Here is a 144,179-nt window from a genome sequence, read left to right on the forward strand (position 1 = left end):
ATTAATTGCCACTTCTAAATTATCAAAAAGCATGGCAGACTATGCAGAAAGTATTTTTTTTTTAATTTTTTTTAAAGATTTTATTTTTTCCTTTTTCTCCCCAAAGCCCTCCAGTCCATAGTTGTATATTCTTCGTTGTGGGTCCTTCTAGTTGTGGCATGTTGGACACTGCCTCAGCGTGGTCTGATGAGCAGTGCCATGTCCGCGCCCAGGATTCAAACTAACGAAGCACTGGGCCGCCTGCAGCGGAGCGTGCGAACTTAACCACTCGGCCACGGGGCCAGCCCCTGCAGAAAGTATTTTTAACTGTCAGACTAGTACAAGGAAACACCAAACACTTCCCTCTTGGTCATGAAATGAGGAAACACAAAGGAGTTAATTTTTTTCAGTGCTTCAAAAATAAAAATTCCGTCTCAACCATATCAATAGTTCATTTGATTTGATCCCCTTCTAGTGTAAACTAGAATGTAAGTTATTCTCACACTTCAGCAAGGATGTAAAGTATTTTAAGAACAGCCATGTGAAATAAAACTGCCAATAATTTATTCATTCCTTATAGTAAGATATAGCCTTTTGCAGTCCAATAATTCAATTAGGAAAATAGATTATGCAATTCAGGTTTTCTGAACTTATTATCTTCTAAGCTTTATAAGAAATTGTTGTTGTTATAGCATACTAGTTCTTGTTATTCAAAAATGACTAAACTTTTTCTCTTTCTATGATGTATCTATTATGTTAACTCTCATTACATTTTATTAAGTATATATTATTTAAAATGAAGCATCTTTTCAGTTTTCTTAGAAATCAATCTTGGGAAAGATACTTTATCAGAACCGTTACTCAAATATGTAGGCAATTTGTTCCTCAGAGGGATGAAATATCTCCCAACAATTAGCAAGTGCTATATCCTATTACCAATCTTACTTCCTCGTGTCAGTCAAAAAGTTTGTTCCCTAGTCAAGAAAACACTTTATTTATTGGCACTTATATATTCTGCTGTGTTTCAAAGACTTCAGTAGTTGTCTCCTTGTAATATTTCAGCTTTTAAGCTGCCTCTCTGCCTCACTGAGCTCGCATAAGATACATCTGAAAGCTTTAGTACAAATTTACTTCGAATAAAGTCTTCAATTCATTTTCATGGCACCAAAAAGACAGCTTTAATAACTGCAATGACAAATAAACTGGAAATCATTCCAGGCCTTTTCACTTAACTGACAAGTAGAACACTCTCATAATGAGCCGCAGGTTTTACGTTTTCTCTTTGACCATAATAGCTTCATTTAAGAGCGTCAGACCCTGACACTTCATCATTTATCTACATTATTTCTCATCTTCTTTCAAATAAATTATGGAATACTAGACTGAGCACATAAAAACAAAGTGACTTGTTATCAGTAAACAGCAAGATAAATTGTCCAGAAGTTCCTCATTTAGTTCCCTTTAAATTTAAGGGCAAGTTATTGGGTGCACCTTTGTTAACTTCCAACGTTTGCATTTTTACAGCCGTCTTATTTCTCTTGCCACTGGCCTCTGTGCACTCATCCAGAGCCTGATGTGGAAGGCATAAAGTAATCCCATTATCCCAAGGTTGGCTGCTAAAGTACAAAGAGGCAGAAGGGGAGAAACTCAAATAAAAAACTTGGAAAGAGGTTTCTTCACATCTGCAAAACCTCCCATCCATAATACATCTTGTCATACCAGGAAATGTGACACTTCCAAAGTAATGAACAGTGCAACTGTAACTCTTTAGCCCTTGGAAATACAGCACTGATTTCAATGGATGGGTGAATGCCATTTCCTCTCATTGAATCCCCCTCCTCCCCCCCTTTTTTTTTAACTATATGGAACTGAAGAAAATCAAAATCACCATCAGACTGTATTTCTTTTTGAAACTGTTGAGACATTTATAGAAATCCTCATATCCCTTACTTTTGATTATTGTTTGGCATTAACTTTCAAAGACTTACAGAATCATAACAGATTAATAAATACAAAACAATATTTAAGAACTCATTAAAACATCAGCTTTTGTCTGTGTAATGGTACATGCTAAAGTCTTGGCTGTATGCTGTATTTATCAATGAAGAGTGTATAGTGTAGATAGCTGTAGAATGATTGCATACTAACAAATTTTCAATGACTTGATTGGCCTTGGAATTAACTTAAAAAAAGTCTGCTATTTTTTGTTTTGTTTTTCCTGGCTACTCCAATCAATTCAGTCCTAAAATCTTTCAAATTTAATCTCAATATTATACGGAAATTTATTTGCAGTTGACTTAGCATTTATGGACTCACTACTCCGAGCAAAACCCTGATGAGGAAATGTAAGGAAAAGGATATATTCCATTATCTGTCCTCAAAGAGCTCTGGGAAAAAGGTTGCTTGTTTAATGTTGGCATGCCATTTAACTTCTGAGATTCCACAGTGGTGAGAATAATTTAAGGTGTTAATTGATATGCCTCTACATTTATCCTTTCAGATACTATTCCAAGTTCTAGTTCCTGAAAAGATAGTGAAATACTATGGTCTTCTGGCTCTCATATAATCCAACCCTGAAGGTGTTCCAGAAAGAGAAGCTGATGGATCTATCATCTAGCAACAGTCAGAGAGGGGTTGGTGCATCTGTGGGGGCAAAAGAAGATGGTTAGGGCCGGTTGTGAGTGGAGGAGTGACAGAGAGGTGGAGGTGGAGGGAAGGGAAGGCAGAAGAACTTAGAGTAGAAACAGTCTAGACAGTATTGATTTAGGTAAAATAGCCATAGGTTTCAGTGGAGTGCGCTCTTTTCTTTCGCTTGCTTTGCCCTTTGCAGGAGCAGTGCTGGCCAGAGGAGAGGAAGGGGAAAAACAGCTCTTTACAAAGAACAGTGTCTGGATAAATGTACAAATCATCCCAAGACAGTTCTCTGTGCTCTGGCATGTCCCCTATGCCCTAATGTCACCAAGAGGGACAAAAGTCAGGACATGTATTTTTGCTCCATCCTCAAGTACACAACCCCAGTAACGGTGACTAATCCCCAAAGGCAACACAAGCTCACAAGGAAAAGTAAAAAGACATCTTGAGAGCTCAACAAATATGAGAAAAACAATAAACTGCAAACCTATAGGTCAAAGATGATTCAATAAGCATTTAGTCTAATACCTATTGCTGTGTTGTTTGTGTGTGTAATCTACTGTAGTTAGAGTATGTGCAGCAAATAATGTTTAAAAAATAAGCATTTAAGTGAGCATGTTAAACGTTGTCAAATAGGCAAAGAAGGATATTGTAAACCTGAAACAGGAACAAAAAATAATAAAGTCTAACAACTAAGGATTCTGGGTGTGAAAATATCACAGCTGAAACAGAGAACTCGATATATAGTTGAAATAGATACAAGTAAAGAACTAGTTATGAAATGGAAAATAAGATGAAGTCCATTCAGAATGATTAGGAGGCATGAGTGGTAAGAAAAGAATTGGCCTGAAGTAGAGGGTTAAGTTGTACAGCCTAAAAATCCAAAAAGAGTGAAAAAGAGAGACTATAAGAAGCATTTAATGAATTAATTATATACATTCACACACACACGTATATACATATACCTCCATAATAATAGTTATAACTGATTTATAAGATGCAAGGAAACCAATGAAAAATGGAAGCATATATAGAGTAACATTCTTGCAATTCAATATGTTTAGAGATGTGAAAGAACACTGTTAAACAGAGTTAGTAATCATACCAATCGCATGTTTGTGAGGGTATGGCTCATGTTGTACTTACTATGTTTTCAGCCCGCAGAATGATGTCTGGCTCTTAGTGTTTCAAATAGTTGTATAATTATCTAAACTTTCTCCTAAACCAGCATTATAGATGAATAGTTATCATTATTAAAGAATAAACTTCAATTTTGTGTCAAGATTATGGAAACTAAGTTTGTCTACTTGCATACTTTAAAAATATCACCTTAACAAAACAATTTAATCCCAATAATGATATAAATAATTCCTTCTTTGGGACAGCTTCTTTCTGCTTGGAACTAAAGATATAGAAATAATTAACATATGTTCCATGATTGTTTACTTGCATAAATCAATAGGTTGTATTAATATATGATTTCTACATTTAAGGGCACAAACAAAGACCACCTAAGCTTACAGGGGGCCAGATATAAGGGTCTGAGAATTTTTTTGGATAAGGTAACAACTAAACCAAATCTTAAGAGTAGATACTCATTTATGAATTGGAGGGCTTAATATTGTTAAGATGACAATTTTTCTTAAATGAATCAGAATAGGGTCCAAAATGTTTATTGATTTTCATCAAAGGGCCAAGGTAATATATATCTTAAAAAAAAAAAAAGTCCCAGAAAAACTAGATAAACCTATGGGAAAACAAAACCTTTTACCCATACCTCAAAGTGTGGAGTTGCTGGAACTCTCAGTAATTGCCGTGGGGGTATAAAATGGTTCAACCTCTTTGCAAAATTGGAATTTTCTTATAAATTTAAACATAAACTTACCACATAATCCAGTTATTTCATTCATAGGTATTTTCCCAAAATAAATGAAAATTTAATATACACAAGAAGAAAAACTTGTCCAAGAATATTGGAGTAGCAGTTTCATTTATACTATCCATGAACTTGAAACAACCCAAATGTCCATCTACAAGATAATGGATAATCAAATTGTGATATATTCATACAATGGAATATTACCCCATAGTAGTAGTAGTAGTAGTAATAGTAGTAGTGGTAGCCTGTAACTACATGAATAAACCTCAAACACATGTTGAATGAAAGCAGGGAGACACAGAAGAGTATATACCATGTGATTCCATTTATACAAAGTTCAAAAACAGGCATAATTAATCTATGGTTACAGAAATGAGAAGAATCCTTACTTATGAACTGTGCAAATTGACTGAAAAAGAAGTAAATTTCTGAGATGATGAAAATGAACTATATTTTGTTTGCTTTTGTGCCAAGGTGAACACATTTGTTGACAGTCATTGAATTGTATACCATATGTAGATTCTGCCTTAATAATAAAAATATTAAAAACCTTCTTTCTAGTTTCATGGTGATCTCATGGGATGGGTTTAACAACAGACTGCATGCAGCAGAAAACAGGATTAGTGAACTCAAGGAGATGTCAACAGAAAATATCCAACCGAAATACAGAGAAAAAAATAAATGGAAAAAAAGCTAGAATAGATGAGAAGAGGATGTGGGACTTGACAAAACGATCAGACAAACTTTAATTAGATTCCTAGAACAAGAGGAGGAGAAGATGGCACAGAAAAAAACAGTTGAAGTAATAAACCAATGATTCGATCCACAGATTCAAGAATCTCAGTGAATCCCCTAAGATCAATATAAAGAAAATTATTCACAAATTGCTAAGAATCAAATACAAAGATAAAATTCTATAAGCAGCCTGAAGTAAAACATCACTTTACTTTCACTGAAGACATATAATTTGAGTATAAGTTAATTTATATTAATGTAAATAATTATTAATTAACAAAAGATAGCTAACTACTAGAAGGGGTTAAAAGAACTTTAAACGATATGGTGATAGCAAATGAGAGAATCTTCTACCTCAAAGCTGAGGGAGAAGACTACCCAAGGAAGACATAAACTTAGAAGACCCCTTGCTTGCCACTGCCACCACCAGGCTGAGATTCAGACCTTGTTGAAGAGGGCAGGACTGTGATCTCCTAGAAGGTGAAGAAGTTCATTGGGTGCCATGGGACAGAGATGGTCCATATCAGGTGGACTAGGATTGGTGAGCAGGAAGTTGCTTGATTTCTAGTGAAACTCTGAAGCTTGAGATCCATTGGACATTATTCCATATGCTGCTAGAATCATTGTCACAGGAAGTTAAAAAAAAAAGCACGGCAGAACCAAGAAGACAAGCCTGGTCCTTGCTTGGTGCTGTAGTGCCCCCTTTTTTTTACTGGCTCTTAGTTAATATCAGCCCTGATATTGGTTCCCTTACAGGGATCCTGGCATGCATGGGGTTAAGACTAAAAACCTGCATTCCCAGTTCCCTGAGTCTATGGTTACACTCACATGTAAATGTTTGTTTCTTTAACCTCTAACTCCCTGAGCTTTACAACCAAATAGAAGTTACAAATTGTTCAACTCCAGATAGCCTCAAACTGGGCTCCCACTAAAGTTGTGGCTAATCCCAGGACCTTGAAGTTTTTTTACAGACAAACTAATGTCCAAAGAATATCAAGAAACCGAAGCTTCCCAGGCCCAACTCCTTGGCTTCCTGACGTCAGAGTCTACCTTCCCCCATGGAGATAAACAGCCAAGGACATTCACCTGAGAAATCCTTTGTCTCCTCTGTTGGAAGCAACCCTAGACACAGGCCAATGGAAATACACTGACCAAGAAATTCACAACCCCCCTCCCCTACCTAAAATCCCAAACAAAACCCCTCCCTGTTTCTTAACGGGGAACAAGCAAGTTTTGGGGCACTAGCCCTTGCTTTGTTCCCTCTGCCTGGCAGAGTAAAGCTTTCCCTTTTCTCCCCAAGGCTGTTCTTGTTATTTGGATTGGCACTGGGATCAGAGACAGAACTTTCAGTAACACCTTCAGTCCCTCTATTGTAAAGTCCAATAGTAAGCCAACCAGCAAAGGAGAAATGCTTCCAGAGTCCAGCTCCAAGCAGGGCAATGCAGGGTGGATTTGAAGCTCAGAGGTAAAACATTTATAACTGATGTACAATATAACAATATTTTGTAATATATAAAATCATTTACTATCATAGCACAAGGGAGAGGAGGAGGATAAACAATTAAATTTATGTGAGGTACTTGTTTTGTTGGGGAAGTGGTAAAATTTTAAAGTAGACTGCAACATATCAGAGATGCATGTTGTCAGGCTAAAAATTAACTAAAGAAGCTTACTAAAGAGATATTTTTTTTAAAAAAAGATCAACACACAACAAGAATATTTGCCTCATTGTTGTCTATTATAATAAAAAATTAGAAATAATTTATTTCCAGTAATAGGAAAATTAATTAGATTTACCCGTGCAACTAAATATAGTCTAATAACTAGAAAAAGGAGTTATAAATGAATATCTATTCACAAAAAATGTTGATTTTATACAGTCATGCAGTCTAGTGATAAAAGCAGGTTTAAAAACAGTAAATACTATCTTATAATAGCTACATTATTGAGTACTTGGGGTGTACCAGCCACTCAGCCACTCTGCCACATGCTTTCTTTTCATCCTACTGGAAGCTCTGTGAGGTATTATTTCTATTACAGTATAATCTCATTCTCACAAATACACTCACAGATACATTGGTAGAAAAAAAACATTGAATTTATCTCTCATTGGTGAGATAATCAGTATTTTTAAAATAACCCCTGTTTGCTTTTGAACATTTTGTATTTCTCCTCACAGTGAACAAATATTAGTATTCTGAAAATAAAAAAATTAAACACTAATTAGGCATTTCGAATTTTTAAATGTGTAGTCTAATCACAATTATTTACCTCAGACAGTGGACAAATTACCTGAGAAATTTAAGACCTATGCATGAAGATTTTAAGACTAAGCACACTTTGTAACGCAGTAGTTAATGTTGTTTTCAGATTGTTTTGATTCATTTGTGAAAAGAATCAGTATAGAAGGATATTTGGGTTTTCATCATGCCTCTATCATTAACAAGAGTTAAGTTTTTTCCAATTACTTTGAATCCGAAAACTACAAACATTATTTTCAAGGGATTAATTAAGGTCTCATAACTTGATCTTTTAATTTAGGTACACTGGCATAAGGTATCCACAGATGGTTCACTCAGTTGATCCATGGTTGGAACTACAGGACATGTATTATGTCTGAAAACAAGAAAAAAAATGACATCAATTTTCTATTCACAAAAAATAGCAGTCTTTATTTAAACAGCTCAATGTGATATTAATCAAAGAGGAGCAGAGAGACTAGCAAACAAGATGAGCCAAACTTTTATGCAAGATCTATATCATTCATCTTCTCTGACTCCTGAACACCTAATAATGTCCTTGAAAATCAAACATTCTTGAACGATTTAGTGAATAAATAAATTGACCCATGAGCTGTAAGTGACTATAATATGAGAATCAAAAATAAAATTCTATAAAGGTACATCACTGAAGTTCTGAGATGTGGGTTCAAGGGAGTCTTCCAGAAGGAGGTAAGTTTTCAACAGACTAGCCTCAAAATGCTCTGAAGTTCTGAAGAAGATACATAGATCCAGAGTTTCAGAGAGGGCATGGACTTACACCATAAGTTTCTGCATGCTGCCCAGGTGTGAAAGATTTAAAAACAAGAGGCAGCATCGCAAAAAAGCCCATGTTCCACAACACGATTCCCATTGGAAAGCTTGAGACTTCCACTCTTGATACACGTTTAGCATTTATTCCACCCAGCTTTCCTCACTTCTGAGTCTTATTCATGCATTTCTACCAAGCCAACTGAACTCCTACTAGAGAGAAAACCCTTCTGAGGATAAAGACATGCCCTAATCATGTTTGCTTCTTTTACATTTCCGTCGGTAATGTCTAGCAGGCTACTTTGCTGATAGCGGGCATTAAATAAGTAATAATAGTTTCTATGGAGGATTTAGGCTCCTCCTTTTGCAGTATATAAGAATATGCCAAAACAGGACTCATGAACCCAATATGTTGATCCCACCACCTAATATGCCAACATTAAACCTCTATTTCATGTCATCATGTAGCTAGTTCGTCCTTCAAATTTCAGCCAAAATACATACATATTTTTTATTAGAAAGTATGTTATATTTTTCCAGCTTTATTAAGATATAGTTGACATATATCATTGTATAAGATTAAAGTGTGCAATGTGATGATTTGATACATTTATACATTGTGAAATGTTTACCACAGTAAGGTTAGTTAACAGATCCTTCACCTCACACAATTACCATTTTCTTGTTGTTGTTGTTATGGTGAGGATACTTAAGATTTACTCTTATAGCAACTTTTGTTTATTGTACTAAGTATACAATGCAGTATTGTTAACTATAGTCACCACACTGTACATTAGATCCACGGAATTTATTTCTCTTATAACTGGAAGTTTCTTCCCTTTGACCAACATCTCATTCCTTACCCTCCGCTCCCTAGAAATGCCCCTAGGCTCTGTCAACCAGCAATCTACTCTGCCTATTTGAGTTCAGTATTTTTAGATTTCACATATAGGTGAGATCATACAATATTTGTCTTTCTGTGTCTGGTTTATTTCACGTAGTGTAATGCCTTCAAGGTCTATCCACGTTGTCATGAATGGCAGAATTTCCTTCTTTTCTATGGCTGAGTAATATTCCAGTGTGTGTGTGTGTGTGTGTGTGTGTGTGTGTATCACATTTTCTTTACCCATTCATCTATTGATGGACACTTAGGTTGTCACGATGTCTTAGCTATTGTAAATACGCTGCAATGAACATTGGAGTGCAGATAGCTCTCTGAGATAGTAATTTCATTTCCTTTGGATATATACTCAGAAGTGGGATTGCTGGATCATATGGTAGTTATATTTTTAATTTGTTGAGTAACGTTCATACTATTTTCTATTGGCTGTGATAGTTTACATTCTCACCAATGGTGCATAAGGGTTCCCTTTTCTCCACATCTTGCCAAGTCTTGTCACTTATTTTTCTGATAATAGCCATCTGACAGGTATGAGGTGATATCTCGTTGTGGTTCTGATTTGCACTTCTCTGATGATTAGTGATGTTGAGCACATTTTCATGTACCGGCTGGCCATTTGTATGTCCTCTTTCAAAAAATGTCTATTTAGGTCCTTTGTCCACTTTTTAATCAGATTATTTGGTCTTTTGCTATTGAGTATATGAGTTCCTTATATATTTTGAATATTAAGCACTTATCCGATGTGTGGCTTATAAATATTTTCTCCCATTTTGTAGGTTGCCTCTTCATTTTGTTGTTTCCCTTGATATGCAGAAGCTTTTTAGCTTGATGTAGTCCCATTTGTTAATTTTTGCTTCTGTTGCTTGTGCTTTCGTGCCATATCCAAAAACTCCTTGCCATAACCAACGTCTAGGAGATTTTTCTCTATGTTTTCTTCTAGGAGTTTTAAGATTTCAGATCTTATGTTTAAGTCCTTATTCCATTTCAAGTTAATTTTTGTGAATGTGTAAGTTAGAGGTCAACAAAACATATTTTTTACTTAGCTAATTTTCTGATATCTGACTCTAAATTATGTTTCTCTATCATACTCTAATATATATACTATAAGATCGTAACTGGATACAAATAAGATAAATATATACATGTTAGCAATCTACTATAGCCTGACAAGACAATAAATAATTTCTTTAATACCTTTTATACCTTTTGAAATCTTGGTAAATAAGGGGAACCAAATATTCAGTTTATTATTCCCCTCTCTCTGTATTCTTCAATTTTATTGTTTAAAAAATCTTTCTTTCCTCTTGATTGTAGATGTAAATCTTCAGTGGCCTAATTTTGGATTAGCAATTATTTTACTTTATCACATTGAAAATAGTTTACCCTTGTTTCCATTGATTCTGTTTAGCAGTCATCTATAACTTTTTTTCGTATTCCATTTAAGTAATCTCTCTCTCCTTTTTTTTTCTCTGAATGGCTTTCAGATTTCTCTTTGTCATTGCTTTTCTTTTCAGCAATTTGCCTATGAATTATCTAAGTATGAGTTTCTTTTAGGATCTTGCTTAGTATTTGCATAGTCACTTGAATCTATAAATTACTTTTTAACATAAGTTTTGTAAAATTTTCGGCTAACACCACTTGAAATATGGACTCCAAATAAAAGGATACTGGGTCTAATTTTTGTGCCTTCTCTGTTTCTTATCCTTTTTTCTATGTTTTCTATCTTTTTGCCTCTCCATAATCTACTCTTGATATTTTCTTCTGATCTCTTTTAGACATCTCTACTTCTCTTTTATTCATATCTACTGTACTGTTAAAATTATCCACAAACTTCTTTAGCCTGTTTTTTACAATTTACAGTCCTAGAATTTGTATTTGTTTAAGCCTTCTGTCTAATTTTCTATCATTATTAATTGTCTGTCAAGATTGTTGATCTTGTATGTTTTTAAAAAGACTTTAAGTTTAGTAAGCATTGTTCTTTAGGTCGGTATTTGATAGTTCCAATATCAGGAGTCCCTATAGCTCTCTTTCAATTTTCTCTTTTTTCTATTGGCTCTCAACTACATTTGTCTCCTTGGTTATCTTTGATTTGATGCTTGGCACTGTATTTGATAACTTATTTATAGATATAGTTTGAGCTCTAGGATATTGTTTTCCTCTGGTTAGGCACCTTGGGGAAACTGATAGCCAGAATACCTTAATCCAATCTGAGCAGTAATTTTCTGGGCCACTTAAATGACTAGTAGATGGGCTAAAGTCTGTATGAGGCCTGATTTGCTTCCAATTTATCTTTACTTCTGGGTGGAGCCATCTTGTGTCTCAATTCAAAGATAGAGGGATATACCCTCTACTCAAAATTGTGGCTCCTAGCCATAAAAGGATCAAAAGAACTACTCAGTCTTTCAGTTACCTCTTTGGAAATTTGCAAAGGTCCCTAGGGGAAAAACAACCCATCCTATGGATTCCCATCTCATCCTGGATCTCTGGCTGGAAATGCTTCGCAACTTTTAGCTCTCTGATCCCTTCAAGCAGATGCTTCTGGTACTTCCTCTTACTCAGTTCTATTTCCTCAGAGAGAAAGTTGCTCAGTTACTACCTAATTTGTCACTTTGAGAAGGGGAAGTCTCCACACATAGAATTTTAAGGACATGTACTTCGGTAGTTCAAAGTGCCAGGAAATGCAACTAGGGGGTATAGAGAGTTTATAAGCAAAACACAGGTGACAGGAATTTAAACTAACTGGTGAGAGACATTGGGTTTTTAGTAATAGAATATAAAAAGCAAACATATTAACAAACAAAAAACACTGATTTTTTAAAAAGCTAACTCTGCAAACTTCCAAGGACTTAAAAATTTGTACCTGGTCTATGAGATACCAATATAAAGACCATTTCTTCCTGCCACAGTAATATGCTCTGGTTAGAAATGTGAGTGCCCTGCTTATACCACAAAGCTCTCAAGACACACAAAATTTTCAATCATTCATTGACCCTAAATATGACTTGCTCCCTGAGCTCATGAAAGACACAAAGTTGACTTTCATAAAAAAGCAGAAGTCAGTTGATAACACTTGCTTACATTTGTGGATAAACACAACTTTAAGAGCAAAGACATTGGGGCTAGGCCAGTGGCATAGTGGTTATGTCAGTGTGCTCCACTTCAGTGGCCCAGAGTTCACGGGTTCGGATCCTGGGTGTGGACACACATAGCACTCATCAAGCCATGCAGTGGCAGCTTCCCTCATATAAGGTAGAAGAAGATTGGCACAGATGGTTGCTCAGGGACAATCTTCCTTGAGCAAAAAGAGGAAGATTGGCAACAGATGTTAGCTCAGGGTCAATGTTCCTGGCGCACACACACACAACACGAACCTTATTTCTCTTAATTAAAACAGAGATCCGGGAAATTTGTGTTTTCTTTAACTTCAAAATACGTCTAGATAGCCTTTTAAGGATGGACACCAGAACCATAGCTTAGTTTTATATAGGATGATAAAAACAGTTTTATATGTAAATATCTTTGATAAAAATGAAGAATAAAAGTTTTTCAGTTTTACTTTGTAATTCAAATTCAAAACAACACAAATATATAAAAGATCATCATGATAAAAAGATATAAATTTTAACAAAGTATAGCAAATTTGAAATACTCTGCTCTGCAATGTTTAAGAGGTTTTGTCCTATTGATAACAGCCAAACAATTATAGACGTAACATTTCAGAATAAAGATGAATCTTGAGTTTGCTAAAAAAAAAAAAAAGCATTAAAAACATGGATACACAATTTAATGCTACTTCTAACTCTTAAAAAAATGAAATAAAACCTACATAGCACACAAGAAATCAGCTTAAAATGTGCAAAAAACACATAAAGGATGAGTATAGATTGGTTTTAAATGTTCATTGTATATCTAGATTACAATATTCTTTATTAAAATATCCACACATTATTTCAAGAAGGAAGAATATTCTATTTGTGATTTAGCTTTACATTCAAATATCTCTATAAAAAAAGGATGTTAAAATGTTAATTTTGGCTATCTCTGATCTATAATGTAAGTATAAATCCTTAAAACAGTGCCTTTATATGTATCTTTTAAGAAAATGTATCCAGGCATGTAAGGTTTTAAAGAAAATGAATGGAATAATTTTGTGAAACAAATTGCAAGTTACCTCAAAGGAGAGTACTTAGTTATGAATATATTAAATCAATTCACAATTTGTACTCTTTATGACTGAAATTATGTAATGTTCAGCTCTGTGTGTGTGTTTTACTTGATTGATTCCCAAATGAATGTTGCATTGATTATATATTATCCTTCCTAATCCTCTTAAATCCAAATGTAAAATAACACACATACACATATAATTTCTGTGTCTCAGGAGTACCTTGGGGTGTGTAATATTTTCAATTAAATTTGGTAAACAATGAAATGTTCAAAACTGCCTCTTTATTTTCTAACTTGCTGTTAGTTATGCAAGAGATTAAAACGAAGAGTAAGAGGTAATATAATCAAGCAATGATGCTATGAAAATCTGTGCATGCATTACTTTCCTTAGCTTACATGTTTCTTCTGCCCCTTCTCTTTTTGAATCTGTATATTAGCCTGTATTTTCTAAAACAGTGGGTGGACTGTATAGGTCTGTCTTCTGAAGTGATGAGTTAGAGAATGTTGCAAGAGTACTTGCAAAATCATAGTACCATTATTAATTCAAGCATGATGGAACTGTTCATTTTAACTATAATCATGTAATTCATCAAAATACTACTAGAGCATATCATTCTCAACTATTACCCTGATAAAGCACCTTATTCTAACACCAATGCAGAAAATTATTTTTGATGTTTAGCTACCAAAAAAAGTAATTGTTTAGAATCTGAGCAGGCCTTGCCTCATATTTTGATAAAAGGAAAATTTCTACATGTTTTTATGTACTGACTTGAATGTAGTTGTTTTGCGTTTGAATAACTTCATCTATTAAGCTTTAAAATATGTCAGGGTGTCTGGAACTGAAATGGTATATTTCCCAGATGTCAGTTTCTTCATTCTCCTTAATGAATACAGAACAAACTGGGATGGTAAGTACGTAAGCATCCCCTTAAGTCATAAATCAACAGAATCATGCAAACCTACAATCTCCCCACCCAACAGCTCTTCCTGAAAGTTCCGTTTGCTGTCAAGACTACAAATTTTTCAAATACTCTGTTGGAAATCAAAATGCACTAGACGAAAACTTCATATCACAACTTACCCAAAAAAGAATAAATTGAGGCACAACAAAGATAAATTAGTAAAGCTTTTGTACTTTATAGTTCATTAAGATTCTCAATTTTTGTTTACTGCCTATGGAATTATTTATTTCAAAAAATAAGAACAATTAACTACTATTGAAACAATATGGTAAAGAATAACAATACTCACTCATTTGTATATTGTAGTTGAGCATTGGACTATATGTATGAAAATGTCCCTGTTCCCTTTCTGAAGATTGGATTATCTACACCACAGGGCCATGTATAGAGAACGATCTTATTAAAAAGGGGAGTTATCAATACTGGGAGAAACTCTGGTTACTTTCTGTGCCACTGAATCTGTCATTTCATTGTATGTTTCTTTTCTCTCGTTTTTAGGTTTTATGTTTGTAAATTAGTGCTCTTCATCCAGTACATCTTACAATCCTGGAGATCTTCAGCTTGGTAGATCTCCCCAGCAGATGAATTTCACTACTTTTGATTCTCATGGAGAGAGGAACACAGCTGCCAACATTGTCCTTGCTCTCGCCCTTCCATCACACACCCCATTTAAGGGCACTCTCTTCCTTGGATTCTATAACTTTATGGTAAGCATCTTCCATTCTCAAAAACTGTGATCAAAGTTTCCAGAACATAAGGGGCTGGCCTTGTGGTGTAGTGGTTACGTTTGGTGTGCTCCACTTCGGTGGCCCAGGTTCACTGGTTCAGATCCTGGGCGTGGACCTACACCACTCATCAGCCATGCTGTGGCAACAACCCACGCACAAAAAATAGAGCAAGATTGTCAACAGATGTTGGCTCAGGGAAAGTCTTCCTCACCAAAAGAAAAGTTTCTAGAATATGAAAAGTTAAACTTACAAAATGAGACACTTGGACTAAAATTAAACAGCCCAGGCGCATGTCACTCAGCAACAAAGCCATCGCCCATACTCTATGCAATTCCTGCTATGCTCTCCTGACCACCAATTGACTAGTGATCTCCTACTTATCTATCATAATACATCCATGGAATATCTTGAAAGTAAAATAAATACACAAAATCTTGTTCTAATCTGGTTCAAGAGTATCAAAAGTAAAAATAATATACATCTTTTGTTTAATTACATAAATTTAAAAGAGTCTGCTAAGTGCGCTAAGTTAGATTTATACAAACCAACTTCTCTAAGAACTAAAAAGTATGACATTGGGGACCAGCCTGGTGGTGCAGCAGTTGGGTTCACATGTTCTGCTTTGGCAGCCCCCGGTTCGCTGGTTCAAATCCCAGGTGTGGACCTACGCTCTGCTTGTCAAGCCATGCTGTGGCAGGCATCCCACATATCAAGTAGAGGAAGATGGGCCCTAATGTTAGCTCAGGGCCTGTCTTCTTTGGCAAAAAAAGAGGAGGATTGGTGGCAGATGTTAGCTGAGGGCTAATGTTCCAAAATATACATATGTAACATTTAATTTTTCAAAAGAATTTCTGTAAACTTATCCTTTCAAACCTTTTGTTCTATACAACTGACAGTATTAGCAAGCAACTACTATTTGAAAAAAAAAAGTCTGTTTCACACTAAAAAGGTTACCTACTCTTATCCTCTGAATACTGTATCCCCTTCTCTTGTTCAAGACTATCAGGCTGAGCTTTTATGGAATTCCGCATCTGTCTATCAATCTACTTATTTATTTGTTTCTGGGACTTAACAATGCACATACAAATTTCTGGTCAATTTATCTAAGTATAGAATTAGAAAGATCTCATGTGGCCCCAGTTTAAAACACAATGTGAATTTCCAGAGTCTCCATTTTAAAGCTAAGTTAAATAAACTTAAATAGACCAAATGTTGTAATTCATTTACTCTTGAAAAAGCGTGGCTCCAAAGGACCAAGGGGGAAAATGTTCATCACAAAAGATTGCAAAAATAAAATATTTATTGAAAATCAGTGATTTGGTCATTTCCATGCAAGATGAATAACATATGTATTGACTCTCTTTTGTATTCAATGTAATTCCTTTAAAAAAAAAAAAGGAAAACATAAAAACTATTTGAATATAGGGTAACATACAAAATAACCCTATATCATGGCCCAGCTTATTCTTTTTAAGAGCATTATTCCCTGACTGTTTTTCCTGTAGCAAAGAGAAAGTATTTTGCTAAATCTTTACTGTTAAGTCCCTACTCCATTGAGATGTTTCCTTGACAAGTGAGTTTTCCTACATAAGAACTGAATTTATTTCTATGACGAACCTCTACATGTTACGGGTCAGTATGAGTCTTCCAATTACAGTAAAATTTCAGAATGCTTATCCCAGAATTTTTGTTGAGTTATGCTCTTTCTCTCTCTCTTTTGCCCCATCTCAATTAATGTGCATGTGTTTTTGTAAATTCAAATTAGGAAAAGAGTATTAGCAGCTAATAAAAAATAGAAACATAATTTGTAAAGATATTTTAAAGGAGACATACATTTTTATCACTGTCTCAGGCAGTGATAGAAAAGACCTGAAGTCTCCAACTATTGTCATTTAATTTTTTTTACAAAGTTTAGACACAGGTATTCTCTTTACTTATATACCTTAATATCTACCATAAATGTGTTATTTAGTATAAAATGTAATCATCTGGGCCTTTGCTTTTTTAGATAACAGAAAAGGGTACAATGTAATAGTAACGAAATTTCAAGTACATACAAAGAATAAAATCAACTTTTATTAACATATGAAGATTTGCTCTGTTGGGTGATTGTTTGTGAACCAGAAGAATTAGTGTCATTTACTAAGCCCCTGGTGGATATTTTTATACCTTCTATGCATCAAAGAACTTTCTGCATCTAAAGAGAAGGTTTAAGAGCTTTCTAAGGACCATTAGATGTAAAAATATATATATAATTTTTCCTGAAAATAAAAATCGTTTTGAGTTTCTAAGAGCTAAAAATATGGTAAGACAGGCAATATTTCTGTTGGGGACATTCCCCGCATTCTGTCGGGGAACCAGACAATAATCAAATAATTTCCAGATTCTCCTTAAGTGTGCTGAAGGAAATAAATAGAGTGATATGGTAAAGAAGCAGCAAAGAAGATTTCTTTACATAGGGTTGACAGAGAAGACAGCTGTCAGGCAGTAATATGTGATTTGTTAGTTAAGAAGTGAATGATGTGAAGCCATTTATTATGTAAAGCTTGGTAACTCACAATCTAGTTTCTCCAAGGGGCTGGAGGACTCTGCCCTTGCTAGGCCATTAAGGAATCTATCTATGAGTAGGAGCACTAACATCTTTGAGAAATTTGGTAATGGTCAATGTCCATGCCCAATCCAGGGTCGATAGTAGGAGATGCCACCATGGAATTGCATCATAGAATTTCAGAAGACTAGAGACCAGATGAGAGAACTTCAGCAACAATGGAGAGGTAAGTGAAACTATCATAATGATTAGCAAGTTATCAGACAATCGTCTTAATAAATAGAAGCAATCGGAGTATTTTGACCTACAGAGAGCTCTGACAATGGCTAATATATCATGGTGTTCTGAATGGCAATATAGGTGGATAGCCAACTAGGATGTGCTCAATTTGAATAATCATAAACATAATCTTAATTATAAAGAAGACCTGGCAAAGAGAAGGCTCACCCCAAAGGAAATTCACAGTCCTCAGTCAGTTTCCAGATCTAAGTCAGTTCTCATATCCCAAGCCCACTGATTAAAATGAAGTTGGGATTCCCCCTGAGGAGATTTTGCAAGGTCAGTGCAGGATATAGAGTAAATACAGCACTTTAATGCTTCCCCAGGGAATCTGAGTCTATTTACTGGGGTAACCACACATTATAGAAAAGAGAATACCCAAGACTTTTCAAGGACTCTTAGATACAGGATCTGAGCTGACATAATACAAGAGGACCTGAAATACCACCAAGATCCTCCTTTAGTCAGGGACTTACATGAGTGCTGGACTGAGTCCATCTCCTATTGATTTCAGTGGGTACTGTAGTTATTTCCTTGGTTTATGCGTGCACATTCCATCACCCAGAAGCAGCTGCCTGACAGAACAGAGTAATAGAATACAGAGTGATGTGTTTAACATTCACTTTCCCTGCTCAAATGCCTCTGCCAGTATTATCCAAGGGCTCAATTCATTGTCATGGTATCATATACAGCATTGCCACAGACTGTGGAATTTCTACTACTACAAAAGCACATAATGAGATAATAATTGTGAGATTCTCTGCTCTGACCATGTAAACAGCTGCCTTGATATAATAGTTGAATTATACGTTGAAGGCTCAGCTAATATACCAACTCAAGAACAATACCTTGCAAGATTGAGTGGCAGTCCACTTTGATGAGGTCTATGCACTTAACCAATAGCCTATAATCAATAGCTAGAACATGTAGAAACAAAGAATTTGAAGTAGAAATGGCTCTTCTCATCACCATTTCCAGGGACACATTTGTGGAACCTACACTGTTACCACGATCTTAAGCTCTGTGGAATTAGAGGTTCTAGTTTCCAGAAGGGTAGCGGGGGTATTGATGAATGCTTCTATTGAGGGACATCAAAAGATTTCATTTGACCTGGAAGCTATAAGCATACACTTTGGGCTCTTCATACAATTTTACAAAGCAGACAAATAAAAGCATATTGTACCAGCTGGGGTAATTAACCCTCATTACCATGAGGCTCTACTGGCAACTACACAATGGGTATGGAGAACAGCATGCCTGGAACCCATGTTAGTCATCAAAGGATCTTTGAAATTTCCATGCCAAGTGAATGATTGGATGATAGCGTTACTTATTTAGATGGACAAAACTAGAAGAGGAACAGATTTTGGTAGAAGGCTCAGGATCAAAATTATTGTTCTGGATGCATAACAGAAGTCAAATATAATATCAACTAGGCAATTGAAAATAAAAATCTGGAGCTCAGGGGCCGGCCCCGTGGCTGAGTGGTTAAGTTCGAGCTCTCCGCTGGGGTGGCCCAGGGTTTCGCCAGTTCGAATTCTGGGTGGGGACATGGCACCACTCATCAGGCCATGTTGAGGTAGTGTCCCACATGCCACAACTAGAAGGACCTGCAACTAAGATGTGCAACTATGTACCAGGGGGATTTGGGGAGATAAAGTAGAAAAAAAAAATCTGGAGCTCAGAGGGGAATTTTGAGATAGAGAAATATGTATTTAAATGGTATGTAGATGCCATTTAAGGACATAGAAATGAATTGGGTTACTAAGGGTGACACTGTAGACAGACAAGAAAAGACAGACAAGGACTAAGCCCTTGGGAAATAATAAAATCAGAGGTTGGTAGAGAATGGCAACTAGATTATGGGACTGAAAGAGTATAGCCAAAGGGCTGGCAAGAACACTACAATAACAAGTCATGGGTTCAATTGTATTGAATGCTCATAAAAGGTCAAATAAGTTTTAGGAAATAAAGTATCCGTTGGATTAGACTGCATGATGGTTGTTGATGAATTTGTTAGGAATCATTTCCTGTATATGCAGTGATGGGTACAAAACAAGACGAAGAAGGTTGGTGAATGGCAAGCAAGAAAATGCTTCCCATTTTCACACCCACATTTGAAGAATTATTCAAATGTGTAAGTGAACAATATTTCAACATGTTTTACCATGAAAGGAGTGGAGAAATGAGGTGGGAGCTGAAGAAGGACACAAGGTTCAAGAATTATTATTATTTTTCAGGATGAGAAATGCTAGAATGTGTTTATATACTCATAAAAATGATCCTGGCTGTGGAGATGGGGAGAGGAAGAGAAAGAGGGAGGGAGGAAGGGAGAGGAGAGAAATTGATATCAGAAGAAAGAGGGGCTACTGAAAGCAAAGAAGGCATGGGATCCAGAGAGAGTGAGAATGCAGATATTATGGAGATAGGCTTCTAGTGAGAAGATGAGGTAACTTGTTCCTGCTTGTTTCCATTTTCTCAATCAGGCGTGATTGGGTAAAGGAAAAAGTAGGAAAAATTTGGCGAGAAAGAGGAAAGTATAGTTTTTGCAAAGAGTAGAGAAGTGATCTCATGTGAGAAATACAATGGGATTAAGTATGAAGTGCCCATTTAAGGCTTATACATGACTAGCCTTCAGCAAGTACTTCTGGTGTCCATTGTGACACTGTGTTTCACACGTGACTGTGTTTTACAAACTGATGAGAGAGAGAAAGCAATTGCTTTGTGGAGTGATTTTTTTCTCTCAGAAAATTTCAGTTCCTCTGATGTAGGTTTGGAGAAGTAGATAATTAGGTTTAAACTTGGGTTGGATCAGGAGTATAGGGTGAAAGAGTGGAGTAAATTTATTAGGGTATTTTCAAGTGAGAGGTCATAATAATAGGTCATAGACTCTAAAGTGAGTGAGACAAGAAATATGGAAGGAGTCATATGCTGACAGATACTGAAAAATTGAGGTGTTAAATGGTTTGTAGTTCTTAAAGTTGCCACAGTGGGATTATTAGAGTAAGGAAGTAGAAAAATAAGATTTGGTGGTCAGAAAAAAAAAATTCTTGAAGCTAAGATTTTGGTGGCAACATGGTTATTGGTGATGACAATGTTTAGAATGTGGATACCTGGAATTAACAGCCTAGTGTGGTTGAAACAACCTGTGTGCTTGAAAAGATCTTTACAGGCAGGGAAATTTAGGGAGCAAGAGGCCAGGCAATTGGATGGGGCATCCACATGGATGCTATTGCAAAAGATGACAAAGAGTAGAGATGGAAAAAGGATTGACAAAGCAGCTAAGTTTCAATGATGAGAGATTAACATGAAGAAGAAAATATGGCAGCCATAAAGGATACAGTTGATAGAGATGATCACATGAGCATCAAGTTGTTCTTGATCCATGTCTTATGGTGTTTGAAGAGGAATCAGGAGACAAAGGCAATGGGAAACATGAAGGTACATACCTAGGGTGACCTTACATCTTATTAGCCCAGGACTATCCTGGGTCATCCCTGTTGCAACAGTGTGACTGCTACCAGCATCCACTTTTACTTTCAAAATTGTTCTGGGCAATATATTATTTGGTCATTCTATGCCTACCACATCTTCAATTCTTCTGTTATATGTCCCTCAAAACACTTGTCTAGATATATCTTCATCTCTTGCTCTACAGAAATCAGAATTCTTCACAACACTTACATTCCTCTATCCTGGTTATCCAGATAGGTGAATGTTTGCATTGAATTCTCTCACTGACCAAAGTAGGAAGTGACCACGGAGTGACTCCCAGATTTTCATAGGCCAATTCGTATAATTTCGTTGCTGCACAGAAATCCCTGGGGGGAAATTCCAATTCAGCAGATCTGAAGCAGGTACCAGTAAGCTTAGCTACTTAAAAATATCTTGATATGATTCATGCATGCTACCAAATTTGGACAGCTCTCATTTCTGACTTTAACAAGGATAAGGAAAGAGTGTGTGTATGTGGTGTTGAAAGCCACAGAAATCCCCACTTTTGACCAAACACTACTTCACCTCTGCACTCTTCGAGATCCCTGAGTAAATCAAATCCTAAAATAAAATAGTTGAAATTTATAAGGTGCCTTAACATCTATAGAGCATATTCCAAGCCTGACCTCCTTGAATTCCCTCTGACAAAACCACTTACTCCAATGAGATTGCAAGCCCCTTGAGGTTCTTTAAAATCCTAGAAAACATTTTGTTCTGAACCTTGTACATAGCATGCACTAAATAAATAAATAAATAATTGATTGATTGGGTCTCTGATTAGATTATGTGGAACTAAACCTTCTGTTGACATCTCTTTAGTCCTTGGACTCCAGTGGGATTCACTAGGCTATCTTTTCCAGTCTACTGATGAACAACACCTGTCTTCCAATACTATAGAGTGGGATTTATGATTTGTTCTTAGAACTGGAATTTCTTCCCATCTGTGACTGCTTGACCTCCAAAAAGCACAGCGTGTTCTCCACTTAATATTTAAATATTGTCCTTTTTTTGGGCAATTTTTTCAATTAGTAAGCAATTCAATGTGGATATGTATGTCCCTTTATTTTTTACAAGTACGATACCATTTTCTAATAGAAGGTCCAAAATAAAAGACAGTTTTATAAATCTTGCACATTCATTTATTTAATAAAAATTCACTAGATATGAAATCAAAATAAATCATCATCCATTTGAACGCTATCTAATTTTGGCTCGCATTGAAGATAACACAGTAAATGTAATTTGTCATCACAAACGTATTATTATTTAATCATATGAAAGTTTTGGGTTATCTTGAGCAAACTTTATGGTGGTTTTAATACACAGGAGCCATTCCTGACAGATATGATGAAACAGATTTATCACTCTTGACAAATTATATTGCAAAATGTCCTCTCACGACTGCCCACAGTGGAAACCGTATTGCCATATTCAACAGGAATGTCACCTGTGATTCCTAGTCTATAGCCTTGTTCAGTGGCAATTGAAAACTGCTTTTCAGAGGGACTGTAGTGTACTTAGAATGTGAGATGGTTATAAGAATAATTGTATGAATGAAGGAAACCTGTAGCCCTTTAAATCAAACTAAGTAGTGTTTTATTAAAGTGCTCAGCAAATCAATCTAAATCCAAGGGTAATAAAACCCTAATCAGGTGGTAGAAAAAATAATAGGTTGTCATGCATGAGAAAAAATAGGCAATCATGGAATGTTTTCTTTAATTAGGTCGTGTAAAGTGGAGGAACTGAGTAGGAACTGGCAAGACATTCATCATGAGCAAGGTGGGAAATTATTTAGATTACTAAGGAAGGAAAATTGAGTGTGATACACTTAGATTTGACTGGACAGAAAATTAAAGCTTTTTTTTTTTAACTATATGTACTACTTTGCTGGTGATAACTATTGACAGGTGAGGGATTTTTTCAACGCTTAATTCAGCCAGTTAGTCGTCTAGTTTGCTAAGTCCACATATGTTAATTGTTTTCTAATGATTTCGGTTTCAGCTGGGCTCCGGGCCACGGGATGTGCTCCTCTGGCATTCTTACTGCAACACTGCCTCTCACCTCCAATGGAATTGAGCTCTTAATAAACTTGAGATTGATTATTAAGCACTTCTCGTTTTCTTCTTAAACTGAAAGGAGTAATTAATACTATCTGGGATTGTTAGCACACTGCTCTGTACAGGGATACTGTTACAAATTACAAACATCAGTAGACAAATTTCTTGTTAGACGTTGTCGCCTTCACAGCTGACTATTAAATATGTCTTTTTTCAAAGCCTTAATTTAGGGAATGTAATGACATGATTTCAAATATTTGCAGTATTGTGACAACCACCTCAGACAAAATTATGTTTACCAAATTAAATCTCAGAACTCAGCCTTCATCATCCCAAATAGCATCATCAAGCAATAGGAACGTTGTTGGTCTTTATTCTTTCACAGTACAAATCATTTCTATGTCCCTGGTGATACTGCTAATTAAAGACACTATGGGCATGTATGTGATGCTCCTTCCTGCATATCTTTTTATGTCAATCAACCATGCAGAGGGAGCATATATACATACCATGAAAAAATCTGATGAGGTTTAGTTTCTGTGAATTGCGATCATGGGATTTATAGTAAGGTAAGGGATGGCAAGTACTGGCAGACACATCTAAGACATCTGCAGACATATTCTGATCTGTTAAGTCCAGATTTGACCCAAGAATTTTTTTTTTGAGCAGACGCTATTGGTACCCTACCCAAATCTTCCTGGCCTGCCTCAGAGGTCAGCTTACATTTCTGTGGACAGTTCCAGTACTTGCCATTGGCTTTCTACTTCAAGCACCTATTTCTCTCTATAGAGTCTGATCTACCAGTTCTTGGAGTAGGCCAGAAGAGCCAAGTGTTAAAGTCCCAGGAGCATGTCAGAGAAGTAAGCCTCATTCACTGAGTGATGAAAATTGGTGTTAAGATCCAGGCTCCTTACTCCTCACAGTGACAGGTCTGAGCCATATTCTACACAATGTTTTAAGGGGTCTCCAGCTGGACTGAGCTCCAATGGCCCAAGAGCAGTAAGTTCACATTAACTTAGCCACTATTACCTTTCCTCCCTTGCCTTTCTTTCTTCATCTTTCTTTCTTCATCTACTTGCCTCTGGGTCTACTTTTGGGGCAACTTCTTGGCACAGCACTCTAGGCAGATATGACCAATCACCACTGCTGCCTATGACAGGGGAATTCTCTGCCATTACAGCGATGGGTATTGCCAACACTGTATCCTGATTTGTACTTCAGCAGTAATGAACCAAGCATTGCTTTGTTTGTTTACTTCCTTCTACTCTCAATCAGTCATTTTTCCATAATTAATTACAAGACCAAATTAATTTGAGAATTTTGCTTTTAGCTTGCCACAATCCAAGGTATTCTACTTATTATTTAGATGAAAGTTACCTTATAAACGAGTCTTCCCCTTACCTTTTACAGGCAAGTCTCTACTGAAAATATGCCTCAGAGGGTAAGTTCTCAGAATGATAAATTTTCCATTGCTTTGAATAGGAAAAAAATTATTTATTCTTGAATTTCAAAATAACAGGAAATCCTATTTAAATTGAGACAGTTACTTCAAAGTTCAACATCATCAAACATTTTCCCTTAATTAATTAGGCTGTTTACCTGCTTTTGTTAAACACTTTTATAGCTACTATGAATTGTATACTTAAGATTTTGCTAAAACAGAGAATCAAAAATACATTTAAAATCCCACGGAGATCAGTAAATATAAAATAAACCTGCAAAGCAATGTATTTTGGGTGACGTGATGCACAAAATTATTTCGCAGACTAGCACACGAGAGTACTCGAAGAGGAGATTGTAACAAAATACATATCTACCATAAAAGAGATTGTGTCACGATGTTTCACATGAGAAATCCAAATAGGTTATTAAAATTGTGAGGAAATCACTCATTAGCCCAAGGTAAGGATAATGAATTTCCATGTACAGCTGAATTCTTGTAAACTAGATTTACTTGTCCTGGAGTATGCCTAAAGCCAAGATGGGCATGTTTTCCTGAAATCCTCTGACACAGTATAATTATTTTGTTTTCCACAATATCTGGGCCTAGTACATTGGTTCTTAAAGTTTACAGGCCATCGGAATCACCCAGGAAACTCTGTAAAAATGCACATTCCTAGCCCCACTCCCAGAAACTGTCACTAAGTATGTCTGGATGGGGCCTAGTAATGTGTTTTTGCAAGAATCTCGGGTGATTCTGATATAGACAGCCCACAGACCACACTTTGAGAAACCTAGTCTATTTGATACTTAATAAATTCTTGTTGAGTTGAAATTTAAATGTTCAAACACATTGAATATAAGTAATTCTCCCCTTGCTTAAGAAGGAAGCCATAATAGAATACATTAAGGTGAATATATTACAGAATTTCTCATGATTATACCAATCTATTGACAGTCTGTGGATATAAAAACAATTACTACTTCCTGAAGAGCGCATTCTCATCAGCCTACCTGAGATTTGTAGAGGATTTAAATCTCCTGGTTTGGTCCCAGGAACGTGTACCGCATTCCATTACCTTCAGGGAATATTAAACGAAGTTCATACTCGCGTAGCTTTCATATTTCCATGTGCTGCCAGGCTGGATGTTAGCCTCAGCTCCACAAGGTCTGCTTGATTTAGTGGTTCAACAAGCCTGCCAAAGAGGTCCTATTGCCTCTCTTCCACCACTCATGAAGAACCAACCTACAAATCACTTGTCAACAACTTTGATCTACCTTGTTTCAGGTGGTTTACTCTCTGTCTATTATTTCTGCTAAGAGACCCGTGAAAATTAAATACAGACCCCGCTGATGCTTGACTGACCCAGTGCTCCATCATAACAGCAGTGTAATAGCAATAAATCATTTCAACTTTAATCTATTGTTATTGATGAATGTACAATTATTTGTCATCTAATATGCTGAAAATGATGACCAAAGAAATAGATCAACTTTTTTTCTTCTTCCAAGTGCGGCATTGATGGATTGTATCCCTAAGCTGTTATTACACTTATAATGTACTCCTCTGCACTGACAGCACAGCTAGTTTTTTAATCATTCCATAGTAATCAACTTAAGACAACATAGCAAGACTCATAACTCATGTTCTTTTCTTTTTTGGCAGTGATGGGAAATGAAAATGTTTTTATTCTTTTGATATAATTCTTACCTGACTAGGCTGAAGATTGCTTTAAAATTGTAAATAAATGGTTGTTTATTGAGCTGGAACTGAAACGTGACATATTAAAATGTCTCTTTCCAAAGGGGGAAAAATTATTTAGGCCTGAGTGGAGTGAAACAGCAAAAAAAAAAAAAAAAAATAAGATTTTTTTCCTCCCTTTTAACTGGTTCATTGCTAAATTTATACCTTCAGGAAATATTTTAGCAAAGACAATGTTATGGGCAAAAATGCTATGGAGAAAAACAACAATGTTAAAATAAATAATAATTCTCTGAAAACACTACTCCACTATCTTCCTTCTCATTTAGGCTTCTGTTACTAGCTCAGGTGGCTGGTAATTTGTGTGTGATGAAATACACAGATCAGACAGAAAACAGAAAAGTGATTTCATCAACAATTGACTCAAGATAAAGTTTCCTTTTAATTCAATAAAATATACATAGCTAAGTAGAAGGTTCAACATCTGAGGACCAAAAATGAATTAACTTTAATCCTTCTCATAACTTGTTCTTATGACATGAAAAAATATCCTTGAAAATTCCCACTAAACAGTAACCTGAATCTCTTTTGCTGCAATCTAGGCATAAGAATGATTTCCCCACAACTAAGAAAAACACTACAAGTGGCATTGCTGGGTCTAAGTGAGCAAACTTTTGACTCCAATACAGGGCCTGGCTTTTATATCCTTATTAACTCAGGAACTGCTTAGAAAAACAGCCACATTCTTAGATTCTCAAAGATACACAGTGGGATATACTGTAAATAGGAAATAGATTATGATTTAATTAAATATAATCTAATAGAGTGAAACTCAAAGGATAGTCTATAGATCAACAGCACTGAAAACTTGTTAGAATGCCAATTTATAGAGCCCAACACACTTACGCTGAATCTCTGGGTGTGGGGCTTAGGAAAGTGTTTAACAAGTCTCTAGGTGATTCTGAAGTATATGAAATGTGGAAAGCACTGATTGAATAAGGCTTCCTCTCTCTGTCTTCTTTATTACCTGTGTAAGGGTCCAAGACAGATATGGCAGGAGGATGCTTCTGCTGTGGACCAGTATAACGTAGTTGTTGAGAGCAAAACACTGGAGTCACACTGTCTAAAGCTGCATCTTGGCTTAAAGTGCTCTATATATGTGACCCATGGAAAGTCACTTACCACTTTTCTGCCTCAGTTTTCACATCAGTATAATGGAAATAAGAACAGTGCCTACTCCCATAAAGTTGTTGAGAAAACCATTATTTAACAGATGTAAAGGACTTAGATCAGTGGCTAGCGTATAGTAAATACTCAATAAAAACTAGCTATTAATGTTACTCTTTCACTCATATTTGGAGACTATTTTAGAAAAACTGAAAATGCCAGGGAAAGAACAGTGACTTGAAAGAAAGTGGGCAGTTGGTCCAACATCATGTATTAAATAATGTTTTAAATCTTTGAAAGGCCAGTTTGAAAATAACGTTTTATTTCTGTCATCTGGCCAAAAATACATGAAAAATAAGAAGAAAATAATTACCACTCTCTAATTAGGCTTGTCAAATTTCTGGTTTTCACAAACAAAACAAAACGAGCATGACTTTTCAGGATCCAGGTCACCACTACGTGTTGGTTTACCATCTCATTTAAAGGTACGATGCTCCAGTCTTAACCTAGTTTTTACGTGTCTGTTTTACTTTTCTCTGATAGATGATCAGTCTAAAATGCTGGTATCTGTGGGAGCAACATGATGAGGGTTTTAAGAGGTAAAGTCTACAGTGACTTGCTGCTGTTAATCTACTTTTGGGGAAAAAATCCGGGCACGTAGGAAAGAGGCAAATTGCAGTCTCATGAATTATGAGTTCACTTGTCTTCTACTCAAAGTGTGTGCCTAGTATGGAAAGAAGAGGGCATGAACAACAAGACTGAATCTTCTCAGAAGGAGTAGAGAGCTCTAAACTGTCCAACTGAGAAAACAAGCCGTTTCCTGCAATAGTAGGAGACAACGGAGGTCTCTCCTGATAGGGAAGTCTTCATGATAGCCCGTGTGTATTAAGTAACCATCTACATAAGATTTAGGCCATAGTTTGTCATACCTGACCCTGTTCTTCTTTTACAACCTCATGATAAATGTATAATGTGGCGTAGAATCAATGGCTTTCTGAAGTTATATTAATCACTCTGCAATATCAAATATTCATTTCCTTTATTCTTTAATAGGTCTTTCTTTTTAATCATTGTCGTTTCCATTATTATTCTCTGTGATGTTCATACTTTCTGGGGTGACAAAAACGTGTTTCCTGTGCCTTTTCAGTGACAGAATAGAACATGGAATTGTCTCTTGATTTAACAAAAAAAAAATCATATTTCTTCTCTATTCTTAACAGATTATTGTAATATTATAATTATTTGTAATACTGTTGTGACTGTGTTTTTTAACTGCCACATCCTCATGAAAACTTTTAACTGATTTTCTATGCCTCTTCTCAGCTGTCTTTTGCAATTGTTTGCACTGAGTTTTCTCCTAGTCTTAGAATTCTTTGCAAGATTAAAATACTTTGCAAATGGAATCCCTTTTTTCATGTTCTTCCCACACTGATAATATCTTTATTTATTTGACTTCATTAGAATAAGCTCCACTACTCAGCTTATTATGTGGAAATTTTATTAGGATGAGGATTGTTAAAAATAAGTCAAAAAAGACCAAATGCTGTCCATTGTAGCTACTTGCAAGATCATTCTTGTAAATCAAAATTCTTTAAATATACAAATAAATATTATGTTTATAAGGAAAACCGACAGAGAGTGTAGGACATTTTCTCCTTTTCAATGCCATATATAATTGCACAATATTTTTGTTTCAAATACAAAGTTATTTGGAAAAAAATTTATAAAATTTCACCTAAAAGTGAACAGATAGGGAGAGTCTCAAAATTTCATTATCTTTCATTTTCACTGTAACTGAAACATACATCTGGCCAGTATAAGAAGGCTTCAATACAAAAAAAGATGCCAAGTAAAATAACTTTTATCCAGGACACATCATTGGTTATTTGCCTACACGCTCTCTTACATAATTTAATTTCTTTCTAAATTTTTTCCCTTAGTGATCAAAATGGAAAATGGAGGCCTAATTATAAGCAACTTGTCATATATCATATCCATCAGTTCACATATGGATGGTGAAAAGACTCAGTTAAAGAAAAGTGGTAGAATGCTTAGGTAGGTATTCCCCAAATTGTTGAGTTCTTAGTAAATTCTACCAACGTTTTGGTAAGGTGCAAGATCTAAAATATTTAATAAAATCATCAGAATATTAAAAAGAAGTATCGTCACAACACTAAATTGCTCGGTTTTCATATCCCTCTTGCAGATTTCACTCTACAAACTCGTAATTCTCAAAATAACAATAATTTATTGAGAAATTTCTCTATGTCAGGTGCTATGCTGAATGCTTCATATCAATTAGATATGATTACTCTTATTTAACATGTCTACAAATAATGTTTGCGCTATGACCAATTTTCCCACTGTTATTAAGAGGCAGAAACTGAATTAAGAGGCCAGATACATCTACCTCGAGGCTGTTGCGATGAAGACAGCGTTTGCACGCCAAATACTTAAAACACTTTTCTACCTGTTCCAGGCTGCCTTGCAGTTAAATTGAAGCCATATGTCTATATCTAGTTGTTGAACTATGAATGGAAGTGATGTCTGTCACCAAGGCAGATGAGACACAGTGTGCAACCTCCGTGCTTCTCTTCGTTAAGGCTAGTTTGGAGGCATCTCTCAGATGGTGAAAGGAAGAAAGGTGGAAGTCCACCTCTAGGGCTGCTGTAACAAAATACTATAAACTGAGTGACTTAAACAATAGTAATTTGTTGTCTCACAGTTCTGGAGGCTAAAACTCTGTAATCAAGGTGTCCGTGGGGCTCTTCCCTTCCTGATGGCTCTAACGAGGGATCCATTCCACATCATTCTCCTAGCTCCTGGTAGCCTCAAGCACTCCTTGGCTGTAAATAGCCATTTTCTCCCTGTATCTCTTCATGTCGTCTTCCCTCTCCGTGTCTATCTCTGTGTTCCAAATTTCACCATTTGATAAGGAGACTGGTTAAACTGGATTAGGGCTCACTCTAACAAATTCATCTTAACTTGACTGCATCTGAAATCTATTTCAGAATAAGGTCACATTCTTAGGAACCAGGGGTTAGGTCTGCAACATGTCTTTGGGATACACATTTCAACCTATACCACCACCCAACCTGCACTAGACATGAGAGAAAGAAATCAACTTTTATTGTTTTAACACACTGAGATTTGAGGGTTGTTTTTTTCCGTTAGTTTGTTTTACCCCAGGATAGCTTCTTTCCTTAACTTATTCTGTACTACACTGACTTATTCTATATCATAACATCTCTAATCAGCTTCCCTTTTCAGCATTTCTATTCCCATACCAAGGCTGCTTAGCCCAGTTGAATAAAACTGTGTACAGGAAAGATAACAAAGTTCTGATGCACAATCTTAGTTAAATCCCAGTGTCACTCCAAAATACTTGTCCTCGTCATTGGTCACACACTTCACAATTTTCCTCGTTGGCTATTACTAATAGTCAATATTCCCTTCAAACCCCGTAATCAACCGCAATTTCCTTTATTTCTCTTTCTTCCTTGAGAAAATGGCAGTCACAATGATTAAGACAACCCTATGGCTCTGCAAAATGTTCATTAGAGATGATCAGCATAAAGATAAAGTCCTAAGTCTATGCATGGCAATATAAGGTTCTCCATAAAATGGCCCTGTATCCTTACTTCTCCAGCACACTCCATACCTCTCTCCTCCTCATACCTGGTATGACAGATATACTGAATAACTGGAAACATTTTTCAGATTCCTATGCCTTTGCTCATAAGGCTTTCTACACATAATTGCTCTACTCTACCTCACTCCATCTCTTCCATAGGCACCCCCTGAAAAAACTCATTTATGATTAAGGAATCAGTTTTGAAGCATTTGCTAATCCCTCCAGGTAGAACTGGTAGATTAGTTAGGGTAGTATTTGCTGCTTTAATAAATTGTCTCAGAATGTCAGCGGACTGAGATGTTCACGTATTAGTCCAATTACAATGTTCCTGCTCACTGATGATTCAGGGACCCAGGCTCCTTTCATCTTAAGGCTCTACCTTCCCTGGTGGCACAGGGAAAGAGGAAAGAAAGAGAAGAGAAGGCACATCAATATAAGAAGACCTGGAAAATGCAGCCCATTGCTGGGAAAACATCTTTGCTGACAGCCCTGTATTAGCGGTCAGTTAGCCCTTTCTGCCTCACTTGGCTCCCAGGTCTTTTAAGCCATCACTGCGCCTTGGATGTCACCTCTTTTATAGCACCTATTGTCCTCAACTGCATTCTGCATTCTTTTTTTCATATTTTTCTCTCTAAATTCATTCTGAGAACAAATAGTGCCTTGATAATTGTATTTTCTCAAAGTCCAGAATTTCACCTGGCACATGGCTGAGATGTGTATAATAATTTGTAAATAGGTGTATATTTCACTGAATTATGAGATTAAACAACATTGTTAATTTCTGCTACTATTAGTACTTTCACTGCCCTATGATTTCTGGTCTCTGGGAATCAAATAAGACTAACAAAGCAATCCTATTCATTTGTAATACTCTGATTTTTTTCTAGATCTAGAAGATAGCTAATATTCGTAGCTAAGTTTGTTAAGCTGTAGGCCTAAAACCCCTAATCAAATCTGTCATTGCCAGTGGTGTCTGATTGTTCAAGTATTCAAGTAAGAAAATGCTGAAACATGTATTTTATATTAGCAAAGTCTGATAAGATCTAATTTGGTTATTACTATTTCCAATGATTTGAAACTCCATATTATTTCTAAGAAATTTATATGATAATGAATTTTTCCTATTTTGTTTATTGCTCAGAATTGTTTGGGCTATGGCATTCACATTGATCATAGAATAACAAAAACTAATGAAATATTTGGGGAACTAAAAGGGAAGAAAGAGAGTGTGAATATGCAGCTGCATGGAGCCACTCATACTAAAATTTATTTTAAAATTTTATGATCAGTTTCGATTTCATTATGTATAGTTCCACATTTTTATTTGTTTCCACATGTGTTAGCTAAAATGAATTGTTGTAATTAGAATAATTGTTGTATAAGAGAAATAAAGAAGTTAAAGCTATCTTGAGGCCACTATAGCTCAAAATTTGGTCAGGAATGTCCCCATTCCTCTTCTCCTCATGCTGTCATTAAAACATTACACACTTAATAAAGGGAATTTTTAAAGAATCTAACAGCAAAGTCAATTACATTAATTCTAGATTACAAATCTCATCATAAAGTTGTACCAAGATAGAATATCTGTTGTCACTAAACCAATAATATTGAAATATTTGTAAACAGTTCTTTTATAAATTTGAACAACAGCTAACCAAATTCTCTATTCCTGAAAAAAACTGAACAACTCATCTTTTTTATAATGTTCTAAATGCCTTAAATGCCAGTATAAACTTACACATATATGCAAACAAAAAACAGATGTGGATTTTCAAGCCACAAATTCTGACGGGCAAAATATAATCTGATTTTTTATATTAATTTCAACTTTACTTTGAGATTCTCTTCTGACTAGTGGCAGAAAAATCAATCTAGTTAACATCAGATAAGCTTGATTACTCTAGTATTTCTTTAAGCCATTTCAGGTTTAAATTCAGCCCATTAAGATTTCTCCTTTTTCCCATGGCCTGATAACTTAGGTATCCAGGCTTAAATTGATCATGACCTCAAGAGAAAAAGTCTGGTCAGAGATTTGTTTCTGTCCGTGATGGTCTTGCTGAGTTGTAAACTCCTCTTTGCTTCCCAGCTGTCATCGCTCTTCCACACTGGCAATGCTGTCACGGACACAGTCTCAATTGGCCTCCAATTACATGGTCCAATCTGATATCTTCTAGGGCCCTGGCCAGCTCACTTGTACTCCTTCTCACATCTCGCAAATATATTCTTCTCCCTTTAATGGATAATGGAAAATCCTCCCTGCCTATTGTGCTAGTGTTCCATATGGGAAGTGGATCACGTGCCCTTCTGTTCTCACAATCCACACAACTACCTTAGGGTTTTATCTTACCCCTGACATTCAGCCTGGAACACTGAGCATAGAGCCCCTCTTCATCAACCCCTACTCTATGCCCACCGACCCTAGAAATATTTTAAATTCTCAGCAAGTACACTGGCTCTCAAATTTCATTGCATTCCAACCATTGTCATTATTTATGTAATAAATGTACTTCTGTTATTATTTATGTAAAACAGAACTAATATATCCAATGAAAGAATGTATCAAAATTGGTCAAACTAAAGGAGTAATGGGCAATGACAATCTCAATGGGTCAGCTTGCAAAGGGAAAATGTTGCCCAGCACCGACCACCTGTCAAGCTAACTCAAGAATCTCATCTGCCTCAAATATTACAGCATGAGGCCATTACACATTGGGACCATGCAACTGATTATCCCTACGCTGATTTTAGATTCACTTAAATAACCTTCTGGAAAGCTGCCTTCTTAGATGGTATACGGAATGTATTGGTGGACAACCATACATTTTATTGTATATGAATACATCAACATAATTTCTACATCATGCTCTCAGGAGTTCTACTTACATAATTCCACATCCTCAGTTCTAGTTTATGCCAGGATAGTCATCATAAAGTTTTTTTCTGAGACTACAAGACTGAAAAAGTAGTGAATTAAGTTAGGCAAGCACCTTCTTACGTGGGATCTTTTTTCTAATGTGCTTTCTTCAAAATTCTACAATATGAACTTCCTAGTCTATAACATTCTACTAATGTACAGACTTTATAAAAATTTTAAGTGACAGCTCTAAGTGGAGCTACTCAATAATTTTCTTTTATAAAAGATCTTTGAGTACAACTTCTGTGTATTTTCCCAATTTACTGCAGAGCTTGCTGTTGGCTGCTTACAAGTATTTAGCCAAGGTTTATTGTTATTTAGCACACAAATGTTTAAAACATTTAACTGTGTTTCATTTGTTTCCATAAATGAGACTGTCCTTGTTGGAGAGGCATCGTCAAACACACACCAGAGCAGTTGAGGCACACATCAGAGGAGTCACTTGTTGACAAGAAAAGCAAGAAGGAAGCATTGTGAGGGTGGCAGACAAAGCCTGGGTGATCTGCATACCTGCGCGAGTGCTGTGCTCGTGCCTCACATTCAGCTGGTGCCAGGCAGCCGTCAGTTACTATTGATTCCCCACAGCTGAATCACACGGAATTCATTCTCCCTGGGACTTGGCCAGAAACAAGGTTTATTAAGCCTTATATCACTTTATCATCAAGGTTAACTCCTCACTCTAAGGGCCATTAAGAGAGCTTTATTATTAGTTTGTAATTTTGTATGTTTTAAGTGGAATGACATTATTTTGCCCAAGTGAATAAAATGAAGCACAGTAATTGTAATTGCTATTGCCAGACTCCATAGCGAGCCTCACAGGGTTTTCCAAAAGTAAAATGGCAATGCATCATCATCAACCTGGCTACCATCCCGCCACAATGATTCCTGGCATAGTTCCAACATTCTCCAACAGCTCTTGGGTGTCCCTGCATAAGATATATGATACGTCCAAGTCCAGATTCATTACCTTTCTACTTTTTTTTCCTTCAGTACGAGATAATCCTTCATCATTGACTCATTTTTCAAAGGAGTCCTCCAGTTAAAAATATATCAAGATCTTACCATAAGATTTCTTGACACTGACTCGTTATTATAGAAAAGAATATGTTCAAGGAAACTAATGGGTAGTATAATGGCCAAGTGACAAAGCACAGCACTATATACACAAGATGGATAGCATTGACATAAGATGATAAAATGGAGTACCTGAATGTTCATGGTGATTTAAATCATATTTGGTTAAGAAAAGCGCAGTTGAGAATTAAGGAGAACCAACACATTACAAAGAATCTGAGTATAACAAATTCTTAGTACCTTAGGCCTACTTTACCTGGCTCCTGTCCTGAGAGAGAATCTCATGGCTTGCTGCTTGTTCCTTTGCCCATTTGCCTTCCTATTCCCTTTTGTCATATGTGTCCAGATGTGTGCAACACACATAATATACACCCAGGAGAACACACTTATAACCAGCCTACTTGACCTATGACAGTTTCCTGACTACTTTGTATTCATGTACATCACTGGGGTTTTGTTCTTCTAGTACCCTCTACTTAAAACTGCTTTCTTTCCCTTACTCCTTGCTCCACTAACTTAAAACCAGAGTAGATCTGGCTCTTCCAGAAATATACAGTTTGCAATGTAAAAGAAACTAAACTGGAACTAATTTAAGCCAAATTGTGAATGTCATATATGATAAGGCCACTTCTCACAAAACCAAAGCATAGTCAAGTGTCTGGGACAAGGTTTTGATGAGGTGGTCACAGAGGAAGTTCAGTTCCATCACATATAGTAATGAGATCTGAGTTAGGTCTTACCCAAACTGCTTACATGCAGCTCAATGACCTGTTGTGTGTACCTGTGGAGTTGGTATCAATGAATAAACAATGTTTGGCAATTCTTTTCAGAACAGGCATAGAAACTCTTCATCATTCTCAGGATGCTTAAAGAGAACTCGGAAGAACTCTGAATGTCCTTGATTTGAATATGCTCAGTAATTGGTACAATAGAAATATCTACTGAAATAAAGGAAGAAACAAATAACCTGAGATCACTAACTTACATCCATTTAGTTTGATTCAAACCACAATGTGCTTTCAGAATTGCGGAGTTAAAGGAATCATGTAATACATCTGGCTTCAGCCCCTTGGCACTGCATATGAGAAAACTAAGGCTAGGTAGGTTTAGTAAATTATTTAACTAAAGATACATTTCAAAAACAATATGGGGCCGGCCATGTGGCTGAGTAGTTAAGTTCAGGTGCTCTGCTTTGGCAGCCCAGGATTTCACTGGCACAGATCCTGGGCACGGACATGGCACCGCTCATCAGGTCATGCTGAGGTGGTGTCACATGTAGCACAATCAGAAGGACCTACAACTAGAATACACAACTGTGTACTGGAGGGGCTTTGAGGAGAAGAAGAAGGAGAAGGAGGAGGAAGAAGAGGAGGAGGAAGAGGAGAAGGAGAAGGAAAAGAAGAAGAAGAAGAAGGAGAAAAAAGAAGATTGGCAACAGATGTTAGCTCAGGGGCCACTCTTTAAAAAAAAAAAAAAATGTACCTTTAACAGGGTCCATATGAACTAAGCAGACAGTAATTAGGCTCTCTAGAGGCAATTATGTAGTTGGCCAATGATGGTTAGTTTCTGCACCATGTATTAAACACTCTTACTCTAGTTAATCTTCTCTAAAAAGCATGATAATAATATATACTTCATAGGATTATTATGAGAAATATATCCAATAATATCAAGGAGTCTCACAGCTCAATAACTGTCACAGAACAGGCCCCCCAAATAACTTTTTCCTCTTTCTATTTACCTCATATTAGATTGAATTTATGATACTATTGTTACCTCATTTATGTATTAGATTAGTGTGCATGATATCACATCATTTTCACTTACTTTTATATTCCAGTAGAAAATATGTAATACTATTTTGGGGGTATGTGTGTATATGTTTTACCTAAATGTTATGTTCCCTTCAGTACCTTGCTGTTCTTATCCACCAGCATGAACTGAAAACTTTCCTCATAGTTATATTTGATTTTTTAAACTATGGAAGTATGTTTCATAGTATGTGTATTCTAAGATTATTTAGCTAGCCTCTAATTTATGGACATCTACTTTTAGATTTTTCAAGTTTCTTGCCCTTACAAATTATGATGCGATAAACATTTTGCGTATACTTTGTTGTGCAAAAGTTCTTCTTGAGTACTTACCAAATGTGGAATTACCGGAACAGAGATATCCTAGTTATCTATTGTTGGGCAACGAATTATTTCAAAACCTCAGAGCCACTACAATAATTACTTATTATCTCTCATTGTTACTCTGAGTCAGATATTCAAACAGGGCACAACAGGGATGGCTTGTGCCTGTACTATGATGTCTAAGGCCTCAGCAGCAAGACTTGAAGTCAGGAACTGGAACGTATCTGATGGTTGAGGCTAGTTGTCTGCTGCAAGCCTGGCAAAGGCTGTCAATAGAAAACCTACTCGTGGCCTCTCCTTATGGCCTGGCTTTTTCACAATATTGTGGCTGAGTTGTTAGAACAAGCTCCCCAAGAGAGGAAAAAAGTCAGGAGGAAGCCATATTACTTATTAGAACCTAGTCTCAAAAGCCATGTCTCATCACCTCTGTTACATTGTAGAGGCTGAAACATTCCCAAAGATCTGTCTAGTTGCAAAAGAAGGAAACAAAGACCTTACTTTTATGGAAGAATGTCATTATCACATTGGGGCAGCCATTTATGGAAAAATCTCATCTGCAATAAAAAGAAATGACCATTTAAATTTCAGTAGATATTGACTGCAAATTGTTCTCCAAATTGGCTTTACAATTTATGTTTCAAATAGCAGTTATAACAAGGTAAACTTTAATTCATATTTTGACTTATAAATGTTAAAAAGTAAGTAAATAAAACACGTCACGCCCCATCTATCTCAACCAAGATAAAGAAATAGAACTTGCATTCAACTAATTGTGGTATTCCTGAGTCAAGAGACAGAGAGAGAGGAGGAGATAAAGAGAGAAAGGGAGAGAAGGAGGAAGAGAGAGAGAGAGAGAGACTCTACTTTTTTTTTTTTAACAAAGCTTTTAAGATGTAGATAGGTTATGTAATCTTTTTATGCCTCAGTTTTATTTGTAAAATTGAGATATTTAATACAATTCCCCTCAAAATATCACTATAAGACTGAAATAAATTAACTGAAATAATGATTGTAAAGTCTCCAGCACAGTAAACAACTAATGCTTAATATTAGTATTTGATATTCATAATTTTGTCACCAATAATCAATTTTATAATTATTCTCATTATCATTTTTCACACTTTTCCATTTTCCCATGCAAACATTTTAAAAGACAAACTTTATATCACTCTATCTCCCCTTCAATTGCCTTTAAATCTGTAATCCACTATAATCTGGTTAGCCCTGTAAATAATTTACAAAACAGAATTTTACTAAAAACATAATCTCTCATTTTCTAAGTTAAACAATCTTTAATCTTTATAGTAGATCTCTATGCTATTTTGATACTAGTCATTTATCTCTTTTCTTTTGACATGTATATATGTATGCATGCAAGTATGTATGTATGTATGTTTGCTCCTTCAATAAATATACAAGACAGTTAATTTACTTTGCTAAACAAATTTTAAAAAACATTTATATATAAAATAATTCATATTTGAATGCTATTAGAATTGTGCCTAAAACATAGTGAGCACCATCTAAGTGCTTATTTTTGTCATTATTTGCTAGTATTGCTAGAAATAAACTGATTTGTTATTCATTGCACAAAACACACAAAGCAAAAGACAATGGGGTGACATCTTCAAAGTGCTCAAAAAAAAAAATAACCCCTAATTCTATACCCAGCAAAATTGTCTTTAAAAGATAAAAGAGTTATGAAGAGCTTCTCAGGTGAAAAAATAAAAAAGAGAGAGAGAGCACTAATTGTCAGAAAACCTGCATTACAAAAAATTTTAAAAGCGGTTCTTCAGTAAGAAGTATGATACCTGGCAGAAAGTTTCATCCACACACAAAAAATAGAAAGTATAGGAAAATAAATAAATGAAGGTAAAAATAAAATTAATTCTTTCATTTTTAAATTGCTCCAAAAAACCGAATGCATAAAGCAAAAATACAAGCAATGGTATTGTATATATATTGCAAGTAAGTAAAAGTAAAATGCATGACAAAAATATTATAAAGCATAGGAAGAAAGAATTAGAGAATATTGTCATAAAGTCTTTACACAACACATGAGGCACTATAATAGTATATAAATATACTATCTGATTATTTAAAACTAAATACTCTAAACTACAGTCAACTATTTAAATTTTTAAGAAATTGGTATGAAGGTTAAGACCATAGTGTGGATAAAATGAAATCATAAAAATATAATGTCAATTAAAAATAAGGCAGAAAAAGAACAAATAAAATAAGGAAACAAAGCACAGAGGTAATAAATACAAAACAACAAACAAGATGTTAGATTTTAATCCAGCAATAAGTACACTAAATGGAAACTATCTAAACATATTGTTAAAATATAGAGATTGTCAGATTGGCTAAAAAACTAAGACACAACTGCATGCTTTCTACAAGAAACTCACTTTAAATATAAGGACATTATAGGTTAAAAAAAAAAGCATAGAAAAATGCATACCATGCAGACATTCATCAAAAGAAAGCTGGAAGAGTTATCTTAATATCAGGCAAAATATAATTCAGAAAAAGGACTATTACCAGTGAAAGAGGGATGTTATATACCAATAAAGGAGTCTGTTATCTAAGAAGAACAAATAATCCTAAATGTGTAAGTATCTTTCTGTAGATCTTCAAAATACATGAATAAAAAACTGAAATGAGAATTAGACAAATACACAACTATGGTTGGAGACTTCAGCATCAGCTTTCAGTAACTGATACAACAAAGTACAAAAATTGACAGAATTCAATGCAGAAATAGACTATTCTACAGTACTTGTTGGAGATTTCAGCACTCCACTTTTAATAATGGATAGAACATCTAAACTGAGATCAGTAAGGAAATAGATGACTTGGACAATACTACACTAAGTAGACATAACAGTCACAATGACAACACTCTACCAAACAACATCAGAATATACATTTTTCTCAAGGACACAAGACATTCTCTATGACAGACCATATATTAGGCCATAAAACAAGTCTCAGTATAAGGAGATTGAAATTATAAAAGTATCTCCTCCAATCATAATGAAATAAAACTAGAAATCAATAACAAAATACTACAATATAACAAATATGTGGAAATTAAACATGTTTGTAAACAATCAATGGGTCAAGGAGGAAATTACAAAGGAAATTAGAAAGTACTTTGAGACAAATGAAAATGAAAACACAACATACCAAAATTTACGAGATGCAGAGAAAACTGCTTAGAGGAAAACTTGTAGCTATAAAGGCCAACATAAAAAGAAGATCTCAAATCAACAGCAAAACTTTGTACCTAAATGATCCAGAAATAAGAGCAAACTAAACAAAAAGCTAACAGAAGAAAGGATATAATAAAGATTAGAGCAGACATAAGCAAAAAAGATAGAGAACCAATAGAAAGAATCAATGAAACCAAAACCTTGTTCTTTATAAAAACCAACAAAATTGACAAACCTTTAGCTAGACTGATTAATAAAAAAAGAGAAAAAGTGCAAATAACTAAAATTAGAAATGAAAGTGGACTCATTACTACCAACCATACAGAAATAAAAAGGATTATAGGAGAAGACTATGAATGATTACTTGCCAACGAGAGAGATAACCTATATGAAATGGATGATTTCCTAAAAATACACAAACAGCCAAGAAACAAGGAGAAGAAAATCTGAACAGACATATAACAAAGACAGAGACTGAATCAGTAACAAAAAACTTTCTAACAAAGAAAAGTCCAGAGTCAGATGGGTTCAGTGGTGAATTCTACCAAACATTTAAAAAAGAATTAAGACCAATCCTTCCCAAACTCTTCCAAAAAAACAGAGGGAAAGAGAAGACTTTCTAATTCATTCTATGAGGTGAGCATTACCTTGATTCCAAAGTCAGATAAATACATTACATGAAGAGACAATTACAAACCAATATTGCTTAAGAATATAGATGGAAAAATCCTCAACAAAATGTTAGCAAACTGAATTCAACAGCATATTGAAAGGTGTGTAGACCATGAAGAACTGGGACTGATCTTAGGAATGCAAGAGTAGTTGAACATGTGAAAATCAGTTTGTGTAATATGCCATATGATCATCTCAATTAATGCAGTAAAAGCATTTGACAAAAATCCACACTTTTTCACGATAGAAACACTCAGAAAGCTAGGAATAGAAGGAAACTTTTTCAACACGATAGAGGGCATTTATGAAAACCCGACAGCTAACAATATGCTTAGCAGTAAAAAACTGAAAGCTTATCCTCTAAGACGAGGCATAAGAGAAGGAAGTTCTCCATGCCAATATTATTGAACCTTGTACTAGAATTTCTAGTAAGAGAAATTATGCAATAAAAAGTAGTAGAAAGCATTCAAATTGAAAAAGAAAAAGTAAAACTATCTCCTTACAAATGACTTGATTATATATATACAGAAAACCATAAAGATCCACAACATAGTTATTAGAGCTAATAAATGAATCCAGCAATGTCTTGGGGTAAAAGATAAACATGAAAAATCACTAGCAATAAACAATCCAAAAAGGAAATTAAGAAAAAAATTCCATTACAATAGCACAAAAAATGCAATTATTTCCAAATCAATCCAGAGGTCAGTATTACCCTGATCTGGAAACCAAAAGTATTACAAGAAAGAAAATGACAGATCAATATGCCACATAAACAAAGATGCAGAAATCTTCAAGAAAATATTTGCAAATCAGATGCAACAATATACAAAAAGGATAATACATTGTGGTTAAGTGGGGTATATCTCTGGAACACAAGGTTAGTTTAACATTTGAAATCAAATCTTTGTCACTCAACATATTACAAAAGCAAAAACACGTTATTATCTCTGCAGAACAAACATTTTAAAGAATCCAGGATCTTTTCCTGGTAAAACCTCTAAGCAAATTAGGAATAAAAGAAAACTTTGAGTGATGTCAGCGACATGGCTGAGTGAGCTCACCCGGGACTCTCTCTCCTCCAAATTACAATCCAAAAGAGCAACTGCTTTGCAACCCAAAAAACAAAAATTCTAATAACAGAAATTGTCAGAGACTCACAGCAGCCAAATGATGGAGGGCAAAGAGGCTGGAACTGCCCTCAGAGGAGCTGGAATGGGGTAAGAGAGAAATTCGTTCCCTCCCATAGAGACTTGGATCACTGCTGTGGGTGAGGGAAGGAGTGGGGGAGGAGCTGCGCGTCCATGGGATTGTCCAGGACTCCCACAGACCCACGCAGTGGAAACCCTCTAATGGGGGAAAGCTTTCGCGTGGGGGGACCCCATCAAGCCAGGGCCCCAGGAAACCAGAGAGCAAGAGCTGAACAGAATACAGGTCTGCGCACAAGAGAAAGTGCCCCTTCTCCCCAAACCCATGCTGCACGCCTCCATCATGGCTGAAGGCAGAGAACTTAGAATGTGTGGCTCTTGACCCCAATCTAGTGGCAACAGGCTGTTACTGCAACTGAATAATAGCATTATGTGCAAAAACTGCTCCTCTACCATCCAGCAATTTATAAAAGCTCCAGTCCAAAAGGAAAACAATAAAAACACAGAAGTATGTTCTAAGGACTTGGAAATAGGTAAACTAAGTGAAAATGAGTTCAGAATAGCTATCATCAAAATACTCAATGAGGTAAAGGGAAATATAGAGAACAAGTCAACGAGTTCTGGACTTATTTCACAGAAGAGATTGAAACTATAAAGAAGAATCAATCAGAAATATTAGAGATGTAAAATACAGTGGATCAGATAAAACAGAATATGGATTCCCTGTATGCCCATGTAGACACCATAGAGGAGCAAATTAGCATAATCGAAGATAAACAGGCTGAATGGCTCCAGACAGAGGAAGAAAGAGAACTAAGAATTAAAAAAAATAAAGAAGATCTCCGAGAAATAGCTGACTAAATGAGAAAATGCAACTTAAGAATAATCGGAATTCCTGAGGGCGTGGAAAAGGAAAATGGAGCAGAAAGCATGCTCAAAGAAATAATAGAAGAGAAATTCCGAAATCTAGGGATTGAGAGAGAAATGTGTGTGGAGGAAGCTTTCAGATTTCTTAGATTTGTCAATGTAAAAAGACCTGCTGCAAGGCATATTAGTAAAATTGGCAAAAATGAATGACAAAGAAAGAATACTTAGGGCAGCAAGGCAGAAGAAAATAACCTACAAAGAAACCCCTATCAGACTTTCAGCGGATTTCTCTACAGAAACTTTACATGGTAGGAGAGATTGGAATGACATATTCAAAACTTTAAAGGATAAAAATCTTCAGCCAAGAATACTCTATCCAGCAAAAATTATCCTTCAGATATGAAGGAGAAATTACATCATTTCCAAACAAATGATAAGGGACTTCATAGCCACAAGACCTCCACTACAAGAAATCTGCAAGAAAAAAGAAAAAAAGGGGAAAAGAGGTCACAAAACACAGAGTAGGGGGACAAATAGAAAGAATCAGAATAGGATAGAAAATATTTAACTATAGCATTAGGATAAAGGTAAGGAAATCACCAAAGCAAAGAGAATCTTATCACTCTAACCACAAACTCACAACACAAGATGGGATAAGAGATGAAAATAATAATTTAGGAGGGGAGGAGGAAAGGGACTGAATCAGTCTAGGCCAAGGAAGTAAGAGACCATCAGAAAATGGACTATGTTATATGCAAGATTCTGAATACAAATTTCAGGGTAGCCACTGAACTAAAAAACACCACAGAGACACAAAACATAAATAAGGAAAAATCTAAGAAACCCAGCATAAGAAATTGCAGAAGTCAATGGGTAGACTAAAACACATGGGATGAGAAACAAAAGAAACACATGAAAACCAGAAAGTGAGCAACAGAATAACAGCATTAAGCCCTCATGCATCAATACTCACCCTCAATGTAAAATGATTGAACTCTCCAATAAAAAGACATAGAGTGGCAAAATGCCTTAAAGAACAAGATCCAACAACTTGTTGCCTCCAGGAAACACACCTCAGCTCCAAGGACAAACACAGGTTCAGAGTGAAGGGGTGGAAGACAATACTCCAAGCTAATAGCAAACACAATAAAGCAGGTGTCACAATACTTATATCAGACAAAACAGACTTCAAGATAAGGCAGGTAAAGAGAGACATAGAGTGCCAATATATAATGATCAAAGGACAGTTCATCAAGAAGAAATAATGCTTATAAATATCTATGCACCCAACACAGGAGCACCAAAGTTCATAAAGCAACTATTAACAAACCTAAAAGAAGATATCAAAAACAACACAATAATAGTAGGTGACCTCAACACCCCACTCACATCAATGGACAGATCATCCAGACAGAAAATCAACAAAGAAACAGTGGAGCTAAATGAAAAGCCAAAACAGTTGTACTTAATAGACATATATAGAACACTCCATCCAAAAACAGCAGAATACGCATTATTCTCAAGCACGCATGGAACATTCTCAAATATAGACCATATGTCAATAAACAAGGTAAGCCTCTACAAATTTAAAAAAATTGAAATAAGAACAAGCATCTTCTCCAATCATAATGCTATAAAGCTAGAAATTAATTACAAGAAAAAAGCTGAGAAAGACACAAGGGTGTGGTGACTAAACAATATGCTATTGAATAAGCAATGGATCATTGAAGAAATTAAAGAAGAAATCAAAAAATACCTGGAGACAAGTGAAAATGATAACATGCCATACCAACTCATATGGGATACAGCAAAAGCTGTTTAAGAGTAAAATTCATCGCAATACAGGTACATCTTAACAAACAAGAAAAATCCCAAATAAGTAATCTTAAACTACACCTAACTGAATTAGAGAAAGAAGAACACACAAAGTTCAAAGTGAGCAGAAGGAGAGAAATAATAAAAATCAGAGCAGAAATAAATGCTATTGAAACAAAAAAGGCAGTAGAAAGGATCAATGAAACAAAGAGCTGGTTCTTTGAGAAGATAAATAAAATTGACAAACCCCAGCCAGACTTACAAAGAAAAAAAGAGAGAAAGCTCAAATAAACAAAATCAGAAATGAAAGAGGAGAAATAACAACAGACTCCTCAGAAATACAACAGATTATAAGAGAATACAATGAAAAACTATATGCCAACAAAATGGATAACATAGAGGAAATGGATAAATTCTTGGAATCCTACAATCTCCCAAAGCTTAGTCAAGAAGAAGCAAACAATTTGAACAGACCAATGACAAGGAAAGAGATTGAAACAGAAATCAAAAGCATCCCAAAGAATAAAACCCCAGGACCAGATGGCTTTCCTGGGGAATTCTACCAAACTTTTAGAGAGGATTTAATACCTTTCCTTTTGAAGCTATTCCAAAACTTTAGGGAGGATGGAACACTTCCTAACATATTCTACGAGGCCAACATCACACTGATACCAAAGCCTGACAAGGACAGCACGAAAAAGGAGAACTACAGTCCAATATTGCTGATGAACATGGATGCAAAAATTCCCAACAAAATTTTGGCAACCCAAATTCAGCAATTCATCAAAAGGATCATACATCATGATCAAGTGGGATTCATACCAGGGAAACAGGGATGGTTCAACATATGCAAATCAATCAATGTGATACACCACATCAACAAACTGAGGAATAAAAACCACACGATCATCTCAATAGATGCAGAGAAAGCATTTGACAAGATCCAACAGCCATTTATGATAAAAACTCTGAACAAAATTGGGATAGGAGGGAATTACCTCAACATAATACGGCCATATAAGACAAGCCCACAGCCAACATCATACTCAATGGGCAAAAACTGATTGCCATCCCCCTGAAAAGAGGAACAAGACGAGGATCCCTTCTATCACCACTCTTATTTAACATAGTACTGGAGGTTTTGGCTAGAGCAATTAGGCAAGAAAAAGGAATAAAAGGAATCCAAATAGGGAGGGAAGAAGTGGAACTCTTGCTGTTTGCAGACATGATATTATATATAGAAAACCCCAAAGAATCCATTGGAAAACTTTTAGAAGTAATCAACAACTACAGCAAAGGGTGTAAAATCAGTTTACATAAATCAGTAGCATTTCTATACTCTAATAATGAACTAACAGAAAAAGAACTCAAGAACACAATACCATTCACAATCACAACAAAAAGAATAAAATACCTCAGGGTGAATTTAACTAAGGAAGTGAAAGACTTATACAATGAAAATTACAAGGCTTTTCTGAAAGAAATGGATGACAACATAAAGAGATGGAAAGACATTCCATGTACATGGATTGGAAGAATAAACATAGTTAAAATGTCCATTATACCTAAAGCAATCCACAGATTCAACACCATCCCAATCAGAATCCCAATGACATTCTTTACAGAAATAGAACAAAGAATCCTAAAATTCATACGGGGCAACAAAAGACTCCAAATTGCTAAAGCAATCCTGAGAAAAAAAAGAACAAAGCTGGAGGCATAACAATCCCTGACTTCAAAACATATTACAAAGCTACAGTAATCAAAACAGCATGGTACTGGTACAAAAACAGATCAATGGAACAGAATTGAAAGCCCAGAAATAAAACCACACATCTGTGGACAGCTAATCTTCGACAAAGGAGCTGAGGGCATACAATGGAGAAAAGAAAGTCTTTTCAACAAATGGTGCTGGTAAAACTGGAAAGCCACATGTAAAAGAATGAAAATTGATAATTCTTTTTCACCATTCACCAAAATAAACTCAAAATGGATCAAAGACCTAAAGGTGAGACCTGAAACCATAAGGCTTCTAGAAGAAAATGTAGGCAGTACGTTTTTTGACATCAGTATTAAAAGGATCTTTTTAGACACCATGTCTTCTCAGACAAGGGAAACAATAGAAAGAATAAACAAATGGGACTTCATCAGACTAAAGAGCTTCTTCAAGGCAAAGGAAAACAGGATTGAAACAAAAAAACAACACACTAACTGGGAAAAAATATTTCCAAGTCATACATCCGACAAAGGCTTAATATCCATAATATATAAAGAACTCACACAGCTCAACAACAAAAAAATCAAACAACCTGATCAAAAAATGGGCAGGAGACATGAACAGACATTTCTCCAAAGAGGATATCTGGATGGCTAATAGGCACATGAAAAGATGTTCATCATCGCTGATCATCAGGGAAATGCAAATCAAAACTACACTAAGATATCACCTTCCACCCATTAGAATGACAAAAATAACTAAAACAAATAGTAACAAATGTTGGAGAGGTTGTGGAGAAAAAGGAACCCTCATACATTCCTGGTGGCAATGCAAACTGGTTCAGCCACTATGGAAAACAGTATGGAGATTCCTCAAAAAGTTAAAAATAGAATTACCATACGATCCAGCTATCCCACTACTGAGTATCTATCCAAAGAACTTGAAGTCAGCGATTCCAAAAGTCCCATGCACCTCAATGTTCATTGCAGCATTATTTACAATAGCCAAGATGTGGAAGCAACCTAAGTGCCCATCAACAGATGATTGCATAAAGAAGATGTGGTATATATACACAATGGAATACTACTCAGGCATCAAAAAGAACAAAATTGTCCCATTTGCAGCAACATGGATGGACCTTGAGGAGATTATGTTAAGTGAAATAAGCCAGATAAAGAAGGACAACCTCTGTATGACTCCATTCATATGAGGAATTTTAAAAATGTAGACAAAGAGAACAGATTAGTGGCTACCAGGGGAAAGGTAGGGTGGGGGGGTGGGCACAAATGGTGAAGGGGTGCACCTACAACATGATGGACAGACAATAATGTACAAATGAAATTTCACAAGATTGTAGCCTATTATTAACTCAATAAAAAATTTAAAAAAATAAAATTAAAATTAAAATAATTAAATAAAAATGAGAACTCCTTAATCCTGATAAAGGGTATCTACAATAAACCCACAGTTAACATACCTACTATTGAAAGACTGAATGTTTCCCTTCTACAATTAGGAAGAAGAGGATGCCATTCTCGCCACTTCTTTTCAACATTTTAGTGGAATTGTCAGCTAATGCAATAACAAAAGTAAGAGAAATAAGAGGCATACAGATAAGAAAGACAGTTAAAATTGTCTTTATTCACAGATAACATAATTGTCTATGAAGAAAATGTGGGAGAATACATTCAAAAGCTGTTATAACTATTAAGTGAGTTTAGCAACATTAAAGGATACAAGATCAATATACAAAAACAATTGAAGTTATATAGTATCAACAATTGAAAATTGAAACAGAAAATACCATTTACAATAGATGCAAAAGTATAACATATGCAGGGACAAGTGTAGATGAAAATGTGCAAGTTTTACACACTAAAAACTACCAGTTCTTCGGAATTAATTTTTTTAGAAGATCCAGAAAAATGGAGAGATAAATCTTATTCATTAGTCAGAAGACTCAGAGTCTTTAAGATGTTAATTCTCCACAAACTGATGTATAGTTTCAACATAATTATAATAAATATTCAAAAAGGCTTTCTTTGTAGAAATTGACAAACTGATTCTAAGATTTATACTGTGTTGTTAAATTAACACCTGTTAAGTAGAGCCCCAAGGTTTTGGATGGTGGGCTGTAGTTCAACAAAAAACCTCAAGGAAATTGAAATAGAAAAGTTTATTATTCACAGGTCCTGGAAACACAGGTACGTGGCATGCCTTGGGGGGGCCACATGGGGAGGTCAAGGCAGGGTGCAGGCAGAGAGAATGGCAAGACCTGGGGCACATGCTTCTATTGGGGTCCCTGAGTGGAGTGCTTTGGGAGTTTCCAGGCTAAGGCCAGATTGGTCAATTCAAACCAAAAAGAGCAGGGTTTTGGTAAGCTTCATGCGGATCTCCTCTAAGGAGCACACCAGGTAGAGGCCCTGGGCTCAGAGACCTGTGAGTTGTAAGTATAAGTCAATTATATCTCTATAATTAAAATGAAAGGGACAAATGTTTCTATTTGTATGTCTAAAGTTAAAAACACGTAGGCGGGGAAAAACAAAGTAGTAATCTTGTAATTCCCATGCCGTCTAGAGAAACAGAAGTAATTGTTTACAGAAAATGAAAAAGGAAGCATCCATGTGGAGAAGAAAAATGAGAGCTGTAGAGAGAGGGTTTTATGGGTTCTCTGTGGCCTTTCAGTTTCTCATTTTAGACCACTTCTGAGACCCATCTGCCTGCATCCTCACAAATTCCAAGACACATACTACGTCCTGTAGCAGATCTTCATTATCAATTCACATATTCAGTTGCCTATTTTTTTTTCTTTTAGGTTTAAGCTAGCACAAGCAGGTGTCTGATCCTTGCATCTCAAAATATCCAAATAATATAATAACTATCCTATAACCAGTAGACCTGAAGCTTCACAGTTGTCCCTTTTCTCCCATACACAGGCAGAGCCACCTGGGAAGTGAAATCATAATTAGCTTATTTGGTGAATGTGGATGCAGCACAAAAATAAGTTAGCTTAACTGAAGTGTTAACGGTATTAGATTTACGTAGCTTTATGTTTTAATGTCACAATAGCAAGGCTTGATCTTGCCAACAGGATTGTAATAGTTCAAGTCTGCTTTTTAAGGCTCTCTCTTCTGGACAGTGCTTTAAATACTTATTTCCAACATTATCCTTCATGAATAATTATTTCTATCTCCATGGCTGATCAATTCCCATTTTGACACTATTTCTTTAAATACTCTATCAAATTTTAGTTGAATCTTATGGGGGACTCTGCTCATCTTTTTCCTCATCTAATAAATGTTGATTTTAAAAGCTAATACTTGGAGAAAAAAGGATATTTCCCTTCTTTCCAGGTTCTTCAGAGACATCTCACCATTATTCCTAATTACTGATGGCAATAATCACACTATTAACAGGGCTTGTGGCCAGAAATAAATCTGAAAATTTTGTGAAGATGTAAGCTGAAAATTAATCAAATATGAAATCCTATTATTGATATAATAGTCAAACATTGTTTTAACGTGTAATTTTTGTCTCTGTATTATAACATGACCTTCCTTACAGTAAATGTAAATAGCCTTTTCTTTAGTCTCCACATGTCTTTTAACAGCTAGAGGCATTAAAAAGCATTAACCTGAAATATATACATACATGACTAATACCATAGGATGAGCAGCGCCATGTCCGCGCCCAGGATCCAAACCGTGAAACCCTGGGCCAGGCACTGCTCATCGGGCCATGCTGAGGTGGCGTCCCACATGCCACAACTGGAAGAACCCACAACTGAAACATACAACTATGCACTGGGGGGATTTGGGGAGAAAAATCAGAAGAAAAGAAAAGAAGATTGGCAACAGTTGTTAGCTCAGGTGCCAATCTTAAAAAGATAAATAAATAAATAAATAAAAACTATTTATTACTAGGTCTTAAATTTCCTTCCTTCCTTTTTTCCTTCCTACTTTCCTTCCTTCTTCCCTTCCTTTCTCCCTCCCTCCTTTACTGCCTTTCTCTCTAGCATATTTCATCTTCACAATAACACTATGAAATAGGTATTGGTATTATCTCTGGTATACAGGTACAGAAACTGAGGGATAGAGAAAGCAAGGTGTATTTCCACAGTCAGCCTTCTAGTAGGAGGCAAAGCCAGAATTTCAATCCAGATAGTCTGCCTTCACAGAGAGCTTACCAGTTATCAGGCTCAGAACTAAGTACTTTACATGGGCACTGCCGAACTTTACCAAATGCCGTAAAAATCCATTTCAAAACTCAATAAGACCCAATCTGTAGTTAAAAGCTTGCAAGTGTCTTTCACCCAACACATTTATTCTGACAGCACTGGATTTCAGATATCAAAGTAGACACTATAGATACAATGATAAATGATCCAACTACCTAATGAGGGTAGAGGTTAGAAGTTACCCAGAAATAAGGCATGCAGGTGACTGTACACTCTTCCCTTCTTAGCAGATGGGCAATCAATAGCTTTTAGCCAACACTGTGAGTAATCATATACATAATACTGTTTGTTGGGCACTGAGCAAAGCCATGGAGAAGGTCAAAATGTGGCCTCAACTTCAAGGTTCATAAAATTTAATTCAAAACATAATTACAAATCTTAAACTATATTAAGTGGAGATAAACAAAATCATTGATTTGAAGATGTCCGAGGAAGAAAAAATCATGAAAATGGGACATTGAGTACACTTCTCAACCAAATAATAACAGGAACAGAAACAGAACAGTTACATTTTATTTGTTATTTCATTATGTAGCTAAGTAATATTTGGATTGAACCAAGAATTTCTTGACTAAACACAGTCCAAAAACCACCAGACTGAAAATCTCTTTCATTATTCACAGTTTACAGATCAACATATGGTAACTAAGATAAGTCTCTTCCTTTCCATGTCTGTGAATCCCTTTCACATCAACTTCTCCCCGTACCATGGCTTATGGGGCTTCCTGAAACCATTTCTCAAAAATTAAGAGATGTTATCCACGGTATTCTGTACCCCACCCCTCACTTCAACCCTCACTCATATTCCGAACTTCCTCTAGATAGAACGGAACAGAAAACCTCTTTATCCCTCATCATTTTCCAGCTCTTCTTGCCACTCTACCAATCCTACAGTCCTGAGTTTGGTAAGAAAGTAAGAGGAAAGCTGTGTTCAAGTGACAGTGGAGAACTGGTCAGCAAAAATGAACAATTCCACTGATCAAAAAAAATTTTCTAATGCATGAAAAGAGGCACAACTGAGTACAGCTACGTAGAGTTTGATAAAATTATCATGTGACAAATAAAAATGAGAGGGAGTATGGGCTTTGGAATCAGATATACCTGATTCCAGATCTTCTAATTAATTCCGATACCATAGGACAGTTTATTTAACCTCTAATTGAACCTCAGGAAATGGGGAGAATAATATCTAAATAATAAGTTACTGTAAAGTTTAGCACAGCAAATTACCTGCTATATAGAAAATATGAAAAAAATGAGAGTGGATAGAAAGAAATAAAGTTACCTATTTTATATATGTGGATACTGCATATTTTATTCAGCAAGCATTTAATGATAAACCACTTTTTTTAATTGGCATTGAGTTCTATATTAGGGCATAAAACAAGGTGTTTTCTAGTAAGAAGCTCCGATAGCTCAGACTGCTTGACCCAAAAGTCTGAGTCAAATTTATCCCAGGATCACCAGGTGCTGGGCACCAGCATCTTCATATAAGTTCCTGTATAGCAGGAATTCTCATAAAGCTATCTGCTGCCTAAGTGCTGTCTTCCTTTATATCCTACATCCAAAGCTGGTCTCACTTTAGTACCATAACAAGGTTGAAGGGGGCTGGATTCCTCCCTGGAAGATTATTCCACTGAGTATCCAGCAATGACATAGCCCCAGTTTGTGTTTCTTTTGGATTAAGAGGCAACAAGAGACCATTTGCCTCCGTTAGGTGACGCTTGAATTATATTTCCCCAATAAAGCCTGTTACTTACTTGTATTACATGACATTGTAATGTCTGCATTTACTCACTCTGCCATACACATGTATAAGTCATGGCTTCTTCATGCAATAACTTAAAATATTTGGATAATATGATTTATAATATGTATTAAAGGTATTAACATATTCTACTTAGAAAATATACTCGACATTTTAGATTACTTTTTGAGAAAAGGCAATGCTGGATTTTTACAGTGAATCTGAGTCCCTTAGCAACAAAGTAAGCAGCAAGCAAGTTGTTGTGGCAGCTGAGAATGAACAAGCTATATGTGATCATGGCCAGCATCTCTGCCAAGTTGATAAGCCCATCTGGGGTTCAGTCATAATTTAGAGACGATAGGGACCATCCTAGTTTTCAGAATCTTGGAACTCAATATTGACCTAATGATGCCTACGGATATCAGAGGAGCTGATATTGCTGCATTTCAAATCCTGTTCAAAGCAGTAACTTGGACAAAAGTCATGGCTTTCACTACATTTCAAAATTCTTTTACATTCCAGCCCCTCCATCAATTGCTATAAGAAACCATATCTCATAAGAAGCAAGAGTTTATAAGATGATGTGGGAGAAAGAAGTCTTCAAGTACAACCTTTCCTATAATTTGGAGTTATTTGTCCTTATGGATTTTTATCAGGTGGTTATATTATCTTTCTGTCGAAACTTGACAACTGGTGACCTACAACACCTCCTCTTTAGCCCTGGAAAAGACTTGAGCTGAATGCAACCATGCCCACTCAAACATCCACTATCCCCCAAAACAAAAAACAATAAACTTATATTATATTCCATATTCTGGGTCTCTTTAATCAATATTAGAAAGGTTTCTGTTGGTTGCTTCAATCCATAGATTAAAAAGAAATACGCAATATTAGACTACTATAAAGTCACGGCCTAAAATGAGAAAAGAGGAATGCAGATATCACCTGGTATAAAATCTATACCTCCATGGATCAGTTAATCAGAGCATATGGTCTTTTAGGGAAGGACAACCCTTTCTCTTCTAAAGAAGGAAGTTAGAACAAAAGGAGTGAATACCAAATTTTACTGAAAATGGATCATACAGCAAAATGTATATGCTGAAAGTATCTAAGTCTTAGAAGAAAACACAGGAGTAAATCTTCGTGACCTAGGGTTAGGCAGTCTTCTTAGATACAATACCAAAAGCATAAGCAAGAAAAGAAAAAAATAGATAAACTAAATTTCATCAAAATTAAAAACTTTTGTGCTTAAAGGACAGTAACAAAAAGTGAAAAAACATGGGGCTGCCTCGGTGGCACATAGTTAAATTTGCTTGCTCTGCTTCAGCTGCCTGGGGTTAGTGGGTTTGGATCCTGGGCATGGACCCACACACTGCTCATCAAGCCATGCTGTGGTGGCACCCCACATACAAAATAGAGGAGGAATGGCACAGATGTTAGCTCAGGGACAAGCTTCCTCAAGGAAAAAAAAAAAGATGTTAGCTCAGGGCCAGTTTGATACACACACAAGTGAAAAAACAATCCACAGAAAGGGAGAAATGTTTGCAAATCATATGTCTTATAACAGACTTGTATCAGAAATGCATAAAGAACTCTTAAACTGTAACAATAAAAAATACAACTCAGTTGAATAATGGGCATTTTGAATAGACATTTCTCCAAAGAAGATACACAAATGGACAATAAATATATGAAAAGATGCTGAATATCATTAGCCATTAGGGAACTGTAAATCGAAACCACAATGAGATACCATTTCAAATGCAGCTGAATGGCTATAATAAAAATGATAGATAACAACAGGTGTTGGCAAGGATATGGAGAAACTGGAACCCTCTTACACTGTTGATGGGAATGTAAAATGTTGCAGCTGCTTAGAAAAACTATTTGGCAGTTCCTGAAGATGTAAACATGGAGTTATCATATGATCCAGCAATTCCACTCCTCAGTATATAACTGGGAAATGAAAATATATACATTCACAAAAGAATGTGTACACAAATGTTCATTAGAAGCATTATTCATAATAGCCAAAAAGTACAAACAACTCAAATATATATCAACTGATAAATAAATAAATAAAATATGGTAGATCCATACAATGGAATACTATTTATCAATAAAAAAGAACGAAGTACTGATACATGCTATAATATGGATGTACCTTGAAAACATTATGTTAACTAAAAGAAGCCAGTCACAGAGGCATACAGACTGTATGATTCCATTTATGTGAAATATCCAGAAGAGGCAAATCTATAAAGACAGAAAGTAGATTGTCTAGGGGATTGGGGAGAAATGGGGAGTGACTGCTAATAGGTGTGGGATTTCTTTTGGGGATGATGAAAATGTTCTAATATTGACTGTGGTAATGCTTGCACAACTTTGCGAACATACACAAAAACATTGAATTGTACACTTTAAAAGGGTAGATTATATATTTGTTCAATTATATCTTAATAAAGCTGTTACAAAAAATGTCAGGAGTGAGATGGCATTTGAATAAGTGGCCAATGGTAATCTCACTACTACTGCAACGTCAAGTCTGAACAGAAAGCAGAGCGCACCCTTTAAAGAGAAACCCAAAAGGCCTAATCTCTAGGATTTGACCCAGATGTTGTTAATCTATTCAGAAGTAATAGAGCTTGAGCAGGGTGAGGCAGCTTTCAGAGAAGATACGTCCAGAGTTGGTAGGTCTGTATGTTAAAAGTGTCTTTGCTTAAAGAGCTTTAACCACCCCTTATATCAAAAAGTGGGCCCCCAGCTTTCTTCCTAAGTTCAATAAAAAAGCTTTAAAATTGCTTAAGTCAATCTAATCATGTAGGAGCAGCCATACCACCAGAGATGGATGAATTTACCACTGAAAATGGCAACATACAGATAACGCCCAAGTAGATATTATGGGAAGTGTGTATGCCAATATGAAAGGGAAGCAGATTTTTAAAATGATCTCCCATCAGGATATGTGAAATTATTGACAGTGTAGAGAAGGTCATTGGCTGTCACTATATGACTCCTAGGTGACAGTCATCATTATTACTAAATATATTTTAAAGGTAAGGTGCTCAGAAGGAGCCTGCAATCACTTGCTATACATGCATGTAGAAAGGTGCCAGTTGACAGTTAAGGAGATGTTTGATATGCAAAATTAAAAAAGAAATGCTCCTATAAGGTAATTTACATTATAATGTGTCATATGTATTGTTTTAGATTGTATTCAAAAGTTAATAGTTACATATTTCATTACATCAATTACTTCAGGAATATAGAGAATGATTTAAAATATATTTTTACATACACTTGCCATCAAGGAAGTGTATCGAAATGAGCTAATTATGTGAATAATAAAGGGAACTGATTATAAACCCTGAAAAAATGATCAAATAGAGCTTCATCAGGAGAATATACTCAATCTAAAAAGAAAATCTTCCTTTAGCTATTAAGCTATTGGCAAGATTTAACCGTAACCATTCCACAGGGAATTGTTGAGAATTGATCATTATTCCTCATTACACTTTAATAGATGACCCGTACCTGTTAAAACTAAAGACACAGTCTACCTAAATCAGAGCTGTACTTATTTAATCATTTGTATTGTTTTCTTGGGGGCGATTTCAGTGGGTTTTTAGAAATAACTAGATTCACTGGACCCAGAGATAACATTATCAGTTTTCTAGAGCAGTTCTCATTTTTCTTAAAATCATGACCCGTTTGATATCTTAAAAACAGCAACATTAATATTAATTTGTCATATTGTAGGGTATAAATTCACTAAATGTTAATAGCATTCTTCTTGAGTAATCAGTTCTACATGATTAACCTAAAAATTGCCAAAACATTGTTTACTCTACATTTGTATCTCAAGAAAAAAGGCATGATGAGTCAGACAGAGTTGGATTAATTTACTTTCTGAGTTGTATTAAAACTTGCCACGATGATTCATAATCATTTTACTCAATGTTTATCCTGACAAAACAGCTTAATTTTGAAAGCAACTCATTGGAAAATAATTCGAGGCCAAAATGTATTCTTCTCCATAACTACAATTAAGTTGCACGGAAAAGACAATTCTTTTTTATTTTTTCTTGCTTCTTCTCCATTTAATAAAAATAGGGCAAAATACAACCTCCGAAACCTTGTAAGCACTCTCCTTTGAAGATTTTTTTTTTTAAACAAAATCAAAGTAGGTAGCTTGTGGTTTTAACACCATCTAGTGGGCTTCTTTTGTGACAGCAAGTGAAAACTAAAGAGACAAGCAGGACACAGGCCATTGTACCTTTACATTTGAGACCTTCCCTGATTTCCCTGTGAGGACATGTTTAATCTACCAAGGGGCCCACACTGAAGAAGACACCTGGTTATGTGGTTCAATTAAAAGAAAAAAATTCTTAATTTGGCATCTCTTCTTAAGAACGAAGAAACTGAGAAGCGACCACACAAATACCTTTCTCTCTCTTTTAAAACTGTTCTGAAAATACAAAAATACCAAGGTCATCTTCAAAAGTCTAAAGTGATAGTGTTTCCTTTAAACAAAAATTCTGACCTCAGATTATTTAGCAATACAAAAGAAAACAACATAGCTAATGAAAATAATATAGTAGAATGTTAAAAACATAAAACTCCTTTATCTTGTTTCAAAAGAATAAGATTTTAAACTCAGAGGTGTTAAAATCTTATAATAATTGGTAATTTAAAGGGTATAATATAAATAACAATCGAGTGATTTTAAATTCACTGTAGCAGAAGATGGAATACAGAAACTTTATATTCTTTCTGTTAAAGCTATTTGGCATTAAGATAAGATGCAAACTGAGAGCACATAGTCTGTATATATTCAACACTACTCTTACGTTACATATAATCTCAGGCACATACTATAACAACTTGTGTATTCAGACTTGGCTTACCATAAATAGTTTCTTCGTTTTCAACTCAAAGAATTGAACCTAGTCTAACGTAGACTTTAAAGAATTAATTCAATTTCTACTATAATTTACTTAAGTATCTATGCTCCATTCTAATGAAATCGTTTTCTCCCATACTATCAAGGAACTTCTAGATACTAAATCTAATAAGTTTTTAAGTCTCACTCTTCCTAACTTTTTAAAAAGTATTTGATACTTTTGAAATTACTAAATTTTAAAAACTCCTTTCTTTCCAAGTTTCTACGAAAATATGCTTTGCTGAATCTCCTTTTTTTTTTGTCATTTTGTCTTTTGTCCGTTTCAAGTAGATAGTTAGTTTCTGTGGGCTTTGAATTTTATTGCTTCTGTGACTTCAAGCATCACCTCTATACAGTGATATATGAGTACATAATTATTTGACCACGTGCCAACATTCAGCACTGTTTTTCTCTCTGCCTTAGGGACACACATATTCGTCCATCTAGGCCATCATTTCAAATGCAACTTGTATAAAACTATATTCAATCTAAAAATCTACTTTCTCAACATTATATTTTCTATTACTTGGAAAATATTATTTCGAATCAAGTATTCTAATTCTTTAGAATCAAATTTAACTCAACTCTTAGAATCTGATCTGAGCACCACATTCTAAGAAAATGCAGCCTTAAGAACATTTCATGATGAACAAGTAAGACCACATATTCTTTTCCACAAAATCCATTTACTTTTTTTTTTTTTTTGAGAAAGGTTAGCCCTGAACTAACATCTGCCGCCAATCCTCCTCTTTTTTGCTGAGGGAGATAGGCCCTGAGCTAACACCTATGCCCATCTTCCTCTACTTCATATGTGGGATGTCTGCCATAGATTGAGTAGGTCCATGCCCGGGATCCAAACTGGCAAACCCAGGGCTGCCAAAGCAGAGTGTGTGAACTTCACTACACCACTGGGCCAGCCCCTCCATTCATTTTCCTATGCCTGCATTTGATCACGTCATCTCCATCAAAAAGCTCCTTTCTCTCCTCCGTATAGTCCAAGGCTCACCTTTGCTTAACGATCTAACTCCTTTAGCAACCTTTCCATCGTGCTTCAGCATAGGTGAACTTGAGGTCTGTAGCACTCATCATGAGTATGAGCAACATACACTGCTGGATCTTTTTTCTCTTCATGTCCTGCTTCCTCAACTAGATTAAAATTTCCTTGATATTAAGTATCAAGTGATAGAACTGTGTATTCCCAGCACATAGCAAAATGCTCTACACACATACAGTAGATATTCAATAACTATATGTTATCACTGCTGGTGATATCAGAGTGGTAATCTTTACAAGAGGTAACAATTACCAGGTAGACAAGATTAATCATTTAAACACTTACAGCTGACCCTAAAATTTCATCACTACTGCATTCATCACCACTGAATCTAGGATACCATACAGTGCTCCACCCTCACCGTGTCTATTCAATCAACTAATACACTAATATTTATGGAGTTCCTTCATGTTTTAGGCACCGGACATAAAGAAAATACACACACACACATTTCCTTTTCTTATGACACAGCCTGGCAGGAGAGATGTATATTAAACAAATGATTACATGAATAACAATAGTAGTATCTACCGGATGCTCAGCATACGCTAGGTCCCTTTTTAAGAGTTTAAAGAAATTAACACTTTCGACACCTACAGTAATTCTGTTATGTAGGTACTATTGTTCTCATATATAAATAAAAAATTGAGATACTGAGAGATTAAAGAACTTACCCAAAGTCATCAAGCTGATAACTGACAGAGTCAAGATTTCAACTGAGGCAGTCTAACTACAGAGGCTGCACTTTCAACCATTATGTCAGGGGTCTGGTCTCAATTTTGCATTTTTAAAAAGAATCCTGTGCTCATTATCTACTGCTGGCTTAAAATAACAGTAATTAATTTTTGCTCAGATTTCTGTAATTTGGGGAGGATAGTTTAGTTATGTTCTTATAGTATGAGCTGAAGTGGCTGGACCGGGGCTGGAAGAGCCGCCACCAATATGGCTCAGTTATGTGGCTGATAAAGTGGCATTGTCTGGGAGCTGGGAGCTCAGCTAAGGCTATCGAATGGAGCCCTCCATTTTCTTTGTCAGCTGAATCTCTTGGTTTCCTCCATTTGGCCTCTCCACAAGGTTAGCTAATGCTTCTTCACAGCATACGAGGGTCAGAGAAGAATTTCTTACACTGTAACTGACTTCTAAGAACATAAAAGTCAAAACTTCCAGGACTTTTTACGTAGGTCTGGATCTGGCATAGCCTCACTTGTGCTGCTTTCTCTGGTTAAAGCAGGTTTTAGCACCAGCCCATATTCAAGGGTGGGCTCCACACAAAAATGTGAATACCAAAAGTGATTGATTGAGGGCTACCAAGAGTCTATAATGACAAGTAAAATTAAGGTGGCAAAGACTATATGAAACATAGATGATGCTAGAGAACTTTAAACCTCTGAATTTATTGATATTAGCAACTAATGCATATTTATTGAGCACCTATGTGGCACCTTACTTGTTCATTCATATCGGGGATGTAAGAGTGGTATGAGTGTGAGTCCTTTTAAATTATTCCTACCAGCCTCCAACACTGAATTTTGTAACTTTTGAAAAACACTTGCACTCATGAAGGAGTTAGAGAATATTATATGATGTTATATATTCTCTTATTGATAGATGTAGAACAGACTTTCCTCTGGAAGTTCATATAGAAGAGTTGATAACACAAATCAGATGGGCAGAATTGATAAGGTAACTTGAGAGTTAGATTATTAGTCAAAGAAATGGGAACCTAGCCATCGAGGTACAAGTTAACATGAGCCAATCATGGAGGCTATAATAAATACAATAGATGATGGAGAAAGCTGAAAAATCTCAGCACAGATTTGTTTGTGATGAGGTTTAAGAACCTAACTGAGATGTTTGCATATAAGGTGATAGGCATTAATGAAACCATCAGCGACTCTTAGGTAGGAGGACTTGGCTTTAATAATGCTCACAAAGCCAGGGAAGTTGTTACATGACCATTCATTAGACCCTTACTGATCCACTTATGAGAGACATAAAATTATTCCCATCTTACAGAAAAGAAAAATAATATATATATGTATATATATATATATATATTAAATGAATGAATAAAGGAAGTTTTGAGAGATTCTTAAGCTTCCTCAATTTCTCAAAGCTATAAAGGGACAAGGATGAGAGTTAGTCCCAAATTTACTAACTCCAAGTTTTCAACTGCCATTTGAATGGTCAAAGAGAAGACACCGGAATGTTTTAATTTCATTGGAGGATCTATTTATCCATTCTTTTAGCAAATATTTGTTAAATAACTTTCATGTTTAATTACTGTTCTAAATGCTTTTATGAATAAAATCATGTCTTTGTTCTTCACCAATTTATAAAACAATTTTGGAAAAAGCCATGTACACAAATACCTATAAAATAAGGCAGTATGTGATAAATCTCATTTGAGTATTACAGAATTATGAGGGAGTAGAGTATCTTTTATGGGTTCAATGTCCCAGAAAACCCTTGAACAATCCTGCTTCAGCCCACCCAAGGGCTTTCTTGACTTTCCTATGTGTGAACATCGCCTTCGCTTGTGAACATTTGGGCTTGCCATACAGTCACAAGGAGAGAATCATACAGCAAGATCTAGACTGACTGAATCCTATACAGTGATTGATCTAATACAACAGATGTAGCATGAAACACAAGATGTTCTATAGTCTTTATGCCTTGCATTGTATCATGAGAGTTTTGTTATTTGGTAATTTCTCTGATAGTAGCTAGGATAAACTTGATATTCTGGACGCAAAGAGAAGAAGGAAAAGTGAGTAGATGCTGTCATTGTCAAAAGTCTCGGACGCAAGAAGAGACACAAGTCACCTCAGGTGGAAGACAGTGAGCACAGTGGTGAACCAGTTCTGCTTAGACTTTTGAAACTGTTCAAAGAAAAGCAATTGGCTATCAGAGGGATGAAATGACAGTGTAATATTTGACTATAATCTAGGGTTATCTTAAGTTAAAATTTAAGTATTTTTAAGTCCTTCTCAATAATGTCTCTTTATTGACACTTTATTTTCTTAGTTTCTTACACAAAAAGCTAACTAAATAATTTGATGTCTGGAAAAGATGAGAGTTTCTCTCCTCATACCACCCCACTTCTCAATCCCTGAAAACATAGAATTAAAGGAGAACTCAAAAAAGATAATGTTTCTATAAATCCTAAAGAAAAAATAAGATTTTTATAGTCCAGAGGAGATAAGGAGATGTTATAGACTGAATGTTTGTATTCCTGCAAAATTCATATGTTGAAACCTAACCACCAATGCAATAGTATTAGAAGATAGGGCCTTTGGATGGTGATTAGGTCATGAGGGTTGAGCCTTCAATAATAGGATTAGTGCCATTATAAAAGAGACCCCAGAGACCTCTTTTACCCCTTCCACCATATGACGACACAGCAAAAAGATGGGCATCTGTGAAACAGGAAGTGGGCCCTCACAGAAACTGAATCTGCTGGCTTGGACTACCCAGCCTCTAGAACTGTTGAAAAATAAAGTTCTCTTGTTTATAAGTCACCCAGTCTATGGTCTTTTGTTATAACAGCCTGAATGGACTAAGACAGAAATTGAGGACACGAATAAGGATATGAAAGTTGCAAAGCTCCTTAGTTTGAGGAATGTACATCAGATCACATAGAAGCTTTGTTTATTTATTTGCTTATAGAAAAGATGAGATTCATATGCGGGAAATATAGGTTATAGCCAGGAAGTGGACTATAAGGAACTAATAGAAAGATTTTGAAAATATTTCTATAAGTAATGGCCAGTCCCTCAATAAGAGTGTGACATGATCTTAGATATATTTTAAGAAAATTTGGGGAAAATTAACTGGACATGGAACTATAGCAGAAGGTAAGACATCAGAGGTAGAGAAATCTATTAGAATCAGTTGTCTAAGCACAATAAGCCTGGTCTAAGCAATTCACAACTAAAAATAGGGGAAATCTTTAGGAATAAAAATGATGCCTATGAGATCTGTGGGAAAAAACGAAATTAACAGAATTGGCAACTTTTCCTGAAAATGAGGGGTGACGAGGAGGAGGAATAAAAGCGTTGAAGTCGAGGATAAATGACCGAAAGAAAATAGAATTAACAGAAATTGGAGTGTCATCAGTAAAAGCAAGTGTTTGAGGATAAAGGGATAGAGATAGAGTAATATTTCTTGATATTGAGATGCTGTTTGGACATCTATTTGTAAATTTCCTATAGACATCTGGAATTTCAGAACTGAAATACAGGAAAGAGAGCATGGATTACAGTGTGCGACTCCTTTAAGGAAGCATAGAAGGATTTAGGTAAAGAACAAAAGGAAGAAGAAGGGCCAACAAAGAAACAGATTAGGCGGTTCAGAGAGGCTGGAAAAGAGTCAAAATAGCACTAGTAGGGGAGGCTCCTTCTTCCAGATATGAATCGATGTTCATTTCAGTAATATTGCCATTAGATACTCATGCCCAGATTTCAAATTTCTCTCTAAATCTGTCAATCATCTTTCATTAAAAATTATAAGTAAATGGGTCAGTTTAATTAAAAAAACCCTCATAATCATTGAAAAAAAATGTGCCTTTATTCTAGGAATAATTCTGGCCAAAATTAGTTTCCTTAAGATTCTAGCTATTCTAGACCTGAAAGTAATTTACACATTACCATAAAAAATCTATATACTCTTAACTATCAAAGGAGAAAATAAAGTTTTTTAAAGACATTGATTGTCAGCTATAATTCTCATTTTAGAACAATATTTCCCTTTGAAGCAATTTTAATTTATATTGTACCTAAAACAAAACTTTTCAGTAAACTTAGAGCAAAACTTTTCATGTCACCTTCCTGTATGCTAGAAAAGTAAAACTATTTTAAAGGCTATGATCTCTCTCAGAGGTACTGAAACGCTCTACCAGGGACATAATATCCTTTAAGTACTGTGGACACTATACCAGATACATCACAAATACTATTTTATAGCTTAAAATATGATGTAAATATAATAATTTTTAAATTAATTTTTGCCTAGCCACCATGTGTGTGTCCATTCATCATTCAAAAATATATATTGAGCACTTGGGATACACCAGTGAATAAAGCAGATAAAATCTCTGCCCTTCATTAAACACGGTTGCAGTTCAGACAATGAGGTTGAACCTAAACTCTAACTTGACCCTAGGAAATGTGGAGCGTTTTATCAGTGTATTTATGCTCTATCTGTGTAAAAATCTTTTTTTCCCCTCAGAAAATCTACATCTTTCAAGTGTGAGGGAAACCAAATGACCTTTACTCCTGTCTACTTTAATAATACTTGGACTGTTAATTCTCACTAAAATGTCCTGTGTCTCACTCCTTCAAAAGCAAACATACTTATTTTTGAACTTAGATTATGGCAAAAGATAAAAGACAGATCAAATTTCAAATAGCTGACCATTGAGATCCCATGTCTGAACTTTGTCCTTCCTGGAAGGACCATAGATTTTGCACCTAATTAAGTAGAAACTGAGCAATGGATTAGTGCTCTCAATGATTTTCTGATTTAGTTGACTAACTGAAAATTTCCAGAGGGCACAGTGCAATTTACTTGTGTGCCCCAATTAGCACTGCTAACTGGGGCACAAAATCGGCATAAAATTGGGCCCTGATTTTGTATCAGCCACCATTCAAAGAATGGCAAAAAGCCAAGAAGGCTCAGAGGGAACTTTTTAGCATCCTTCCTTCTCTTATTTGTTAAACCACACAGTAGCCCAGTGTTATGTTTATAGGAAAGTTTACAGTTTCTGGATTACTGTGGGTTATCAAAAAGAATGTGGTTCATTAAGAAGGGTGTGAAGATTGAAAACCCTATACTGATTGGGAGATATAAGGGCAATCAAGGCATTGGGAATTCTTTTCTAGGAGGTCTTGAGGGCCACGCTGAATCCCAACAGCAGTTTCTTTTCTAGATATAACATATTAAAAGATTGGAAGTAATTTTGCACCTGACAAAGAAAACTTGTGCCATGTTTCTCTAGATTATTTGTGAAGCCCATGTAGCCACATAATGAAATTTTCTATCTATGCTTCACAGGTTTTCTCTGCCATTTTTAATAGTGTTTCAGAGGCCCATAGGGCCACATTTAAAGAATGAGAATTTTTAACACATTTGTTTGCCATTTGAAAGCCCAACATTTTCTTTAATCTAATATTGCATTTTCTGGGTATTTATTCATTTAATAATAGGCTTCAATACAAACACGTAGTAATGTTACCAAAAGGGCAAGTGCAGTAAACAGCCTTATGAAGGAAAGTCTGCCAGCTTTTCAGAATGCAAATTGGGAATCTTGTTAAAACATGATTGTGCATAGGACCTTTACAGAATGAAAACAACTCTTCTTCAGAAACCCATCCTGACTTTGCTTAAATTACATTAGAGCAAAAGACCAATTGTGGCTCTTTCATTAGCCTCTACCCTGCACTGCCTCTCCTCTGTGGATTGCTGTGGGCACCAAGCCAGTGCTAATTCAGGTGAGTGGTGCTCGTGAATACAGGCAGAACAAAAATGAAGCAACAGGCTTCAAACAGTTTTCATTTAGGAGAGCATTCACATATGGCTTAGCCCTGGTTTCCAAAACTTACCAACCACCTTACACACTATAATACTAATATCCTGCCTCCACACCAGTAGAATGAGAGTGTTGTGGCTTTGACTAGCCTAGGTAGTGCACTGATCTTCTGTCATGTACACTCTTTTTAGTGTAGTAGATGCAGTTTGCAATCCTTCACACTTTTGTGTTATAATTGCCCCAATAACTGTCAATGCTAAGTCGAATTCCCAATAGCAACATTATATAAAAAATCATTTAGAACACTTTGCAAATTTGTCACCTCAGGTATCTATAAACCAAAAATAGAATCCAGTTCAAGAAAGTCTTAGATTAATTCAAGGCAAGACAAAGATGATTCATTATGTTCAATGCACTACTCTAATGATTGTGAACAGGGTAATTTTCTTACCACCAAGAATATAATCCATAGAATTGATAAAGAGAAAGGTAAGCACATAGTCAAATTCAGAATGCTCTAATACTATAATGTGATGGCATGTTAGCCGCCTGACTACAGTCAAAGATTGAAGGACAGAAGTGTTAAAAATAGCTATAGCATCAATAATTTATTAATGATACACATATAAAAATGTAAATTGTGACATCAAAAATATACAGTGGGATAGAAGCAAAAGGGTAGAGTTTTTGTATGTGATTGAAGTTAGATTGTTATCAGCTTAAAATAGATTTTTATATCTACATAAAGTTTCACGTAAGCCTCAAGGTAACTACAAGGTGAAAATATATAGCAGATACACACAAGATAAAGGAAGGAAATCAAAGTATATCACTATGGAAAATCATCAATTCACAAAGGAAGATAGTAAGAGAGGAAGAAAGAAACAAAGGAACTGCAAAAAAGAAAGAAAACAATTTATAACATAGTATTAGTAAGTCCTTACCTAGCAGCAATTACTCCAAATGTAAATGGATTAAATTCTCCAATCAAAGTATGGACTTGGTGAACGGATAAAAATAACAAGACTCACCTGAGTGCTGCCTACAAGAGACTAACTTGAGATTTTAGGACATACATAAGCTCAAAGTGAATGGATGAGAAACATATTCCTGGCAAATAGAAACCAAAAGAGAACAGAGGTAGCTATACTTATATCAGACAAAATAGGCTTTAAGTCAAAAATGTAACAAGAGACAAAAAGGTCATTATACAATGACAAAGGAGTCAATTCGTCAAGAGGATCTAACAATTATAAATATATATGCACCCAACATTGGGCTACCTAAATATATTAAACAAATAATAGCAGATCTGAAGGGAGAAATAGACAAAAATATAATAATAATAGAGGACTTCGATATCTAACATTCAACAGTAGCTAGACCATCCAGGCATAAAATCCATACGAAAACATTGGACTTCAACCATACTTTAGACCAAGTGGACCTAACAGATATTTAGAGAACATTCCATCCCAAAGCAGTAGAACATACATTCTTCTCCAGTGCACATGGAATATTCTCCAGGATAAGCCATATGCTAGGTCACAAAACAAGCCTTAAGAAGTTTAAAAAAACTGAAATCATATCAAGTGGCTTTTCTGACCACAATAGTATGAAACTAGAAATCAATAACAAGAGGAAAACTGGAAAATCCACAAATATGTGGAAATTAGAAAACACACTCCTGAAAAACCAGTGGGTCAAAGAAGAAATAAAAAAAAAATTGAAACAAATGAAAATGGAAGCACAGCATACCAAAACTTCTGGGATGCAGCAAAAGCAGTACTTAGAGGGAAGTTTATGATAAAAAATGCCTACATTACAAAAAAAAAAAAAGAAGAAGAAGAAAAATCTCAAATAAACAACTTAACTTTCACTTCAAGGAAGTAGACAAAGATGAAACTAAGCCCAAAGTTAGCACAAGGCAGACGATAACAAAAGTCAGAGCATAAATAAATGAAATAGAGATTAGAAAAACATTAGAAAATATCAACAAAATTAAGAGTTGGTTTTGGAATGTAAATTGGTGCAACCACTATAGAAAACAGTATAAAGATTCCTCAAAAAATTAAAACTAAAACTACCATACAATCCAGCAATTCCACTTCTGTGTATTTATTAAAAAACACATTAATTTGAAAAGATATATGCACCCCTCTGTTCATTGCACTCTTATTTACAATAGCCAAGATAAGGAAGCTACCTAAGTGTCCATTGACAGATGAATGGATAAAGAAGATGTGGTATACATACAGAATGGAATACTACTCAGCCATAAATAAGACAAAACTGTGCCATTTGCGATGACATGCATAGACCTAGAGGGTATTATGCTAAGTAAAATAAGTCAGACAGAGAAAGACAAATACAATATGATTTCACTTATTTGTGGAATCTAAAAAACAAAACAAATGAACTAATAAAACAAGACAGAAACAAACTCATAGATACAAAGAACAAATTGGTGGCTGCCAGATGGGAAGGGGGTGGGACAGTAAGCAAAATAGGTGAGGTAATTAATAGGTACAAATCTCCAGTTATGAAATAAATAAGTCACAGGATGCAATGTACAGCATAGGGAATATAGTCAATAATATTGTAATTGTAATAATTTTGTGACAGATGGTTACTAGACTTATTGTGGTGATCACTTGTAATGTATATAAATGTTGAATTACTATGTTGTACACCAGAAACTGAACCTAAAATATGTCAACTATACTTTACTAAAAGAAAAGAAGAGTTGGTGTTTGAAAAGATAAACAAAATTGACAAATCTTTAGCTAGACTTACCAAAAAAAAAGTGAGAGAGAGAGAATCCAAATAAATAAAATTAGAAATGAAAGAGCACACAGCACAACTGATACCACAGAAATACAAAGGATCATTAGAGACTACATAAAAACTGATAAGCCAACAAGTGAATGACCTAGAAGAAATGGAAAAATTCCTAGAAACATACAACCTACCGAATCTGAATCAGAAAGAAATAGAAAATGTAAATAGACAAATAACAAATAATGAGATTGAATCAGTAATCAAAAGCTTCCCAACAAAGAAAAGTCCAATACCAGATGATTTTATGAGTGAATTCTACCAATATTTAAGAAGAATTAACATCAGTCTTTCTCAAACTCTTCCAAAAAATTGAAGAGGAAGGAATGCTCCCAAACTCATTTAATGATGCCAGCAATATCCTGACACCAAAGCCCAATAATGATACTACAAGAAAACCACAGGCCAGTATCTCTGCTGAACACAGATGCAAAAATCATCAACAAGATACCAGCAAACCAAATTCAATGTCACATTGAAAGCATCATACACCATGATCCAGTGGGATTTATCCCTAGGATGCAAAGAAGTTTCAACACAAGCAAATCAATAGATATGATACACCACATTAATAGAATAAAAGATAAAAATCACACGATCATCTTAACAGATGCACAAAAAGAATTTGACAAAATTCAATATCCTTTTATGGTAAAAACTCTCAACAAAGTGGGTACAGAAGGAACATATCTCAACATAATAAAGGCCACAGTTAACATCATATTCAATAGCGAAAGACTGAAAGCTTTTCTTCCAAGATCAGGAACGAGACAAGGGTGTCTACTCTCACTACTCCTATTCGACACAGTATTGGAAACCCTAGCCAGAGCACTTAGATAAGAAAGAGAAATAAAAGGCATCTAAACTGGAAAGGAAGAAGTAAAATTATCTCTTTGCTGATGGCAAGGTCTTGTTTATAGAAAATCCTAAAGATTCCACCAAAAAACTGTTAGAACTAATAAATGAATTCAGTAAAGTTTCAGGATACAAAATCAATACACGGAAATTAGTTTCATTTCTATACACTAACAATGAACTATCTGAGAAAGAAATAAAGAAAATCACATTTACAATAGCATCAAAAGCAATAAAGTACTTAGGAATAAATTTAACCAAAGAAGTGAAAGATCTGTACACTGAGAACTATAAGACACTGATCAAAGAAATTGAAGAAGACACAAATAAATGGAAAGATAGCCCATGTTCATGGAATGGAAGACAATATTGTTAAAATGTCTACATTACCTAAAGCCATCTGTAAATTCAATGCAATCCCTATTAAAATTCCAATGGAATTTTTCATAGAAAGAGAGAAAACAATCCTAAAATTCATATGGAATCACAAAAGACCCTGAATAACCAAAACAATCTTAAAAAGGAAGAACAAAACTGGAGGCATCATATTTCTTGATTTTAAACTATATTGCAAAGCCATAGCAATCAAAATAGTATGATACTGACATAAAAAGAGACACAAAGGTCAATGGAACTGAACATAGAGCCAGAAATAAACCCCCAAAAATGTAGTCAACTAATCTTTGACAAGGGCACCAAGAATACTTAATGCGGAAAGGACAGTCTCTTCAATAAAGGGTGTTGGGAAAACTAGATATCCATATGCAAAAGAATGAAATTGGACCCCTATTCCACATAAATCACAAAAATTAATTAAAACAGATGAAGGGTTTTAACATAAGCTTGTAACCATAAAACAACTAAAAGAAAACACAAGGAAAAAGTTCCTTGACGTTGGTCTTGGTAATGATTTTTTTTTTTTAAAGATTTTATTTTTTTCCTTTTTCTCCCCAAAGCCCCGTGGTACATAGTTGTATATTCTTTGTTGTGGGTCCTTCTAGTTGTGGCATGTGGGACGCTGCCTCAGCGTGGTTTGATGAGCAGTGCCATGTCCGTGCCCAGGATTCGAACCAACGAAACACTGGGCCGCCTGCAGCGGAGCGCGCGAACTTAACCACTCGGCCACGGGGCCAGCCCCGGTAATGATTTTTTGTGTAAGACACCAAAAAACTCAAGCAACAAAAGCAAAATTAAGCAAGTAAGATTGCATCAAGCTAAAAAACTTCTGCACAGTATAAGAAACACTCCACAAAATGAAAAGGCATCTTATGGAATGGGAGAAAATATTTGCAAACCATATATCTGATAAGGGGTCAACATCTCAAACATATAAGGAACTCATACAACTCAACAGCAAAAACAAAAAAATCAAATTTAAAAATGGGCAAAGAACCTGAAAGGACATTTTTCCAAAGAAGACATAGAAATGGTCAATAAATACACGAAAAGGTGCTCAACATCACTAATCAGGGAAAGTAAGGGAAATGGAAATGAAGAAAATAATGAAATATCACTTCACACCTGTTAGAATGGCTATTATCAAAAAGACACGGAATAACGAGTCTTGTTGAGGATGTGGAGAAAAGAGAAGCCTTGTGCATGGTTGATGGTAATTTAAAGTGGTACAACCACTACGAAAAACATTATGGGGGTTGCTCAATGAATTAAAAATAGAACTACAATTTGATCCAGCAATCCTACTTCTGGAGATATATCCAAAGGAATTAAAACCAGGATCTCAAAGAGATATCTGCCCTCCCCTGTTCATTGCAGCATTATTGACAGTAGCCAAGACATGAAAACAACTTAAGCCTTCATCAATGGGTGAATAGATAAAGAAAATGTGATACACATACATGCACACACACAATGGAATATTATTCAGTCATAAGAAAGATGGAAATCCTGCCATTGTGACAACATGAATAGACATTGAGGGCAGTATGCTAAGTGAGGAAGTCAGACGGAGAAAGACAAATACTGTAAGATCTCGCTGATGAGTGGAATCTTAAAAAGCCAAACTCACAGAAGCAGAAAGCAGAATGGTAGTTTCCAGGGGCTGGAGGTTGGGGAAAATGAGATGTTGGTCAAAGGGTACAAACATCCAGTTATATGAGGACTAAGTTCTGGGGATCTAATGTACAACTTGGTGACTATAATTAACAATACCATATTGTATACTTGAAAGTTTCTATGAGAGTAGATTTAAATGTTCTCACCAAAACAAGAACAAAATGGTAATTATGTGGGTGAAGGATGTGTTAACTAACTTTATTGTAGTAAACACTTGCAATATATACATGTATCAAATCATTACATTGTACACCTTAAACTTACACAATGTTATATGTCAATTACATCTCAATAAAACTGGGGGAAAGAAAAGAAAAAAATGCTGTAAAACAAATGCCAGCAAGGATGTGGAAAAACTGGGTCTTGCATAAGTTCTTGGTTAAACATGCAAAATAGTACAGACACTATGGAAATCTGTCTGGCAATTTCTTAAAAAGTTAAACACTATGCTTACTATATGACCCATGAATCTTAATCCTAGGCAATTATCCAGACAATTGAAAACTTGTATTCACACAAAACCTGTACACAAATATTCATAGCAGCTTTATTTGTAATAGTCAAATGCTGGAAACAATCTAAGTGTTCTTCAACGGGTGAGGGTTAAGCAAACTTTGGTACACCCATACAACTGAATACTATCAAGTGATAAACAGGAATGAATTATTGATACACGCAAAAAAAAAGATTGACTATTGGCTCATGTGGTTGTATTCATACACTTATATTTGCAGTTATATGGTTCAGACCATATTTTAATTTGCTGATAAAATTATTCAATCCCAGGTTCATATGGTTAATGTGTGTGAGAGGAAGAGAGAGAGAGAGAGCGTGAGGCAGAGACAGACGAGAGAGCATGAGTTACCATTGGATGACAAAGGGTAAGAGAAAGAGGAAGAAAGATAAGAAACAAGGAGAAAAAGAAAGAGAAGAAGGAAAAGGGAAAGGGGAAGGGGGAAATCTTGGCTTTATTCCCACCATCGAGTCATTTATATCTAGTCATGCCTCAAAATTCACCCACTCTAAAAGCTAAGGAGAGTCTTTAGATATTCACAATGCCATCTCTAGCTTATCTCATAGCTTATATCAATTTTGGTGATTTTTATCTACATTTGAGTTTTTAAATTATCTGCTTAACTTTATAAGGCTGAAAATTTCCTTTTTCAATTACTGATTGGAATCTAGATTTTTCAATTTTGTTCATGCTTTTAAATAGCAATGCAGTCATCACTAGGACCATTACATACATGAATCTGTTATATAAAAAAGGCAGCAAAAACTTTTCTGAATTCAAATGGAAAGTTGGAATTTTCTACTGCTCTCATAGGCTGTCTACCTGATCTATTATATGAAAGTCACTTGATTTTGTAAGTTTCACCAATTACATCTATTTCCACTTCAGCTATTGTATCTGTATAATCTTGTCATATCAGATATGACTGTAGCTTAAAGATGTTGAAGTCATAATTACTTCATACTAATTTATCTTCATCTTCAATAACAGACATAGATTTAAGGCCTTCATGACATTAAGTTTAGTTATCAACATATTTCAGTTGTGAGTTGGAATTCATTAGTATATTGCTTCTGTTTTGGTTACCCTGCTGTCAGTTATATGCCCTGAGTTCAACGCTAATATTTCTGTGTTTAGCTGAGTAAAGGAAGTTTAGGAATCCTACTAATGCCTCTTGATTTTGTTGCTTGCTCTTGAGCATTTATAAGATTCTTCCCTATGGTTCATGTAATTTGATCCTTACAAAAGTACATATGAGGAAGCTCACCACATGTTGTTGTCCTTACTTTAAATGTGATAGAACAGAGGCTAGGAGAGTCACTTGGCTGTTAGATGGCCCTCTTAGAACTAGAATCTTGTTCTACTCTTTCCAGTATCACACACACTCTCTCAATTGTCTTAAATCAAGTAGGCTTCCCTGAGGTAATTTTATGCTTTCCTGCAAACGAGCATTTGAAATACAATATCAGCATGAATTTTTGAATGTCAAAATGCAACCATGTACAAAAACGAACTCAAAATAAATCATAAGTCTAAATGTAAAATTCAAAACTACAAAAATCCTGTAAGATAATAGGAGAAAATCTAGGTGATCTTGGATTTGGTTATGACATCTTAGATACAACACCAAAAGCACATACTATGAAAGAAAAAATTAATGTCAGACTTCACAAAAATTAAAAATTTCTGTTCTATTGCACAGTGAACACCCAAGTGTGCTTTATAGTTCTCTTGGTTTTGAATCTGTGCTAGAGCAATATCTGTTCTTTTCCTCTGCATTGAAAGGACTATTTATCCTTTTAAGTGTATTCAGAAAGTCAGCACATTATATTAAAAAAAAATCTGTTCTGTAAAAGATACCCTTAAAAGAATGAAAGACAAACCACTGACTAAGAGAAAATCTTCACAAAATGCATGTCTGATAAAGTATTTTTACTCAAAATATACAAATAACTCTTAAAACTGGACAATAATAAAATAACCCCTTTAAACAGTAGGTAATAGTTCTAAACAGACACCTCAACAAAGAAGATATAGAGGTGGAAAAAAGCATAAAAAGATGTTCAACATCATAGGTCATTAGGGACTTGCCACTTGAAACCACAATAAGATACCATTATACACCTATGAGAATGTCTAAAATTCAAAACACTGACAACACCAAATGTTAATGAGGATGTGGAGACACAGGAACTCTCATTCATGGGTGATGGGAATACAAAATGGTACAGTCACTTTGAATGACAGTTTGGCAGTTTCTCATAAAACTAAACACACTCTTACCATGTGATCCAGCAATCATGCTCCTTAGTATTTGCCCAAATGAGTTGAAAACTTACGTCTACATAAAAATCTGTACAAAATTACCTACAATAGCTTTATTTATAATTGCCCAAACTTGCAAACAACCAAGATGTCCTCCAAAATATGAATGCATAAATGCAATACATCCATAAAATGGAATATTAATTAGTAATAAAAAGATATGAACTATCAATCCACAAAAAGACATGGCGGATTCTTAAATGCATATTGCTAAGTGAAAGAAGCAAATCTGAAAAAAGCTACATACTGGATGATTCCAGCTATATGGCATCCTTAGTGTGAGGAAGCAGTTTGAAAAAATAGAGCCACATCAGAAAATACGTAGCACAAGGTCCTTTCAATTTTCTGTGCAACTCGTTCCAGAATTAGTAAAGAGGAGGATCTCTAGCCTCTGATTCAACAAGCACATAAAATCTTCATGTAACTGCTCAGAGTGAAAGACAAAGAGACAAATTAGTGATTCTTCTTCACTCAGTGAATCCCCAACACCTTTACTTTCACTCTGATCCATCTACAATAGTTGAAAACAAAAACTGAAATCGTTATACACAGTGAGCACTAAACACAGGCAGTCATCACCTGTACCACAAGAAAATGCGTAAGTGATGTCCAAATGCATTTAGTGTTGCATGTTGTGAAGGATTTTGATTTGGAGCTCCTATCTATTAAAAGTATAACAGCACATGTATATGAGCTAGATATATCCAGATGCAGAAATACATATGTACATTCAAACAGATATATAAGCTTATGAATGCAAAAATGCACACTATCAATGCCTTTGAGCTTAACTTTTCCTATCTAAATTACAATTATGTATATACGAAAATCATAGAATTTAAGCTTTCTCTTCCCTTTCTGAGGTGAGATTATATCTATGCCTATTTACCTTTGATCATGAAGCCCACGGAAAGGGACCGTGTCATCTTCCCCATTGAGAAAAATGGTAGGAATCCTATCAGCACCCTCCCCCCAAAATAACAATTAACAGTAATAATAATGGTAATGTGAGAGCCAGTTTAAGCTATAATGACACCCTAGAAGATCTGCCATCCTCTCTATCACTGAGTTCAGCCAGCTTGCTAATCGAGTACTGGCAAATTGAACTGGAATTTAAGTAGCATCATTATTATGATTTAAATGTAAGTTCTTGTGAAAGACTGACAACCTTGGAAAGTAAAGGCATCCATTTATGCACAAAATAGGCAGAGCACTTGCAGTGACAATGCTCACTTCCTCTTCACTGACCTGCCAAGCAGTTTGAACTCTTTTCCAAAAGACCACATCTGGTGAGAAGAAAGCCTTAACCATTAGAGAGCAAAGGCCCACATCATCATAACTAAAATAACAGTGCTGGCAAACTGGAGGCATAAAAGAGCCCTATGTGCTATTCCCAGAAGACCCACAGAACATTCATCCTACCACAAGTATGAAGAAATTGGTATATTATACTTCCTATCTCAGGAAATTTGCACATAATAGAATTGAATTAAAATAAAGATGGGAGATATATTTCAGCTTACATTCCATCTACAAATGTCACTGCATGAGAGTTTTTGAGGATCTGATATTATATAGGGGCTTGGTGGGAAAGACCAACATAAACAATTAGCCTATCTTTAGTCTGTACTTACCAATCTACCCAGCTTTTTCTTTTTTGCATCTCAAAGTCATGGAGGACACCATACGCAGGTTAAAGCACTGATAACCAAATTTTCATTACACTTTCTCTAATTGGCCTCCACCAACATCATCCCACGCTGTCACGTTCACCACTGAGTTCTTTTAAGTTCCCATGTAACGTCATAATCGTTTATAGTCTTTTCCTTTTTCCTGAATCAGCAACCTCAGGAATGAGATTCTCTTTTTGTTGTGACAAATGACAACTACATATACAATAATACTGAAAATAGATTTTCTTTGTGAGCCTTTTTTGAGAGATTATTTTATGTGTCTTATTTACATAATTCACTCAATTCTCAAAACCAACCTGACTGTGGTTATGTCCATTTTACCAATGATAAAACTGAGGTTACTTCACAGAGCCAGTAATTGATGGAGCCTACGTATAGAAATAGTCATATTCTTCTTCCTTCCTCCCCCAAAATTTAAGCAGTATAACACCGAGTCCACAAGCCCAATACTACATGAATTGTTATCCAATTCCATTTGATTCAAAATTAGGTTCAAAGAAAACAGATTTTTATTCACCAGGGTAAATATTTTTACAGCCACAATCTCCAACTTGACACTATTTAGCCTCTCTCAATCCATTGCAGACATGTATTTGATAAATGGCTAAAATCTAGGAGAATTCATCAAGAATCACTATTTCAAAAAGTCGTTTCATATCCAGAAATATAATTCATGTAGAACAACAATAAAATCTGGATGGGATAAGTCAGAAAGAATCTGCCACAAAAATACAAGCTCTCTATATAATTAATAGGTATTTCTCTGTGTCCTTCATAAACTACCTTGCCCTCCTTCAACCCAAAACAAAACAAAACAAAGGAAAATCCACCAATGCTAACACAAAAACACACACATACATACACATAAAATTATAAACAGGCATTTTAGACGAGTTTAAAAAATTAAACAAGTTACAAGTGGTCCGAATCAACAAATTGTCTCATAGAGGGAGGTGAAATGAATGTCATCACTTACCCAAAAATGTCCATGGCAAATACTGCAAATTGATCGTATTGGTCTTTCCCAACAAGCTGTTAAAGGGTATTAGAATCATTCTCAACAAACTCTCCATGCAACAACATCTGGAGTTAGATTATAAGATGAAATATATTTCCCATATTTGTGAGAAAGTAAGAACACTATACCAATTTAACTACTATTGGCAAAGACGTTATTATACAAGCCCCAAATATAGAAGAAAAAATGACACATGTATTTTATTCTGCTGTGTCTCTTTTCAAAATTATCTGTCACAATTAACTATCTGGCATATTGGGCTGGACAGAGGCCTCAGCAGTAACCACCATGGAACCCTGCTTCTGATTCACATGGTTGGAAAAATGGTTTATTTCAAGTTTGCTACCATTTTCAGCTATCAATCAACCTTTACTGTTTTATTTTCTTGCAGGTCTTCTTTACTGAGTTTTTTCCCTTTGTGGAATAAAAATATGTTAATTCCCATTGAATAATTCTGCCAGCTTTACTTTGAAGGAAGACGCTCCCTTCCAGAGACGTACATTAAAGGGAAGCAGAAGAAAATCTAGGGAGCTGAACCCCAGAAGTGATCCGCCTGTAACCGCAGGAAAGCAGCGAGCTTGCTTGTACTTCAAAGAGTCTGTGTGGGATACAGAATCTTAAGTATCTTCAATACTACTATTTTATGAAACAGGGAAATACGTGAACAGGAAAAAACATAACTATTCCCCATAAAAATCAAAAGAAAAACATCTCAAAGTTAAGTTCATATTTGTTGAAATTCTACATATTTTGAATGAAAAACCATGTTGAGAATGGCCCTTGTCCTAAATAATAGTCTGCCCCAATGTCATCAGCCCCACTATCATCTTCCCAAGCCTTATACTACTTTCATATGGTTCTGGATTAGTTACTAACAAAGCAATTACATAGCACTGACCGTTGTTCTGAGAGGTCTTTTATTTAAGGTTAATAACTCTTAGAAGAATGTCATGCACATTCTGTATATTAAGTGCCTTGATTTTTTTCCTAGACATAGGGTGCTAGACACATTCCCCTATCCTAACTGACAATGAAGCTGGTGAAAACTGAGTCATTAGGGGAGGAGCTTATAAAACAATTAAATGACTGAGAGAGTGGTGGTAACATTGGTAAGGAGCCTCAACACTTACTCTATCAGCTAACTCCTTTTCTCCCACCTTTGCCCTTGAACTTTAACCACATTACATTGGGAATGAGACTGGGATGGACAGGTTTGTTTTTTTTTTTTGATTCTCAAGCAACCTAATAGTTTTGGATAGTTGGGTTAGAAGCTCAATTGTGTCCATGTTTTTCTTATTTAAAGAATTTTAGAGATGGAAACAGATTAACAGGGTTTCTCATCAAGACTCTTATTTTATTACTCCAGAAACTGAGAAATAAAGATGAGGGCTTTCAACAACGTCACGCAACTAAATAGATGATTGAGTCCAGATTCCCACTCCAGGAGAACTTTTATTATCTCACATTGTCTCTGAAATATTTTATACTTTTATTTCTAGTGAGTTTATTGACTATCTTCTAATCATTTCTTTCTTTTTTTTTTTTTTTTTTTTTTACTTTTATCCAAGAGCTTCCAGACATCTGTGGAGTATTATTCATTCATCAAATGGAGTCCTTATGGAATATGGCATTCCAGATTGTGAGGACTGACAGATAAAACATCGCCATGCAAACAATATGTTCTAAAGATATCATAAACTTTTAAGGCAATGTAACATTAAAAAAAGATATTGATTGTCAGGAGAAAACTGACAATTAATCTGTATCTAAAAATATTCATCAATCTTCAGAGTAGAGTAAACTTGAGAAGAAATGTGGTACCTTGTCGATATAATCAATCCTGGAAGTTTTGGCTTTGAGACATCAGTGGGAGACCTGCTTAGCTCTTCTTAAGTAAAAGAAGTCCCACGTGGGTCAGCGCGCTTCGCCACTCCATCCTCAAAGTGCGGGGAGTTTGGCTGTACCCTCAACGTCTCTACTTCAGAGCCCAACCAAGCCCAACAACAGCACTGACTGTGCTGAGTCTGGCTTCCCAACCTCTCAGAAATTCTGACCAAAGGCACTGATGTTTCTTAACTGCCTCATTACTTAGAACCAGCTTCACCTTTCCACTCATACCCAAGTCCTTTTTGTTTTTTTCTTTCCAAGGAAGATTAGCCCTGAGCTAACTACTGCCAATCCTCCTCTTTTTGCTGAGGAGGACTGGCCCTGAGCTAACATCTGTGCCCATCTTCCTCTACTTTATATGTTGGACGCCTACCACAGCATGGTTTTTGCCAAGCAGTGCCATGTCCACACCCAGGGTCCGAACTGGCGAACCCCGGGTGGCAGAGAAGCAGAACGTGCGAACTTAACCGCTGTGCCACTGGGCCAGGCCCCCAAGTCCTCTTTTTATCACATCTTAAATAATTCACATTTGATGCTCTTCAAACTTTTGGAACAGACATTCTCTATTATGGATATTTACTTATCAAATAATAACATTTATAAATTATTATTCTAATAGTGACATGCATTATATATATACAAACCCCAGACGTTATTAAAGGATAACAGAGTAAACAATATTTTATATGATTTCTATTTTAATTTTCTGTTACCAGTACACAACAGCTTTGTGTCTTCACAAAAAATTTTTTAACTCTATTTTAGAAAGTGACTGAATTCACTATATTTTTTGTGAAAATATTTTTTAACTTTTAAATGACATAGAAAGTTTTGATTCAGTTTATTTTAATCATTGATTTTAACGGCTTTCATAGCTTTAAGAATATCTTGCAAAAATATGTAGAGAAACATGAAAGAAATGCATCAGTATCGGTTGACAGTTTCTAATTAATTATATTCATTTTTATTTTGTGAGGAAGATTAGCCCTGAGCTAACACCTGCTGCCAATCCTTCTCTTTTTGCTGAGGAAGACTGGCCCTGAGCTAACACTCGTGCCCATCTTCCTCTACTTTATATGTGGGACGCCTACCACAGCATGGTTTGCCAGCGGTGCCATGTCCGTGCCTGGGATCTGAACCAGTGAACCCCCGGCCACCGAAGCGGAATGTGTGAACTTAACCACTGCACCACCAGACCGGCCCCTAATTATGCTCATTTTTTTTTTTAAAGATTTTATTTTTTTCCTTTTTCTCACCAAAGCCCCCCGGTACATAGTTGCATATTCTTCGTTGTGGGTCCTTCTAGTTGTGGTATGTGGGACGCTGCCTCAGCGTGGTTTGATGAGCAGTGCCATGGCCGCGCCCAGGATTCGAACCAACGAAACACTGGGCCGCCTGCAGCAGAGCGCACGAACTTAACCACTCGGCCATGGGGCCAGCCCCAATTATACTCATTTTTTAACCTTATCCAACAATTATGCAAAGGATATCTGTTTAAATTTATCTAATAAATTTCCACTCACCCTGATATCACCCATTTTTTCTTTACAAACTATTTGGAAATTGTAGTATTTTTATGTTATAAAAATTACTCCAATATTCACTAAAATTCTTCACTTGGTAGCTTTTAAAATATTGTAAGTTTCCAAGTATTTCATAAAAACAATCATCACAACTAATAATAACTGAAAACTTCCCAATGTCAGGCAGTCTCTTAACTTTTTCTATTGTAACTTCATTTATTCCTCATGGCAACTCTCCGAAATAGGTATTATTTCTTACCTCTATTTACACATAAATAAACATAAGTTTTTATAGGTGACAGAACATTTTTCTAGCATCTTCTAATAACTCTCCAATGTTATCATTTTTTTTGAAAAGTTGTCACTTTCTCAGTCATGTACCTTAACTAGAAGGAAAAGTAAAGTGTAAAAGAATGGGTGTGGGTGTGTGTAGAAAGCACCTGCTACACCCCAGAGCACTGAAAGCCATCCATCATCCCAGAAAATCGCAGCAAATTTGATACACTTTTCTCTGGAGGACTAAACATTAGCTTTGAAAACACCTTAACACACTTTGTCACAAAGTAATAAAGAACCTCTGCGTGTAGGAAAGACTTCCAGGCCAGCTTGGTGGCAATGGTTAAGATTGCACCCAGGGTTTGTGGGTTTGGATCTCGGGCATGAACCTACACACCACTCTTTAGACCATGCTGTGGCGGCATCCCACATACAAAGTGGAGGAAGACTGACACAGATGTTAGCTCAGGGACAATCTTCCTCGAGCAAAAAGAGGAAGATTGGCAATAGGTACTAACTTAGGGCCAATCTTCCTCACCAAAAAGATAAAAAAGAAAAGAAAGAAAGACTTCCATGATCACTTTCAATCTCTTCACATAGTAATATAAAAACTTTGCCCAAAATGTAACCCCAAATCCACCACACTTGGCACATGAGACCTGTAACTGGTTGCAATAAGGTGAGAACAAATGAGAGAGATGGAGCCACCATCAAGATTTCTTCCTGCTCCTCCCTCTGCAGCTTTAAGGACAAACTTCTGACACACCAACCCAATGTCAAGTCATATGGAAATGCTTAACTTTTTCTTATTTTTAGATTAAAATGAATAAAAATAGATATTTTAATAGTTTATTTTTACCTTTTGTCCTGCACTTCCCTAGCATTTTGGTCACCCCATATTGGAGTTGAATCATGCCTGCACTTGTCTCACCATCAGAGGCAGAAATGTGTTGCTAACGTTTGTTGTTGATGACGTGAGGAAATCTAGAACCAGATGATCTTTTTGTGAGCCATGAGAGGTTTCTCAAGTTCTAGAGCTGATGTCCAGCCCCTCAACTGACATGTGCAGGAAATTAAACATCTTACATAGACTACACTGAAAACCAGCTCTCTACTCACAGAGACACATTGAGCTGGGAAATGGTGGAGGAAGACTTAGCCGGATACTCCTCCTCCCACCTCGAGTTAGGATTTAGAGCATTTTGAAAGAAGATTAGACCAAAAACATTATCTTGCTATGGCATCCTTTTCTCTGAAAGAAAAAAAAAAAAAGAATACTGAAAAGAACCATACTTCAAGACATACAAATTTTTCCCGGCTTTTGTTGTGACACAGAATAGCTGCGGGATCTTGGTAATTTTTCTTCTTCTACTTTTTTTTTTTGAGGAAGATTAGCTCTGAGCTAGCTACTGTCAGTCCTCCTCTTTTGACTGAGGAAGACTGGCCCTGAGCTAACATCCATGCCCATCTTCCTCTACTTTATATGTGGGATGCCTGCCACAGCATGGCTTGCCAGCGGTACCATGTCTGCACCCGGGATCCCAACCAGTGAACCCCCGGCCGCCGAGAAGTGGAACGTGGGAACTTAACCGCTGTGCCACCTGGCCAGCCCCTTGGTAATTCATTTTATCTTCATACTTCAGTTTCCTTAAGGGCAAATTGAAAGAGTTAGTTGTAGCTCCATTATTTTCAAGCTTTATTTTGCCAGCAAAGTCTTTTGTTACATGACATCCTAGGTGACATGATAAACGCGAATAAGGATGTTCCTTTCCTCCCCTACAGTGGCTTGCAAGGTCACTCTGGGGAACCTGAAAGTGCCACAGAACACAATTTGAAAAACACCAAACTAGGTCTCAAGGGCCCTCTCTGGCTCTAAGACACTATGATTGATGAGTTAGGAAACTTGATTCAGTTTTGTCCCTCCTCCTTGCCTCAACAGAGGATGACGCAATAATATAAAATGGGAAATTTATGTAACTCTGTCACTTAAAGGCAGAAAAATTGTAATTCAGACAATTCTACTGAAATGTTTTCATCTACACAGAGTTTATCCTCAACAAGGTCACTGAGGTTATTAACCAGGCCCTTTGTTCTCAACCATTCCTAAATAAGTTAAGCCGCTACTCATTAATCTTTCTCTTTCTTGTTAAATAGCAGCATTAGAAATCATCAATAGATCAGTGCTCAAACTATACTTTTCTTGATGTGTATTCTTATTTTTGCCTTGCTTTTTGAGGTCAGCAAACAAGCCAAAAGCCCAGGAAGGCACAGAGGCAATTGGGACATGGCTATATAAAGAAGGCTGTCATTAACCTTGTTGACCCACCATAATTTCAAATGTCAGCAGCTAATCAGAGGCTCACTGACATCATCAATGGATGGAGAGGAGAGATATCCTGTGGGATCAATCTTTTCTCTTCGTCTGAAATATATATTTATAACACCGTGGGGTTACTTTTACTCTGAAGTGATGGTGGGAAAATTTCCCCTACTATTGAAATACATGTTTCTAATGCTGAAGTTAATCATTAATTTTGACGGAACAGCAAAAACATTTATTTAAATGTCAGAAACTGACTACATTACTGGCTTCTCTTCTACTAAATTCTTCCATGGCAATTTGACAACATGGGCAGCTGTAATGTTCGGCTCATGAATCCAGAAAAGAAAAGGTAAGCTAAACCCTATTTCTATTTTTATAAAATATTTCTCTTCATAACTTGCCTTTATCTCCATGGGAAAATACAGAATAAAGTATTCATAATTAGTTTGGTTGTTAAAAATTTCTAATAAAGTAAAATGTCCAATAATTTGTCTGTTCCTCAGAAGCATCAATTTCAGACACACAACAAAGAATGTTTAAATGAGGTCAACCAAATCCAAGAAAAATGGGAGGTGAAAGTTTACCTAAAAAAGACAAGAATTTGCAATTTGAATTTTATTAATTTCATGGCTTATCTAAAACTTATCTTTAAAATGAGTTTCTCCTGGAAAAATCATTGCTTGGACAATTATTGACCCAATAGTCCTGGCGAAATACACAAAAAGATATGCAATGAGACCCCAAATTTTCAACATATATAATGTACAATAACTACAGATTATTTTAGATCTCAAAAGCTCATAAAATAAACATTCTTCCTGATTTGAGACTCTGTGCCTTTCATTAAACTCGGGTAATCTTATCTTCAATTCCTCAGAAGCAGAATGAGACTATGGCAGCATGAAATAAGTCCCTTTACATTTAATCCAATCCAATTCATCTCATTTAAAAACTATTCCCTAAATATTTAACCTTATTCTTTAGAACAATTAGGTTCTAAACCTAACTGTTTGCTGTTGGAAACCAGCAAGTAGGAATCTGAAATGGATCATGTGCTCTTCAGGATAAAATAATGTATGAAAGTACAAAGGAAGAGTAAAACCCATACAAAAAATTTTTTTAGGAAGTAAGGAAGAAAAATTCTATGAACTAAAGTTAACCACTAGTACCTGTATGCGGACACTAGCATCTCATTTCAATGTTAAAACAAAAAGTCTCTAGGGGCTGGCCCCATGTCTGAGTGGTTAAGTTCTCACGCTCCACTGCAGGTGGCCCAGTGTTTCGTTGGTTTGAATCCTGGGCGCGGACATGGTACTGCTCATCAAACCACACTGAGGCAGTGTCCCACATGCCACAACTAGAAGGACCCACAATGAAGAATATGCAACTATGTACCAGGAGGCTTTGAGGAGAAAAAGGAAAAAATTTTTTAAAAAATCTTTAAAAAAAGTCTCTAAAATGCAGCATAAAAACATTTACACCTAAAGCTACATCTTCTGTTATGAGAGAATTCTGATATAGTCACAATCCACTAACACATTAATGCTAGTAGAATAAGTAATAACTTTAATTTTTGTCAGTTCCTCTACAGTAATCCAGGAAAGAATAGACTGCTAAAGTACCAGAAAATTACTGATGGGCAAACTGTTTAAAATTAGATTCAACATTTTGCAACAACTATATCTAGGCATTAATTCTTTCTATGGAGTGAAAGAATCACTCTATACTCATTTTCACTTCAACTGATTTGAAAATCCAAGTTATTAATTTTATTATGGAAATATTTCATCACAAAATAGAGGTATACCTCATTTTATTGTGCTTCACTTTTTTGCACTACACAGATACTGTCTTTTATACAAATTGAAGGTTTCTGGCACCCCTGCATTGAGCAAGTCTATTGGCGCCATTTTTCCAAAAGCATTTGCTCACTTTGCGTCTCTGTGTCACATTTTGGTAATCCTCACAATATTTCAAACTTTTTCATTATTATTATATTTGTTATGGTGATCTGTGATCAGTAATATTTGATGTTACTGTTGTGGGGCACCACAAACCGCACCCATTCAAGACAGTGAACTTAAATGATAAATGTCATGTGTCTTCTGACTACTGCACCAGCAGGTGACTCCCCACCTCCCTCCCTCTTCTCAGGCCTCCCTATTCCCTGGGACACAACAAAATTTAAATTAGGCCAATTAATAACCCTACAATGACCTTTAAGTGTTCAAGTGAAAGGAAGAGTTGCACATCTCTCACCTTAAATCAAAAGCTAGAAATGATTAAGCTTAGTGAGGAAGCCATGTCAAAAGTCGAGATAGGACAAAAGTGAGAACTCTTGAGCCAAATAGTTAGCCAAGTTGTCAATGCAAAGGAAAAGTTCTTGAAGGAAATTAAAAGTGCTACTCCACTGAACACATGAATAATAAGAAAGCAAACAGCCTTATTGCTGATATGGATAGTTTTAGTGGTCTGGACAGAAGATCAAACAACATTCCCTTAACCCAAAGCTTAATCCAGAGCAAGGCCCAAACTCTGTTTAATTCCATGAAGTCTGAGAGAAATGGGGAAGCCATAGAAGAAAAGTCTGATGCTAGCAGAGGTTGGTTCATGAGGTTTAAGGAATGAAGCCATGAAGCCATCTCGATAACATAAAAGTACAAGGTGAAGCAGCCAGGGCTGAGATAGAAGCTGCAGCAAGTTATCTAGAAAATCTAGCTAAGATAATCAATGAAGGTGGCTACACAAAACAATGGATTTTCAATGCAGATGAAACAGCCTTATATTCGAAGAAGATGCCATCTAGGACTTTCATAGCTAGAGAGGAGAAGTCTATGCCTGGCTTCAAATCTTCAAAGGACAGGCTGACTCTTGTTAGGGGTAATGTAGCTAGTAACTTTAAGTTGAATCCAATTCTCATTTATCATTCTAAAAATCTTAGGGCCCTTAAGAATTATGCTACTCTGCCTGTGCTCTATAAATGTAACAATAAAACCTGGATGACAGCACATCTGTTTACAACATGGTTTACTAAATATCTTAAGCCACTGTTGAGAACTACTGCTCAGAGAAAAAGATTCCTTTCAAGATATGACTGCTCATTGACAAAGCACCTGGTCACCCATGAGCTCAAAAAATGAGATTAATGTTGTTTTAATGCCTGCTAACACGGCATCCATTATGCAGCCCAAAGATCAAGAAGTAATTTCAACTTTCAAGTCATTATTTAAGAAATATATTTCGTGAGGCTATAGCTGCCAAAATAGTGATTCCCCTGATGGATCTGGGCAAAGTAAATTGAAAAACTTCTGGAAAGAATTCACCATTCTAGATGCTATTAAGAACGTTCACAATTGATGGGAAGAGGTCGAAATATCAACATTAACAGGAGTTTGTAAGAAGTCGATTCTAATCCTTATGGATGGTTTGGAGGGCTTCAAGACTTTAATGGAGGAAGTAACTGCAGATGTGGTGAAAATAGCAAGAGAACTAGAATTGGAAGTGAAACCTGAAGGTGTGACTGAATTGCAGCAATCTCATGATAAAACTTTAATGGATGAGGGGTTGCCTCTTATGGATGAGCAAAGAAAGTGGCTTCTTCAGATGGAATCTGCTCCTGGTGAAGACACTATGAAAATTGTTGAAATGACAACAAAGGACTTAGAATATTACGTAAAATTAGTTGATAAAGCAGCAGGAGGATTGGAGAGGACTGAATCCAATTTTGAAGGAAGTTCTACTGTGTGTAAAATGCTATCAAATAGCATCGCACGCTATGAAGAAGTTTTTCATGAAAGTAAGAGTCAATCGATGTGTCAAACTTCATTATGGTCTCTTTTTAAGAAATTGCTACAGCCTCCCCCAACCTGCAGCAACCACCACTCTGATCAGTCAGGAGCCATCAACATTGAGGCAAGATCCTCACCAGCAAGAAGATCATGACTTGTTGAAGGCTCAGATGATGGTTAGCATTTTTTAGCAATAAAGTATTTTTAAATCATGGTGTATACATACACACTCTTTTTTTAGACTTAATGCTATCACACAGTTAATAGACTATAGTACAGTGTAAACATTACTGTCATATGCACTGGGAAACCAAAAAAAAAAAATTGGTGTGACTCACTTTATTGCAATGTTCACTTTATTGTAGTGGTTGGAACCGAACCCGTGATCTCTCTGAGGTATGCCTGTAATAGATGTAGCAATGTTCTTGCAGTTTGAGTTCAGAGTTTCTCTCATAAATTTTGTAACCTCATGTAAATCACTTCATAACCTTAGAATTTTTACGAAGATCAAAATAATTTCATAATCTCATGTGAATCATTTAATCTCTATGGGATTATTTTGAAGATTAAGTAAAATACAATAAGTTATAACAATTTCCACTGAACTGATATATCACCAATAAAGATTTAGAACACTTACACACTTCTGCTCCCACCATTTGAATCATGTACTTACACAAACCAGTATCTACCAGATATGACTACTTTACCATGGAGAATTTAATTAAATGTGAAATAAACTGATAAACTATGGGTGTAAAAAATATCTAATAAGGTGTAGGAAAGACAAGTATAAAAATATGGAGAAAAAAGTCAAGAGAGTTTTTCACTCACACTATATCAGAAGTATATTTAATTTGTGTCCCCCTTAAAGAAAAGTAGACTGGAAACCATAAAACATTGAACATAGCCCTTGTTTATGAAAGAAAGTTAATTTAAAATCCTAGTCAGCAGGTTCATACTTCAAGAAAGGACTTAATCCCGATATCAAAAAGTTTGCTGAATGGATGTGCCCATTTTGAATTAAAATTAAATGTTTAAGGTGTTAGGTATTAATTTTTATGCCTCCTGATTTTTCAGATAATTAACCACTTTCAAGTTCTAATAGCTTTGTGTAAGAGGGATTCTATATAGGTAGATGGATAGGTAAAGAGATAGATAATAGACAATTAAATATAGATTTTTCCCTTACTCTATGCACACACACACACACACACACAACTATAAAGTGCTTTTTTTTTTTTATCTCAACTACTTTTTTTAAGCCCTCAAGATAAAATATATTTATTTGCCCAAATAATTTAGAGGGAGAGTATACTATATATTGGTCCCAGTCTATTGTTTTTTTCCTAAATTAGTTCTGAATATTTAAGTACGTGAAATAAAGCCACAGAGCTCTGGAGATTTAGTGCATAAAATTTTAGGTTGTCTAAGCCAAGCTATTCATTTTGCACAGGAGAAACTGAGCAAACCCAAGTCCCAGGCTGAATTGCCTTTTGTAACACATGGAAAAAATATAAGTGCGTGCAATAGTTTTCTCTTATAATGGGTCATTCAGATGTTGTGGCTTCCAGTTCCCTGTATGACTTGGTTTATTCTTACCATCTTGGGAGTCTTGGCTTAATTTTTTCTTATATATGAGACTATAAAATATCTGACATGCTATTAATTTACACATACAAAGATCAGTTTAACAGAACACAAATTAATGAAACTCATAAATAACTCATAGTATATTACTGGTATATTATTGGAAACGATAACTTTTATTTCTTCTAGACAACTGTTACAGACAATGATTTGGAGAAATATTTTGGGCGAGAACTTGGATGCCCTTAACATTAAAAGCAGATTTTAGGACCAAGTCATGAACAATGTCCACTTTCCAAGGTCCAATTTAATTTTATCTTCACTTAAATGGGTGATATGCATTTTATTTATAATATTATCTAGCTGTCTAAACTTAGGTGCAAAAAATAAGAGGCTTGAACCATAGTCCTGATTTCTGGAAGCCCTTTGCTTTACCGTGAGTACACCAAATTGTCTCTTATTTCTACATTTTGAGTTTCTGCCTATAAAGAAAAGGCTACAACCCATAAAATTGGTCATAGTAAAAGCTAACCTGTCTGACTAGGGCATTAATTTATGTTAGTGTATACCATTACACATGGCATATAGTAGGTACTTCTTTTTTGAGTGAAGGAACAAATGTACTTGTTTATTCAAATGAGATGCACAAAAACAAAATCTGCCATTTTGTTCACGTCTTATTTTCCAAACATGGCTTCCTACAGCATTCATGTATTAATCATTCTCTTTACTGTTTAGTCTTTCTGCGATCTTAACATTTAATTAAGATTTTTTAGTTTTATCTATTCTAAACTAGCAGTTGCTACGCTTTTTCTTGATAATGTTGGCATTAATTTCTGTGTATAATTCATTCTGTCTTTAAAAGCTCCATTGAGAAAGACTCTTACATCCCTTCATTACCCACAACTTATTTTGACATTAAAATTTCTTAAATTATCCTTTAGTGCTGTTGTGCTGGTGACCCTCATAAGTCTGTAAACAAATACATTTGTTCTCTATATGTTTATGCTTTGCCTTCTAAACACAGTGAAAACGAACCTAGAATCTTTATCATATTCTCAACAGGCTTTGATGATACAATTAAAATACAAAGTAACCAGAAGTTAAATTATCAATAAGAGTCATTTATTTTGCATTTTTATTTTAAAGAATACTTAAGAGAATTGTGATGAATTAGCAGTGACAAACTACTTCTTGCAGGCTGATTTTGTGTGGAGAGTTTAATTAAACATTGCAGCTGTTTATCTCTATGGTGATTAAATTTTCATATGTAAATTACATGTATTAAGATCAAGATACTTATGTAAATGTCACTTGCCTTAATGTTTTGTGTAACTGTTATTAACATCTAACCATCAGTTTATAATATCCTTGTATTTCAATCTATTGGCATGGATACATTGTTAAGACAAGTAGATTTAGATCCTAAGAACAAACAAGTTTATTTGGCATTTTTATGTACAACCTAAAGTTTATCATGCAATCTAAAAATGTTTAGAGAAAAATAAAATCTAGGAAGAACACCTGTCTACTCCAAATTCGATTCCTTAAATAATGCATTCTGCATATCACCTAAATGTATATAAACAGATGATTAAGAAAAAATATGAATAAACACAAACAATAATTGTATTTTCCAGAAATGTAGAATGTGTAGATAGTAGCAACAGATATAGCATGGTATATACTTCTGGAGTTGCTATGTTGGTATTATCAATATACTACTTTAGAAAATGGAAGTCACCTCACATAACCTCCATGTAAACAAGCAGCTTAGCTTTTGCTTTTCAGATTAGCTCTTCACTCCCTGGATGGAGGGAAGGGAGTATTTAAAGCAAGGTTCTTGAGAAAACCCTCAAACAACAATGGTGGTCCTCACATTCCTCAACATAGCTCCCACCTAAATCAACATACTCTTTAAACCAGAAGAAATTTGACCTCTAAGTAGAAGAAAAGAAAGTGGCTTACTAAATGACAGTCACTCAAAATGCCATTGACAAAAATCTTTGCAGATACTAGAGACTGGTATGAATTGGAGAATATCTCACCTTTATGAGAATATTTGTGCTTAGTCTTGATTTATTACCCACATTTAGATTCTCCCTACTCAAGCACATTAGGTTCTATCATCATTGTCTGATTATAAATAATATTCCGTTCTGTATGGATCCAAGAAGATTCTTCTTAATAAATCAAACTGAAAATGAAAATGAAAGGTGATTTCCTCTTCACTTGGTTTGTACAGTTGTTTACAGCAATGTATAAACAATCTAAATGTTGACCTCTTTTAAAAATGCATTTGTGATGCACCCTAATATATATATATTTTTTCATAAATTGTAGATTTGTCAATTGGTGTATCATATATTGGTAAGGCTTTATTTCTTTTGTATATAATACAAATAGATATAGACATAATGCAAATAGATATAATTTCTAATATTTTCTCTCCACTTTGCATGGGAATATTGTGCATATCTATTTGGGTGTATATTCCACATATTTGAGTGTACTGGGTTGGTACATAAGTAGTCTCGGGTCATGTTAGAGCTGTTTAGCATTCTTCTGCTTCTTGACTTTACCAAACCTTGCATCTATATTTTAGACATATTATGTTTACCAATTATTAGAATATAGGGGTAAGAAGTGAGAGATTTGGATGTATCTGTACTGCTACACTCCCTTACTATTAAAAAGGTCAACGTCACAGAATAGTAGTGACTCTGAACTTCTCTAGTAAGACACTAAGTATTGTCAAAGGACCATATATTTACATCTATTTTGTTTGTGTGCAGTGGTCTAGCACATTTTAGGGATTGATAGATATTTGTCAGAATATTCTTGAATATTCACAGTTCTTATCATTCTTTACACCACTTTAAACTAATTTATTCTCTTTTTAAATTTTTTTGGCTTAAACAACAGGCATTTTTTCTCACAGTTTTGAGAGGCCAAGATCAATGTGTCAGCAGATTTGGTTCTTGGTGAGAGCCATCTTCCTTACTTGCAGACAGCTGCTTTCTTGCCGTATTTTTACATGGTGGAGAGAGAGGGGGTTCTAGTCTCTCTTCTTTATCTTGTAAGGGCACTAATCCCATCATGGCAGCCCCATCCTCATTGTATTTCATGGGTGTATACTTATCCTCAAACTCAATTGAGTTGTACACATTAAATATGCACAGTTTTTTACACATCAGTCATATCTCAATAAAATAGTTTAAAAAATTTGAGAATGAGTAAAGGAAAGCCATTTCCATGATACATCTAAAAAAGTCAGACAACTAAACAAAGTCTTTGGGAATCAGATGAACTGTGTTTTTTTATGTTCCTGTGGTATAGTTTAATGGTTTAATAAAATTGCTTCTCTAAAAACTAAAAAAGAACCATCTGAGAAATAGAGAAGGAAGAAATGGTTTAGTCTGGTATTACAACAGTCAAAGGAAGAGAGTGTTTGACGATAAAGTGATCAAGTCAAAGGAAGATTGAAGAGTGCCCATGGGTTTAGCAATGTGGAGGTCATTGGTGGTTTTAATAATGTGATGGTGATCAATGCCAGATTGGACAAGGAGCAAATGGAAGATGAATGAGTAGAGACTATGAGTCTTTTCAAATTATAAGATATTTGAAAAACAAATGGAAGAGAAAGATAGGACAGTAAATGGAAATCAGCAGGGGATTCTGGGAAAGACTTGTTTCTGTTTTTTTCAGATGGGAAATGGTAAAAGATGTGTATCCATTATGATTGGGCTTGGTTGTGAGACTATTATGGACTAAATGTTTGCTTCCCCTAATGTTCATAATTTTGAAGCCCTAACCCCTAACATAATGATATTTGGACCTAGGTCCTTTGTGAGATAATAAATTTCATGAATTTATTCTCAAAAGACTCTCAGAATTCATATTTTTTTCAAGTATTTAATGTCACTTTAATACTTATAAGGCTCCTGTCAGGATCTCCAACTTTCTGCTGATACTTTATATGCTTATCAATTGCCATCTTGTTTCCTTTATTCATCTTTGAAATGAGAAAGGTCAAAGAAACATCACAAAACAAGATTTTTCTTAATCCAAAGTATATTTAAAGACAATTGTATCCATGTTCTCCCCTTAAACAAAACATTTAGTAAGTGTATTGATCATCAGTTCCCAAAACTCCTTCCTGGTTTTAGGAGAACTAAATATGAAAACAATTATTTCTTACTTAATCCATAGATAGCTGAATTCCCTCAAATTTTGTCTTAGTATAGTGAAATATTTAAATGAAACACAAATTTGACAAACATTTTGTAGTAAGAGTATAACTCTTTACCGTAGGTTTCCCTGAATGGAGGTGCAGTGGTTTACACAAAGCATCTCACAATACAACTTTGTGAAACATTTAACTTTTCTCCTATGCCTCACACTCCTGAGAGATGAGAAACATTTCTCCCTCTCTTTCTTACTACTCCATGCATTCATTCCGACATCATTTTCTTGTCCTCTTCTCTCCCAAACATACATACCACTTAGCCGCAATCTCCTTTCACAAATCACACGTCTATATCCCCTCTAGGAGCAGCCTCCTGAGAAGTCTCAACCAACTTCCGTTCTAACCCTTGTTCTTACTGGGAGCTCTAACACTGGAGTTCTCCTGAACACAGTCGTCCATTTTGTTTCGCTTAGTTGAAGGTGAGATTTAGTGTTCATCCTTTCACTCACTATACGGTGATATTTTAGTGTGCATCCTTTCCAAGGCTTGTCATTTCTTGTCAGCATTATTCCCCATATTTCAACACAGAGTACAGTCGGTCCTCCGTACTGTGGGTTCCACAACTGCTGGTTCAAACAACAGCTAATGGAAACGCCTATGATGATTGTGTCTGTACTGAACATGTAGAGATTTATTTTTCTTGTCATTACTCCCTAAACAGTACACTATAACAACTATTTACATTGATTTAGGTATTATAAATAATCTAGAGATGATTTAAAGTATACAGGAGGATGTGCATAGGTTATATGCAAATACTATGCCATTTTATGCAAGGGACTTGAGCATCTTTAGATTGTGGCATCACAAGGGGGTGTTCCTGGAACCAATCCAGGGCAGATATTGAGGGACGATGGCAGTCATAATTATCTATTAAAAAGTTTAAATCAAAATATCTGGGTTCCCATAGGAAAATAGTGATTACATAAATTTAAATATCTTCAAATATTCTTCTAAAAAGCATATAGAACAATAAGGAAAGCCAATACAATCATGCACTTTCGGCTTAATGAGGGGACAGACTTTACATATGAGAGAGGAAACAAACATTAGAGTCATTGAAGATGACAGTCTGGCTGGCAAGCACATGCTCTAACGCCCAAGTCTCTCTAATCTTGCTCTTTAGGAAGGTCTCGTTCACCCACTATTCCCCAGCCGCTCTGCTCTATTTTCTTTTCTCGGGAAATTAAGATCCTTCATACTTTGCAGATTTTTCCCAAGTTGTTCAGAGGAAGAAAACCTTGCTTCTGACCATATCAAGACTGTAAGTTTCCGCGGCATCCTCTAATCTGCGTTGACAGGAGCCTCGCCCCCTTTACTGATTGCCCCAGCACCTTATTTTATTCTCAGGATAAGCGCTTGTCACTATGTGATATTTTTGCTTGTTTGTTTATGCATTTATTTTTTTATCCTCCTTCTCATGCCACTATGTAACTTCCATGAAAACAGGACTCTCATCTTCCTTGTTTGATGTTTATTAAAATCAAAAAATATTAAAGCAATGAGTTGATGTATTTGCCCTAAATCTATTATATGTGGCTGCAGTGAATGAATCTAAACTTTCTTGCAAGTGACAGTTTCTCCGATACTTGAAGACAGCTATCTTCATTTCTACCAGCTAAAAATCCCCCATTCTTCAACCATTTTTAGTCTCTGATCCTGTTTCTCTTTCCACACGTTCCTTTGCCTATATGCTTGAAATGTGTGAAAAAATTAGAAATAAATGTTTCCCTTTTTAAACTACCGTGTGCAACTAAAACTATCCAGTACTTACTCTTAATTACATTTAATTTTTAATCATGAATTTTTTAAAAATACCAAAAACTATGTAAATATTCATCTATGTTTCTACCATGAATATTTGACACATTAATATTTGCTTTATTCGTTCAGAACCCTTACTTTTTTTTAATCAAAAACAAAAACATAAAGATCCATTTAAAGCACTGAGGCCTCCATCTCCCGCCCTCAATTACTTTCTCCCCATTTCCTTGCCAAATGTTGGTGTTCTCAAGCTAATTAAATACTGCCTTTCTGATAGGTGGGGTCAGATTTTTATTATTTTCCATATACTCAGCTAATTTTCCCTGTGCTGTTTATTCGAAAGTGAATTGTATATTGCTGCCTCTGTCATATGTCATGTTCCCTCATATAAGTGGGATTTCTTATCTATAAAATTACTTTTTCTCTTTCTGTGATAATACCACTATTTTAAGTACTATAGCCTTTTAATTAACCTTACTAGACGGTAAGGCAAACATTTGGAATTTTGATTAGCATTATTTTGGGGGTTTTTTTGTTGTTGCTGTTGTTTTTTGGAGGAAGATTAGCCCTGAGCTAACATCTGCTGCCAATCCTCCTCTTTTTGCTGAAGAAGACTGGCCCTAAGCTAACATCCATGTCCATCTTCCTCTACTTTATATATGGGACGCCTACCACAGCATGGCTTGCCAAGTGTTGCCATGTCCCCACCCAGGATCTGAACCAGGGAACCCGGGGCCACTGAAGCAGAATGTGTGCACTTAACCAAGCTGCACCACCTGGCTGGCCCCAATTAGCATTATTTTGATTTTTATGGATTAACATTGCAGTAAATTGCTATCCTTCTCAATTTGTCTTTTTTTCAATGTACAAATGAAAGGATATAAATTTTTATCACTTTAGTTGAATCTCTTAAATTTTTATATGTACTATCTTCATTGTTCAACTTTAAGTATGTTCTAACTACAATAATGATTTCCTTGTTGAACCATAAATTATTTGGAAGTGTATTCTTTAATTTCCAAATTGTGAGATTCAGGTGACTACTTTTTGTTATTAATTTCCTTATTACCTGAATTTTCTGAGATCATGGTCTATATGATATTGAGCATGTGGCATTCTTTTAAAGCTGCTTTGCTATTTACACACTTTTTAAACATTTTGGTGCTCTTCTTTACTGAATTCTATCTTACATCATTTCCCTTACATTTCTGGTGATGATTTCTGTCAACTTTTATTTATCTGAAAATATTTGTATTTTATTCCCATGTTCGAGGAGTATTATCACCTGATACAGAGTTTTTCTTTCCTTTCTTTAGAGTTATCTTCCGGCTGCCATAGGAATCTGCAGTGATTCTGACTCACCCCTGCTCCCATATAGCTTTTATCTTTTGAGTACTTGCAAGATTTTATCTCTAACTTTGGTTTTTAGTAGTTTGACGCTTATGTTGTTAAATATTGTTTACTTATTTATCTTTTTACTTACACTGCTTGAGATTTGCTGTGCTGGATATTTAAGTAAATGTTTTTCATCAAATTTGGGAAAGTTGGTCATTACCTTTTTGAAATATGTTGTTTCTACTGCAACCTCACTTTTCCCTCAGCCCTGCTCTCTATCTTCTTCACTCAGCAGGATTACCATGCTCTACTGAGACAACGGCTTTCGAAGAGTTTGGGAAATGCCTTCCCCCTTCCTCAGAGAGCTGGGTGATCATGAGCTTCACCTTGTGAATTTCCTGACTCAGGGACAGCAGCCTTATGTGCTTGTATGCTCCTGCCTGAATACAGATAAACAGTTTCCTTATATATTTTGCCCAATTTTATAGGTTGTTTTTTTTTTTTTCTCTATGTTGGGAAGATTAGTCCTCAACTATTTACTGCATCATGGAGGAATACAAAATTTGATGCTGTGATCATCAATTTCTGAACTCAAGTTTGTTAATGTCTTCCATGATGGTTTTAGATTTGCCTTTTTAGCAAATAATTTGCCTATTTAACCTAATAGTTTGGTTAGGTTTTATTTCATATATTTTCAGGATATATTATTACACTGCAGATAGCTTCAGAAAATTTATATTCTATTGGTGAAGTTTTAATTTGATTTATCCTACTCCTGAGAGATTTTGCTTCTATTTGTACTCAAGTCTCTTTCATCTGGTATGCACATAGCTACTCTAGGTCCTTTGGGATTCATGTTCCTAGGTATAAATCTCCCAATTATTCGATTTTCAGTTTTTCTGGTAACATTAATAGTTCAAGTCTCTGAGATAATAGAATGATTTCAGAGAAACTGGGGTAGCTGTGGCAGGGGCTGAGGGGTCGAGGGGGCTGTATGTTTAAAAGAACTGAAGAGGCAGCAGAGTGTGGTAAGAGAGTAGGTCCTGGAGCCAGAAGGCCAGGGTTCAAAGCTCGTCTTAATCATGCACTGAGAGGCCTCGGGAAATTCACTTAATTTCTTTGTATCTCATTTTCTCTGACTACCAAATGAGTAATAGTAGTACAACTTCTTTTGGTTGTTATAAGAATTACATTAATTTATATTTGTAAAGCACCCTGAACTGTGATAGGGAAAATAAAAGCTATGTGTTTGTTAAATAAAAATAAGGATTAGAAAACATAAGGAAGAAACAAGAGGGCTTTAGGTTTTTGTCTTTCAAAGATAATATGGCTAGATTTTATTTCACCAATTTGAGAATATCTCACTTCTGGAAGCAAATTTAATCAGGCTACCCTTTTGTGATTGCTTATATATTTGAATTTCTTTCTATGATTTCTCTTTCCAATCGGCTGTATTTTTTCTTTAGTCCATTTTCCCCTTCTTTCTTATCTTCTATTGGATTGAAGAGAAGCAATGTCTTTATGCCTCCTTTTTTCACCTACCAATTCAGAAGTTACCCATTCTATTTTTACTCTTTTATTGGATATTTTAGGAGATGACTCTCCATGAGTCACCTGCATTTCTTCATGTTCTGTAAGCAGAGCGTTTGTTCCAGACCAGCTTGCCAAGGATGTTTGCACAGCAGACAGCCTCTGAAGATAGAGGTGCTATCTCCTTCTGGAACAAGTGGCAAGTTTGACTTCTGTCTATTATAATAAAGATCCTGTCTTCCTCTGTAGATAAGTCAGACAGGCTTCCAGTTCACGATAAAAGATTCAGGTTCTCTAGCTTCAAATTTCGTTAGCTGTGCCCAAGACCCTCTACTACACAAGCAGCCTCTATGCGGGCCCCTCCACATCACCTTCATGGGACTTGGGGTGAAGGTGAACTAAGGCAAACATAAGGCTCATGCTACTTGCTGTGCCATGAGTAAACAAGTCCTTGGTTTCTCCTTCAGGAGTCTCATATCTGCCATCAGCATCCAAGAAGCAGAATCCAACAGGTGAGGCTTAGAGTGGGCCAAGACAGATAAGTCACACAAGCGCAGGGGCAGGTGTCTTCACAGTTTGATATTTTGTTCATCGTGGAGTTTTTGCATTAAGTTTCCAGCTTTTAAAATATTACTTATCTTGGGGCCTGCCTGGTGGCACAATGGTTTAGTGCACACGTTCCACTTTGGCGGCCAGGAGTTTGCTGGTTCGAATCCCGGGTGTGGACATGGCACCACTTGGCATGCCAGGCTGTGGTAGGCGTCTCACATATAAAGCGGAGGAAGATGGGCACAAATGTTAGTTCAAGGCCAGACTTCCTCAGCAAAAAGAGGAGGATTGGCAGCAGTTAGCTCAGGGCTAATCTTCTTTAAAAAAAAAAAAAAACTTTAAAATATTACTTATCTTGATTACTCAATTCTTTTGACACCTCCTTAGACTTTTTGCCCAAAGTGAGTGCCACATTCCCTTATTCTGGTTCCAGAGCTGCTTCTGAGTCAAGAAACCCCCAGAGCAGAAATATATACTGTCAGCAATGAAGATATAGAGTTTTTGGTGAATAGAAAACGTTAGAAATTGGTGTAACTTTAACTATAAGCAGCTGTCCATCCACTCAAAACTGAAAAGAAATGTCCCTTATTATTGGAGTGGAGCTGTGCTCTCCCTCCACACCCCCTGATACTTTCCAACTCTTCTAGTCTGATCTCAGCTGCTTTGAGGGGAAAGATTTAGTGGTAGCACTGAGAGCTCGTCGGCCCCAAAGAAGACCAAAGGTCATTTACACATATAGTATACTGGGGAGCTGTGGGGGAGAGAAGGGACTCAAACATGTCTAGCTCTATTGGATACAGCTTCCTAAGTTAATGGCTTATCTGGCCTCACAGAGAAGTGAATACCCAGAATCAGCTAATGAGGGTTGGGCAGAGCTCACAGCAGGGAAGAGAAGCTAATGTAACCTTGTAGATCAGACCCTTTGGCTTGATTCAATGTATTTATTGTTGTGGCATCAACTGCTAAATATAAGACTGCTATTGATATTTTATATGCCTTTACTGTACATGCTCATAAGTGATGGAGGGGATCATCCTGATTGGAAAGAGCCACATGCAGACTCGTGCTGGTACTTTGGGACTGCAAAGTATGACCTCTTTGAGCCATAAATCTCCATCACTGATGATTTTATCAATTGGAAGCTCTGGCTTTGGCTCCTGGGCACAGAACTATACCACTTGGTGGCAGCCATGCTGTGGTGGTGACCCATGTACAAAATGGAGGAAGATTGGCACAGATGTTAGCTCAGGGTAAATCTTCCTCAGTAAAAAAAAATAATAATAAGTCCCTATTCCTCTTGCATCAAACATTTCTGGATTAAAGGTCTGAAGGTGAATAGGAGATGACTGGACAAAAGGTAAAGTTATGGCTATGACATGGGACACACAGATTTTGTGTCAGTTTAAGAAGAATAACAACCTTGGCACATGAGGAGGGAACCCCCTCAGGATTCAGGAGGCATAGGGGAGAGAGAAACAATAATGGTCTTTGCTTCAAGGGACAACCTGTGGAGATTTCCACACAATGGAGAAAGCTCTCCTATGCTGTAACAAACTGTAGTCACTAGGTCTACGATCTTCCACTGGATGTTTCTGACCATGATATGATTGTTATTCTCTTAGAAGTCTATCAGAAACAGCGGTAGGTGGTCCCAGTTACCTCAGCTCCCATAAAAACACCTGTAAACATCTCTGAATGTATTCCCCACCACATTTCCATGGCCATCACTCAGTCATTCCATGGGATGACTGAATGTCATCCACTGGTGGTGTGGATAAATAGCACATATTAGATTATCAGTCCCTCCAAACAACAACAACAACAACAAACCAACTAGGCTCAATATGGGGAATGAACTGGGAACCCTTAGGCCTGCCTACCAACTATTTGGGAAGCTATATTGTCAGCCTGTACCACTCACTTATGTAGTTTTTGCATTGCTCAGTTCCAAACAATTACCCACAACACTTTATCTCCATGTAGATCTCTGGGACTGCATTGCTTCTGTGGAAACCAGGCATTAAGTTGCCTCCCTCCTGGAGACACAGTCACTCGCACCTTAGGAGTGGTCATAAAAGATTCTCAAATGCTTAAGAAAACACCCCAGGATATCATGTAGCACTCAAATGACTGCAGAGATGTCTCCAAAATACTCCTACCCTTCTGGGAGGGCTTCCCTGGGGGATGATGTCTCATTACTGACATACATTCTGAGGACAGTTATCCCTATCATGGGAGCAATTTAATTAGAAAACATAATATAAAATTTGTCCCTCACTTTAGCTTAAGTGATCAAGGACACTACCTTGGCCTTAGAATTATTTCAGGTTAGTCTCAACTTATTGGTCAGGTTGTTATGGGTGCTAGAATAGCCCTAGACCTCCACCTTCTGGGCTACGGTGTAATCTGTGCAATCAGTAATACATCCTGCTGGATTAACGCCTCTAGCTAAGTGGAAACATCAATAGAGAAACTTAAGAAGAAAGTCGTCTGGCTTTCTAGTGTAGACTGGGATGGTGTAACCAATTTATCCAGCTGTTTGTGGGCGTAGTCAAAGTTAACACTGCAATAGGACTCATCTGGCCACTTGATAGTAAATGTAATTAAATGCTTCATGAGAAAAATGGAGTAAATTTTGTCCCAGTCTCTGTCAGGTAAATCAGAGTAGCCAACAGTGTAGTGTATTCTACAGAAAATATTCTCATGTGTAGACACAAAGAGTGTATATTGTTGGAAGACTTCTTTCTGGGTCTCTCACATTTCTGCACATCTTGTGAGCAGAGATGCCACCTACCTTTGTTCCAGGCTATCTTTTCAAAGATATTTGAGAGCAAGCTGACTTATAATATAGAGTTAGTATTCCCTTCTGGAGCATTGGGCAGGCATACAAACTGTAGTCTAATAAAGATAATGCATCCTCCAAAGCAAAGAACAGGCAGGTTTATAACCTGTTATAAAATAATCAGGTTCCCTGAGTTTAGGGTTCAACTTCTGTTATACAATTCACTGTGTGTGCAGATATCACCTGGTTCTCATCATGTTGTCTTGTAAGAAGTGAGTCTCAGGAAGCCATGAAAGGTGTTGCTGATACCTGGACCACTACTACTACCATGGCTAATCAAGAGTTCCTTATATCTGACCCGGGAGCCTCATGTTGTAGGCCAGCATCCATGAAATTGCAGCACGCTAATTTGTTAGCTTGCAAGTCAGGTAAAATCTTAGATCCTTCATAGTCATTGAAAGTAGTCGTCAGAGCAGCCGTTAAATCATATGTGAATTGGTATAGCTAAAAATCCAATAGATTAACTAAAATGAAATTTTAAACAAATTAAATATTTTAAAAAGAAGGCAGAAAAGGAGGAAGAGAAAAATAAAGAAATAAAACAGAGGGGATAAACAGAAAACAAATGATAAAATGGTAGACCTAACTCCAACAATAATATCTAACATTGCATTAAATGTTAATGTACAAAACATTCCACTTCAAAGACAGAAAATGTCAGAATCTACAACAAGCGAGACTCAGTGATACACTGTATATAAGAGTGTTTCTTGGCTTTTCATGCTCAATTTAATCCCATATCAATTTAAAGATCATTTGCCAAATTCTATGAATGGGCTTATTAGGACTTTATACATCATGCCATTGCCTTATTGCTGGTGCTATTTTTATGGTATTGAATCTTTCAAACAATAATTCATAATCTCTCCAATTATTTTTGTCTTCTTATATATTTTTAAATAAAACATTATAATTTATTCTATAAATATCTTGCAATTTTTTAGGTTTATTATTCAGTTTCTTATAATGGCTAAATATATAAATGAAGCTTTTGTGGGAAGGTTCAGTTTCCAAATTATTTTGTGTATAGGAATGTTATTTTCTGATGTATATTAATATTTTGCAGCAGCTTTGCAAGAAATTTTTATTTTTTCCTATTTTTCTCTGAAGAATCTCCTGGATTTCCTATTTAGCCATGCATATCTTTTGAAAATAATGACAATGTACTTCCTTCCTTTTAGAGTCTCATACCTTCTATTATGTTTTTCTTCTCTTACTCTGCTGTCTATAAACTCTCCAATCTAATAACTATAACAACTATGATTTTAAGCATTCTTCTTTTATTCCTCACTACATCATGACAGTTTCGTTTTTTTTTTTTTTTTTTTGAGGAAGATTAGCCCTGAGCTAACATCTCCTGCCAATCTTCTTCTTTTTGCTGAGGAAGATTGGCCCTGAGCTAACATTTATGCCCATCTTCCTCTATTTTATATGTGAGATGCCTGCCATTGCATGGCTTTACAAGTGGTGTGTAGGTCCACACCCATGATCTGAACCGGTGAACCTTGGACCACCTAAGCAGAACATGCAAATTTAACCACTGTGCCACCATGCTGCCCCCAACTGTTTCTTTCTTTTAGTCATCAAAAAGGAAATGTGTTATAGATTTTTTGGTGTATGCTTCCTTAGGGAAAGAAATTTTCCACTTATTCCTGGATTATTAAGAGGTTTGGTTTTTTTAAAAATCATGCATGGATATTGAATTGGATCAAATAATTTTCATCATCTATTGATAGAATATTATATATTTTCTCTTTTAATTTTTAAGTGTTGTGAATTACCTTCAGCAATATTTCTAATGTTGAAACATTGTTTGCCTGGGAAAAATCACACTTTGTCATAGTATATTTTTATGTATATGGTTAGATTTGTTTTCCTAGTATCTTATTTACATTTTTGCCTCTATATTCAGAAATCAGGTTGGCCTGTGTCTTTCTTTGTCATACTGATATCAAGACACAGTCTCTTGTAGTTATTTTGAGTAGTTTCCTTTTCTGTCTATTCTCATGAAAATTTACGTAGAAAGAAACTATTTGTTTCCCAAGGGCACAGTGATACAATAAAATTATCTGGGTCTACTGTTTTGTGTATATGTGTCTGAGGGGGGTGGTTTGTCGATTACAATCTAATGATTGTGTTTCTTTAATTGATAAATATATATTCATATTTTCAGCTTCTTCTGGGTCATTTTTTACTAAATTGCACTTTTTCCTGCAAGTCGTTTATTTAGTCTGAATTTTCAAATATTTAAAAAAATATTTTCAAATATATTTGGCCTAAATTTTTAAATATCATAAGATTATGTATGGTATTCTATTTTGAGGACAAAAACATCTGCCATACTTATAAATACACCCCCTTTTTAATTCCATCTATATTTACTTATGCTTTCTCTTTTTTTTCAGGATCCATGTGAAAGAAGTATGTTTTGTTGGGTTTTTCAAACAGCCAAATTTCTGTATGCCATATATTTAATTTTTTTATATTATAAAAATTATGTATGTATGGTTTTTTAAAATAATTTCCTGCTTGACTTTTTCTTTGGATGCACAATACCTGTTGTGTTTGTTTAATAAACTTTAAAAAGAAATTTTTAATTTAATTTTAGAATTCTAGAAAAGTTGCAAGTATAACACAGAGAACACAAAAACCAGCTTCTCCTATTGTTAATACATTATGTATTGTAATATATTATATAACATATTATGTACCACTATTATGGTACATTTTGATTCATCAATTTTAGAAATAATTTTGATACATTAATATTAACTAAAGTCCATACATTATTTAGATGTCCTTAGTTTTTACCTAATGTCCGTTTTCTGTTCCAGAATCTCATTCAGGATACCACATTGCATTTAGTTAACTTATCTTAGGCTCCTCTGTACTGTGACAGTTACTCAGCCTTTCTTTGGTTTTGATGATGTTGGCCATTCTGAGTGATACTATGTAGGCATTTTATATGATTTTCCTCAATTTCAGTTGTGCTTACATTTTTCTCATTGTTAACTTAGGGTGACATTCTCATCATATCATATCAAGGATACACAGCATGAATATGATTTATTATTGATGTTAATCTTGATTACCTGACTGAGATAGTGTTTGTCAAGTTTCTCTATTGTTAAGTTTCTCCTTTTTCTCCCTTTCCATTCTCTACTCCTTGCAAGGAAGTCACTGTGCCATCCCCTAATTAAGTGTTGGGAAGTCACGTTTCACTGTCTTAAAGACATATCTGCAGAGAGATTTGTCTATTATCCTCCATTAATCTATTTATCCACTCATTTATGTATATCATCTGTTTCAGCACATGGACATTTGTTATACTTGGGTTATAATTTATCATTACTTTGTGTGCTCAAATCGTTCCAGTTTTGACTATTGGGAGCTCTTTCACTTGGCTCATATCTCCCTTTGACATACATCCATCATTTTTGTTTTTAAATATTTCCTTACTTTCTGGCACTACAAGATGCTACAGGCTTATATTTTATATTCCCTGCCCCAGCCCTAAATTCATCCATTTCTCCAGGGATCTCTCGTTCCTTTTTTTTTTGGAGAATGGTGTTACAGACCAAATGCAATATCTTTTTTTTTGTTTTTTCATTTCTTGGATAGGATTCTAAACTTAGAGATATTCAATTTTTTCCCTCCAGTAAATGTATTTAAACCATATTCAAACATCTGAGATACTGCTTATCAAACAAAATTTTGATGTGTATTATTTTTATTACCACTAAGTTCTAAATATTGTCTGATATCAATTGTAATAACTTTTTAAATACATTTTTCAGAAGTAGGTTTTAAAATTTATGGAAATTGAGTCTCAGAGATGTGAATGAAGTTGACTAAATAATGACAGACTTGAAATTTGACCCAATATCTATTTACAAACTTGGGCAATTGGCAAGGCAGTAGTTCTTCAACATATATTGTTTGATTTTAACAAATTGATGAGATCCAATATCTACAAAATCATATAATATGTAAAATACTTGGCATGTTTTTATTTTAAATTAATAATTTGCTATAACTCATGGTTCTAGGGTAATCATGGTTCTAAGGCAACAAATATTTTTCTTTTTAGTTGAGTCACATAGATAATCTCTTGCTGAGCTTTTTTCTTTACTGCTATATTCCATATCATTAAAGGACACATAAATGCCATCTCTAGAAAATAACTATTTTCAGTACCTGTCAGTCTGGCTACTACTAGAAACTGATTGTAATCTTGGCTTTGTGACATGAACAATTGGTGAAGGAGCAACGCCATATTGTCCATGAGACTGACTGAAGTCAAAATTAATCTGAGTCTCTCATGTAGCTCAGTTCAGCATATGCATCTTCACCACCCATGCTCATTATAGTGAGACTGACATTAATTAATTACCAACGAGAGGAGACGTATCATCAGGGGAAATGCTACTCTTGGAGTCACACATCTCAGTAACTAGTAATAATAAAGAAAAGTTTAAAAACAAAACACACACACACACTATTTTTTTGTACGTGTGTGTGTGTGTAATGTTTCAAAGAAATCTCATATTTTCATATACCTTTACTGATACTTTGGGTTCTTTTAAAATATTTGTTATAGAATATTTGTTGGTGATTTTTATCTTCTCCATTGAGAATGAAAACTTAGTTGGCCTGCATGGTTGCATTTCCCACAGGCTTATTTTATTAATTTCTCTGCTAGTTGTTGAGAACTGTAACAATAAAAGATAGTGATAGTTAGTCACTGGTAGATTTTCAGCAATTACCAAGAGTTAATTAGAATTATTCAGATAACAAACACACACACATAATGCTCTTGTTGATAAATTTTAACTACATTTAATAAGGAAATCCAGAAAGAGCCAACTTCATAAATCGTTTTCTGCTATGTTAATGCTTTTTCTGGCTGGTCAAATTAAATATTGATAGATGATCCTCTTGTAAAGGGTTAGACAAAGACATTTTATTTACCTCAAAGCCTAAAAGCTAAGATATAGGCAACCTAGAAACAGTGTACTGAATCAGTTAAGCAATAAAAACAATCATAAATATTTATTCTCAGTTCCATTCTTATCTGATGAAGAAAAGAAGTAATAAGACTGAGACTACACTGGATTGCCAGCCCAGTTCTTATGTTATGTTTTAAGTGTCAATAAGTATTTAAATAAGATGCTTAGTTCTCTTTCCAAACAAATAAGTTAAATGAGGTTTCAATGGCAATTAAAAATAACTAAGAAGCCAACCCTGATGGCCTAGTGGTTAAAGTTCAGCACGCTTTGCTTCAGCGGTCTGGGTTCAGTTTCCAGGAGCAGAACCACACCACTCATCCGTCAGTATCCAGGCTGTGGTGGTGGCTCACATAGAAGAACTAGAAGGACTTACAGCTAGAATACACAACTATGCACTGGGGCTTTGGGGGCAAAAAAAAAAAAGAGAAAGGAAGACTGGCAACAGATCCAACAGTTAGCTCACGATGAATCTTTCCCAGCAAAAAAATCCCAAAAAACAAAAAACTTAAGGACAAATCATTGCTTTTCTTTCTGTTTTTTATTTTTTGAGGAAAATTAGCTCTGAGCTAACATCTGCCCCCAATCCTCCTCTCTTTGCTGAGGAAGATGGGCCCAGAGCTTCTCAAAGTATTTTGTATACGGGATACCTTCCACAGCATGGGTTGATAAGCAGTGCATAGGTCAGCCCCCAGGATCCAAACTAGTGAACCCCGAGCCGGTGAAGTGGAGTGTGCAAACTTAATCACTACACCACCAGGCCGGCCCCAAATTATTGCTGTTCTTAAGCATAAATTTTACTCTCAACATTGTGTTGTGTCATAAAGAGATTTCCAAGGATGTAAATGACAAAGACCCTTTCTCCAAGAAGTTTACAGCTGCTAGGACAAGCAGATTGATACATATAATTTATCTTATGTACTATAAATACTCATGTTAATGCTTTTGCTTCATCTTCACTATTATTACATAGGCTCCAAAATAAGAAGCTGTATTAGTAAAAAAAAAAAAACTTTTGGAGTAAATAAGAATGATATACATAAACAAGAATTCTGGATTATGTTTCTTTTTTAAATGACTATTTCAAAGTGCAGTTCATTTTTCATGTTACAGGAAGCAGTATTGCTTCATCCACCAAGAAGCAAGCAAACACAAAAACAAATAAAGCACACTAAGTGAGAAAGTGTCTAAGAATTTCAATGCCTTATTTTCCTAGCATCCATGTTTGAATAAAAGTGAAGAAAGTTCAAATATGCTGCATGCTATTTTCCTGTCTCTCTAGTCTCATATTGTTCTTTACACTACTATTCCACTTTCCTCTAACTCCAAAGCTGAACAAGCATTATAAACTCACCCAGTTATGTGGATCTCTGTTATACAGCAGCCTTAGGAAAGTAACACAGTTACTAATTTACAGATCATGTGTCTTTACTTTTTAGCAAGCTGGTTCAAGACCACACAAAAAAAATGTGTGATAATTTTATCTCCACCTGAGATGGCACACAGAGCTATGATTAAGTTAAATTAAAAATCAGCTTGATTAATTAATGTGATTATCATCATCACCTCCACCATGCTTATCATTTTATCTACACAGCAAGTTTTAGCTGGAAGGAACTTTGTGATTATTTATTAAGCTTTGTAAATCTCCAGTATAAAATTTTAAGTAGGTTTGGTATTGAATATTTTTTTCCAAATATTTATGAATCACAGATTGTGCTGTGCTTTATCCTATAGACTTAGGAGTTTACTGCTTATTTCATAGCGAGAAGAGTCTGTATATTCACATACTAAGGTTAGCAGAAAGTAAGAGAGTTCCAGAAAATTGAAGAACGCAACATGTGATATTTGTGTGATCCTGTTTCCTCCCTTGTTTTGCTAGGGTCTACCAAGATAGAAATTAGGGAGCTCTAAATAGAATAGTGATTGGAAGAAGGTGTAAATCAGTATGTCCTACTCTGATTCTCCTTAGTCAAAGGTGAGCTTTTCTCCACACTTGCAGCATCAGGGGTATTTCGTTGGCCTTGTCTCCCATTTCTATATGGGGATATGCATATCTACCCATGAACATAGGTGGAGGAAGGTGGTTTTGTTGGGCGTGGAGCATGTTTAAAAGACAGCCTCAGAACAGAAATGCAGAGATGAGGTCAGAAATAAAGTGGGTAATCATCATCTTTTTAATGGTCGGATACTCCCTTACCTTTTCACATTCTCCCTCCAACTGCCAGACTTTATCTTTATTCTAGGGTTAAAAGCATTGACACCCTACTGTTTAAGGAGGTTTCAGACCCTCCCTTGAGCCAATCATTAACATTTAGAGAATTAGGCAGCCATTAAGGCCTAATAGCCATTATTTTTACTAAGCTTGTTGGTGGCTTAAATTGAGATTTTAAGACTATTCCCTTTTTTAGATGAAGAAATTGTGATATATGTATTTTATATGACTTGAGAAAGTTAAACAGAACAAAGGTATTTATTTAGTATGTGCTAAGGGTCCTAGAAATTGATGAGCTCTGAAGTAGTTGAGCCACAACAAAGAACAAGATACAATCTATATCTTCCAAGTGCTTTAAATCTAGAAAATGAGACATATATACCCAAGCAGATCTGCAGGGGGAAGAAGGTTGCCTTTATTGGTAAAGAATGAGTCCTCAATTTGAAGGAAATGTAGATTTTAATTTACAGTGGTGGATGCAATGCAAGTGGAAGCATTCCAGGAAAAAGCAGGGAAAAGCATCTAGAAGGGGAAAAAACATAAAACTATACACTGAGATTAAAAGGAGACTCTCTCTAGTGAGGAACAAAGATCATCCTCAAAGCAGTTCAGAATTAAGGGCTCAGGAAAGATGAGTTTCAATAGTTAAGATGGGATCAGACAGACATGACTGACAAATTGAAGAGTTTGACTTGATAAAGAATAGGAAATGTTTAAAGAAGCACTCTTTCTCAGAACTGAACAAGAAGAACTAGAGAGAACAAAGGCTAGAATATCACTGCAAGATGCAAAGAGGAAATGAAACTGGAAAAGCAGGAACAGATAAGATTACTTAACTGATCTGATGGTGAGCCAGATAGACAACATCCACTAGTCTATAAGAATGACATCTGAGTCGATTATAAATGCTTTGCTCTTCAAAATGTCATCTATCTATCTGAGGAGGCAAGTAGAAAAGCTGAAATCCATTTGATAAGCCTTTGCCAGGCTGGACTTTGACTATTTTTTGGTAATTCATCAGCTCAGGCTATGGAGTGCCTTTTCTATTTTATCCTTCTCCAGGCAGTTCCATTCTCTAATTGGCTAGTGGTGACCCCAGAAGGTGTTTTCCTCTTATTCAACACTGCATTTCTGGGGCCCAGCAGAGAGCCTAATATACCATACGTGCTCTGCCAATATTGTGTGACCTGCTATTTATATAAAGAACGTGGCCAAAAATAACAATAATGACAATAAAACCAAAAATACATAGAGAAAGATTGTGTTTGTGACAGAAATGGGATAAAAAATTTATCTTGAATTTAATAGAGGGGAGAGAAATCCAAGATACTTTGGCTCAGAGTAAACTGGAAATTAAGACTAGAGATACGTAGAGGGTTCTGGAAGGTTTTTAATATTTGAGGGTAGAGTATAGAACATTAGTAGTGAAGTCAGCAGAGCTTTCTTTGGAAATGAGTTTAGAGGAGGAATAGAAGAGAATAAGAACTCAGCTTTGAGATTTTTCCAAGGTTACTGTTTGAGACATTCAAAAGGGGATAGAAACAATGAAAGCAAGATACCATTAAGAAATACACAAGAGAATGGGGAATGTTCAAAGCAATAGAAGTCACAGAGATAAGGAATTTCAAGAAAGAATTTGTGATTAGCAATGCAAACAGCAAAGAAAGATGAAATGTGATAAAATCTAAAGAGAAATATTTTTAATTGTCTAGAAAAATATGCGGATTTTCTAAAAAAAAGTATAAAGAGAATGATTTTTAGATTCTAAATAACAAAAGAATATTAGTGAGGATGGAGGTGAAAAGAAGAGGTAATTTCTAAAGAATCTGGCTGTGAAAGCAACAAGAAGGGAGACATAAATTCAGTAAAGTGGATCAGTTAAGAGCTTTAGCCTTGGATTAGGGAAGATTTGGGCTGAAATATCAGCTTCTGCACTTATGTACTCTGTTACTAGGGACAATAAATCAACTTCTCTGAATCTGTTTTCTCATTTATAAAATGGGAATAATAATATATATCTCATGGGGTTATTGTGATGATAAAATCAAAAAAAGGTTCTACTTTATTGTATCTTACTTGGTAGCCATAGCTCTAAATCAGATTATAGGAGCAAACTATACATAGTAAAAAAAAAAAAAATTGAAAGTGTAAAAGCTACTATAAATAACAATATTCATAATTTTGCGTACAGAACCCTATATAGTAATACACAAAATATAATTTCAGCATATTCGAATTCCATAAAAATTTATCTCTTCTTATTCTTTTTCTTTTAGTTTTCACTAAGCAAGTCGTATTAATTTGCTAGGGTTGCTGTAACAAAGTACCACAGTCTGGGTGGTCTAAACAACAGGAATTTATTTTCTCACAGTTCAGGATGTTAGAAATCTGATACTAAGATTTTGCCAGAGTTGGTTCCTTCTGAGGTTTGTAAGGGAAGGATGTTTTCCAAGACTCTCTCCTTGACTTGTAGGTGACCATCTTCTCCCTGTCTTCACATAATCTTCCCTCTGTATACGTCTATGTCTAAATTTCCTCTTTTATAACAGCACTGGCATCCTGAAGACCTCATTTTAGCTGACTCGTCTCTTTAGAGAATCTATCTCTAAATACTTCACATTCTGAGGTGGGGATTAGGACATCAACATATGAATTTGGGGGACACAAAATTCAACTCATAACACAGGTGTAATTGAATTTCTGCAAATTAATCACATTACTATTTGGATTGGTACCTTCTACAGAGTAAGCCTTCAATAAATGATAGCTGCTATTGCTAAGATGAACACCTTTGTAATGATTTTGAATTTTGAGAAGTCCAAAGTGAGAAAGTGAAGCCTTCTTAACATAAATTTTGAAAAATGGGAAGTTGAAAGGAAAACTTCCAAATGAAGATTCAACCTCAATATTTTGAATCATGGTACATTATATCAGTAGAGATGCTTTTGGTTTTAGTGCCTTTTTATATAACTTATCCAATATTGCTCATTTACAGGTGAACATGTCAAATATTTGTATATCCATATGTAGATGGAAAACAAATCCAAAACTTGGAAAAGCAAGTTAAATGACAATTTTCAGTTCATCAGTTTTATAAATTATATAACTATGATGAGTCCAGCCATCATAATCCTAGTCTACTAGGAGTACCATCTTCAAAGAGCCAAAGGGATAAACTACTTGCCCTACATTCTATATTTAGGCAAACTATCATTCAAGTATAAGAGTAAATGCCAAAGACAGAGTATCTGTACTGGATTCACTCCCCCTTGCCTACCATCACTATTAAAAATAAATAAATAAAAGTTTTAAAAATATGTAAAACAACTGATTTCATGCATCAGAAAGCAACCAACACAGTGCTGCATTCTTTGGGAGAAACAAAGCACATGAAGTGAGCCTCTTCACAGCCACCCTGGTTTTCTCCCTGAAGGTACTTTAGGAACTACTCTGCAAGGAAATAGAGCTCACATAGAGAGTAGCAGTCACACTGGGTGTGGGAATAAAGAGAAGTGTTCAAAAAACCCAAAGAGCTCTCTATGAAAAAACCCCCATCCCAGGTTTTGTCAACTTCTAAGGCATTCTTTCAGAAGGCAAGACTCTGGGAATCCTAGTATAGATTAAAGAAGATAGAAAGCTCAAGAGATGAGCAGAGATTTCAGAGACACAGGGTACTGAGGAGACATTGGGATTCAGTTCCAGTCAGAGTAAAAAGTCTTTGGAGAACAATCCAGGCTTCCAGTTGAAATCCTACAAAGGCTGTGTCCTAGGAATAATGGCAAATTTGAAATGGACCCATCCTGATACAACCTAAAATCAAGCCTTAAAGAAAGGTACGTTCCATTTCTGACATGTAAAGAGCTTGGAAGTTGTCATTCCCATCCTCACAACAAGAAAAAACTGAACAAAGTGAAAATCAACAACTCTTTTCAGATCCATCAGACAATTAAAGTCACAGAACAAGCTGATCCTCTGAAGACTGGAGAGACAAGTGAATACAAAGAGTCATAGCTTAACAGAAGAAGAAGTTGGCAGAGCCAGGAACTAGTAGGAAAATATAAACTGTAACTGACCAATTGCTGCAGATTGAGGATGGACTCCTGAGGGGCAAGGATTCTGGGGGGAAAGGACACTTTTTTGAGATTTACGTCCAGGAGCAACACCAGGTTTTCATCATAAAGATGGATTCCAGCAGAGAGTCAGGGGGAAAGGGAAATAACCATTTTTGAGATATTCCCAGGGCATTCTGTTTTCTGCCTGGCTTCATGGGAAATTACTTTACCAGGGACTAAGCAACCTGTGGGAAGGAAAACACCCAACTCTACTTACCTCTAACCATCTTCCTACCCAGATAAACATAAAACTAAAGGCCTATTTACCACCACTCTTATTACCTAATGCATCATGTCCAGCTACCAATAAAAAATTATAATGTGTGCTAAAAGGCAAGATAAAACTAGTCTGAAGAGAAAAAGCAAGTAACAAAATAAGACTGAGATATGGGAGAGATTTTGGAAATATCACACTCAGAATTAAAAATAACTATGGTTAATATGCTTAGGGTTCTAAAGGAAAAGATGAACAACATGCAAAAACACATAGAAAACGTAAGCAGAGAGATAAAAAATCCAAGAAAGAATCAAAAGGAAAAGATAGAAATTTCAAAAAAGACAAAAACTGTAACAAAAATAAAAAATAACTTTGATAAGCTCAGCAGTAAACTGGACACAGTATGGAAAGAGTCAGTAAGCTATGTCAATAGAAATTTCACAAACTAAATTGCAGACAAAAAAATTTTTTTAATGCAACAAATATCCAATAACATGGGATAATTCTAAAAGATGTAACATATGCATAATGTGAATACTAGAAGAAGAATAAAGAGAGAAAGGAGCAGAAGAAATGTTTGAAGAAATAATGGCTATGACGTTTGCAAAATTAATGAGAGACTATAAATAAGTCTAGGAAGGTCAGAAAACATCAAGCAGGTTAAGTACAAAAAAGCTACAGCTAAGCATATCATATTCAAAGTGCAAGAGAGCAAAGACAAAGAAAAATGCTTGGAAGAATCTGGGAGGATTAAAGGGTGGAAATCACCATACCTATAAAGAGAAAAGGATAAGAATGGCATTAGATTTATCCTCATAAACCAAGCAAGCAAGAAGAGAGTGGGGTGAAATATTTAAAGTATTGAAAGGAAATGACAACAACAATAAACCCCTCCACCCTTGTCATCAGAATTCTATAACTGGCAAACTTCCTTCAAAAGTAAAGAAGAAATAAAGCCTTTCTTAGGCAAAGAAAAACAGAGAAAATAGAGAATTCATCATCACTAGACTTGTCTTGCAATGAATATTAAAAAAAGTCATTCAAAGAGAAGAAAAATGGTAAAGGTCAGAAACTTGAATCTAAAAAAAAAATGCAGTGTTAGGGGCTGGCCCCGTGGCTGAGTGGTTAAGTTCGCCCGCTCCGCTGCAGGCAGCCCACTGTTTCATTGGTTTGAATCCTGGGTGCGGACATGGCACTGCTCATCAAGCCACGCTGAGGCAGCATCCCACATGCCACAACTAGAAGGACCTACAATGAAGAATATACAACTATGTACCCAGGGGGGCCTTGGGGAGAACAAGGAAAAAAATTTAAAAAATCTTTAAAAAAAAAAAAGAGCAGTATTAGAAAAGGAGTGAATGAAGGTAAAATTAAGCTTTTTAGTGCACTTATTTTTAATTGATTGAATAAATAACTGTTATATAGTAATAATAATTTAATATTATTGTAAAATAATTTTTAATAACTTTTAAAACAATAATAATTTGTCATCTAAATAATGATAATAACTTACTGGATGATTTTAGCTATGGATAAGTGAAATAAATAATAGCTATGTTATGAGGGATAGGAAGAAGGAAGAAGGAATACTTTGCCATAAGTTACACTAACTGTGAAATGATAAAGTGCCATTTGAAAGTGGACTAAGATTCATTCTGGAAGTATTCTACGCAATCTAAGGTAGTCACTAAAAAAAAAAAGAAAGAAAGAAAAGAATAAGTGATGTCAAGCAAGGAGAGGAAACAAAATAATATAAAATTGCTCAATTCAAATCATAGAAGACAGAAAATGGGACAAAACAAAGAACAAGTATAATAACTAGTAAACAGTTATAAATATAGTAGATACTAATTCAACTATATCAATAATCATGTTAAATGTGAATAGTCTAAATACATCATGAAAAGACAGAAATTGATAGAATGGATTAAAATGTATTACCCAAGTATATGTGATCTGTAAGAAACTCACCTTAAATATAAAGACATAGATAGAATAAAAAGTAAAGGCTTGGATAAAGCTATACCATGCTGACACTAACCAAAAGAAAGCTGTAGTAGCTATATTAATTTCAGACAAGCTGATTTAAGAACAAGGAAAATTATTAGGGATAGAGAAGGCATTATCTAATGAAAAGAGGGTCATTTCTCCAAAAAGACATATCCTTAATGAGTATACACTTGACAACAGAGCATCAAAATAGAGGAAGCAAAAATAATGATAGAACTGCTGGGAGAACATATAAATCCATTATTGTAATAGAGACTTCGCAACATATCTCTATAAGTAACTGATGGGTCCAGCAAGCAAAAAGCAGTAAAGATACAGTTTAACTAGGCAGCACCATCAATTAGCTGGGTTTAATGAACACGTGTAGAATGTTTCATCAAACAACAGCAGAATAAACATTCTCTTCAAGGCCACATGAAACATTCACCTAATAGACCATATTCAGGACCAAAATGGAATTAAACTAGAAATCCATAACATAAAGATAGCTGGAAAATTCCAAAATACTTGGAGATATACAACACACTTCTTTTTTTGTTGTAATGCAAGGTAGGTATTATTAACTTCACTTTTTTTAGAGATTGGCACCAGAGCTAACATCTGGTGCCAATCTTCTTTTTTTCTTCTTCTTCTTCACCCCTAAGCCCCCCAGTACATAGTCATGTATTCTAGCTCTAGGTCCTTCTAGCTCTGCTATCTGGGATGCCACCTCAGCATGGCTTGATGAGCAGTGCTAGGTCCACGCCCAGTATCCGAACCAGTGAAACCCTGGGCCACTGAAGTGGAGCACATGAAATTAACCATTTGGCCACAGAGTCAGCCCCCTACAACACACTTCTAAATAACTCGTTGATTAAAGAAAAAGTCTCAAGAGCATATTAGAAATATTTTAAACTAAGCGAAAATGAAAATGCAACTCATCAAATTTGTAGGATAAGCAAAAACAGTGCTTAGAAGGAATGTATAGAATTGAATATATATTTTAGAAAAAAATATATGACATAAATTAAGCTACCAATTTAGGAAAGTAGAAACATGAAGAACATTATAAACCTGGAGATAGCAAAAGAAAGGAAATAATAAAAAGGAGTGCAGAAATCAATGAACTTGAAAAGAGGAAAGCAACAGAGAAAATTTTAAAACATTTTTCTAAAGCTATTTCTTTAAAAAGTTCAATAAAATTGATAAAACTCTAGCCAGGGTAAACAAAGAAGACAGAGTGAAGACACAAATTACTAATAGCAGAATTGAAAGAGGGGCCATCACTACTGATCCATAAACATTAAAATGTCAATACATGAATATTATGAACAACTCTACAGCTACAGATTTGATAATTTAAATGAAATGGACCAATTCCTTGAAAGACACAAGCTAACAAAATTCATAGAGATAAAGAGAAATAGATCATCTAAATAAGTTTTTACCTGTTTTTAAAAATTGGATACATAATTAACAACCTTCCAAAACATAAAGCAGCAGACTCAGATGGTTTCATTAGTGAGTTCTACCAAACATTTAACAAGGAAGTGATATCAATTCTTTATAATCATTTTCAAAAATAGAAACAGAGGGAACACTTCCTAACACATTCTATGAGGCCAGTAATACCTTAATACCAAAATCAAGTAAGACATTATAAGAAAGGAAAACTATAGATAAGTATTTGTCATTAACATAGATATAACAATCCTCAACAAAATATTAGTAACACACTTCCAAATAACCCTTAGGCCAAATAAAAAACACACAATGAATGTCAGAAAATATTTGTGTTAAATGGTAATGAAAATACAGCATAAGAAAACTTGCAAAATGGAGCTAAAGCAAAGCTTATTGGAAAATTCATAGCTTTAAATGACCATATTTAAAAAATGCAGAAAGTTAACAATTTAAACTTAAATTCAAGAAGCCAGATAATGAATAGCAAATTAAACTCAAAGAAGAAAGAGGAAGAAAATATAAATAAGAATAAAGTAAATGAACTAGATAAAATATATATATCCCAATACAGAAAATCACCAATGCCAAAACTCAGTTATTTGAAATATTAATAAAATTGATAAACACTTAGCATGACTGATTAAAAAAGAGAGAAAAAATGTAAATTACTGTAACTAGAAAGAAAAGATGTACATCATTGGAATTCCTGAAGATGTTAAAAGGATAATAACAGAATATTATAAACAACTCTAAGTCTTCTTTTTCTCCTCCAGCTTCTTTAAATGTTCTCTTTTTCCTCCTTGGACTTTCAGCAGATTTACTGTAATGTGTCCAGGAAAAGAGTGATTTTTTAAATTTTTTTCTTCTTTTTAATGTTTTTCCTATTAGAGCTTTGCGACAATTCTTAGATTTGTCACTTAAAGTCTTTTACCTGATTTTGGAAAATCTGTAGCTGTAACTTACTAAGAGTTTGGGTAGTTGAGGCTTCTAGTATTTTTATTGTAGAATACCAGAGGGGAGGGACCTGCACAAAAAAAGCCCCTTTTTCTGCACTGGAAATCTGCACGAGAGTGTCACCATATGTCCTTGGCTGAGGCAGGATTGTGCAGATGCAGTACAATCTCTGTGAGTCAGAGCAAACAGCAGTCCCTGGGAACAGAGTAACCAACTGGTTCAGTTTTTCCTGGGACTGAGAGAGTTCCCAAGACATGGGGCTTTCAGTTCTAAAACTGGGACAGTCCTGGGGAAACCAGGAGGAATTTGGTCATCCTAACTGGGAAGCAGAAAGCTGGAGACAGACATCAGAGCACGTGCAAGCCTGGAAGACATTGGAGCTCTGAGGCAGGCAGAGTGGAGAGGTCTCACCAAGAAATTTAGCTGAAATCCAGAAAAGTCATAACTCAGGGGTAAGGATCACAATCTAGATCAAAGATCACGTTATGGAACTAAGGACAAAAATACTACAGATAAATTTTAAAAGAGTCTTAAATCTAATTTGACAGAATCAATAAGATCAGGAAGCAATTTATACAACTGCTAGAAGAAAATTCAACACCCATTAAAGGAAAAGAACACATCCAGATTCATTGCAACATAATGGTCACACTATCTAGAATACAATTTTTTGAAGTTCTAGACGTGTAAATAAACAGGAAATTGTGATACACAATCAGAGAAACATGAGTTAAGAAAAAGAGACTTCAAGGTGACACAGATGTTGTAAATTAACAGATGGGGACATTACTGCAGGTAACTATACACCTTGATTTCTCAATCTTGACATTGACATTTGGACCAGATAATTCTTTGTTGTGGTGACTTTCCTGTACAATGTTCACATCATCTCTGGCCTGTATCCACCAGATGCCAATAACAATCCCCACCCAAGTTGTGACACCCCAAAATGTCTCATACATTGCCAAATGCTCCCTAGAGAGGGGGGAAAATTTTCCCCCTGTTCAGAACCATTGTGATGGGGCCAGCCCGGTGGTGCAGCAGTTAAGTGCGCACATCCTGCTTTGGTGGCCTGGGGTTTGCTGGTTAAGATCCCAGGTGCGGACATGGCACTGCTTGGCATGCCATGCTGTGGTAGGCATCCCACATATAAAGTGGAGGAAGATGAGCACGGATGTTAGTTCAGGGCCAGTCTTCCTCAGCAAAAAAAGGAGGATTGGCAGCAGTTAGCTCAGGGCTAATCTTCCTCAAAAAAAAAAAAAAAAAAAAAGAACCATTGTTATACACTGAAAAATAGAGTGATTATTATATAGCTAAATGACAAAAAGCAAACTATTATAATAACATGAATGGAATGCTCACTTTGTTGTAAGAAGGAAGAAGATTAAAAATGTATATATATTTGCATATACTGGAAAGATAAACCAAAACTGATGGTGATGGTTATTCTATGCAGAGAGAGAGAACAACTTATAAGAGACAGGAATAGAAGTTAGATCTCTCTGGATGTAACTTGCTGTATAGTTTCAACAGAAGAAATATAAGTATTTTACATTTTCAAAAATAAAATTACATAGAAAGAAAAAATACCTAAAATTTTTTAAAAAATGAAAATAAATTTAATCATGCATCAGTAAAAGGAATTATTCAAGTGACTTTATAGCATGTTATTTTCACTGTACATGATTAGAGGAATATAGGTGCTAAGCAAAAATGGAGCTGTGAAAAAAATCTTAAAGTTGACTAAGTCTAATTGTATTTATTAGAAGTAGTAGTAGTATTTTGAAGCTAATTCACAATATTGTAGGATAATGGAAATAAGAATTGGAGGTATCTAAGGTACTGACTCCTGACTCTGAATAATGGTGAATAAAATGAAATCATTAAATGTTTAACCCACTTTTCCTTTTACAAGCTTGATTTCAAGGTAACTGATAACTCCTAGTTGAAGTTGGAAAGTTTTAACCAAAGATCTCTACCTAATGATGTGGGAGAAACTATAGAATTATGAAATCAATATTTTGCAATCCTGATAAAACAACTAATTCAGTTAATAGTCATCAACAGAGAAACCATTAGATTAAAAGTTGATAGAGTACTTCAATAGGGAAATTAGTCTTAAACAGCTGAACCTAAAGCTCAAGCGTCTGGCGTTAACTTCCATTTATTGAGTATTCTAGGGCAAAAAAGATTAAATGACAGCAAGGAAATAGACACACAAATCCAGAAGGTAAAATATTCCACAGAAGAACAAAGGAGACTCAAGAGACCAAACTATTAAAAGTAATATGTGTTTATGGTTTGGATTATGATTCAAAGAAATTAGCTATAAAAAGAAATGTTTGAGATAACTAGAGCAATTCAATTATGTACTGAATATTAGGTGATCTTAAAGATTTATTAAAAATTGCTATTGGCATTACGGCTTTATAAAGCATCTCTATTACTTTTAGAAACACACACCAGTGCATATACAGAAAAATGGCTCAAGTCTGAGATTAGTTTTAAAATATGACCACAAAGGAAAAAAAGACAGATAAAGCAAAAGGGTAAATCTCGGTAAATGCTGAATCCGGATGATGGGTATAAGTAGGTTCACTGTACTGTTCTTACTACTTTCATTTATGTGTGAAAGTGTTAACAGAATGAAGACTAAAAATCATATGATCTTCTCAATAGATGCAGGAAAAGCATTTGACAAAATTCAACACCCTTTCATGAAAAAGCTCTCAACAAATTAGGTGTAGAAAGAATGTACCTCAACATAACAAAGGTCATATCACACCCAACAGTGTGATATGCTAATATCACACTCAACAGTGAAAAGGTGGAAGTTTTTCCTCTAAGATCAGGAATAAGACAGGGATCTTCGTTCTCATCGCTTGTATTCGACATTGTACTGGAAGTCTGAGTCAGAGCAATTAGTCAAGAAAAAGAAATAAAAGACATCCAAATTGTAAACTAAGAAGTTACATCTATTTGCAGATGACAAGATCAAATACATAGAAAACCCTAAAGACTCCACACATACTCACAAAGCTATGAAAACTAATAAATAAATTCAGTAAAGTTGCAGGATAGAAAATCACTATACAAAAACTAGTGGCATTTCTACACACTAACAATGAACTATCTGAAAGAGAAATTTTAAAAAAATCTCATGTACAATAGCAACAAAAAGCAAGAAATACTTAGGAATAAATTTACCCAAGGTGGTGAAAGATCCTTACCCAGGAAACTACACGATATTAATGAAAGAAATTGAAGAAGATGTAAATGAATGGAAAAATATCTCATGCTCATGGATTAGAAGATGTAATATTGTTACAAAGCTCATGCTATCCGAAGCAATCCACAGTTGTAATGCAATCCCTATCAAAATTTCAATGACATTTTTAGCAGAAATAGAAAAAATAATCCTAAAATTCATATGGAACCACAAATCAGCCCAATTGGCCAAAACCATTTTGAGAAACAACAATGCTGGAGCCATCACATTTCCTGATTTCAAAATATATTATAAATCTATAGCTATTAAAAAAGTATGGTACTGGCATAAAAACAGACACATAGACCAATGGAAGAGAATAGAAAGCCCAGAAATGAACCCACACATATATGGTGGTCAACTAATCTTTGACAAGGACACAAAGAATACAAAATTGGGAAATAATAATCTCTTCAATAAATGGTGTTGAGAAAACTGGATATCCATATGTAAAAGAAAGAAATTGGACCCTTTTCTTATACCACTCAAAAAATCAACTTGAAATGAATTAAAGACTTAAATGTAAGACCTGTAGTCATAAAACTCCTAGAAGAAAACTTAAGGTAAAAACTCCTAGACGTTGATCTTGGCAATGATTTTTTGGATCTGACATCAAAAGTATATGCAACAAAAACAAAAATCAGCAAGTGGGACTAGACCAAACTAAAAAGCTTCTGTACAGCAAAGGAAATTATCAACAAAATTAAAAGGCAATCTACAGAGTGGGAGGAAATATTAGGAAATCATTTGTTTGCTAAAGGTTTAATATCCAAAATATATAAAAAATTTTACTAATAGCAAAAAATCAAATAAACCAATTAAAAGAATGTGTTGAAGGACCTGAATAGACATTTTTCCAAAGAAGAAATACAGATGGCCAACAAGTAAATGAAAAGGTGCTCAGCATCACTAATCATCAGGGAAACAAACCGAAATCACAATGAGATATCACCCCACACCTGTTAGAATGGCTATTATAAAAAAGTTAAGAAATACTAAGTGTCAGTGAGCGTGTGTTGTGTGCTGTAGGTGGGAATGTAAATTGGTATAGCTATTATGGAAAATAGTATGGAGGTACCTCAATAAATTAAAAATGGAATTATAATATGATCCAGCAATCCTACCTCTAGGTATATATCCAGAAGAAATGAAGTCAGTATCTTGAAGGATGCACCCTCATATTCATTGCAGCATTATTCACAATAGCCAAGATATGGAAATAGCCTAAGTGTCCATCAATAGATGAATGGATAAAGAAAATGTGAAGTAAATATATACAAAGAAAAAAAAATACATATAAAGAAAATATATACCAATACATACACAATGTGACATTATTCAGCCATAAATAAAAGAGGAAAATCCTGTCACTTGTGACAACATGGACGAACTTGGAGGACGCTATGTTAAGTGAAATACATCAGACACAGAAAGACAAACACTATATGATCTCATTTATATGTGACATCTAAAAAAAGTTGAACTCATAGAGCCAGAGAGAAGATGGTGGTTGCCAGGGGCTGGGGGGGTGAGGGAAATGGGGAGATGTTAGTCAAAGGGTATAAATTTTTTTTTTAAAGATTTTATTTTTTTCCTTTTTCTCCCCAAAGCCCCCCAGTACATAGTTGTATATTCTTCATTGTGGGTCCTTCTAGTTGTGGCATGTGGGACGCTGCCTCAGCGTGGCTTGATGAGCAGTGCCATGTCCGCGCCCAGGATTCGAGCCAACAAAACACTGGGCCGCCTGCAGTGGAGCGCGCGAACTTAACCACTCGGCCACGGGGCCAGCCCCCAAAGGGTATAAATTTTCAGTTATGAGATGAATAGTTTCTGGTGATCTAACGTACAGCATGGTCAGTATAGTTCATAATATTCTATTGAAAACTCTAAATTTGCCCCAAGAGTAGATCTTAAGTGTTGACCACATACACACACACACACAAAGGTAACTCTGTGAGGAGATGGAAGTGTTAACTTGACTGTGGCAATCATTTCACAATATATATGTACATTAAATCGTCACATTGCTCACCTTAAACAAAATCACGTTACACAACCTAAAAAAAATCATAAAAAAATAAAATATGAAAGAATGTTTTCAAAGAATATTTAATCACATGGGGAATTGATCATGGCATAAGAAGCTATTATATACAGCCCCGATTTTATTCTTTTCTCTGGCTGGTAACGTTATACATGATTTTTTTTCTTTAAACATGTCTTTATTTTGTATAAGTTTTTAACATGAATAAATATTTATTATCATAAAATGCATACAGTTAAGAAGCAATATTCATTAAGCTATATTCAGCCCTGTGCTAACCTGACACAGCTTTTACATCTTTGTCGGCTATGTCACACCTTTGATTATTTTAGCTAAGATTAACTTGTCACCTTCCCATTAACAGAGCTGTCAGAAATTTCACCTTTGGTATTATCTACTCTAGTATTCCAACATGTCTGATTATCATCATTATTAATAATTACAATTCTGAAGAATTTGATCATTTTAAGTCACAACACTATTCATTCAGCAAACATTTACTCTGCTTCTAGTAATTCCCAGACACTGTTCTAGGCACTGGGGCATAAGACATTAAAAAACAGAGTCTCTGTTCAATGGAGCTCAGAATCCCAGGCTACTGGAGAAACAAAGGAATGACATAATCTCGAAGATCTCTAAGAGCAATGCTACCTCTTGAAACAAGGATTACTGTGACATCTTTAGTCCTAGAAGGAAACCATTTACCAAGAGGAATCATATGAAATCCCAACATACAACAGTCTGGCCTAGAGAGAGTCATTTTCATATGTTTCAAGCTAATGATTTTCTCAGGCTTGTATTTTAGAGATGAAACAGAATTTTGAGGTCATTTATTTAATTCTTTTTTTCATAAATGATGAAACTGTAGACCAAAATAATGATGACTCAGAGTCGCAAAGCAGGTGAATCAGGAGCAGACAACAGACATTTTGCATGAACCAAATTAAGGGCCCCCCTTCTTCAGTACTGGTAGTATAAAGGAAGAACTAGACCCAAACAAAAAATCACGTATTCTAGAATGGCCATAACTTACAAACCATTGGTCTCCCAAATTTTCCATGCATATAGTATAAACAGACTGACTCTTAGATCTAGTGCTCAGAGCTGGGAAAAAAGAAACTGGGTAACAACCAAACATGCAATATACGAGCATGTGTGTGTGCAGGAGCTTGCTCGCATTTATATACAAGGGTTTGGGAGGAAGGGGCACTTGTGTGTAAGCTTTATCAGGATGCTGTAGGTAGATAGTGTCTAACCACAGGAACGGCAGCTGGGGAGGAGTGGGCAGCAGGTGGAGAGAGGGTGATACATGATTCTGCCACATAGAAAATGTTAGGTAACACATTTGAAGTAATTATTGAGTAACAAAATTTTAAAGATTAGTGGAGGTGCATTCAGATGGTATTAAATTGAGTGTGTGTGTGTGTGTGTATGTTTTAATCAAACCACTCCAGCAAAGTCCAGCAGGCATCTCCTACAACTACATCCAGCATCGATAGGCCGCTGGAGAATATATTTTGCAAATGCTGTGAGTGTGACTGTGACGGTCCTCCATTTCCTGGTGGCTTATGTAAGTCACATATGAAGGCAAAAAGCAAGAGCCATGCAAATACAATTGATTAAGCTAGTAGTTTAAATGCTATTCTTTGAGTGGTTGCATGCACAATGACTCAGAACTCTGAAATTTATATTTATCTTCAGATACAGATATAGCCAGTCTAATATGAACCATGCTGCTTAGTGGCACAGTATACGAACCTTACGTCTGGGAGGGAAGGGAAATTGGTGAACAGCTAGCCAGACTCTGTCACTTGTTGTGAGAAAGGATGGGTAGCTAACTACAGACCCACATTGTAACGGTACCTGGTTGTTTTCAATTTTTTAATAACATATGTATGTCTAAGTTAAATGTTTTATAATACTAACATAATTAATTTTAAATAGTAGGTTTAGTTTTTCTCAACAAATTTTTCCTTTAGAAAATCCTAGTAAAGACACTTCCACTTGGAAAGATTTTTTAAAATCTCCTTTTAATCGAATAACTAGCAAATTAATTAACTCACTCAACAACAGTTTATTAAACAGCAAGTGAGAAGCAAGCATTAGGTAGGTTGTGGGCAATGCAGAGGTGAACAAAAAAGACATGAATCCCTGCTTCACAGACATCCGCAGACAGTCTGGGGCTGTATTGTTCACGTTATTGTTGGTAACGCACTGGTTCTCATTCTCATTACAAAGGTTTTAAGCCAGGTAGATGCTAATGCCCAGATTACAAAGTATTACTTCATTGTTCTTCAAAGTGTCCTACAGAGACATGTGTGATTAATAATATTAACTCATTTTACGGATAAGAAATCAAGTGACTATTTTCAAGAACAGCAATCTCTTAGCAAAGTCAGCAGAACAGAGGTGTCCTAAAACCCAGTTCACATTATATTGAATTACTCAGTTTAAAATGTGGGTTTGTTTCATTTATTTTATTTCCATTTAGTTTATATTTTCCTCCTGGGCCACAATCAGCATTCATATAAGTATTAAATGATTAAATAAATGAACTGTATTTTCTAAATATAACGACATATTTTAGAATTTTAGAAAATGAAAATTTTATGACACAATGTACCAAAAAGAACAACAAATTTTAGCAATTGGAAGGTCAGACTTCCAGCATTAGTTAAAAAACTGACTTTATTCAAATCTATAAAAATTTCTAAATGTCAATCTCCTTAATATATAAAAGTAGAGAGAGTAGTTCCTTTACAAGTTTGATGGTCAAACGTGTCTTGTAGTTAAAATGCTTGATAAAGTTTCAATTTGCATACATTATTATAAACTAAGTATGAATTTGAGTCTATCTCTTACGAATGACATGAAGCTATTATGTTTTAACTCATGTTGAAAAATTTTTCTTTTAATTTATAAGCTCATAACTTGTACGTTTTTGTTATAATAGATGTATTTGATTTTATTTATGTTGTTTTAATTAATATTTTCTTTTGCTCCCATATTGCTTTTTAAAATTTTTATATGGTATTGCCTGTTTTTTACATAATTTTATATTAAAAGTAATGTAACGACACCTTCTACGCACCCCAACGTCTTCTGTAGTTTCTCATTTCCATTCTCCTCTCGTTTGTCTAAGTTATGTCTTCAAGTAAAATTTTCTAGAAGAACATCCGGATTGTATAATTCCTGAGCCTTGTAAATTTGAAAATGTCTTTCCCTTGCTTTGTTATGTCATTCACATGCTTTATAGCTAAAATATTCTGTTTACAGTCTCTCCCCCTAGTGACTCTGTAGAAGTTCTCGCTCTTGGTCATTATTCAGTTTTTATCCTCATACTCAGTGATATCAATCCTTTGTGGATTCAAATTCTAAATAAAACTTTTCTCTAATTCAAATCCATAGTGCATTTTCTCTGTGACCACCTTCACTCGCACAGTTTTCTTAGACTTTATGATTTTCTTGATTTGTCATCTATAGCACTAATAACGATTACTGACGTATTTCCGCGCTTTGCTATTCTGATAAGCTTTAAGAGTCTGCCAAGTAGTTATTTTTCTCCTAAATTTATTTTCTTGCACCCTATAGCTCTGTTTTCTAAGTTGTGGATATTCTTCAAATGCTATTATGACTCTGGACTTTGTATTTAAAATTGATATATTTCCTATAGTAAATTATCTAAATTATTCTCTTTCTCTCCTTTTATCATGCTATCTCCATACTCTTTTTACATTTTCCCTGTAACCTATTGCCATAGGTTCCATGCTGTTCTTCAGCACTTCTACTGTTACTATTACCACTGCTGCTATTACTACTACTACTTTACCCCATTTGTGCAAATTGATATAATTTTTCTAGAGTGTAATTGCCAACATATATCTGCAGTCATAAATTTAACCTAAAAATATTTAAATATACACGCAAAATTTTTGGAACAAGGATATTCATTGCAGCTTTAAAAATAATATTAAAACTTTGGAAACATACCCAAATAAAGGAATGGCTAAATAAACGTCAATATATGTATTCACCTGCTAGAGTATTAAACATTTGATCACAAAGGAAATTATCATGGTCTAAGATCAAAAGGTGAAAGCTATATATACAATGTGTTCACAAGTACAAATGTGTGTATATATATATATATGCATGTATAGTTTCTCTCTATAAAATACAATTATTTGTAAAGATATTCTTTATAAGCATAAAAATACTGGATTCAAACACACTAAGAAGGCAAAAACAATTATCTCAAGGAAGTGTGGGAAGGGGAAATTGTTGGCAACATACTTTTCCTTTTCATGTACTTACTGGATTATGTATAATGAGCATGTACTTCTTGTTTATAATAAAACTATTAATAAAAAGCAAATCTATATTGTAAAACTACAAAAAAGGAGAAAAAAATTATGGGTTGAGTTACATTTGTCAAAGAAGGAAACTATGCAACAGGAAAAAATTTGAATGCTTATAAAACCCTTGGAAAATAACATTTTTACAAGAAGGATATAATTTTTGAGAAGCTAGTGCTAAATCAGGCTAACTTCAGGGCACATTGGGAGAAGGGCAGCATATGTTAAGTGCCTACCCTCCTTATATAACAAACATGGCTAATTATGTCACCGGAGAGGCAAGATTTTTATTTTAAATTATTATCAACTTCATTGCAAGCATTCGAAATTATTCCTTTACATTATAATACATTTTAATCAAGACCTCATACTTGACTCCAATATCTTTTTTGTTTACTAGGGCTAATGGTATTCCTTTGGCTGGAGTTATTGATTTTGTTTATTAGACAGTCTGGCATTTCCCAAACTCAACAGTAAGGTGAGCGGGATATTTGTCTTTACAGAAATGCTTCTCATCCAAAAGATTTGGTGCTCAAGTTCAGGGTCAGTGTCATTTGCATAAAAAGTTATTTTTATTGTTGTTGTTTTTGAAGCACTTAGAGTTCATTCAAAAACTTCCCTAAACCTTAGAGTGTTTTTGATATTTCATTTGTGACTTTGGAGCAGAGTTAAATTATTCCCACAGTCTGGGAAAACTACCGAACTAGTAACAGAATGCTGTGTCTGTGCTGATGAGCCTTGTGACCCCAGCACCTTGATTTGGTGCAGTTGTTCATTATGACTCAACAAAAGCATTGAGACAGCTTTCTAGAATCAATTAAGGAAGCCACAGTTGTGGGAACCTGAAACCACAGTGGGAATGTAACAATTTTTGAAAGCTAACACCTTCATCTTTAGGTATAAAAAAAAAAAGTTCCTCTAAATTGTCTCTGGAAACAAAATGATCTGATGGGTTCATGGTACAGTGACCAGCAATTGTCTTCTTGTGGGTACCCAAGACATAAAATAAAATCTCAGAATATTTTTAGCATCCTATTACCACATGAGGGTGCTCTTTCCCCAAATATGTGTTTGCAAAGTGAGCCAGCCTCAGCTGGGAAAGAAAGTTGTTTTGTTGGTTCCTTCCATATACATTTGGGGAGATGTGAAGGGATTTTTTTAGAATAAATATGTATGAGAAGGAAAAAAATAAAATAAAACAAGTCTAGGCCTAAACACAGGTGGACTTATACTCTACCTACTCTTACATATGGATCAGACATACAAAAAGAGATCTTTGATTTAAAAATATGGATCTACATAAAGGTTCACTGTGCTAGGCAAAGTGTGGTCCACAGACCACCAATACACCATCACAATAGAGGAAAGCCAAGTGTACGTGCGTGTTCAACAAGCATGTCTCTATATTGTCCCAGCCTACAGAATCAAAATATCCTGGGTCAGGCCCAGAAATTTACATCTGTATTTTGCTTCTTGGGTCATTCTCATGTACCTTAAAGTTTAAGAAGCACTAGCATGGAGTCATTTAAAAATGATTACTACTGTAAACACTGCTATGTATGTGAGTATTTAAATCTAATGAAGTAGATGATTCTTTGACAACCATATCATCAACTTTTGGAAGCAGTTCAATCATAAGAGAATTTTATCTAGAATACAACTGAAAATTCTTACCCAACATTCTCACAACCACACAGTTATAATAAATATAACACCTGTTCTCCAGGACAATAGAGAGTATGAACTTTATTCATCTTGCTAGCTCATCGATGTTTTTTCTCTTTCCTTTAGACCTAGTTTAGTAAATAAAATGTAACCCTATGTTTCAACGTGTAAACTTCACACTCATAAGATTAATTGATGCTTGTTATATTCATAAAATTGCCTCAATATGGAAAAGTTTAAGAACTGACCTATGAGATAAATATGTCTTGTAAAATGGAACTGTAGTTATAATTATGTTTTATGAAAATGAAATTGAATTTATTTTGGAGAAAATTTAAAAGTTAGGTCATGAAATAAGTAATGGTCGGTAGAAATGTTTATCAGCATGCCAGTTCTTGGTCTTTTAAAGGCCTAAAGTTATGCTTATCATCTAAAGGCCTTTACTTTGTGCATGGAATTTAATATTCTTATAGTGGAGAAAAGAATGGAATGAAACGGGCTATAGTGTCTGAGCTTCTCAGGCAAAGGTTGATGAGTTTTACATGCAATGATGTGGTCTCTAGGATCAAATTAATGTCCATAAAAACAAAACCGGCACATTTATGAGGAATATATATATATATATATGTATATAAATTTTATGTAAACCTAATCAAATACATACCTACACATATAGCTACTCATATAGCCATATTTGTGCATAGACGTAAGCTTAATAATAAAAATTATAGAATATTAGAACTCAGATGGGATCTACAAGCCTCACCTTCCATCCAGGGCACAGTTCACTCTAAACATTTCCAGACAGTTAACTATCTGGTCTCTATTGAGCGCTCCCTGGAAAAGGAAGCTTCCTGCTGACCATTACAGATCACACCATTTTAAATAGTAATTGTACAGAATATTGATGATAGTGTTGGGTTTTTTTTTAAAGGTTGGCACCTGAGCTAACATCTATTGCCAATCTTCTTTTTGTCTTCTTCTTCTTCTCCCTAAAACCCCTCAGTACATGATTGTATATTCTAGTTGTAGGTCCTTCTGGCTCTGCTATGTGGGATGCTGCCTCAACATGGCTTGATGAGTGGTGCTAGGTCCACATCCAGAATCCAAACCTAAGAATCCCTGGGCCACCGAAGCAGAGCATGCAAATTTAACCACTCAGCCATGGGGCCGGCCCAAATGATAGTGTTTTAAACATTGAACCTGGATCGGTAATTTTCACCCATTACTACAACTTCTTTCTGAATCTACTCATAATAAGTTTATATTTTCATTTAACACTTCAAAAATGTCAAGTATAATAATTTAGTTTAACTTTCCCAATTTCCTATTCTATTATACTTATGATCTCTAAATTATCTTTTTAAACTTTTAACATTCTCTTCAGAATCCTTTGGAGACACTGATTTTTTTCAGATGCCTTCTTCAGAGGCATAAAGGCAAAATTAAAAATTTATACTCAGCCAGAAAACAGAGGATTTTTATGCCTCTTAATCTGGCCCTCATTCCTATAAACCCAGATGTTTTTCTTTGTTAGATTCCTCAGCAATGATGAATGTTTAACCTCAAAAAGTGAATCCATCATCTTTTTCACAGTTTTATTTAGTCATTCTTTAATTTGTTCCCACACACATGCTTTCCTTCAGAAATACTTTCTTCTCACCTACTGTACACCAACACTATTCCTGCACAAAGCAGGCAGAAATCCTTGACATTGTAGAGTTTATATTTTAGATGGGAAAGATAGATAATACAAAAGATATGTTAAATTGTAGTTTAGAAGAAAATACATATCATGGAGAAAATTAAGTATGGAAGCAAGCTTGGGATCAGAGGAAACTGAAAATTTTTAAACACAGGAATTAGGATGGTCTCATTGAGAAAGTAATATCTGAATAAAAATTTGAAGGATATGAGGGAGTGAGGAACAAAGATATCTTGGAGAAAAACAGCATAAGCAGAGGGATATTTCCCCGAGGGGAGAGTGGGCCTGGAGTGTTAAATGAACAGGAAGAGGCCAATATGGTGGAAGAGATTATATTAGATCGGAAATGTAATGCAGTAGGACGACTTGTAGAGCGCTATAAAAATTCTGAGTGAGAAGTACATTCTGAGTGAGAAGGGGCCCAACTGCAAGACTTCAAGCTTAGAAGTTTCAGGGTTATATTTAAGTAGATTAATCTAACTACAGGTCAAAGCACTTGAATGCAGTGAGGGTGGAAACAGGAAGACAGTCAGGAGGCTATTGAAATACCCAGGCGAGCGATGATAGAAGATTGGAGCAGGGTAGCAGAATTGGAGATGTTGAAAACCTAATAATCCTAGAAATATTAGGACAAAATTTTCTGACCAATTATATATGATGCGTGAGGAAAAATAAAGAGTCAAGGATGACTCCAAGTTTTTGTCCTGAATCACAGGAAGAATGGAAGTACCACTAATTGAGATGGGGAAAACTGAAGGTGTTGCAAGTTTCGAAGAAAAAATTAGGAATTCAGTCAGGTTAAGTATGAAATATCTACTGGAAATTCAAATGGAGAATGTCTATCCAAGTAGGCTGCTGGTTATATAAATTCGGAGTGCAGGACAGGTATAGGCTTAACATACTGGAGAAGTCCCCGTAGGTAAGGGAATCAACGCCATCAGTCAGCGATTGCTCACTAAAGGACTGTGGGACTGTGTGGTGACATAAGACAGATACAGACACTGAAACTCTCCAATGTTAAGAGATAGGAGAGATGAGGTTGAACCAGTAAAGGAGACTGAAAAGAGGTTTGTAGAGTAGGAGGAAACCAGGAAAGCACTATTTCCTGAAGGCAAGTGAAGAAGGCATTTCAAGGAAGAGGTGTCTCAGCATAGCTGGTTTTATTTTAGGCTTAACACGAGGGCATCACTGTGAACCACCTTGTTCAATTCAACACAGAGTTCTAGACTGTCAGGTTAGTTTGAATCTTGAGTCTGAAATTCACAATTTCTCAAGGAATACAAGTCCATGCCCTTTAAAAAATTCTCCATTAAGCATTATCTTTTTTGTAAAAAAAAAAAGTCCTATCTTGTTCGTTTTGAGTCATCAAATCTGTTCAAATTTTAATTCTGACATTGTATATACTAATTTTTCATCCTAGCTTTGTACTACCTGATAATTTGATAAGCTTGCCTTCTATGAATTCATTCATTCAAGTCATTGATAAAAATATAAAACATGACACTTCTCAACATATAATCTTCTGACTTCATGAATGCCACAAGAGATCTCTCCCAAATTATCATCTATTTAGTAATTCTAAGTAGAGTTATTGACTTCAGTTATAAATCCAGCTAATTGCTCTAAATCTTGCATTCAAAGCTATTCTTCTTTCAGTCATAAAAGCTTAGTATTTTTAAACTTGAAGAGACCTTGAAGATCAGCGAGGCAAATCACTATCAGAGAAGACAATAAAATGCCTTGAAGTTCATCATTAAATTCATTTGATGCAGTGGCCTGATAGGCATTTTGCTATCATTTGTTCTTCTCAGAAGTTGTTTCATTATGCAATTGTTTTCTTACGTATTCTAAAGCCATCAGTTTGGGGATCCATTCTATAATTATGCCTACTCAAAGATTAATAAGTGCCCTTGTATACAGTTTCCAGAATTTTTCTTTTTTTTTTTTTCAGCTTTTCCTTCTGGAAATTTATCTCTTCATAACCTCAATCGCTGTCAGTGGTAGTTTTTCCCCTTCCATGTATAAATACTTCTACTTCCTTAGAAGGCAGTCCATTTGGGCCAGTGTGCTAAAGTGGATCTAAGGAGATTTAGATTATCTTTATAAACACTTTCCACTTCTTGTGCTTCAGCTCAATGGGTGCTGGTTGTTTGCTTGCTTGTGCTTCAGCGTTTTCAATTTGAAGTCTATCATCCTTGGATTTTGCTTTTGTCATTGTCATTTGTAAATGTTTTACTGTCTATATTAGCATTGTCAGGTATACCTTTCTGCAATGATAAAAATATTCTCCATCTATGTTGAAAGACAGCTTGAAATATAGCTAGAAATGCAGCTAATGCAGTGGAGGAACTGAATGTTTATTTTCATTTAATTTTAATGAATTTAAATTTAAATAATTGTATATGTCAAATGGCCCCCATATTGAATAGTGCAGATCTATACTATGCTGTTCTAGTTTTAAATGTAGTTCAATAAGCCCCTTAATTTAGTTCTAGTAATTCAAGGACACAAATCTGTATGGGTTTGAGATAGGACCTACAAAGCCAAAAGCCAAAGGTGCTGGACAGATCACATAAATGAGTGAAGGAGCCTAAGGGCAACTGTGGAAGACCAAATAACGTACAATCATTCTATAAAATAACAGCGCCTACTCCATCAAAAATGGCCAGCTGATTTAGGCAATTGCACCTATGCTAAGATTCAAAACAAGAATTACCAGACCCAGTTTTTCAAGAGAAGCACAAATCCAAGGTTTTAAGGGCTGACAACATGTTCAAAGGTTACACATCAAATGAGACATGCCTAGAAGTTGCCTGTTTGTGATAAATTGTCTAAGACATCTTGACAGTACCCTAACAGGTACAATGTATGTGTGTGTGCCCCTCCTGATTATGAACCCTATTCCAGGTTCTCTTACATAACTCATAGTAGGATTCACTAACCTAAGATCCTCTATAGCCAAAATCTTTCATTTCAGAAGACTTCCGCTTTACCACTTAACAACAAGTTTCTGATTAGTGTCTCACAAGAACTACTTCAAATCCTCAATGAAAGGTAAAAATCCATAGAAGCACTCAATTCTGGCACATTTCTCCAAGATTTATTTAAGCTCAGAGCATTAGTAGCCATGACAGTTTGAAGCTTGCAATTTCTTCATCTCCAAATTCCAAGGTCACCTCAGAATTCAATTTCAGACCGTTTCCTCACAGAGAACAAGTATGTAGTAGTTATTTATTTACAATACATAAGGCAGAGATATCTGAGGATTTGTTCTAGGTATTCCTAGAGAACATTGTAAGTAAACAAAATTAAATGGAAAGAGAAAGAGTTAAAACTAAACTAAAGGCGTGTATGACTTGACCTGCTAATTACTATTTGCTGAATAACCCACCTCATGCATGAGCTCTCTCAAGCATGATCCTATAATTACTTGGCAAACAATCATTTATTAAAACAACTATGTTCACAGCATTGTACTAGGCAGTAAGGAAGAGTATTGGGAAATACAAAAGGTAGTCCCTGACATCTAGGAGCTTGAGATGTTGAGAGTGAATCCCACATGAAAGCCTCAAGGAGTCTGTCCACAGAGCAAAATGATGTAGCACGCAGACTACATGCAAGCTAAGGGTTTTGTATTTAATTTGTTTCTTATTTAACAAAATTGATGGGAGTTTCTTATAATAATGGGCAGCATGTTGGCCAAATCTGTTCCACCAACAGACACTGACGCCATTCCACAATGGGAATGCCTAAAGTGTAAAACACAAAAACTCTGTAATAAGACTTTCGCATACTCCTAAGGCAACTGGTATGTTAAAAGTTGTCAATTCGAGTTGCAACATGTACTGAGTTTCCTTCAAAAATTAAGTGTAAGTTAAGTCTTCCAATATATTTCCTCATAATAAAATAGAGAAATTTAAATAAAATATGAAAAAAATCTTCCCTTATAAATATAGGAGAAAGAAGAGTGAACACTTTCTACTTAAAATCTCTCTGTTCTCATATCTTCCCTTTACTAAAGGATCCATTTTGATATTTGCAATTTATTTGCTTTTGTCCCAGACAACTCCTCTGAGCCTTTTTTCTCATCCCAGTAAATGAAAACAAAGGGCCAGATGATCTCCAGTGTCCTAGCCTGGATTTAATTCTGCCATCCTGAAATTCTTCTCAAAACCAAGTTGTGTGTGTGTTTCATGGCAAAACTTGGCTCTATTCTGGCGTTACAAAGAATCAGACAGGATATCACTGGAAATGTCTATAGCTTTAGTTTCTCATGGTTAGAAGTCTAATGACAGGGGCAAGGAGCAAAATGTGAAAAATTCTGCAAATGCTACTAACACCTACACTTAATTCAAATTGCTCACTTATTATTTCAAATCGTGTATGGAAGTGTATGTTACTCAACAAGGAGATGTAAAAATGGTACAGCCACATATCACTCTACTTAATACTTATCCTGAAATAGAAAAGGTTTCAGCAGTGCAGAACACACATTGCAGCTCACAGAAAAGCTCACGTTTATCCCTCTCTGAAACCATTATATCTTGTTTACCAAGAGAGGGAAAATCTCAAGTTCTAGAAACAAAATAATGATATGGCTTTAATGACTGAATCTTTACTTTCAAGATAAACTCCATTATGTTTAACTTAAAAAATAACTACTACTGTCAAATCTCCTGAAAATCACCAATTCCTTCACCTCCTAAATTAAAAGTTGACTTCTATTTGAGTCTCTACCATAAAAAAGCAAAGGACTTCTCTGAATAAACTATTTCAACTCTTATACAAGTGGCCATTTCTGATGTCTGTGATCTTTTGCTTGACTTATTATTTTAAAGTAGTTTAAATATGATTTTACTAAAGAAATTGAGAGTAGAGTCAATGTTTATTATAGCACTGCACTTGAACAGATAGACTGACAATGTGGAAACTATTAAAATACCAGCTCTATTAATGCCATCTTAAATTAAGTCAGGTGGTTTTCATTACAATCAAACTTTCTTGGAAAAATAAATGACAATAGACAGCATTGCAAAATATTAAATAATTTTATGATAAAATGAGAACTATTTTGGAGTTTCAGCTCTTTTATTTTTTTTAGTCTTTTAAATTTTTATCCAATATCGCCATTAATATAGGTTGGAAGCTACATCGTGGAAGGTATCTATAGTTCCACAAAGTCCTTTTGAAAAATTCAATGTATGTCTCTTACCTACAACCCTTTTCTAAGCGTGCCTTTACACGTAGGTGATCTTAGAACTCCACCAACGTAATTTGACAAGCAATGGGATTTTGACCCCAAAATAGCATTTTGTTACTTAAATTTTTACTCTCAAGATAAACTCCAAGGCAGTTAATAACAAATAACTACAAATGGTGATTCTCCTGAAATGGGTCCTGAGTTTTCCTGACATAAGAGTTACACCAGAGAAATGCATTAAATTTTGTGAATCTTCACCTAATTAGATGCTCTCTCCCCGAGTTTGGAGTATAAGACACACAAAGTGGGAATCAGGTAATATGAGGAGGAAATTTGGATATACACAAAAGGAGAAGCCAATAAGCAGAATCTCTGAAATAATAAAAGCCTATAAATATAAATAAATAAAAGCAGAAGCCTTAAATACAGATATACTATGACAAAGGAAAAGAAAGGACGTGAGAAGTTAATCAGTTTGCAAGAGCAAGAAGTTGGAACCGGAGGTAACTTGAGTCACTGCAAAGGTGACTTCACATTGGTGAAGAATACTCTCTACTGAGGTAGTTCCCCAAGATGCTTTGCATCTCAACATTTCATTTCTCAAAACGGATGAGTATAAAATTTGTTATAAATTTTTTACCAATATTTCATGGGGTCAGCTAAGATAGCTTGCTTTCATTTTTAATTATTTATCCATCTTATAAACATTTCAAATCACCTAAGCTAACCTGAGTGCATCTCTCTTCTTTGCCCCCACCTGTCTTTCTTGAATTTTCTCTCCATTTCCCCACTTCTTAATCTTTCCCGGGAACCAAATGCTCGTTATTTTTGTGAAGTGACTTTGTAATTTACACTACATTATTACTGTTATGATTGAGTTTCTAATATTTCATCTATACATTTAACATTACAAATTTGAGGGCTAATTGTAAGTTGAGTTGTAACAACCTTGGTAAATCTCTGAAGTGAGGCACATCTATCAAATTGATTTTTTTGATAATATTTTGAATTATTTTTCTCTCACCAGAGGATGTTTAATCTAATTACCAATGAAGTCATAGTAATTATATATTCAACAGCAGTCTCCCACTAAACCCTGAATTTGCTTTTGACAAACTATATTGGCACATAAAATGATAACTAATAAGGCACAATATGAGAATCATTATTTATTTTCTAGATTAATATTTTCCTCCTTGATTTTATGATGCACCAAACTTCTAACATTTTTGGTAAACAGTGGACATAAAAGAAATTTAAACTATTTTAGATTTCCCTACCTAGTTATGAATGGGTTTTTCCTGCTAGTATTCATATATTTCAGGTAAACATTTATTCAGAGACTTTAATCATTATTTCACTTTCTTATTCATTTATTCTTTCAAGATTTTAAAAACACTTACTATATGTAAGATGCTGAATACATGAAGAAAAATGGTTTGTCATGAACTTTCTTTATCTAATGGTGGTTTTTGTGTGTTCTATTACTGCTAAGGCAAGAATACAAATGGTATCTTAAAATATAGGTGTTTCAACTTTTCCAGAAAGGCAGAATAGAATTATCACAGTATATGTGTGCTTAATTCACAATCTGAATTTTGGAAGAAGAGAGGGGGAAAGGCAATGTAATGGCTGGTCCCACGTAATATAATGGTTCCCAATCTCCAAGACCTCATTCCATGCCTCTCACTTCAGCTCCATCTAGAAACCTGAAATTTGGAAAAATAGAGAGAGAATTAAACAGTAAAAGACTGTAGAACAGATAGATGGCTGATAAAGGGGGAGCGTTATCCAAAATGGTTTTTACACATTTTAATAACAGAAATCAGAATATAAAACTTAAAAAAGAAGCTTAATTATCTCTTTCCTCTCCTCTCTTCTCGCTTTAAACTCTGTCTCACTACTAGATATATTGTTCAATACCACTAGCAATTAAAGCAATGCAAATAAAAACAACACAGAAATCCCACTTCCATCCAATACAATTGGCAATGATCAATAACATGTGGCATCAGCAAGGGAAGATTGGCTTTCTAATACAGTGGTGGCGGGGTGTGAATTGTCACTGCTTCTTTATCAGAAGTCTTAAAATACATCTGTTCTATCATTCAATAATTCTATTTCTAGGAATTTTTCCTGGTGATTTGCCTTTTCAATAAAACATCTAAGTTCTACTAGCTAAAGTGAGTAAATAAGTGGCTGCAAATTTTGCCCTTGATTTTGAAGTGTGAATTTTGTGGAGAAACAGCTTTAACTGGTGAGCACACTTTGGTGTAATAAAATTTGCTTTCTGCAGTAGTAATTGAATGCAGTGGCTTCGTGTTTTTTAGTCCTGGAGATTGGACTTACCATTCTTCATGAGCGTTCATCTCCGTAATGATGGTTAGAATCTCAGCAAGGAATTCCACTGGCCCTACCACTAGGAGGGATATGAAGAGGAAGAAAAGTACTCCATGCTGGCTAGTAATGATAATTATCATCGCTGGACCAAGGAACTTCTGAAAGCTTATAGCAGCCTTATTCACAAAAGCCCCAAATGGAAAACACCGTGAAGCTTCCATCAACTGTAAATTGGACAAGTAAACTGTGGTGTATTCATAGAATGAAATGTAATACAAAAATAAACTACAGTGACATAAAAATGGATGAATCTCCCAAGAATTAATTTGAAGAAAAAAAGGCAGACACTTACAGACAAAAATACATACTATATGATATATATATAAAGTTAAAAAAACTGGGCAAAACTAATCTGTGATGTTAAATTCAAGATACGGTTAAGAAGGGGAGTTAACCAATGACATAAGATTCTTACAGTTAAACCAGAGAAATTCAGCCTCAACTTCCAGAGCTTCTAAAGTCAAATTGATACATTAAACATTTGAACTGTAGTCTAGTATATGTATCTAGGGGTTTGAATGCACCCCTGGGGGTACACGAAAACTTTCCAAGTGGCACACAGGCTCATATAGTCAATTTCTAGATCTTCAATGGAAATACACACTCCTCCCCCAAACTGGTCTGACTGAAAAAGTAACTACAGGGAGAATGTCATGCAGTCTTTCCCTCTTCACCTCACCTCTTTCACGCATCATTTTCATACGTGACCAAAGCATAACTACTTCCCAATCAAATTGCATCTCAGTATTGCACAATGCCTTGGGATGCAAAAATCTACAGGGCACCAAAAAGAAGGAAGCAATTCAAATATTGATATCAGAGAACTCTCCTTTAATTAAAGCACTATAAAACCATGGCTTTTACATATATTTGTTAAGAATGAAACATGACATTAGAATGGAATAAAATACACACACACACACAACCCCAAAATGAATGAACTGCAGCTACACACATACAACAACATGGATGGATCTCACCAACGTAATTTGGGTGTTTTAAATTAAGATATATTTTGGAGGAGAATGGTAGAAATGATGATAATTTTCGTTTTACAACTTCTTCTGTTCAGTCCATTGACTATCATTAAGGAATCCATTTATTTGATGGAGCATCATGAGAACAAAAGAGTGGCAGTAAGAAACGTTGAAGTTAGTGGAAATTGATTTCATGCAAGTGACACGCTAATGTAAGGTTCTATGCTTTATATATTTACGAATATATCTAAAATGTAGAAAGTTTAAAATCTGAAACATCATGCAAAAAATATTTGCTACAAAGTACACCCTCTCTACAATTTCACAATTCTCAGTAATGTGAAAGAGTTTGGGGAGGGGATTCTCACTGACCCGTGTCCACAGTCAGTAATAGAGATTCTACATTGATCTTCAACAGAGTAAATGGATTATATACTAGAGGCAAGATATTGTTCTGTATTTTCTCAAACATTTATTTAAGCTCATAGGACAAACATCTTAGTGAATTTTTGTAGAATGCTTATTGTATTCTGAAAACTCTTATTCATTTCTACGTAGATAGAATTCTGAAGATTTTTCATTCCCCCTATGAATTAATAAGATTTAGACTATCTTCACAAGAATATTTTTTAGGATCTACTCTAGAAATGGACTCACAAAAATCATCAATATAGTTTTATAAGTCTTTTATTTAGTGGCTCAACAACTTTTCTTCTTCTTGCAGTTAATTTCTACTGAACCTTGTATTATTCTAGCAATAAATAACGTTTATCCAAAAATACATGAATTGAAAAAAGCATCACTAAGAGATTCATTGCGAATAATTTTATTTTTTGTTTAGTCGTTACTCACAGAAATTTGTTATATATGTTGTTCTGATAACACACACAAAAAATACTCACAATTATAGTAGATCCAAAAGAAACTTATTAATGGTAGAGGAAACAAAAAAGCTAAAATGCGGACAAATATATAGATAGAAAAATGTTGCAAAGATATAAGAAATGGTGAGTAATAGAAAATTTTTGAAGACTAAAAAATGTTAATACTCTGTATGTATAATAGAACGGAATTCTGAAGCAGAAAGTCAAATTTTTTACTTGCTGTGAAATAATAGAAAATATGTATGTATATATATATATATATTGAGTTCTGTCCCCAGTTCCTGTGCCAGAGCTCCTAAAACTCTCATAATTTCCTAAGTGATAAGAGCAGGAGGAGCATCTTTTATTCTAATATTTGATCTTCGACCCCCGTTCCTGAGATAGAGCTCCAAAATCCTTTGGAATTTCCTGGGTGACAGCAGTCTTTTGTTGTAATTAAGCAATGCTCAGTGGGCTCCTGGATGGAGGCTGGTCACCAGAAAGACTAACCCATGATTAGAGACTTGGAACTTTCAGCCCCATCCCCTTTCTCCAGAGAGAGGCTGGAAATTGATCAATAATGCCCATGTGATGAAGCCTCCATAAAAATCCCCAGTACAGAGTTCAGACAGCTTCTGAGTCGGTGAGCACATCTACAAACCAGGAGGAAGGTGCACCCTAACTCTTTGGGGACAGAAGGCCTACTTTTGGACCTTTCTGGACTTCTCCCTATGTATCTCTTCATCCAGCTGTCCATCTGTGTCCATTATTATATCGTTTATCATAGAATAAACTGGTAAATGAAAGTGTTTCCTTGAGTTCTGTGAGCTATTCTGGCAAATAATTTGACCCAAGTGGGAGGGGTGTCATGGGAATCTCCAATTTATAGCCAGGTCAGAATTTGTGGGTAACCTGAGGACTTTCTACCTGTGATTGCCATCTAAAGGGGGTAGCAGTTCTGGGGAATGAACCCCTAACCCCTGGGGTCTGCACTAACTCTGGTTAGTGTCAGAATTGAATTGAATTGCAGGACACACACCTGATGTCTCAGAGAATTGCTTGGTGTGGGTAAAAAAACCCACACAGTTGGTGTCAGAAGTGATGTGAGTTTGGTAGTAGTGTGAGAGTAAAGGAGAAACACATAAGGGGAAACATGAATTTTCCTACTCACTAGCAAAGAACTCGCTCATGTATTTTTTAATTGATTTTGGCAGATATTAAATTACAAGAGCAATTAGATTCTGCTGGATACTTTTAAAGAATATGACATTTTGTTAATCTTCTTTTTTCTGTTTTTTGAATTTTATTATTTTTTATATATTTATTTATTTTTTGAGGAAGATTAGCCCTGAGCTAACATATGCTGCCAATCCTCCTCTTTTTGCTGAGGAGGACTGGCCCTGAGCTAACATCTGTGCCCATCTTCCTCTACTTTATATGTGGGATGCCTGCCACAGCATGGCCCAAAAAGCTGTGCTTGGGTCCATACCCAGGATCCAAACCAGTGAACCCTGGGGCCACCGAAGCAGAATGTGCAAACTTAACCACCACACCACCTGGCCAGCCCCATGATATGTTTTGAGTATTAAAAATTACGATACCTCAGAAGTTGCCTTCTCTGCAAGTATTTACACTTATGGTAAAACAAATAAAATGCCAATTTAAAATGTACAACAGAATAAATTCTTTTTTTAAATTCTTTTACAAAGTAGATGAGCAAAATTTATGAAAATAACTTCTCTATCTGTCTAAGTCTATTAAATTCAGGGGGAACAGCGGTTTGCCAGGTGTGTTAATAAACACGTTTCCTTTAGAATTTCCCTCACAGATTTTTAATGTTTTCATTATTATCTTCAACATGTTTCTTATTATAAGACATAATAGAAATAGAATTTCTACATAATCTGCAAAAATTTTATGGGACATGTCTTTTATGAAAAACTCTTTGATATAAACTTCTTATTGAATGCTAGAAATAGTTTCTTCATCCAAATAAATTCTAAGTTCTCTTTGATAAGACTAAAGAGCAATCTAATTCATCTTATTTTCCATCATGCCTTGCCTGTTAGAAAGCCCAGAGCTAAATTCAGTACTTAAGTCTTCAGTAGGACAACAATTTCTCCCTTCGTTCACCTCATGACCCTAGTTTTTCCCATTCTTATTTAATGCTTTTTGTATGTCTCTTATTTTAAACTAATTTAAATCCCTTAGAAGTAAGTGGCTGTATTGCACAGTGGTAAGAACACACATTTTGGAGTCAGATTGCCCCTTTCCAAACCGGAGCTTTACCACCCAGGGTCACAGCTGATCCTGAGGCCACGTAAGACCCCTGTACTTCAGTTTACTCGTGGGTAAAATGGGAATGATAGGAGTACCCAGCTCATAGAGTTGTTACGAGAATCAAATCAATTATTAGTTATAAAGCACTCAGAACAGTACCTGATACACAGTAAGTGCTATTTAAGTGTTTGTTAAATATGAATTTATAAACAAAAAGCTAAGGGAAGACTTAAATCCTCATTGTGAAGTTCTGAAGACCACATATCATATTTACATCACAAACTGAGCACCAACTATTTAAACACTCTTTTACTCTAAAAATCCCACAATATGGATAAGGCATAAGCCCTGCAATCAAGAAGTTTTTAATGAATATTAAGTATACATCAGTGCAACAGTGTGCCAACTTGAGCTAAAAGAAGTAGTCAGTACTAACCAATAGAAATCTCCATCTCTAGTCAATTACTAAAAATGTTTATGTCAATACTGTGAGTTGTTCTCATCCTCATCAACATGCCCAGGAGAAAGTGATGACAAACTTCGATCTCCCCCTCCTCACGGTGCTGTTTGCTAGGTAGGTTACAGCTCTCCATGTGGAATGTCAGTCCTAGGTTTAACACAATAGCATTCAAAATGAATCTGCAGAGAAATTTGAGACTGTGTCTGAAGTCTCAGATTTTCAGCTAAAACTCCAAAGGTGAGAACAATACAGTCATGTGTCACTTAATGACAGGGATACATTCTGAGAAATGTGTCATTAGGCAATTTCATCAAGGTGCCAACATCATAGATTGTACTTTCACAAGCCTATATGTTATAGTCTACTACATACCTAGGCTATACGGTACTAGTCTTAAGGGACCACTATCATAGATGCAGTCTGTCATTGACTGAAATATCTTTGTGTGGTGCATGACTGTGCATGTGATGTACCCCAATATTCTGGAGCAGTAATAAAACCACTTTGCAACACTGACCAAAATGGATCAAAACCAGTTAGACATCATGACCTATAAAAGTCAACATAAGGGAAGAATTAAAACTTAAAAATAAAATATTTGTAGAGAATTCCTAGAAAGACAGATTGCTTTATCTCTTTTCTTCTTCCTGGGAGAAGGGGATGTACAGTCTTCTCTCCTCATTTAAGCCAAGTGACAGACACCCATAGAGAACTACTTATTAGAAATAGGGTGCTTACAAGAAGGAGAAAGTCACCTCGTTCCCCATCAAGTGGCTGTTAGAGCCCATTTTGCTCTCGCCAGCTAGATGTGGTAAGGTGACAGAGCTCAGGAGAAAACTCGACTTTGGAAGCAAACGACAACATAGAGAAGGGTGCCCACTGTTTATACTGAAAGGTCTAAAAGCAGAAAGCTGGCTAGGACTGCCTGCTAGGCAGAATGAGAAACGGGGAGTCTGATGCTAGGCAAACTATCTCCCACAATTTGGTGAGACAAGGATGCACGAGTTTCCAGAGGGCCATGTATACGCTTGCAGAAGGCAGCAGACATAAGGCACTTTAATGGACTCTGACAAAGAGAGAGCTCAGTCGGGGAGAGAGTGTGGCACTACACCACCAGGGATGCACGAAGAAGGCAAGGAGGGTCTCCCCAAATCCTGCACCCTTATTCTAGGCTTAAATATCTGCCATAATCACGATGATTAAAGACAGAAAATGTCAACGAACAAAAAAACCACAGAGAGCACCCTTGAGGTACAAACCATTTGTACCACTTTCTCTAATTTTTCCCCCCTCCTCCTGTCCCAACCCCAGGAGGAGAGAGGATGGAGGTGGGAAAGGAAGAGTAGGTAGAGAAAAGTGATGAAGGAAGAGACCATCCTCTCCCCACCATTTAACTCACTGGTGTTTTTCTAAATTAGACAGAGATCATACCTAAAGTAATGAGAGGGGAAAAATTTTTAATTGGATGTGAAATTGAAATTTTAATTTAAACTAGACAAAACATTTTAATAACTGGAAATGAAATTATGCTTATAGTCAAAAGAGATAGGAGAGTTATGGGATCTGTTTGAGATGCCATCTAGAGACTGGCAGGCGAGATTTGACAGATCTTGCTTAAATGTTTGGTGAAGAGGAAAATAAGGGAATTTCCTGTCTGCACTTACTTTCAGCTCAGTCTGACCAAATTACCGTGTAGAAAAGGTTACGTAACTCATGTCTCTGAGGCCAAGGATAATGCATCCTCCCCAGACAGTTCTTCACAGTTTATGATATAAAAAGTAATATAAAAGATGACTTCAACTTATACCCTTTATAATATCAAAGCACGCTAATCTGAGCATTTATTCATTAAGATTTGCCTAGCAATTAAAACAAGCTACCCACACAATTTCCCATTAACAATTAAGCATTCTGTATTAATTCCTCCACCCACCCTCCACCCAGTTTCACAAAGTAAAAAAATTAGTCTCACATTAATTTGCATGTACATTTCCATTGATTTAAAATCTTCTGCCATTAGTTCTGCCAGTCATATGAAAAATGATCTCTTCCTGATAAAAAAAACTTAATCACTTTATTCAGATCCTCACATTAACTAAACTATAAAATGAGCTTGGTTTTTGAGTCTTTGTTCATTCGATGTATTTTATTTATTTATCTTTTTTTTGAGGAAGATTAGCCCTGGGCTAACTACTGCTAATCCTCCTCTTTTTGCTAAGGAAGAGTGGCTCTGAGCTAACATCCATGCCCATCTTCCTCTACTTTATACGTGGGACATCTACCACAGCATGGCTTTTGCCAAGCGGTGCCATGTCCGCATCCGGGATCCAAACTGGGGAACGAACCCCAGGCCGCCAAGGAGAGGAAAGTGCGAACTTAACCACTACGCCACCGGGCCGGCCCCTTCAATCTATTTTCTGATGTTGTGTTCTCCATTTAGATCAAGGTGTTTGTTTGTTTTCAATTGTTTTTCCTAACAACCTACCAGCCTTGTCACACATTTCTCCTCATCAGAACTAAACATTCCTCTATACTTAAGACTCCAAATTCTAAAATCTCCTCTCGTCTCACTCAGTCACTGCTACTACATTTGTGCTTTGTTTTCATCACAAATTCTGGATGTT

General features: G+C 35.4%; 1 non-coding gene across 1 annotated transcript; it reads left to right on the forward strand.

The window, feature by feature from the left end:
- Positions 1-73,382: 73,382 nt before the first annotated feature.
- LOC123285404 (small nucleolar RNA SNORA22) lies at positions 73,383-73,516 on the forward strand. The gene has a single exon (XR_006527151.1). It is a non-coding gene; the product is annotated as a small nucleolar RNA SNORA22 (small nucleolar RNA).
- The last annotated feature ends 70,663 nt before the right edge of the window (positions 73,517-144,179 follow it).

Source organism: Equus asinus, chromosome 4 (genome assembly GCF_041296235.1).
Source record: "Equus asinus isolate D_3611 breed Donkey chromosome 4, EquAss-T2T_v2, whole genome shotgun sequence".
NCBI lineage: Eukaryota > Metazoa > Chordata > Mammalia > Perissodactyla > Equidae > Equus > Equus asinus.